Source organism: Cololabis saira, chromosome 16 (assembly GCF_033807715.1).
Source record: "Cololabis saira isolate AMF1-May2022 chromosome 16, fColSai1.1, whole genome shotgun sequence".
Taxonomy (NCBI): Eukaryota; Metazoa; Chordata; class Actinopteri; order Beloniformes; family Belonidae; genus Cololabis; species Cololabis saira.
The window spans coordinates 18,350,518-18,473,659 of record NC_084602.1 but is presented as its reverse complement, the minus strand read 5'-3'; the positions used below and the strand labels follow the sequence as shown (position 1 = coordinate 18,473,659).

Here is a 123,142-nt window from a genome sequence, read left to right as displayed (position 1 = left end):
AACATGCAACTCATGGGCTGGGTGGATTCGAAACATTCCTCAGTTAGTCGATGAGATTTTTTTTTGGTTGTGAAATGGAGGGCAGATGTGATGTTTTTGATTATGCTGTATGTATCAGCCTGTGTGGGCCTTGCTGTGTGGACTTTGCTGTTGCCCCAACTGCCTGCATGGGTTTCCTCTCGGGGCTCTGGTTTCCTCCAACAGCTATGATGCGTACGTTAAGTGGCAACTGGAATTGGCCATTATTGTGAATATCAGCGTGAGCAGTTATCTGTAGCCACAGTTTGTACCATGCCTGCCACACACTGTCAGTAAGACTGAGTTCTCGTGCATCTGAGACCTTCCTATAGGCTAATAAAACAGTAGATGGAAATATTGTAAAACATCATACAGCACATATTTATTATTACTGGGATTTTGCAGTCATGTGAAAAAGTCTAAGGTCTAAGGTTTTAAAAATCGGTGTTTCATCTTTTTTGTATGGGCTCATCTCTGCAAACAACATCGTTTTGTGTTTTTGGGTTTGCGCAGGTGGCATGTTGCCATCTTCTTTCCAGTCAAGCTGTACTTTGCCAGTCTTAGTCAAATTGTGCCGTTTTGAGCTTAACATTCAACGTGTCCACTGACGCCTGAAGAGACTGCTCTTTACTTATTTTTTTTTCAATCTTTGTAGTCTATGATCTGAAAATTGGGGATAACTTATTGGCATGTCCATTTGCCAACTGTCTTGAATCCACATTCAGACCAGACTCTCCTTCTGAACAATAATGGACCTCAAATTTCTTGGAAATAGCCTTTTAACCTTTCACAGATTGATGGGCAGCAACAACTGTTTCTCTAAGATCATTGGTGTTGTCCTTCCTCTTTTGCCTGTGTGAACACACCCGAATATTCCAGACTAGCGTAACTGCTTGTCTTTCTACTTTTATTGAGGTGGTCAACAGTTCTTTTATTATCAGTTGATCAGCTGTTTTTCGTAAATGCTCCCAACTGCTACTTATAGCCTCTTGAATCATTCAGAAGTGGTAGAGGAAGTTTTTTACAAACAGAGTTTGTAGTTTGGCTCTGTATGTGTTAAATAAATAATCATACTAGGGCTTGGTAATTAGGACATCATGTTAACATAACGATTAAGTGAACATTATACCTTGGTTACGAGTAATCAACAATTATTATGCATGCACTTCCCCCCAAACAAAAAAATTAATAAGCGATCCAAAAGGGACACATGAAATGGAGGTCAGGTTGGTCAGTGAGTGAGTGAGTGAGATGAGTGAGGAAAAGAAGCCAAGATGAAGCTGTAGGCAACTGGGAAAAGCCCATAGCGGAAATCCGAGTCAAGGAACTCCGAGTCGAGGAACTCCAAACTCAGTGTTGAGGAAGGCTGAGTTATTGACTATGGAGTTCACAGAAGCGCTGGCTTCTAGACAGCGTTGATCAGTACTTCCCAGCATTTCTGTCTGCAGGACACAAAACAAATAATCATTATTATGTCCAGTCATAACATGAAACACAGACACTTATATTTCAATCAAGTGCAACACAAGAAGTCATCAGACCAATGTAGGAAATGTTTACTTATTTTTGTAACTCATGCATGGAGTTGTGCTTTCAACTTCGCAATGATCTTGAATTGGTGTCCACTTTAAAATTGTAGTTTGTGCATAAAACATCTCTGACACCACTAAAGGTGATCCTACAAGTTACTGAATCAAAGCACATGCTTTGTTTTTCACACACTGCTTTTGCAATTTGACTGAGCATTTGTTGTTGCAATTATATTGTGTAATATTTTGAGTTTTATCACTAACCTATCGTTTTTTTAAAACATGCCTGTACTTATGCAAAGGATAAATAGTTCTAAGAATCATATCAATGAACATCTGACGCAAATAACTCCTCCAGGCGGAAAGCAAACTGAGCAAGTCTGAGAATCTGATCAGAGAAAGATACGACAACAACCGGTCTTACTTAAAGTTAATGCTGCACCTACAAAAGGTGAAAAGGTTCTATCATTAAAAGAAATAATAAGGATGATAATGAACAACCGTTTAAAACTGCTATTAACGTATTATAAATTAATTCTCATACAGAAATTACAAAAGACAAAAAGGAACAATGAAAAGAGAAATTACAATGTTTTTGTCTTCCTGTACCTTTTTAAAACGATTTTGTGTTTTAACAGTTGCTTTTAATAAAAATAACAATCGCCTTTCAAGGAACCCAAGGTCACTTTACAATGGTTGTATATTATTCATTCCCTCCTAATTCATACTTGGTGATGCTAAACTACATGTGTAGCCACAGCTGCCCTGGGTCAGGCTGACGGAAAAGGGGCTGCCAATCGTGCAACGGCCTCTCCGACCACCAGAACATTCATACACTCATACACTATATATATATATATATATATATATATATATATATATATATATATATATATATATACTGTATATATATATCAAGGGGGTGTTAAATCTTTGTTTTAATTTTTCTTCTTTCCAGGGATAAAAACTCCATGAAAAACTCCACCTTTGAATTTTACAATTAAATCTTATTTTCCTGATCATCGAGTTACGGATTTATCAAGAAATGGTGACAAACATCCAAAATAGGGGTAATCTGACCATATAACTAATTATAACTCCTCAAAATATCAGTGGACCAATATACCTGGCTGACTTTTATAACCTTTTTTGAATAGTGTGTTATACATTAATGGAAACTGAGCCTGGCATTCAAATCATGATACAGGGCATATGAAAAGTTTGTGTTATTTAGGTTTCAGCTTATAGAAAGAAAATCTTCAAAGACCTTAAAAATGTAAAGATCTTTTACAAGTGATCCAATTAAACTAAGAAACGTGATATCAGTAATCTGATCTTAACTGTGACTGTTAGTGTTCTTGTTAACACCAGTTGTGTAGTGTTTGGAGAAAAACAGAAAAGATGGAGTGACCATATTCATAAAACATGAACATATTTGGGTTACAACAGGAAATGAATAAGAACAAATTATACTATTTTGAAAACAGACGTTACGACAATGAACAACAAGAAGGGTTTCTTGTTTGATTTCCTGGTGACATCTCCGCATCTGTTGACTCTGTTGAGACACAAAGTGTAGAGACGAGGTATAAAGAGATAATATACAGTAGCAAGGATAGAGCTCCTCTATAGATAATGAGTGATGTTGTGTAAGGTAGACAGTGAAGTGTGAGCTGGAACAATGTGTGAAAATGCATAAAGACATTAGTGAGAGACATTCCTGTACACTCCTGCAGTCTCTGCAGGAAATGCACAAGCGATTGACTACTCTTTCTGTCTCCACAGAGACGGCTGACACATACGATTTCTTAAGTTCATCAACAATCATAGCTTCACGGGTCGAGGGTGTGGAGGAACCTGAGTCCTTTGAGATTCGGTTCGGCAAGTCTCCTGCGATAAATGGATCCACCTGAAGCCAATAAACGACTCCTCCTCATTGGACCACACTAGACACTGACACCCCTTCACACATCTGAGGTTTAGCTTAAGGGAGACTGTTTGTGGGTTAAGTACCATGAAGATCTCAAAGCTGTCAACCAGGTACTTTCTCACGCTTTCACGCATTGCTGATATTTCTCACGCTGCCAGACGTAATATTGAAGTGTTGATGGGCATTTTGCCCTTCCTTAGGGCATTCCTTGTGTGGGAATAATATATTTTATTGTCATTCCATTCGTCTTATTTAACCCTTTAGGCTCCAGCCTATTTTTCTGGAATGGAACGGGTTTACAGTACTTTTACTTTATTATTCTTCTTACTTTTAATATACTTATTGCATTGTGCTGCAAAGAGAGTAGTGATGGCCTGATGGAGGATGAGAAGGGTGTGGTGGCCTTGGCTTCTTTGTTTCTGGTGCAGAGACGGGTCAGGATATCTGTTGATTTTTGCCACATAGCACATGTTTTGTTGTGATAAGAGCTTTGTACAACCTTTAGTTTAATATCCTCTTTTGTAAGACACACACACACACCCTGCACATCTAAGACTTGCAAAAGTTGTGATTAGTGCACAGCTGCCTCATGCTCAAGGTCAAACGTTTAAAAATGGCGATGAAAGGAGTCAGAAGACGAATAAAGAGAGGAGGAATAGTTGAGTTTGCTTTCAGGTCTTGTCCCCAGATTGGATGAATGAGCAAAGATGAAGAGAGTCAAGAGCCTGGAACCAGCCTGGGAGGGAGAGAGAGCCAAGTCTAAACCATGGCCACTACCCATCTTTTTAAAGCATTTATTGCTTGTGTATCATGCTGTAAAACATTTTTCGTCCACTTCTGGGAGGCTCACTCAATCAAAAATGGTCCCTGCAGGCCTACAAGTTTGGTTTAAAACTCCAAATAAATCTCCTTAAATGAGAGAAGTTGTTTGTCCTCTTTAAAGCTTTATATAGACACTTTTTTCTCCTAAATGGAGAGTGTAATGGTCATGAAACTCCGCCCTCTAATCACTGAGCATTATCCTGATTAAGTTACCACTTAGCACATAAGCCAGTGCTGCATCATGACACACACACATAAGGCAATAAATGTTCCTCATGATTTTCTGTTCTGAATAATCAAAACAATATTTTCATCCATTAATACAATGGAACTCTGTTGTGGTACTTTTCATGCTGTGGAATATCAGATACTAGGAACTCTATCTACCTTTGTACAGAAGAGGATAAGGGCCACTGAAGAAAAAAAAAATAGAATTCTGAGAAAAAAATCAGACTGTCTTTTTTCACAGACCTAAAACCACAAAAACATTTAAGGAGGATTTACTTTTAATTTCTAAAAAAAAAAGTCAGAATTCTGACTTTAATCTTCAGAATTCTGAGACGTTAATCACTTACAGTAAGTATAAAAAAATAACGGTCACTTATGTAACGCTGTTGAAAAGAAGTGCTAAATCTAGTAACGTCAGATCTATATTGATTTTCTTTGCGTCTTTGGGCGAGTTTAACTTTCCCACTTTGAAATGGAGAAGCAGAGATTTCTATGAGCAGGCTGACCTGACGATCAAGTCAGCTTCTGATTCAGACTGAAAGACCATTCCTCTGCAGTTTAGCTCAACAAGGCCTTAGACCAGGTCCAGGTCAAAAACCGCACAGACTGCTCGGTTCAGAGTTTAGATTATTAGATTAGATAGTAAATAAAATCTTTATTCTATTCATGAAAAAGCAAAATAAGGCAATTTCGAGAAGGTTTTCATTGGTCCCAAAATTAAAAATATTTTGTAAGACCAACATTTTCATTTGAAATAAGCAACTTTTCAAATTTGTATATCCATTGTTTTGTCATCAATTTCATTTTTAACGTGTATGCCGCATATTGAGGTGATAGGCCTGTTGGTTAATGTTGTTGAAGTGGTCTAATGTTGTTAAACTATATCACATACAAAAGAAGAAAAAGGTGTTATAAGGGTGTCCATGAAATCTAAGAAATCCTGGTTCTTATTAAACTTCATACTAGGAATTAAGAGCATTTATGATATTATCCATCCCCCCACTTTCTATGCCGGTTTGATGGAGGGTTACAGGGGTCTGCTGGAGCCGATCCCAGCTGATTACAGGAGAAAGGGGTCCACCCTGGACAGGTCGCCAGTCCATCTCAGGGCCACACATATAGACAAACAGCCATACACGCTCACGCTCACACACCTACATGCAATTTATGTCAGTCAGCTTAATATACACGCTTTTGGACTGCTGGAGGAAGCCGGAGCATCTGGTGAAATTGAGGCTTTAACTCTTCAAAATCTCTTGTTTGTGTTTCTGTGGTTTTTTGATCCCCCTGCTATTGATTCACAAGGCAATGCTAATGCTACAGCTCTCATCATTTTGCCCTGACTTTTGGATTTTCTGTTCAGTGACAGATGTATGGTGAATAGACTCATTCACATAGGTCTCCAGAGCAACAACTGGGACCAGGCGATGTTGACCTCGGTTCATGGCCCTGGTATTCTGCGTTACTGAAGGTGTGCACTCCACATTTTGTTCTGCTGTGTGATTCGCTTCATTCATGCACTCATAGCCTTTTTGCTGCCCCAGTGTCAACTTCTTTCCGGGATATTGACCTTCATACTGTGCCCTTATATTCCTCTGACTCCAGCTCTACAAGAGCACTGTGATGTGTTCCTTTTTATCCTTTGTTTTTGAGTATTCACGTGAATACACTACAAAAGACAAGATAACTAATGCTTGAAATTGATAAACTTCACATTTTTCTTGCAAATGTTCATTAATTTAAAAGATAAAAAACCAAAATGCAGGACAAAATTGATGGAACGTTGTGTTTCTGTGAAAGGAATCAATTTATAGAACAATCTGAATAAAGAAAAAGAATCCAAATCAAACATTATATTCAAAAGAACAATTAAAGCCTGTATGTTAAGGAAATATAATGAAAAATGTTAGTTGAGTTTGATTGATATACCCCTAGGCGGCGGTAATTTTATTTAAATTTTATTTTTATTTTATTTTATTTTATTTTAGTTTTTTTTTATATTCACTTAGTTGTTTTTTTATTATTATTTTTAATTTGTTATTTGTGAAAGGGGCAGATCAGATAAGATTATTCTTCTTTCTGCTCCCTTTTCATTCACAAGTTAGGAACATTTGTATTTGTATTGAATTTTTTTGTTTTTTGAATGAAATAAAGAATAAAATGAAATGAAATTTGATTTTGGTGCCTGCCGTTCAGTTTAAAAAAGCTGGGACATGGGCATGTTTGCCAGTGTTGCATCACCTTTCCTTTTAACAACACGGTCACGGTTGTATTTGAGGACCAGAGTGCAGTAGAGGAAGAGTTTAGAAGTGTTTGAATTAACAAGAAGATTCTCCAGCTGGAAACAGGTAACAGGCTTTGGAAGACTGGAGGAACCAACAGAAAACAGTGCATACTAGCAGGCTGGCGAATGCTCTGCTACAGACACACTATTCCTGTGAGTCTTTCGCTGATGAACACCATGGAGGGGCTAGCTGGAAACGTGATCGAGGCAGAAGCGGTATCAGAACTGGGCAGACCATTAGCAGGGCAAACAAAGTCCAGAAGGCGCAGACTTGTTGTGGACGGGCAGAAGGTCAGGGCAGAGGCAAGCCATGATCAGGGGAAATGAAATACAACACTGAGGGCTGGAAAGTAGTGCATGCTGCAAAGACAATCTGCTGGTGACGGAGGCCTCAGTGCTGCTTAAATGCTGGCTCGCTGATGAGCAGTGATGAGCTGCAGCTGGGACCAAAACGTGCTGCACATGAAGCTGATGAGGTGGTGAGGCAGGGAGGTGGGTGAACTCACTCACCACAGCAACAGGACTATTTACTATAAAGCAATGTTGTTGTGCAGAATGTGGCTTGGCATTGTCTCGATGAATAAAGCAGGGATTTCCCTGAAATTCCTGACATTCATAGTGCCTTCACAGGGTTAGGGCAAGTTACCCATGATGCCATGGGCACTAACACACACAATCTGGACTATACTTCTCCTCTTTAGCCCGAAGGACACGATGTCCAAAACCGCTATGAAATGTGAACTCGTCAGACCCCAGCAAACTTTTTTCTCTTTGGTCAGTGCACCTCAGATGAGCTCAGGTCCAGAGCAACCAGCAGCTTTCCTTAGTGTTGTTGATGTATGGCGAGTTGTAGATATAGCAACAAAACTGACAATGGATTGAGACATTCAGTGTTGGTTTTCAGCCTACATGCGGACATTTCTCCAGATTTTCTGAATGTTTGGATGATAGTATGGACTGTAAATGATGAAATCCCCAAATTCTTTGCAATTATATTGTTAAGATTTGATCACGTGGCTTAAATGTGGTTATTAAGATTTTACATTTCATACTGGTTACCTTTAACGCAGGGCCTCTTCCTGTTTTTTAAAGTCCGGGCTGTTTCAGACTTTTCTTGCTGAGTTTTTTTCATCAAGTAAGACAATGAACAGGAACAGATGACTCAAAACCTATACGTAGGGCCCCATCCTGTTTTTCTTACGTTTTTCAGTTGGTTTAGATTTTTTGCTGGGTTTTCATCTTCAGGTAAAAACAATCAGCAGAAACAGATGGCTCAAAACTGTGACATGTTTAGGTATCTTTCTTTACATCTCAAACAGATATGGCTACAGACCTAAAAAAAAAACAGAACTCCTCCTTTTTGGGTATAAGAAAACAGTAGGAACAGCTCTCAGTGTGCATTTCTCTGGTGTGTCTTTGTGATGTCTAGACAAGTTAACTGGTGGAGTATTTCCCCATGTAGTTGTTCACAAAGTGGTGAACCTTGACCCCTACTTGCTTCTGAACCAAGCCTTTCAGGGATGCACCTTTTATGCTCACGTATGACACTCGGCACTCTCCGGTTTACAGTTGTCCCGTTCTCCTGCTGAATGTTCCAGAAACGTGTTTTGTGACTATTCCTCATGTTTCCTAGTCTTTTCTTGCCACTGTTCCAGCTTTTTTTGGAAAATATTGCGAGCATCACATTCAAAATGAATGAAAATGTCCACTTAACAGTATTCTTTGCCATAATGTGCAAAAAATCTGATGGACTTAATTTTGTATACATATAGCTATTGCACACAAATGCATTACAAGTAGTTTTTACATAAATTGTGCAACAGGGGGAGGAAAAAGAAAACACATTTTTAAATGTATATGTCTTGTGTTTTGAGTACTTTAAATCTGTTGTGCTCACATTCTCTAGTTGTAATTTATTAATATTTTGTTCTGCCTCCTCAGTGCATGAAGCATGCAGTAACGGATTTTTGACCACATGAGGGAAGCAGACACTAATCTAAAGGAAATCTCATCTCTCAATCATCCATTGCTTTCCTTTTTTTAAGGGTGCATTTAACAAGGGTCTGATTCCATCCAGGTTTTTACAAAATCACTTAGTGTGAACTGCATGAACCGTCACTCTCACTCTCTACAGAAGCAACAGATCCCCCTCTGTGGCAAATGTTTAATTCCAGGTATATATACAAGCTCCACTACACAACACGTCCTCCTCTCTCTGGTGCCACAGTATAATTCCTGGATTAAGGTTAACGAGCCTCCCAAACCTTATTGCTGTTATTATGGCTTGGCAGGGGAATGAGACGGGAGAGCTTTCTGGTGGTTGTGTGCCCTGCGTGAGTGCCAGACGTGCTGCGCCACTGCTGGGTATACTGGCTTCACTGTAAAAATCTTTTCACATGAAACTCATGGTCTGGGTGTGGATTCAAAACATTCCTTAGTTAGTCGGTGAGATTTGTCTTGGTCGTGAAATGGAGGGCAGCTTATGTGAGATGTGGTCTGGTTCAAAGTAGAGTACTGGAGATGTGATGTTTTTGATTATGCTGTATGTATCCGCCTGTGTGGGCTTTGCACGTTTCCCCGAGTGCCTGCATGGGTTTCCTCTCGGGGCTCTGGTTTCCTCCAACAGTCCAACTGAAATTAGCCATCATTGTGATTATCAGCGTGAGTAATTGTCTGAACAGGGTGTACTCTGCCTGTCACCCACTGACAGCTGCATGTAGTAATTATTGTAAAAAGACACAAATTGTTTGATTTTTACTGTAATTTTGCAATCATGTGAAAAAATCCAAGTTCTATGGTTTTAAAATATCAGTAATTCACAATTTATGGTTTGTGCTCATCTCTGCAACAACATAGTTTCAGAAGTTTTGTTGAGTAGCTCAGATGCAGCTTAGCAAAACAAAACGATCTCTTTTCTGATCAAGCTGTTGTTGAGCAGTATTATTCCAATTGTACTTATGTAATGTCTTAATTTCTAATATTACACCTCCGCAGTGATGTGACATGAGATTAATTGCTGTGCATTAGATGTTAAAACTTACATCAAAACCAGTCTCAGTTTTTTGGCCTTACGCTAGCTGACCATTCTGATACCACTCTCAAATCCTAAAAGGACCCTGATGACAGGAACATTTAGTTATTTGAACTTATCCTAGCTTTTCTTAGCTTATTTTACTACAAAGATGGGTAACAGCCACTCTGGTGGATTTCTCAACTTGTGAACTTGGCCTGACTTTCGAATGATCACCAACATGCACCTATATGCAAACTGTTGTTTAACATGCAAACAAAAAAGCCACTCTTTCCTTACTTCAATTCATGGCATTGGTGCTAAAACACTAAAACACTTCCATATTAGGGATTTAAATTGCTCTGAGAAAGGTAAAACTGAAATATAATTGTGTCTCCAAAACTATGGTTCTGTGAGTCATTTTACCATCAACCCTACAACCTCCTCCTGAGCTGCTTTCCATTTTCTTTACACACCAGCTTTTGCTCCCAGTGTCAACTATAGCACCCATTAAAGCACACAAGAAATATTACTGGCCTTTGCCATAACAGCAGCCTGTGATATTCTGAAAATAAGAAGGAGTTGTACCCTTAGCTAGATACTGGCTATCCATTTAGCTCAGCTATCCCAAACTCTCCAGGTTAGATTAATTTTATTATCCCCCAGGGGGGCAATTTGTGTTACAGCCAGCAGTGCAAAGTAAAACACAGTATGATCATAACAACATACATCATACATACAGGACAGATTAGTACCAAAAAAAGATGTCTATCTAATAAAAGATATATCTTCACCTTATATCTGCGGCCAGAAAGAAGCTGCATAAACTCTTCAAAAAACAGATGACTCAGATCAGCCAAGAACGGCTTTCTTTAAGGTTCAGATGTTGTGCAGGTAAAAAGGTTTTTTCTAGTTAAACCAAACCAGCAGATAAATGCAACAGTGAGAACAGATTTGATAAAACAAGGGTAAACATGTTTATAGAAGTGTTGTCCACCATAAAATTGCAAAACTCACACTAAAAATATAGATGCTGGTGTACATTTTTCTGCAGTGTAAAGGTCAGCCTATTGTCAATTAAAATGTAATATTTATACTGACAACTTCATGTGGATGGTCATCCACAAGCAGGGGAGAGATGACTGCAGGATTCTTTCCAAAATCTACAGTCATCTCGTCAGTCTGATTGATTTTTTTTTTAAAGAGCACCAGTCTAACATTACTGTCTGTCAGCACAAGACCATGATCGGGACCGTCCTGGTTCACTTGTGACAGAATAACAGAGTCAACAACCAACTTGATAATGTGATGACCTGGATGATGACTCTGGCGAGTATTTGTATATAAAACAAATAAAAGTGGTGATAAAAAAAAAGTTGAAAACCACCATTAACCTTCATCAAAAGTCCCCACGACTTTTTAATTAAAAAACAATCCAACAGCCAACATAAAAGACCATGTTCAATCTCACAGTTAGTCTTCGATCTTTGTGCTCAGATATGAGGCTGAATGCCGAGTCAAACTAAAGCAACTGGACAGAGCAGAGCTGAATATGCATGAGAACCCCATTAGTTTTTACCAAAACAATCTTTACTCTCATAGCAATGAAACACATTCAACCATGATGAATTATCAATTGTTCATATGCAGCTGTAAATGGTAGATACATAACATCACAGATATATACCAAATCTGATATTATCCATGCTATAACTGCTTCAGCAATGTTTACAATGTATTTTATTTTTGTAGTTTGCTCAGTTTACTTAAAAATTCTGATCATTCTTGGCATAATTGGGTAACACAGTTCACAATTTTTATTTTATTTTTTTGTCTTTGCAGATTCATCTAGCTTCTTCCTGAAAATCTTAATGCGATTTTTCAGTTGGAATCATCTGCTGGGCATCTATAGACCAGGAAGAAGAAGGGGAAAAAGTATAATCAGATACAGGTCCATGCCGGGGATTTTTGATGTTCTGCATTGCTGCACAGGTCAGCTGTTGTACTTTGAGCCCAGGTGTGCAGAGATAGAAAGAGAAAATGCTGCCATGAGCTGCTACTTCTTTTTTTCTTCACAATGATTTGAATGACAGAAGAAAGTGAGGGAGCTGGCTGAGTGAAGGTCTCCTTGTCCCATTAACACCTTTTAACAGTTGCACTTTCCCCTCAGCTTGACCTCGTAACTCGTACTCTGTCCCAGGCAGACGTGTAACATTCAAACAGCATATTTCATGGAGGAGGTATCTACGCATGGGCCTCTTCAGGAAGGCAGAAAGAAAATAAGAGGTTGAGATTTAAGAAATGGGCTGCATGTCCTGCCTGGCAGAGGGTTCTTGGCAAACATCAGAGTGTAGGTTTCTCTCAGGCAGATTTACTGCATGCCAGAGGCTGAGGATTGAGGAATGTCCCCCTGCAGTGAGAACGAGAGGGCCATGGGAGGGTGAACCAGACAGGCCAAGCCATCTGTACTTCAAGATGATATAGGACCTGACAGTAAGTCAGGATGTTCAAAGGATTTTGAGCTCTCGCTCTCTGTCTCATGGGACATTCTGTGTATTTCCAAATTAAGACCCAACATCCTCGAATATCAGAACTTCATAAGCTGCTAAAAGTCAGCTATTGTTGATCATCTCAAAAAGACTCAACTGACATTCACATGGCGATACTACATAATGAAGCCCGCCCATGAAAATGGTTCCTACAAACATAGCGTGCGCATGATGGCATTGGCTGACCACATGTTTCCTGACATGACGAGCTGCCCTAGATTTTGATCCACCAGAGTTACATCTGTTTAGATACTGGCCATAACCCACTCTAAGAGGACAGTGAATTATACACATTAATCCTTAATCCACTGTGGAAAGGATGGAGGAAAGCTCCGGCCATGAGCCATATTGTGGCATAAAATCCCTCCACTTTAGTCTCATTTTATATTTAACATGTTCATTATGTAGTCAAAGGAAAATATCAGGTGACTGTTGACCTACGTCCTGCACTCTGTACTATTGGCAGCTTGCAATTTTGATGATGTATCTGCTGTTGCAGCTGCAGCAAGTCCCTTCACGATAAGATAAAATACCACAAAAAAAAAGTGATATGCAGATAGCTAAGCCATGGGATTCCACTTGAATGAAAATCTTTTAGTTCATTTAATCATGAGCTGTGCTTTTCATCCGCAGCCTCTTACTGGAACAAACAAGTCCCTGGTTGGTGAAGGATGTTTGTGATTAGGAAGGATGTTGGCCAGAAACCTGCGTTTCCTGAATCAGCAGCACTGTATGTGCTGCAGTTTGCAGAGTTGTATATTACGCTTCTTGAAACCCATAACCTTTCTGTAGTCCAGGTTAGTCTGTGTAACGCGTTTGCATTTGTACCGTTTGATGAATTAAGACAAATTCCCAAAATGACAGAAACTTGTCTGTGCACGAGCCAAACCTCTGGAGATGGATGAAGCATGACTTCTACCCATCATTATAGAACAGATCTCTTTCCGTGCTTCCCTTTACGTATATGTCATCTCCCTGTTTGTCATCTCCCTGTTTCGATTGCCTTGATGGATGATTTTTACTTTGCGTCTATTTAAATCACAGGTTGATTTAATGTGTAAAGCAGAACAGATGCTCTGGAAACTGAGGAGAGTCGTTTTTCTTACATTGTCTCCTCAATTTTGAAGAAGCATAGAATAAAGAAACACACACACACATACCCCATGCCTCATAGTTTATTCAAAAAAATATAACCTCTCATACAAATCCTTCACACCTGTGCTTGGCTCTGCTGCTGCTGCATTGAAAATGTCTGGGCATGCCTTGTTATGCCTTTGACTTGCAGCTGCCTTTGAGAGAATTTAATTTGTCCCACCCCTCTTGGTATCTTTAATATCTTTCCCCACCTGGAGAGGATGACAGCTTTTTTCTAACCTCCCCTTACGTCAAGGGATAAGAAGAGGGTGGTATGTTAAATGTGTGGGAAACAAAGATTCGACTAAAGAACTCCCAACGAGTGACTCATGACACTGTCAGGGTGACTGAGAAACAAAAAAAAAAAGATTATTAACCATTTTTTCACCCTTGAATCAACATATAAAAGGAGTCATCTGTTAACCCTCCCCACCCTCCATTTACAATGCATGCATGAACATAGATTATTTTGATAATACATTGGTCTTAAATTATGATGAAAAATGCCAAATTTAATTTCATCCTAGAACAATTAAAAAAACTGTCACTTTGGAGTGTGTAGGTGGAGTGTTTTCCTGTGTGGCCAGGATTTTCCCTGATTGGCCGGCTGCTTATCACGTTCACAGGAGTATTTTATTATCTAACTGAAATAATTACCACAATTACAAAACCAGAAGACAATAAAGACACTGTAAGCAAAGTTTACTGCCCTACCATAATCATATTGCAGTAATGTAGTTAACAATAAAGCTTTGTTTCAGTTCCTTGATAAGTTACGGATGTGTTCTTCAAGAGGGGCTAAGCTAAGGAGCTCGAGGTGTTAGGTATTCAAAAACTGTAGAACAACCAATGTACGTTGGTTGAATACCCAAAATCCTTCACTCTTCATGGGGTGAGACTGACACAGAAGGATACCTATGTGCTACCATAAATCAGCCCTAAAAGGTGTACACACCCACTTACAATATACAGAGATAGCGGAGAGGTTATATGAAATGAAAGCACAAATTTACAGATGCTTCTATCTGGAGGGCGAGGCTGCCGAGCGGCTCGGAGTTTGGATCCAGGAAAAGGAGATGATGGCTCATAAATGTGGTTGACGCTGCTGAGCGAGCCACTCCAGCGTCAACCAACATCACAGAGCAGTAATCTTGGTGTCACTGCAGCAGGATAAAATAGTTTCTTTGGTAGCAGTGCACAAGTGGCTCTCAAGCTGATAGTTTCAAACATGCTATATTTTAACCCCTTATAGCTCAAATATATTTGCAATTATACATAAAAATGTTTTATTTGTGTTTTTGCTGTCAGGCAGATGCAACCTCGGAAATCTGTATTCAGACTGGAAGCAGTTTGAAGTGAATTTGTGGATATTGTCAACATGGGGTTGTTAACAAAACATAACACACAGGAAAAAAAGAGGGGAAAGTGCAACAAACAAGAAAATACAATAATATAATCATCCTTTATGTTTATTAGAACTGTAAAAAAGTGATGTTTCACAATAAAGAATAATTGGATTGTAAATGTTTCAAGAATCCAAAGAAAGGTTTTAATGGTGATTAATTATTCTCATCTATTGTGTGTTAAAACATTTCCAACATTTAACTGCTGGAGGTTTTTAGCCCTGTTAATTAGGTTTTTACTTTTAACTGCTACCTCAACCTTGTTCAAAGTGTGGGATGTCACTAAAGTAAAGATTTGATGCACTTTGTTGTTAAGTTTGTTTGTTTGTTTTTTTAAATAAAGAGGAATGTATACATTTTGAATCTTGATACTATTCAAGTGAATCTGTTTAACTTGAACTTTGATTATTAAATGCAAAGTGAAACTGAAACATTATTGGGGACTGTATTGGGCTCTCGGGATGCTTTTTTAGAAAAGTGCCTTTAGTTGACTTTTGTTGTGATTTGGCGCTTTACAAATACAGTAATCTAAATTGAAAGTCATTTTTTTATTGTTTCTGAAGAGAGTGGGGGAGGAGGTAAGGAAGAAAAGCTGATCGGGACACCGGAGACCCCTAAAACCGGCCTCAAGTGAACTCATCCTTGTTTCACAAGTGAGATCACTTTGCACCAGCAGGGGTTTCAGTTTGAACTACAAACAGTAAGTCCAAATCATTTCACCAAATATGGAAATATTTCCATCATTCTGTTGTGTGTGTTGCAGACATGTGGATGTTTCTCTTCCAGACAAACTTTTAAGACACTTAATGTTGCATAACTAATTACTGCATCAGTATGTTTTAAGAAAACTGGTGGTCAGAAGATTTTGGCAGTGATTAGAGAAGTATGCCGTTTTTAAATTCTCATGTCTGTGAAATGTGAACTGGAGACTATATACCCATGATTATATGATTAACATGAATCTAGAGTACCATTACAGCTTCAATGGATAACTTATTTTAAACAACCATGTTTTGTTTCAGAGAGCAAGAGTTAAAAAAAGGGGGGGGCGGGGGTGTAGTGTGTCTGGCCTGTTTTTGGCTCCAGTCCTGCTCCCTGGGAGCGGGGTGGGCGGGCCCGGGTAGCCGGGGAAGGGCGTTCCCTCCGCGGTCAGAAGCGGGCAGTCATCCCGGTGGGCGGCTCCTCCGCCGGCAGAAAAAGGAAAGCCCACCTTTTTTCATTGTTAAGGACGCGGTGGAATGTGATGGTTTGATCTAAAGCGGACCAGGGAGGGGGGAAATATCCGAGAGGAAAAAAAGGACCAACGAAAAGGGATTCAAGAAAAGAGGGAAACAAAAAAATAATAATAATTAAACCAGCCAAGTCCCAGTCAAACTCTCTGGTCTCGTCCTGCTCGCACCGCATGAGCGCGACCCCGGGCAAAGTTTGTGGATTAACGGCGGCTGCGGACCCGCCGGTGGAGCCGCTCAGGTAACTTTAATGCCCTCTCTTAACTCGTTTTAGGGGTCGACGGGCGGAAAAACGTGTTTGGGTGGGAGTCAGACAGCGGCTTCCTGAGTCGGACCCAGCCAGCTGGGGCTGCAGGAGACTAATGCCGCGTTCCATTTGTCCTCGGAAGTGGGGATTTCCCAGTTCCCAGTCGGATTTTTCAACTGGAACGCCCCTCGAAGTGGGATTTCCCACCGGGAAAGTGGGAGAGTCTTCACCACCCCCGAGTTCACATTCCGAGATGGCTGCCCCGGTTGTAAACAGTAGAAGAGAGCTTCGTAGCACTTCATTCTAGTTTTGGTCACACTAAATCCGTCGTATACAAGTATTGTTCGGCATATATATGCTGCTATAGTGTAATTTACATTTTTCATGTGGTATATGCGAACTACAAACTTGTTTACCTATTTTGTAACTGGAACGCTGATAACTCGGCTGTGACGTCATTCCCAGCTCCCAGTTCCGATTTCCGAGGTAAATGGAACGCAGCAAACTGCGGCAAGTTTTTCCAACCCTCCTCCTCCTCTCTCTTCTTCCTTCGCCCTCCTCCTCCTTCCTCAGCTCGGCAGAAAGGAAGCATCCAGGTCTGCGGCGACAACCTCAGGTGGTTAAAATGTAGCGTTTATATCCTATATGTGTGTTCAGACGTGGCAGTTTTAGTCGGATTCCGTGCATGTGACGGTGTAGTCGCAGTCTGCTGCTGCGTTCAGGTTCATTATAACGTTGTACTGTTGCAACCCTACGCCGTAGGCTTACGGCGTAGCCTACGATGTAGCTACGCGGCACGGTGCGAGTCACTGCGTACCCTACGCCGTAGGCTCTGCGTTGGTGTAACGCGGAACCATAAATCAGCCTTTAAGCCGCTGTGATTGAAGCGCAGGCTGCCTACGTTTTATTGACATCCATGTAGCTTCTGGGTTGTTATGGTTTGGGTCAGAAAATACCTCTCCCTTGCCAGTTTTCCTCCCATGCTATAAAAAGAAACTGAAACATTTTGATTAACTTATTAAAAAGAAAAAAATAATATCCAGACGTAGATCTAGTTACTACAGAGGCACAATTTCTGCTCAAATCTCCCTCCTAACTATGGAAAGACAGGACGTTTGGTCTTAACCTTCCTCAATAACACAGCCCATGTACCGTAAGTTTAGAGAGACATTACAAAACATGACATATGTTTGTTTTTTCTGCTAGTGTGGTATGTAAACACCATATGCTTATATTTTATCTCTAAGTTGAAGGGCCACAAACTTAAAAAAGTCACAACTGAGCATTATAGTTAGTCCTCTGGATTGATATTAAACACATGTGGGAAATCAAAATCTGGTTTTTATTTAATATTTTAACCTGTTAGTTTACAATTAGTAAAGTTAATTGTCAGCTGGCAGAGGAGACTGATTTGTGCGCATGCTCATTGAGAATGATGGTGCTCCTTCATATGTCTAAAACATCTTAACCTTGAATTTAAGTGCTAAAAAAGATTTTTCTCGGGTAAATGTATTCAAGAAAACAACCCACATATTCATTAGCTTCAGATGTGTCAACTGTCTAATATTTGACTGTTTAATTGACTGGAAAACAACAGCAAAAACAGCTTTCTTGCTTATTTTTTTTATTTATTTATTTATCTCAAATTCTCTCTTTAACCATGTTCTGAAAATGACTAAAAGTTGTAGTATCTATTTGAGTTGTTTTGGTACCAGTGCTGCAAGACATCCTCGTCCTGTTTGAGTATCTGTGTTTGTTTTCCCTCTGCTGTGGTGGAATGTGTCATGCTGCATGGCCCACATATGCACATAAGACAACGGGGCGGCAGAGACTGAGCAGTGCATGCGCCGTCCTCCACAACAGCCATGCAAGAGTGTGCATGTGTGAGCAGCAGGAAAAAGGTAGATTGTAGTGGTGGAGCACTAATCTGCCAGGTGGGGCTCATAAAGAGAAGCACAGGGAGGGAAGGAGATGGAGGGGGACCTGTCATGACCTGTTTCAGACATGAAGGAGACAAAAAAGAAAAATCCCTTATGACTTTCCAGTAAGGCTTGCCCTCCCAGCCTGCTTTAGGTTATGCCAGCCTGTGCTGCTGCGAACCCACTTTCCTCCTGGAACGGGCACAAGCACTTGTGTGGACGCTTGTTGGTTGACATGTGAAAAGGCTTTGCTTTGGTATTTTTGGAGGGATTATTACACCACATGCGGAGGGAATGTCTGCACTTTGGGCTGTCAATTTGGAAATTTGGGAGAAATTCAAAAAAAAAAAGGGAGGGGGGGTCAAATGGGAGCATCAGGAGTGTCAAGAGTGAGATGTCTAAATTTTCCCCAGTTACAGCTTGATCCATGCATTTCCGTTCCAGGGAAATGGTATTCCCAGTTAAGCTTGTTCAGCTCTGTTCCCGGCAGATGCCCTCTTGATGCCTGAACTGCCAATGTTGACAAAGCAGGAGTGCTAGCACCAATAACTCCACCTGTCCTGCAATCCCTAAAGTGACTTTATTGTCATGGAGGGAAAGTTGGCTTACATCATCTTCTGTCATGGAGTTGTCAGCTGCCATGCAAAGTAATAATCAAACCTTTCTCCCGTCTCTTTTACGACCTGGACTATTCTGCGCTTGATTGGTTTTCCACTCCGCAGAACGCCGCGACCGCCCTATGAAACTGCCTGCACTGCTTTGGGTGAAACCAAAAACTAATCATTATGGGTGTCCAATAAGGGTAATTATCAGACTAAGCACTGGACCTGGGAATTACGGAGTGGCTAAATGACTGCTCTGGGGATTAAATTAAAATATTGAGGTTTTCTGCCTGGGAGAATCAAGCTGCTGGGAATGTCAAACCCGGCCTGTCAGTGGTAATATATTACTGCCACTCTGCACGTTGGGGTGTGTGCACAGACTCTCATGTTAGTGTGGGATGGTCACACATGCGTGTGGAATTACAGGACACGGACACTGACGTCATGTGTTGCAAGTGCATGGAAACATGAATGGATACTGTTGTTGCTGAAGTGGATGGAAAGACAACTCCAATATTTAAGTCTTGCATTGATATAAAAAGTGGTTGTGTTTTTTGTGCATATAACGTGTTAAAAAATTTTAGGTCCAAGTTCATAAATACACTATGACACCACAAGGGCAGCCATCACATCTTCATATTTAGTGATTCTGCTTTCTAATGTCTGAAATCTTTAAAAAATGATGCAGGAAGTTGATCTCAGAAAATAAATGGAACCATCCACACTAGGATAAAAATGTATCTGTGTGTATATATTAGTCACATACAGCGTAACCCACACATCTTAATAAGATGTAATAGATAGCTTGGATAGATTTAGGGACCGGATGGCGTTGGGTATTATTAGTTATATCCATCTGCTTTTAGCCCCTGTTGCCCATTGACCTTGGACTAGAGCGCCGGAGGATGCAGAGTGATGTTGCAGGCGTTACAAACCCAGGCTTTCTCGAAATAGCAAGAATGAATCATGATTCTCCCGAAGCCTTTGTATAACAGCCCACACACAGCATATGAGTTTATTTCCTTCATGAGTGTTTGTGTGTGTGTTTCGTGATAATGCAATAAACTGCTCAGTATCCTGGACACAGGCTGCTGTTGATGATACACAGGCCAGCTGAAGCTGCAGCCTGTGTGGCAGCTAGCCTGCAGGAACAGGGTTTAATTATATAAAGACGCCACACCGGGGCCTTCCGTGTACAGTTCTGTGTTTCTGGACTGTTGGTGAGAAAGTTAGGTCGCAAATATTGTAGCTTGATAGTTGATTAATCTTTTTGAAGGATAAATGCTAAAACATTCCTCTGTTTGCAGTGTTTCCTTTCTGGGAAAGTGGGAGGTAAATTAAATGTGTTGTTATGCGGATCAAATGCAGTGAAGTAGAATACACATTCACAGGTGGTAGTGCATACCAGCTGCTCATTTGCACATGAATACCAGTTTGCTCGACAAAAATACATTAGTTATTTCAGAATCAGCTTATTGGTCAGGTTTGCGTTCACAAATGAGGAATTGAGAGATGCTTTCCTCCCTCTCTGTGTGCAGAGGACAACTTTAACTTTGATTTAATTAAAACAATATGTACACAAATATTACTATAACAGAACTAAAAATCTTAAACACTATAATACACATGTTTAATATCCATATGGATTTTCAGAAGCGATCTTATTAAACATTTACACATTAACAGAAACAAGTAGGAATCATATTCATAATGTGTTAATTGTTTTAAGTCAAAAGCTATTACAGGAGAGTGAAAGGCGGGGTGCTCTGATTAAGCATTGCAACAGCTGCTCCAATAGGGTTACACCCGAGAATTTTAATCATTCTTGTCCGGCATCCACAAATTTAATATGATGCCTGCCTTAAAAGAGAATGCAGCTGATTGCATTTTGCGGACAAAGATGAAATGGTTAACAGCATGCGCAAAGTATATCACTGTATGTCAGCGAGTAATGGTGGGAGACCTGAAGACAGTAAAGGATTATGGGAAAACAGGAGGAGGGTGGGTGGAATAAATCCATTTCCTGAGTTTGGTGCCGTAGCGCAGCCTTCCATCTGTTTTATTCCAGACTGGTTAACATCCAATCAGTTACTCTGATACTTCAGTGTGTGTGTGTGTGTGTGTGTGTGTGTGTGTGTGTGTGTGTGTGTGTGTGTGTGTGTGTGTGTGTGTGTGTGTGTGTGTGTGTGTGTGTGTGTGTGTGTGTGTGTGTGTGTGTGTGTGTGTGTGTGTGTGTGTGTGTGTGTGTGTGTGTGTGTGTGTGTGTGTGTGTGTGTGTGTGTGTGTGTGTGTGTGTGTGTGTGTGGTGTCGTGCCTATCCACATAGATCTTTCATCACATACTAGAAGTGTGTCATTCACTCAGCAAGTACATTTCAGCTGGAAGCTTTCACACGACTCGGCCACGCTTTCTTCAACACATGCACTGACTCACACACACACTAATGATTGCTCTTAGTGTTTTTGCCAAATGAAAGTAAGAATAGTTTTTTTTTCTCTCTCTCTCTTAGACCTTCTGCAGGTGTGTATTATTTTCTATCACTGGTCCCCAAAACACTCAAAACTGCCATGTCTTTACCGTTTGCTTCAGTCGACTCTATTGTGGCATCACTTCAGACTCAGTGACATCCTGTAACGATACAAAACATTTGTTGAGGTTCTTTGGCTGAAGTTGCAGGGGTACATGGAGGCACATGTTCAAGACAACACAACTGTAGATTATGTCCTGGCCCATTTCTCCCATCAAAACAGCATGAAAAATATGAGGTGGATTGTCATATCCTTGAATTCTGCAGAGATGTATGTGGACCAAGTTAATATTTTCTGTTTGAAGATGGCATCTTGTATCTTGTGATTTGTGTTCTGAGCCACAGTCGTGCAATGTCTAACTTGCTTCCATTAAAACCAGTTTCTGCGCTGACATTTCTGGTATTTACTGGGCTGTAAACGATTTTATTGAGTTACTGGCTGGTTATCAAACATGTTACATGAGCAGGTGGCTATGAATTGGCAATTGTCTTGCTAAAATAGACCACTGAAAGATGCTCAATTGTGCACACTTGAGGGGTTCTGAAGGTAATATAGCATAATTATTGGTGAACCTCGCTGCTAAGAGCTTGGAAAATAAATTTCACCGTTTCCTGAAACTGCTCTGACATATTTATGTTCCTGTGTGTGAAAGAATCCCCACTTCTCGGTGCAGAGCTGTGCAGTGATGCTTGTAAATCACATCGCTGTACTTTCTGAGTTTACCTTGGGTAACTGTTTAATGCTAAGTGAGCTGTTCAAAACTAAAATAATATGCTGTAAAGGTAGGAATTTAATCAGAATACTTTTGATAACAAATGCAGCGTTGGCCATTTTTTACGATGAGTCACAAGACTGCTGTTGGCACAAAGTAAAGTGGAATTTAATACATGAATACTGTCCACCGCTGCTCTGCTGGAGTTATCTTAAGATTATTAACTTTTAACAGTCTGATAAGCAGATGTCTTGCTTTTGCTTTTATTTTTCAAGAATAGGAACTTCTGAGCATCCGTCCCTTAAACGGGTGACCTGGTGATGACCATGTGATGAACTTGCAGCTGTAGGACGTAAAGAACGAGGTCAAAAAACAGAGGGAGAGAATATCGCTCTCTGAGCTTGGCTTTGTCAAAGATGCTTTATAAAAATGTTACTTAACAGGTGATTTCAACTGAATTGTTTGGCATCTGTTTGACGTTACCTTTCCATTTGTGTAGTTTTTGTTTAATTTATGTCAAAAGTAACTGTAAATCAATATTCACCTTCAGAATTTACAGAAAAGACATTTTAAAGTCTTTTTTTCCATTCTTTTCTAAGCAGTAACATTATTCCTTATAGTTACCTCATGCCAAAGGCGTTGATGCCCTGGAGACTCTGTATAATGACAGTTTGATGCATTTTAGTTAATACAATTGAGACGTAGCTTCTTCCTTCTGTCACGCAGCCTGTTTCTTTGACAGTTTACAAATCTCTCCTGCCAAGAATGTGTTTGTGACTCCGAGATGTATCTTGATAGCTGGAGGTGATAAGTCCTCTAATGTTTAATCGGAGGCCCGGCCAGGCAGCTGTCTCACATGTCTGGAGTTTGGACCACATTGACTAATGGTGTGGGCCACTTCGCGACCGCGCTTGTGCTGTGCACGCTTTCATTCAGGTTGACCTGAACTGGAAGGCTTCCATCTTGTTTTGGGAATTCTTACTTTTACAGCTGGTTCCCCTGTGAGATTTGGGTTTCTTATTTGGACATTTGGGCCCTCTGACAAGTCTTTGTACAGACGGTCCCCTGTGCATCTGTTTTGTTCCTAAGGGTTTGTCAAAAAGTGCTACCATGCCGACCCTGGAGGAAAAAAAAGGGGAGGGAGAAGTGCAAAAAAAAAAAAAGACTTCAAAAGCATGTAGAAGGCAAAGCAAAGCAGTGGAAAGAAGAAAAAGAGGATGGAGGCTTTAAAATCAGGGCAGAAGTAATGTGAAGACAACACTTTATTTTTTTAGGTGTTCAATTCATTAACTGGCTGATATTTTCCCTTCTGTCCTTGTGATTGTTATCTTGTCCTATTCACTCTCTTCTTCCACTTTACCTCACTAAAGAGGCCCCCTCACCACCACCGTCCTGTCACCCCCAGTGCCCCCCTCGTCCCGCCTGGTCCCAGAGTATTTTTGGAAGTTAATGAAGAGAGAAATCTGAACTGCTTAGCCTTAAAAGGCATGTCTGGGTCAGCTGGGTGGAAACTTGTGTTATTAATGTCCTTTGCATTTTCTGTGTGAGTGGGTCATCTGTGATTGTAAGTATGTGTGTGTGTGTTTGGTGCTCTAAAGAGGAGCAGGAATTCTGTGGGTTGGGGGAGGAAGCGGGAAGGAGGGTGGGCAAGGAAACAGACCTACATCTCCAGGAAGGGAGGGGGTTCAGGGGCATATTTGGCATATTTCAGGAGCCATTCCCGTCTGCTTCAAGACATGTTCTTCCTCGAAGTCTGAGCAGCCAGAGAGGGATCCAGGGAAGGGGATGAAAGGTGAACATCACGCTCTACTTCCTATCAGTCTCGTGATGCAGGTGGTGGAAGATCGTGCAGACCACACACACCTCAGGTTAATCAAATCAGAACCAAAAAGCAGCCACCCTTTGAGATAGAAATTTATAAAAACACCACCTAATGTCACCAACAGTGATGGATAGATGTGTAACCCTGTCCCCCCCTCCCCGAAGAAAGTCTATAACCTCAATAACAGCCATAAAAGGCTATACTTTGAGCCAAAGTCCTTTCCCCAACTGCAGGGTTTGTATGGCTTGGGTACAATCACTACAATTAAGTAAGTGTTTATGTGCTTGGAACTGTAATATGTGTCTTTTCAACCTCTCTTCAGTGGCTTTACACGCACTGCTTCTCTCCCCAAAGGATTCTTGATATTTTAGTCTGTTATTTGCAGTCAGATGCCGGCTGCTGACTGACGGGACACTGGTTGGCAGGAGTTTGCTGTGGTGTGACCAGAACAGCGCTCAGCGTAGGTCCGTTCATCACAAGGTCACAGATGAATATGTACAGAAGTATTAACTGGCAAAACATTAATTTATTGTACTTTTTATACTTTTTTTTTTTTTGGGGGGGGGGGTCTCAATGGCTCTTATATACTCATACTAAGAAATCTGGACTTATTCCACATCTGAGCGAAGGGATAACTCATTCGTCCTCACAGTCGTGGTGCTGTTTATGGGTGAAGCCTAGACGGATGACATCGATTGCATGTGCTGTCTTGTCTGGTGCTTTGATGTCTCAAATGTCTTTTGTGGTTTGATGTCAGCAGGGGAAATGTGAAATAGAGAACTCAAGAATGTTTTTCAATCCCCAACTCTTTAGAGGATAGGTGTAGTTTGCTCTTTTAAATCACATGTGAACTAGGTGCTGTTGTTTCCTCAGATTTGGAAGGAAGTCTGCCCTCCATAACGGATAAAGCTGCTCTGGTCTGCTGGGACTAGCCGCTAAGTTGAGACATTATGTAAAGAATACCTATGATAAACCCGTTGAGTGTTGTTAGGGGAAGGTTTCTGGTAATTCAACATTTTTGACTGACTGTGAAGCCCTAAAGAGGTGTGAACCTAACATCTCTTTTACCTGATTTGCATGTCCTCACACTCCAGCGTCAAAGGTGGACTCCTCTCAGTTTAACAATAATACTTTTTTGCTGAGGTGCAGTGAAGGTGTGGATGTTTGTCCATTTAATTACGTGTGACTTGAGCCGTAGGGCATCGGATCCTCGCAAGCTTTTCATTTCCACACCTTGTGTCTGGTGATACATGAGGTGTTTTTAACTCTTCAACTGTACGAGGGATTTCCATGCTTGCCCTCGCTCTCTCCTGTCTGACCTGCTCCAAACCTCCGGTCTACAGGGCGGCTCTCAAAATAAAATTCCTCCCGCAGATTATTATTCTTGTGATCAAAAAATATACATGTTCTCAGAGAGAGGAATGTACAGACGTAATGGAAACCTAGATTACCCCCCCATCCCTACTTTTGTTCACGTTCTTAGCTATTTTGCATTCTGTCTTCTTCATTTATATTTAAAAATACATGTTGTGCTTTTTATTAAGAGATTTAGAATTTCTTACAAGTTTCATATGTTGTTGATATGATCCTTACTTCCTCATGTCACCACCCACTGTTCTTTGTTGAAAGCTTATTTAAAACACAAACTGGTAAGATTGTTTTCTTTCCTCCAGGAGCAGTGTTCCCTCTGCCCATTCAGCCATATGTATATTAGCATGTCTGTTTTTAGTTTAGTTTTTTGCAGCAGCATCATCCTTGTGCTGCCCTAACGGCAGCGTTATTTTCAGACCGTTTCCCCTCTTTCGTCCGGTTGTTTTTAAATCTTGCAGCCGCTCTGCACCGCTGCCTTTCGTTTAAGGCTATCTCGAGGCTGGTTTTCCTGGTTTTGCCCTCCACGCCAGCGTTGCGTTTGGCGCTCCGTCTCATGCTGACTGCTTTGACCAGGGGAAGTGAAGCAGCAAAATACTGCTATGTTGAGGGCCTTAAAATAGACGGAGTAAAGTGCAGCTTTTACTTAGAGAGTCATGAAACCCTTTCATGGCAAGGTTTTTATGTAGTGAGTGGGAGTAGAAAAATAATTTTGGCTGAGTGGAGCTTCAACTTAAAAATATGCCTGGGCATTTTTGCCATCACTTCGCAGTTCATAATGCATGGGATGAAAACAAAAACAAAAGAAATTGACATCTAGCAAAAATCCCTAAATAGATTCAAACTAAAGTCCCGACTTCTCAAATATTTTGTTGTTTGAGCACGTAGTTATGATTATTTTCAAGATTAGTGCCTAAGATGGTGCCATAATACAAGTTAATGATGTTTATTATGATTGACAATACTGAGGAGGTAAATATCACCAAGTTCTCAGGTTTGAGGTTGATTCATTAATTGGGGGATCCTTTTGATGGCTGTGGGATTGAAACAGTTCAAACTTCAACATCGTACATGTAATTCCATCCGGACTAAAGTGGACAAGGCCTTTTCACGACTCGGCAGCGTTGCAACTTTCCTTTTCTACTTTAAACTTCTTTTCTCACATTTTTTTTCATGTAAAGTGTGATTATTTTTTTATTTATTTTTTATTTTTACATGGTTCTATGGAGCCTACGCACAGGACGGGACCTACGTCGTTGTTGGTATCTCTACCCGTTTGTTGTGCTTTGTGTCACCATCAAACACTAGGTGGAGGTGTGGGTCGATTGCATTGCTTCTTCTGTTTCTTTTTTGTTTTGGCTTCCTATATGTACCTCAGACATTTCAACAGAGCAAATGAGGCATATCTTTTGCGATGTGGAGGTAACAAACACGGCCTATGGCTAGATTTTGCTGACATTTCTTTTTTTTTTTTTTTTAAACCAAGTTTGAAAGCAACAATGGAGTATAAGTGCCGGGAAATCTATGGAAGGAAATGCAAAGCTACCAAGTAGACCAATCACATTTGTTGCAGTCCAATGTGTAGTTAAATTTCTGGGGGGAATCACGCCATTGCAATGTGTAGTTATAGGGTTCCCTGCTACGCTCAACAAAGGTTGTCAGTTCAATGTAGAAGCGTAAACCACAGATAAGATTAAATTGGGAAATCTTTTACAAATGACACAATGCAGAAGTAGCTGTTCACCTATTCATTTTTATACAATACATTTTTTACTGGTCATCAATGGGTACAACTGTTGGGATCCGTTCACAGCATGACACTACTCCAGCAAGTCTGGGTTTTTAAAACAGAACATTTTGCAAACACTGGGGTCTTGGGTGGATGAACAAAACCAGTACCTGTCCTCTTCCTGGTTCTTCTGGTGGACTGAGTCCTTCCCTGATTTGCTGAGCCCAGGGGAACAAAAGCGAGTCGAAACAACAACCTTATGGCGGTGTAGCGTGGACGGACATCTTTTCTAACACAGAGTTGAAACACTAGTGTGGACATGCATCCGTTTTAAAACGGTAAACACTACACCGGTGTGGACATAGCCTTAATCTGGTAAACTGTGGATTTTAGGTCTCACCCTTGGGGTTTGCGTGCACTCGTAGACACATTCAGACACGGGAGCATCACAGGAATCCCGTAACACTCTTAAGTCACTGAGTCGCTCATTTGTGCTCTCAGGATCACTTTGGAATACCAGGCATAGTTCGTGATCCAGCCTTCAGCCGGCTCCCTCTCTTTCTCCGAGTCTGGGTTTATTTGGGAAGCTTTAGCCACTGACTGTTCCCCCACCCCCTTCCCCTCCCATCTCCAACGTCCTCAGGTATATATACTTTTAGTAAGTTGTGGGAGCAGTTTATTCCTTCGAGAGAAGCATGTGAAATTGAGGACGTGAAATTCTGCACACAGGATGTTTACATCTCTTTGTGGGGAGGCATGAATGCATGTATATGTGTATGTCTGTTTTTGTGGCCTAGACAAACACGTTTGCCACATGTGGTGATGTGTTTTGACTGCCTGCTTAAGTTTAAGGAAAAGCTTGATGCCCGTGGCAAAGAGTGAGTCTTGCCCACCCACTTGGACAAACTTGTACTCCGTCTCCACGTTTCTCTCCCTCTAGTCATACATATAATTTCTTCCTTCTTTTTCTAAACCACTTTAAACTTTCCCAACCCTACGTATGTTGAACGCTCTCACACTCTTTGCCTCCTTCCCCTTTTCTAGGTGTGGACTACACAGAAGAATGTGGTTGAATTAGTGTTTTATCTCTCCTGCCAGCCATCTGGATCTGCACTCTCAGCTGTGCCAAGCATTTGAGACACAATTGCCCTTAAAAGGAAACAATAGCAGCCTATCAATTCTGCTCTGCCAGTCAAGGAACGACCCACTCCTGCATGGGCAGGGTTCAGTTCACACACACAAAACAAGGAAGGGTTTGGTAACTGAACTGAGTTGCCATGAAACCCAGTAAGGTTTAAAATATATACATTTTGTGGAATTTAGTATATATATATATATATATATATATATAGGAATATAGTATACATCAGGAATCACCAAAGCTTAGGTAGCAGTGGGCGAGGGAGTTTCATGTGGGACAGCAGCCGTCGGCAAGTCCTGCAGCTGCTACAGAGTTGCTGAGCTCCAGGAGTGGGTCAGTCAGTCAGCACTGCTGACTCTTACAAAGTTTATCTGGTTTTAAATGGAGGAAATCACTGGGTGGATTCTGTCTTGGCCTCTCTTTACTCAGAGGCAAGAGAGCTGGACATACTTTCGATATCTTCAGTACCATAAGGTCATAAGAGTCCTGCAGGATTTGTGAACAGTGTGGATGTAGAAGCAGAAGTGAAGACAGTTGACTGGAGGCTCCAAAGTTTTAATAAGTGTTTAAATGTCTGCCTGAGTGACACGCATAGTGAATGATATAGATGATCGATTGTTGTGATGAGGAGTACCTTGAGACCTCAGCTGCTCTTTGCAGAACAGGGAGGACCGCAGGGCTGCAAGTCATTAGATGTTAGGACTGGTTCTACAGGTTCACTGTGAAGTTTAAGAGGTAAATGGTTTTCACTTTGACAGCTCATCAGCTTGTAGACAAAATTCTTACCCCACCTTGCCTTGCTGTTGGAATGCAAATAGGAGCAGGAGGAATGCTGTTAGCAGTCTTCAGTGGCAGCAAATGAAAAATCCACCACTTGTTCTGTTCTTCACGGGTCCTCCCTCCTCCTTTCTTTTATTAGCTCCGTCTGTCCACTGCTTTCTTGATCTCCATTTCCTGTCTCTACCCATTTTTCTCTTCACAGTTTATCTATGTGCTCTCCGAGCCTCTGTCTCTTTCCCCTATCCTTCTCTCTTGCTAGGCGTCCTGTTCACTGTGTTTGATTTGGGCATTCCTTTCCCGCTTAGCAGACAAAACAACCCCAGACCTCTCTGAACTGCATCCCCCAGTGCACACCAATGTATACACACACACGCACACACTTTCTCTTCAGCTAATCACACACAGGAAATGGGCTCCCATGCAAACGAGGCCCGCCTGGCCACTGGAACCCAGGATAGGGTTTCAGGCCTTGAAACCCACTGCAAGAAGTTTAACATGATTTTTTTTTTTCTCTCTCTCTCCCCTCACCTTTCTATCATCGTATCTTGTTTCCTTTCTTTTACTTAACATACTTCATCTGTCTACCAATTAGTTTTCTTTCTGTGTGCCTCCTAAATATTTTCATTTTGTTGTCTAACACTTCCATCCAACTTGTCTTCTCTACCTCGTACATTTGAGCGAAACAATGTGTTGCAACTTTGGGAGATAAAAAGTGATAAAAAAGACAGATTTTTAAAAGTGGATGTCTTATCAACAGCTTTCTACAAGATGAGGTACGTAAACCTCACGGGAGTCCTGCTCTGAGTGACGCATCATTGCTTGTAGTTTCAGGAGAGGAATATTGTGCTGCTTAGCTGCGTATAAATGACAGGATAGATGGAGAAAACCTATCTTAGTGATGTTGTGGCAGTTGTTTTTAAAAATGATATCACATGCTTGACACATATTGTACAGGAACAGCAGGCTTCCTTATTTAGTGAGATACAGACGAGACCAATCTGTTTCTAAGACACGACACACAAGTGACACTTCAGTTTAAATTAGACGTCAGTGTCGGAAGTCCATTTATAACTCTTTAATCTAATCGAATGAAAGTCCCAGCACAGAGACACAAGTATGTCGCAATGTCACTTACAGTTACGATGGTTCGTTGTCACGTTTCAAGAAATGTTGATTTGTTGCTGTGAGCAGTTTCTCTGGTGTTGCACAATTCAACTCGTCTGACTCGTCATCTTTAATTTCTTTCCTTGTCCATATAAAGAACGAGTCTGGTTCCTCTGGATTCAATTATGATTTCTACTAGTGGGAAGGACCGGCGGACACAAAAGAAACTGCCTCTGCCACTGGACATAGAACCAATCAGAGAAACAAGGCAAAAGGGAGCCAGAGTAGTATCAACAACAAACATCTCAGATGGTGTGGAGATGAGAGTGCTGGTGAATAACTGTTGTTGGTTTTGCAGTCAAAACTGGTAGATGTAGGCATTTGTTTTCGGGATATCTGGAGCCATCTGAACTGGCTCTTGGATACCCCTGTAGGAGCCATTGCATAAATAATCTGCGTGCGTGCGTGCGTGCGTGCGTGCGTGCGTGCGTGCGTGCGTGCGTGCGTGCGTGCGTGCGTGCGTGCGTGCGTGCGTGCGCGCGTGGGCGTGGGCGCGTGGGCGTGTTGGCTGTTCGATTTTGCCCAAAAATAAAATCTCGATTTTTTTTTTTTTTCTCTCAAAATCCGATTTTCGATTACGATTATTTTGTGAATTGACAAAAGGCAAAGAAATGATTTCAAATATGTTGTTTTTTTATTGAACATTTGCCCCATTGGGCTTTAAGTGCAAACTTTGCTCTTATTAAACCAAAAATGAATGAATAAAGTGCAAAACTCTGTAAAATAAGTTGAAAAAAAGTTTTAAAAAATATAATAAAATATAAAGTTTTATCTCTGAAAAAAAAAATCAGCAAATCAGCACTTGCAAACATACAGTAAGTTATATTTCCAATTAAATAAAACAAGACATTTTCTAATTAAACTAAACTGGGTCTTTGCATGCTAAATAATAATGCAACCCATGAAGGAGGTAGAGGTGTGTAATGTCAGTCATTACAGTTGCTGTTCACATTTGCAAGTTTTTTGCAAGGAACACGAGCCGGTCTACCGCGTCTGGCTTGAGGGATGCCCGGTGGCATGTTACAACGCCCCCTCCTACACTAAAGAGCCTCTCCGATGGGGCACTTGTCGCAGGTATTGAGAGGTATTTCCATCAATCATTAATATGGTATCAATCATTAATATGTGTGCAGACAAGTTTAAAAAAAAAAAAAAAAAAGTGAAAAATCGATTTTACGATTTTCACGTTTTAACATCGTTCTAATTACATAATCGCGATTACGATTTAAAATCGATTAATGGAACTGTGTGTGTGTGTGTGTGTGTGTGTGTGTGTGTGTGTGTGTGTGTGTGTGTGTGTGTGTGTGTGTGTGTGTGTGTGTGTGTGTGTGTGTGTGTGTGTGTGTGTGTGTGTGTGTGTGTGTGTGTGTGTGTGTGTGTGTGTGTGTGTGTGTGTGTGCGCGCGCGCGCCCGTGTGCCCGTCCATGTAAGTTGTCCTGATGGAGTGGTGACCTGTCCAAGGTGTACTGTATATCTGCCTTTTTCCTGTAATGAGCTGGGATAAGCTCCATCAGACCCCCGTAGGATTAAGCTGGTATAGATAATGGATTGATGGACATTGGACTGGGAGCTCTTCCAGTTTTTTTCCAAACCCTAGCCAAATCAAATGTATATTACCTTAATTGAATGTCGCTTCCAAATACCTGTTCATAATTCCCCTTGATTACTGAGCAAAACATCAGTTGACCCCAATCCAGTTCTATTGGCACTCACATTTCTGCCATTTCTTGTTGTATTATAAAGTATATTTTTGTTGCATTGAGATTTACATTTGAAAATCAACAGCACAGAAGTCGGTTCATTTTTCTGATGCATACGAATAGATTAAATGTGTCCTCAAAATAATGTTTCATGTGGGAAAATAAAGGTTACCTGAGCTTATGAGAGGTATCGGGATTCAGCTTCATCTGCTGACTAAAATAGTGAACTGTTATTGTGTGCGTGCGTGCTGTTTGTGAGCGTTGAGAAGGACACAGCTGTTTTCAGTTTTGTTTGGTTATGGGTCGGCTTACTGTCTGAATGAAATGCACAGACCCCTCCCACCCCATACTGACACAAACCATAGACAAACATGATTTTTTTTCTTTTTCTGGTTGCTCTGGTGTTTTGGAATTTGAAAATTGTGTCAAATCTGATTGGTAAGATTGCATTTATTCACTGTTTTCATTGACCCCAACTATTTTCTCTTTGTTCTCAGCAGAAGTGCAACATGTGTTTCAGTTTCGCGCAGAATCGAGGGTTTTTTTTCGTGTTGCGTGACAGTCTCAGATGATTCAGCAAAAACCTGTGTGTTGGTGTTACGAATTTACCATGACGGAGCCGAGAGCCAGGCAGCAGAGCTGGGTCCTTAAAGAGAGGACACAGAGGAAGTGAGATGGCAGGGAGAACAAAGAGAGTGATGGTCTGCCCAACAGTAGTTACATGACCAGAGTGTCTTTGAGTACATCACTCACTGCTGCCTTGTTGCTGCGTGTGTCCTGTGTAAAGAGTCTCTACCAGGACCAGGAAGATATTGCCATCTGCTTTGTTTTCAGTTTCTTTAATCATTTATAAAAATTGTTTTTGATTTAGAACCACTTTTTCCCATGTCCTCATCATTGTTGATGTGGAACTTTCAAGAATAACTCATCATGAGAAAATCAAACTTTACAGATTTTCACAGGGCGCCACGTCCATGCTGATTTTAAGAGGTCGACTTGTTGGTTAATGTTTTCTTCTCATGTACAGTCGTGTCCCTGGGTGGATTGTTGTCAATTAGTCTATCCTCTGTCTTTTGCAATGTCACTCTCCTCTTATTCTCTCTCACTTAAAAAAAAAGAATCTGGTCCAGACCCTCGTGTTATATCCGGATTCTGTGTGCTTAAGAAAACATATGGATTGCTACTGTAGTGGAATGCTTTATGTCTGTTTTGTGTGTGTGTGTGTGTGTGTGTGTGTGTGTGTGTGCGCACATGTTCTGCCGCAGATGGGAGTTTCTTGGATGATGATGATGATTACGATAATGCTGCGTGTGTGTATCCCAGCGCCTCCCCAGAGAACTGAATAGGGCCTTCTGTTGTCGTGGCCAAACATTGCTTGTCTGGTCATGCATGAGTCTATTGCAGAGCCTCTGAATGTGCCCCATATCTGAGCAGTTAGCTCATTCTTAGCCTGTTAGCTTGACTGTGAACAATCTCCCCTACAGTGACTGCATTGTCAGCCCGGCCGCAGGCTCTGAGCTTTGCCAGCTGCCCGACACAACAATGCTGAAAGATGGCATGAGAGTGTGTCTTGATATTATGATGAGCACTGCTCCCCCTTTTTTTTTTTTAAACTAACCTCATATCCTCTTTGTGTGTTTTTTAACTACAGGATGGCGAGTTTGTGGAGAACAAATTAACCAGCTTTGGACAAAAAGATAATCTATAATAAAGTAAGTTGCACCTTTCTGAGCTTTTAGTGATGTATCTCTTCTCTTTTCTGTCTTTACACATACTTAATGTGTCTGTGGTTAAGTGAAACAGTTCACTTGAACTAAAACTTCAAAGGTCAGGAAAGAAATGTTCAGTTTGTTGCTGTTTGCAACTTAGCTTGAAGATCTCAGCAAATGCTGCACATAATAGACAAGTGTAAGTAGGGCTGTTCGATTAATCGATTTTAAATCGTAATCGCGATTATGTAATTAGAACAATGTTAAAACGTGAAAATCGTAAAATCGATTTTTCACTTTTTTATTTATTCTTTTTATTTATTTTTTTTATTTATTTTTTTACCTTGTCTGCACACATATTAATGATTGACACCATATTAATGATTGATACCATATTAATGATTGATGGAAATACCTCTCAGTACCTGCGACAAGTGCCCCATCGGAGAGGCTCTTTAGTGTAGGAGGGGGCGTTGTAACATGCCACCGGGCATCCCTCAAGCCAGATGCGGTAGACCGGCTCGTGTTCCTTGCAAAAAACTTGCAAATGTGAACAGCAAATGTAATGACTGACATTACACACCTCTACCTCCTTCATGGGTTGCATTATTATTTAGTATGCAAAGACCCAGTTTAGTTTAATTAGAAAATGTCTTGTTTTATTTAATTGGAAATATAACTTACTGTATGTTTGCAAGTGCTGATTTGCTGATTTTTTTTTTTTTTTTTCCAGAGATAAAACTTTATATTTTATTATATTTTTTAAAACTTTTTTTCAACTTATTTTACAGAGTTTTGCACTTTATTCTTTCATTTTTGGTTTAATAAGAGCAAAGTTTGCACTTAAAGCCCAATGGGGCAAATGTTCAATAAAAAAACAGCCTATTTGAAATCATTTCTTTGCCTTTTGTCAATTCACAAAATAATCGTAATCGGATTTTGAGAGAAAAAAATCGAGATTTTATTTTTGGGCAAAATCGAACAGCCCTAAGTGTAAGTATCAAGTGCTGTTTTTTGAGGTAGTTCCACTTCCATTAGCAAGGGATAGTCCCGGGGTAGTTCAGTGGGGATACATAATTGGCATGTGTCACTATGATCCGGATATGGCCCTGGCCTGCATCTAGGATTATTGGAACGTCTAAGGGCCGAAACATGTCATTGACGTGGGTTAGGTCATGGGTGACCAGCCCGGGAGATGAGAGGGCCATTTTTTGTTATTGTTGAAGCAACACTTCACTAGTTTCTGTCTGTCCTTTTCCCTGAAGTGACGCATATAATTGGCACTTTCAAGAGAATCACCAATTGAAAGAAATAAGATAAGAGTCATGCATTTCTAATGCGTACCATGGTGTATATATATTTGTTCATAAACGCCTCATATCATCTGGCCATACATATTGAGTCCCAGCATTAATACTACTCAGAATTTCAGTCTTGTCACCTCTTCCCTTTTGTCATTTTTCTCATCCTCTACCATTTCTCGCTGTTTCCTCTTCTTCCCACCACCGCCCCCTCTTCCTCCTCCTTGCTTCTTCCGCCCCTCCTCTCCTCTTTGTGCGTCCATTTCCTTTCGGGCACAAACGCCGGCGCCGCATTTCCTTCCCTCGAGCCTGAAGTCACACACAAGTGATACACCTACGGACACTGTGAATATTTTCTGCGGCACACGGCCCAGTCCACTCGTATCTACGAGTGTGCTCGCCCCCCTCAGACAGCTGTGTGAGTCAGTGAAATCCAGACAGATTACATACAGAAAGTGTATGTATCACTGTTTCATTTGCTCATTCCATGCTTATGCACTTTCACAACTGTTAAAGGTCAATATGTGGCCAAGGTGTGTACCGTCTGTCTTCAATGATCCGACATGATAGGATTTTATTATTCCGGGTGCCAGTTCACATCCTGATTGTACTGAATTCATCCTAAATTGCCCAGGACTTGCGAGGTCAATGAAAACCAGCAGTGAAATAGGAAATGACAGAACTTAAATTGAATATGCTACTGCTAAAGGCATGCACTACTTGTAGTAGCCTTTTCATAATCAGCAGTGTCACATTAGTTGACATATTTGCATAGTTAAGAAGATGTAGGAACCAGAGTTATTATCGTTCACGAAAACTAACGAAATAACGAAAACTAAAATTGAAAAAACAATTTCGTTAACTGAAATGAATAAAAACGAAAATTAAAAGACAAAAACGATAACTAACTGAAACTATATTACGTGTTTAGAAAACTAACTAAAACGAACGGAAATTATAGATATAATTTCCTCTGTTTTTGTCCCTGTCAATATAAGACTCGCACCTGAACGCCTCACGGTCCGTGACGTCAAAACTAAAACTAAAACTAAAACTAATCAAAACTAAACTAAAACTAAGCATTTTTGAAAATATAAAAACTAATAAAAACTAGCAAACCCACACTAAAAACGAATTAAAACTAACTGAATTGAAGGAGAAAAAGTCAAAACGAAATAAAACTAAACTAAAATGAAAAATTCGAAACTATTATAACCCTGGTAGGAACTGCATCATCCCTTATAGCCCTGTGTCGTCTCTGATACACAATCCTGACTTGACCTCCTGCTACCTTTCTTGCTCCCCCCATCTCTTACTTCCTCTGGCCTAGCAGCCACTGCTGCAGTAATACGCTGCGACAGCCACCTGCCCTCCGTTCCCTGGACACCCTCCTCCTTGTATCTTTGTTTTTTTCTATGCCAGTCGTGCCGTGCTCTGCGCTTTTGCTCCAGCGGAGCTTTTCTGCTGCTGCTGTTCTCCTTCTCGCTCATTTTCTTGTTCGCCAGAGAGCCACTGAGCTCCCCATTCAGCTGCAGCAGCCTGCCGATGCCAAGACTCAGGCTGACGAAGCAACACCGAGTTCTGCCAAGTTAGATCAGTGTATGTGTGTGCCCTGTGTCAGGATGGCAATGCAGCGCATGAGCAGGATGTCTAAGCTGCCAGGCAGAAGGTGGAAGGGGCTCTATGTTGAGAGCCATTGATGGGTTTGACTGAACTCCGTGTCTGTGGGTTTGCCATCAGGTGGATTTGTCCTTGTGGATTTTTCCATCAATGATTGAGAATGTGATGATCAGTCATTATCTCCTGTCCTCTTTTGTACGAAGCAGAGGATGCATAAATGCAGCAGGAAGGAGGGGGGAATATGATGTGAGTCAGGGGGAAGGAAACTGAAGAAATCCCGCAGTGTTGGTGGGGGATGGCAGGTATTTTAAGGTCGCATGAAAAGTGGATAGACTGGTAGTAAAGCAGAGGAATGAAGAAGGTGATGAAAGAAAGGGATGAACAATAATAGGATGCTGCTGTCCCTGACCTTTTCTTGAGTGGAAATGACAAAACAGTACAGTGCTGTCATTCAGTTTTATATTTCTTTCTTCAGTTATAAGAAGCAAAATAGTATTTTACTATCAAGTGTGATAAGTGACTTCTGTGTGGTGCAGTGGACCCAGTGGTGGATTTGCAGGGTGGCACCCAGAGCGCGTGTCTGGCCACCCTGGATGTAGGGCTGTTCGATTTTGCCCAAAAATAAAATCTCGATTTTTTTTTTTTTTCTCTCAAAATCCGATTTTTCGATTACGATTACGATTATTTTGTGAATTGACAAAAGGCAAAGAAATGATTTCAAATATGCTGTTTTTTTATTGAACATTTGCCCCATTGGGCTTTAAGTGCAAACTTTGCTCTTATTAAACCAAAAATGAATGAATAAAGTGAAAAACTAAGTTGAAAAAAAGTTTAAAAAATATAATAAAATATAAAGTTTTATCTCTGAAAAAAAAAATCAGCAAATCAGCACTTGCAAACATACAGTAAGTTATATTTCCAATTAAATAAAACAAGACATTTTCTAGTTGAACTAAACTGGGTCTTTGCATGCTAAATAATAATGCAACCCATGAAGGAGGTAGAGGTGTGTAATGTCAGTCATTACATTTGCTATTCACAATTGCAAGTTTTTTGCAAGGAACACGAGCCGGTCTACCGCATCTGGCTTGAGGGATGCCCGGTGGCATGTTACAACGCCCCCTCCTACACTAAAGAGCCTCTCCGATGGGGCACTTGTCGCAGGTATTGAGAGGTATTTCCATCAATCATTAATATGGTATCAATCATTAATATGTGCAGACAAGGTAAAAAAAAAAAAAAGGTAAAAAATCGATTTTACGATTTTCACGTTTTAACATCGTTCTAATTACATAATCACGATTACGATTTAAAATCGATTAATCGAACAGCCCTACCTGGATGCAATGACTTTTTTTTTTTTTTAAATCCTGGAGGCCGAATCCTTTTGTTTTCAGCAGCAGGGTGCAAGCAGGACGTATTTAAGGATGCACGCACTTATGACCTGTCCTGTATCCCATTAGGGGTCTGTGGAGACGTTTTTCACGTGGTTGCGTTATGGTAACACACATCTTCACTCCCATATGATTGTGTTTCTTTGCCACCCTAAAATTTCCACTGGCCCCACCTTCGCCACCACATTGAAAACTGCTTTTTTTTTTCTTCTTTCAGTCTGGAGGTCAAGTTACTTTTACACTGAGAAGTTAAACTGGTCCATCCTAGTTCTCTTTCATCCATGAAATGTTTGACTAGAATGAGATGCTGGCACCATAGCATGTGCATTGTTAGCGGGACCGGATACAAATTTTTTCAGTGATCGTATATCTGCATTTAATAAAAAAAAAAAAAAAAAACATGTTAATCACACTTTAGTTTACCTTGCCACCTAGGAAATATAGCTTTCTAAAAGGCATTTAGTATAGATCTAGCAAACATTTGAACTTTGTTCACGAAGCCAGCCCATAATCTGTCATTGCAGGCGCACCTCTCACTGCTTCTGGTCTGTTCAGTCTGTGATTGAAGGGTTTGAGCAGCATTACCTGAGAATGAGCTGCTGGCACATGTTGTTCTCATGGAGAGACTCTCTGTCTGGCCCAACTTTCTCTCTGAGCATTCACTTTACACGTAGATATTGACAATAACACAGCACAGTTGTTTCAACGCATGTCCATAGTATCCGGAAATGTTGACTGTCAACACATAGATAAGCAACAGTATGGATAAACGGTTGAAGTACGCGGTGTCCAGCTCATTCGTCGGCTGTGTTCTGGTACTCAAATCTTGGCACATTGTGAGGATATTGCACACTAAAGACTGTAACCGTGTGCTTTCTTTTTTTTTTTTTAAATAAACCTTTTGAACCTGCGCAACGTATCTCTGTTCCAGTGTCAGTGGTCCATTGGTTGAAGATATAACATAATAAGATTAAGTCTCTTACAATGTCCAATGTTCTGAATTGAATTGATCATTCTGGTTTCACATTTAATCTCTTTTCTTTTCAATTTTTTTTGGGAGGGGCAGGGGGTTAGGCCTATCGGCCTCGCCTCACCTTTCTCAGCCTGGCTTACACGCATTCACAGGCCGGTGTTGACTGTAACAAGTGTCATCATGTTGTGATGTTTTCATGTTCTCTTATCAGTGCTAAACGGTGACACACGCATTCCTTCTCGGACAGCTCATCGTCAGACAGCTTTTCACGTATCTGCAAGGATTCATTGGGTCATGTAAGGATTTCAGCTGACATCTGCTTCAGAGTGTTTGAACAGCTGTTAAGCAGAGTTTTAAATAGGTAAAGTGGACAGTGTTGGTCCCGACAGCCGACACTCTATTTAATGTGAGGTCAGAGAGTTTTTCTTTAGATAGCTTCAGTCAGATTGACCCTAAAGTTTTGGTGTTGTGTGGCATTTTGATGTGTCTTTAATGGTTTTCTCATCAGTAAGCATGTACTCTTCTTAGGAGTCTCACTTGGTATATTTCTTATTTTATAACTTATATGTGTTGCAAGGCAATATAAGCCTGCAGTCATAACAAACTCACTACCATTCATGAACACATTAGTTACACATTGTTACTGCTGGTTAAGTCAAACAGTGATTGAGTCACATAGAAAGGAACATAAAAAAGAGACTGAGATTATATATGTAAAAAAAGTTATGTATGTATGTGTGTGTGTTTGTGTGTGTGTATATAGATATTTATAGATATTTATTTAAAGGCACTCTATGTATGAGTGTCACATCTGACCACATGGGATAAATAGATCTTCTGTTTTGACTAAAGAATCACTAACAATACTGTCCTGAAGACGGTTCGTCACATCCTGCAATACCACTTAGTGAGGTACTCTTTGTTGTGTCTTCAACCAGAACCTGACACATTACCTTTCTGGTGATATACCATCCCATGTTGTCAGAAGTGGTTTTGCTACATGAGGTGGCTTTAAAGTAACTTGAGGATTATTTTATCAAAGACGGAGTGGGGCAGAGCTATGTTTGTGCTACTGTGAAATGGTGTTTTACATCCGTGTTTATAGAGACTTGACCTTTGGCTTTTTAGATAAGCATGTCATCACTTCCTTGTTTGATCTCATAAAGCATATTTGTTCAGCGTTATCATATATTATTATAGCCAAATACCTTTTGGACACCTTTTACTTCCTTGTGTCCAAGGTAGAGAAACAGTTCTTCAGGAAAGGACCATGAACAACCCTCCTCTGGTTAATGATTGACTGGAGAAATGTTTGTTATATTTTGGGGTGAAGGCCATTCCCACTTTTTTTTCCAGTTTACAAACCCAGGGATGTGTATGAAGCTATGCAAACCTCCTTTTTTTTTTTCTGTGTTTACTCACAAAATGGGCACCTAACGGATCATGAGGAGTTATTCCCAGAATGTCATAAGTGTTCGGACGCTCCTTCCCATTAATTTTGAATCAATTGTTTTCTCAAAGGTTCCACTCATTCTTAACATTGCTGAGCAGTACGTTCACTTCACTCATGTTCCTGTCTTATCATAAGCTGTATGTCATATTGCTATGTTAGCACTTTGCCATATTTGGAGTACTCATGACGTTTAGTCATTGTACAGATAACAACAATCTGTTTAGCCACAAAAAGTGATTTTTTGTAAAATGCCAAAATATTTTTTATCTTTTGGTATTTTAGCGAGTTCAGCGCTGCTCGTTTTGGCTTCACTGCAGCAGGAAGCCACGTTTTCGTCTGGTGTGTTTTATATGCTTACAATGTCATTGACCTCTGACCTCAAACACAGAGGGCATGTTGGGATAGAGGCTTTTAAGAAAGTTAAGGCATTCAATCAACAGTGAATTAGTGGAGTCCAGCCATGGTGTCAGTTTGGATCAGTAAGTCTTTTATGAAGCGTTTCAGCTGTTTGTGTGACAGATATCTAAAACTGAACATTTACAGATGCTTCCCCAAATTCAGCACCGATCGACTGATGCAGAAAGTGTGCTGACCCATGTGGTTTCATGACAGAATTCCTGAAATTGAATTTTATGAAGTAACAACTTTCACTCATCTCAAGAAGAAGTCTTTTTGGGTCAAAAATATGGACTGTGACCAGTTTTAGGAGGACTGTTTTCTTCTTAGAAGATTAAAAAGGCACCAAGAGCTGATAGGGAGTCGATCAGGATCCACTTGCGTCTTAGACGTATTGACAAGCAGCCCAGAGACATTCAGCGAAGCAACAGGACTCCTCTGGAGCGCAACAGACTTTTCATTTTTGAAGCAGATAATCCAGTAAGTTTCATTTTGTTAATATCACGAGGCAAAGTCCACTTAAAACACCGCCCTTTAACTGATCTGAAGCCAATAAATGCCTGATTAGGTTTCCCGATGCAGATCCGTTTATCAATTTTCAAAAATGTTATGAAATCAATCCGTTTTTTTCTTTTGGATGTATTAAATTTGACTTTGTTTCCAGATTTAGACACTAAATTACACAAAGGCAGCCACTGAGCATGCAGTGAAGAAACATCTAAGCGAGCGCTGTGATGTTTACTGTTGTTTCCATGAGAGCCACACTGGCGAGACAAAAACATCACAAGAACCACTTTTTATCACAAAAACACTGCCCAAACCATTAAACATATCTTCTTTCTGAGCTTTCTTTAGGCCCATACATCATGTAAGATTAGAATAAGATGCACTAAATGGGAAACAGATTGTAAAAGCACTTTGTAGACCGTAAACAAGATTAAAAAGAGCTACAGTAAAAGTGCCAACCGTTTACCACAACATACAGTATGTGCTACAGAAGTCCTAATTTAAAATAAAAGCTTTTACCGTTACACTGGAACGACTGAGCAGGTGTGCATTTCCTTCACTTTCAGAATGTCAAACGTCTAACCCGTTGTCTAAATCCAATTTGTTCCTTTCCATCTGGTTTTCTCATTTCTCTGATTTATTGTTTGTCAGCAAACTCATGACCCTGAAAATGTCAAACACCTTGCGAACAAGTGTGCAGTGTTGCCAGGTTATACATTTACATTTACAGTGTACATTTATTTTACTGTCTAACTATTATGTAAAATGGCTTCAGCTGTATTACACGGTGCAGCATGCAGGCCTTTGTCTTTTTCCAATCGCCTCAAATTGTCCCACACTTGTCCAATGTTTACTCACTTCTCCAAAGGCTCCATTGTCACTGTGGTGCTGCAAAAGTTGAAGAATCTAGCATATTTAAAGGTTGTTAGGTCTGGATCTGGGCTGTTTCCAGCTTTTTTTTTTATGAAGACTGATCTAGAAAACTTAGATGGAAAGATTTAATATAATTCAACTAGGGCTGGGCGATTTTGGACAAAAATAAAATCCCGATTTTTTTTTTTTTTTTTTTTTTTTTTTTCTCTGAAAACCCGATTTTCGATTTCGATTTTTTTTGGTAAAGCTACAAAAGACAATGGAATAAATTGTTTCAAATATTTTATCTTTATTTTTAAAGAAAAATAGCAAGCAAATTTCCCTATTCGGAATGAAGTGCAATTGAAAGATACTGTAAATCCTCGAGTTTAGTAAAGTGACAACATTTACAATTTTCTTGACCAAACAAAGATGACTAGACGAGCTCTGTCTGTAATGCAGCCAGCTGCAAAAAAGGAAAATCGATTTTCCGATTTTCCTTTTTTTAACATCATCTTGATTAATAAATCCGATTTAGATTTAAAATCGATTAATCGCACAGCCCTAAATTCAACCAAACATCCAGAAAGGAGACCACTGGTGATTTTACAGACAACCATTATGAGGACTCCCAGTCGGTTGGCTCAGCCTGTATAAAACTTGATCACAACACATTTTTGTGTCTGTCTTCTGCATGGGGGCGTAAAATGTATTTTATTCAACTGTGTAAAATAGTTGGACAGCAACAGTTGGGTGAGTTGGTGCAAAATCTATTTGAGTGCATTTGTCAAAATTAAATCAGCCTAATTGCAGTTTGGAAGTGTTATTTATGTAGAGTTCACAGATCTTTCTGTGTTTTGGTTCTCATTGATTTAGTTACAAGCCTGAATCCTCCCTTGCCTTGCACTTGCATGATCTGCTTCTGTATGTTTCTCCTGAATTGACTGGACTTAATTTGTTTAAGATCTCCTTGGCTGCAGATCTGTTTGTGGACAAGCTAGATACTGACTGGACAGTATTTTGGGGGGCTGCTGTTTTAAGCAGAGCATCTAATATCCTCGGTTTATAGCAGCAACAGGGACTTGTAGATGTAATCCTGCATGAGGCGCAGATCTCTGCTGAAGAACATGTTTTAATTTACTGTTCAGCCTTTTAAGATTAGACGCAAAGCCAAAAAGCTCTTGGGGTTTTTGAGTTTGATTGAACCTCTTCAAAGTCACATCTTCAATCAGGTCATAAACATAGGAGCCAGACATTTTTCTGCATGTGTATAACCATCATGCTCTTTTGTGGAAGCTGACAGGTCACACGCCGTAACTTCTCCGGCTTTGTTTCTCCCACCCTACCACATCTGTTTTACCCTTTCATCAAACTTTCTCTGGCATTTCTCAGCCCCCACCCCTGCTTTTTCTTCCTCTCATCTTCTTATCAAACCCATCCACATGATTAGGCCCTAGCAACAAGACTCTGAATGTAGACGGTCAGCGACTGCAGGGCAGGGGAGGAGAGACCTAGAAAAGCCTGTGAGTTACTGGGCTGAGACTGGAAAGAGGCTGGTTTATTTCCAGGCTGGGTGTCAGAATAAATCTGTCTATGATATTCATGTGAATGTGTGTCACTTCTTGAAGCATAACCTTTGACCACCTCCGGGCTAAATGTGTTTCTGGGTTTGCTTTTGCAAAGCGGTGTAAGTTGAGCATGCTGTGCACCCTCTGTGCATCGCGTAATATGTAAAAGTGTGTGTGTGTTCACTTTTGCTTTGCACTCATTTTCCTTTTTTTTTCCTCAATATCCCTTTCCTTCCTATCTTTTGTCTTGTATGTGAGTGAGAGAGAAACGGCACGCTCACAATAGAAGTTTGTCATTTTACATTGTAGTAGTTGACTTCCCAATTCTTCTCCAATAAGCAAATGCTTTTTTGGAAGATTTGACATTTTGTTTATTCTTTATTTCACCATATGTCAGTGCTTCTACTAACTGACCATTTCATGCAGAATTCAAGGACAAATATCAAGCAAAGACGTTTTCCCACCCAGTTCAATGAGCTACATGAACTTGGTATACTTTTTTATTTTTTATTTAATTGTAATGAAATGCAACACAGCTTTTCATTTGACCATTTTTCCAGAAGCAGGGAAAACTGAAAGAGTGAAAGAAGCCGAGTTAAAAAGCAACATGACAGCACAGGAAACGGCAAACCAACCATTATGGGATGCCAGTTTTCTCTTTCTTGGAAAAATGGAAAAATGCAGGCCAAGCATCAGGTCTCCACTTTCTTGTGGCTTCCATGACTGTGCCAGCATCCATCCACTGCAGTTGTCCTTACACACACACACACACACACACACACACACACACACACACACACACACACACACACACACACACACACACACAAATATGCAGTTGTTGTCACACTTATTCAAACTGGCAATAACCTCCTATATGAAGATGTGGTTGAGGCATTTTGATTGGACACAGGCCCTTTTATTAACTACCGTTTATGAGACAGAAGAGCTTCAAACCCAAGTTCCAACTTAATGTCAAGTGCAACAGAGAGGAGAACTTGTTTTTTCTTTTTCCTTTTTTTCTCTTTTTCATGGAGAGAACAGAATGTCCTGAAGGCAACTGGTAGGCAGGAAGAAAGTGGCTAAAGCCTTAATGATATGGTGTTCAGTTGTAACGTCGGTGCGTGTGTGTATGTGTGTTTTAAAAAGAGTCCAGTATGAGTAAATGGTCCTCAACTTTTTTTTTTTCTCCCCCCAGATTTTTTTTTCATTGCTTGGTCCGAGAATCAAAATGTTTGAAATGTTTTAACAGCTTTAAGTTATTTCAGTTCTTCTTCAACTTCAAACTTCTGGGCAGTTTTCGACTTCTTTTCTTGGAATCTGTGATCTTTTTCATCCCTGACACATACATACATCCTGCACATCCTATTGTTCTGTTGGAGCTCCACAGCTTTTTCCTGTAAATATCCTTGCTCTCTCTTAGCTTGACTTTCAGTTTCAATCTTAGTTTGACCTGGAGGTGGTAATTTATTTGCATTGTATTGACTGAATAGGGGAACCAAACAAAAACTAATGCAGGATTCAACATAACCCATGTTCTCCTTCTGTGTAGTTTAAAAGCTGCTCTATTACTTACCTGTGTGCATCGTTTGGGATTGAAAAGTATGAATAGGCTTCAAAACTATTGTACCAGAGGAGGGGTGCAATGATTAATCTTTGTCGAAAAAAAATCCATAATTAATAAACGTTAGTGGGAAACAAAGTTTATTGCGGCTTTTGTGCGCAAAAACAAATCAAATCAAAAAATTCAACAAAGTGAGGCATCTTTTTCCTTCCCATCTCTGCTAAGAATTGCATATGCACAACAGCATTCAGCTGCTCTTGTCACCACGTGTTTTTCAACAGAGTGAGACGTCTTTCTCCCTTCCCATTCCTGCTAAGAGTTGCACATGTGCAATAGAATAGAATACAGCGCCAGTAAACAATATAATGGCAGCATCACGGAAACTGCTTTAAAAGATGTATATTTGAAGGAAGTGTCCATCTTTCTTGTGTTTTTATGTTTACACATATCATATAAAAAAAACCTCATTCTAAATTTAAAAGCTGAAATCTAAATAAGAGCCACTTAATAATTCTGAGATTCATAATCCGGTTTGTCAACTAATGGTTTCAATAGTCGATGACTAATCGACCATCAGAATAGTCGTTAGTTGCAGCCCTAGACCAGAGGAACTGCCAGAGTTGGACATCAAAGGAAGAGAGGCTAGACTGTGATGGTTTGAGCACATAAAGATGAGGGGAATTCATTGATGGGAAGATGCCGGAAGATGCAACTGCCAGACAGATGAAAAATGGGAAGACCACAGAGGAGATTTCTGGATGTGGTGAATGAAGATTATGCAGTTGGTCGGTGTGGCGAAGATGCAGAAGACACAGTAACATGGAAACAAATCATCCATATTGGGGATTCCTAAAGAAAAAAGGCAGAAGAAGAATAATAGGTAAAAAATAAATCAGCTATTTGCTGTACAGCAAATAGAGCAGCATTTACTAAATCTGTACAGCCGTTTTCAAACACGAGCTGTTCAGGGAACTGTTCACACTTTTTCCGTGGTTGTTCAGAAAAGGGTGAAGAAAAAGCTTTTAGCAGCACCCACACGTCCTCCCTCACTCAGCCCTGGAAGATTAGCTGCTATGTTCACACATTGTTTTACCCATTGATCTTTCGGAAGTTATACCGAGGGGGGGCTGGTTAGAAAATCTCTTCAAGATGTCCCGAGCACAGGCTGCTGACATTTGTGTTGTCACACGCCACCCTTTTGGAACATCTCTAGAACATTTGAGGACTGCGGTGCGTGTGTGAAAACGGTTTGTGTTTGCAAATCAGGCTTATGAGATCTGCAGCCGCTCGGGCCACATCTGCATGTTGGAGCATGCCGTCCCTTCTTTGCAGTCTGGGGTGGGTGAACCTCTCCTAAACTACATTCTTTGGTTAAAACCTCCCAATCAACCAAAGAGCCCTGCTTCTCATAACAAAGTTGGTGCTGCTACAGAAGGGGCTCACAGAGTCAAGAAGGGAATATTCCATCCAGATTTCAGGAAAGTGGAAAAGGCTTGAGTCATGAAGTGCTGTACTGAGCCACCAAACAAGTTTTTGGTGTTAGCTGTATCAAATGTCTTGCTGTTTGTGTGGTTACGGCCATGGCGCATGTTTGTAACAGTTATGATGGCGTAGCAACTGCAAAAAAAAAACAATTGGAGGAATGTGGTCAGAAATCAATGACAATACGATATCACTTTTCAAACTGTCCTGATTCACGTGGTGCCCAGAGCATGCTGATTTTGAGGGTATAACCCAAAAAGCAGGCCTGCCCTGTGAAAGTGACCAGAAGGGCCTGGTCAAGAGCAAACAAGAGCAGAGTTAGTGGACTGCCAGTACCCTGGATAGTCCATCGTTAGGAATGTGTCTGCATAAAAGGGGTCAGTTTCTCTGCCTCCGAGCTCCAGCCCCCCCTCCAGGATTTCCATAATGGTCAAACAAAGCATGAAGCAGGAGAATGAAACTCAGTTTGAAACAAGTTCAGAATATCTCAGCAGCCAGGTTTCTGCCCTACTTCTTTTACTGTTTAACCACTCTTAATTTTTTTTTAAAACAACTTATTCTTGGCTAAACACTCCTCTTTACTGTTTTAGACAAAAGCACGTAGTAATGTGCTCCCGCTATGAGTATACAGGCATGGCACATTAATAACATCTACCAATATTAAGATGTACGTGTAGGTCTTATGAAGTACTCAATGATCTTGAACAAAAAATTCATGACCTTCACTTCCTCTGTTGAAATAACTTTCCTTCATTTGTTTCTTTTCCCCTCTGTCCATCTTCCCCTCCGTCCATTTAAACCCGCCCCCCCCCCCCCCCGTATCTTGTCCTGATTGTTGCTAATGAGACCTTGGGCCTGCTATAAGCGAGACGGTTACGTTGATTGCTTTGGCGGTGGTAGGCCATTGCCAGAGCTACTTTGCACGCACTGCCACCCCTTAAAAGCGCATACTTGGCTGCAACGGTGTGCGTGTCAGAAAGAGATGGAGGGGAGAGATGAGGGCGGGAGGAAGAGAACTGGCAAAGAAATAAAGAGAGAATGAGAGGAGGGGTAGGCATCCAGCCAAGACGGGAGTAGCTGGACCTGGCAAGACGCCATGATTAACAAGGACAGGACTCTGCTCAGATGCCTCGTAGCGACCAAAATCAAACCCAAGATAATTGGTGATCCATTAAAGCCAAACTAAAACAGATGAAACCTTACGTTTCCTTCAATAGTTTGTCAGGACAGTTGGTTCACCAAAATCACTGCCTAATTTTTTCTCTCCAGACACTGATTTCTAAAGGATTTCTCCTTTCTTCTGGGTTAACATTATCCTGAAGAGTTTGTGTCAGTAGACCACCTGTTTTTGGTGCATTTATGAGATTGTCTCATTGCAGTGATGCCTCAACAGGACAGGGAATTATTGGCTTGTAACCTGCTTAACAAGCCACAGATGAATTTTAGCAATGAATCACAAAAAGACCTATTGACAAAGGTGTATTTGTCTTCCAAATGGGCCACAAAGCAGCTTTCTCTTAAACATTTCCCTCCATTTGTCTTCCCTCTTTTTTTCCCGCTTCATGTATTTCATGTCCTTTAATGTCTACGTACTCACTGAGATTACCAAACCGCTACACCCCATAAAGGAGGGGGAAAAAAATGATGAAAACACTGTAACTGAGCCCGTACACTCTGAGTTTTCATTTTGTTTCGTCATAAAGTAATCTTTGATGTACTGCCTGTCGGAGCCTATTGCAAGAAAAGCACATTTGGTGTTTTTACACCAAGTAAAGCGATAAAATATATTATTCAATCTTGTGATTTTTCACTTTTTATTTTCAAATACCATTTACATGCAGGATTCATGAACTGCAGATTGGAAAGATGTAGTAGATTGACTCTACTGGTTTATGTTTAAGAAAAAAATGAATGTTTTTATGCAGTGATTTGTTGCGTTACAGGAGAAATCTCTGAACACAGTCCCTGTGAACCAGGAGAAAGCAGAAACGAGGGGAGCAGCATGGAGCTTGTTGCCAGAGGGTCGATAAGTGATGATGTCTGCAGATGTTATGTCCTACCCTTAGCTCCTTTCCTTTTTTTTTCCCCCCCTTTGTGGTTCGGGGGATAATGGGATATAGAAACGGGGATAGGAAAGCCCGCTACCTGAATCATGCATGAGGAATAAGTGGTGGCCGTTAGATTTATGGTGGTCCCACTGACGGACAGAGGTGTGCTAATGATGCTGGTGCTGGTTTTACAGATGTGGGCCCCGTTCTAATGAGGTTAAAAATGTCCAGACAAAGCACAAACTGGCTTCAACACTGTAATTGTAAGCGTTTGTGTGCTTTTTATTTTATCAATATTTAATAGTCTAATCTTCCCTTTTGATGGGGTCTCTGTCGGGGTTTCTGTTCATCGTCTCTGCTGCCTCAAGGCGCTTTGAATGCCGTGGTGTTGTGACGCGCCGGTAATGTGGTGGAGGAGGGCAGTGGGATTGAGATATGCTGCTGTCAGCAGAAGCAGGCAGGCGAGGCAAGGATCGATGCGGGATACGAGAGCCGCACGGGGCAACAAAGCATGTGGCTCTGTGTGTACAAGCCTGTGCACATGCGTTAAAACCCCACACACATGTATACACTGGAAAGAGATTTACCACCCCCGTCTCCTTTTTTAAAGGGCAGTCAAGGTGAATTGCATGGTGGTCGAATGACAGAACCGTAGAGAGGTGCCGCTCGTCTGTTGTGTCGAGTTCAAGCTTGATTATTATGAAGACGAGTCAAATTTTTGCCGTGGATGATGTTTATTTTATGAATGAAAAGACCAGGGGGCTGAATGAGGGTTGATTCCTCATAGTTGCAATTGTTGAACAAAGCTAATAAATAATACATTTGTTTATGCATATTTTATTTATTTATTTATTTATTTATTTATTTAAAGGACAATGTGCAGGTACATTGAAAAACATGGCTGCACCAGAGTTAGCCACAAGCTAATTTCCATCTGTAGTCCTTGACAAACATAAATACTACACATCAGGGTTTACAATGACAGTGTTCAAATACAAATACAAGAAACAGACTACTGTACAATGTCCTGAAACCACAATAAAAGGTTAACATTTAAAGCACTTAGTCTGTATTTTGTACTTGCACTGATTAAAATAACATAGATTAGAATAATTGAACCTAAAATAAGGTTGGGTCAAGATAAATAAATAAGAAAATCCAAATGCCATCAGATGGTACCCACAAGGGAACTATCTGATGGCCAAATACCCGTACGGTATTGTCAATGAGAACAGGACTGACTATCCAAAAGCCACTTTTTGACGGCCCTAGAAAAACTATGGAAGTCAGCCATGTTCATTAGATTGTCCGGGAGCCCATTCCATTCCTTAATAGCTTTTTATGAAAAAGCTGATTTGAGAAAAGGTGGACTTCCTTTTTGGAACATTGCACTGTCATCTGTCATATGACCAATCAGGAGGTGGCATATCTATAGGTCACTCATTCTTGTTTGGCCTTGTTGAGTCGTGCTCAGTGGTTTGTGTTAGCACTTAGACGTAGCTGTGAAAGTATATCTTAACCACGCTCCTGTGGGACAGTGCAGTCGGCTAATTTCTATGCTCTTCCACTCATTTGCTTCACTTGCAGAGCTGCTTTTCAGAATTTCAATTATTGTCATTAAGAAGTCAGAGGTGACTAACAGCTGTTTTCTCTCTCCCTCCTACAGATGACAGATTTGTCTGCTAAACACCACTCAGAGGAATCTTTGAAGTCTTAAGAAAGACAGTTGAAGAGGCACAACAAGAGAGGCTGCCAGTGTTTCCTCAGAGGACTTTAAGATTTGCTGTCACTGCCACACAGATGTGGAATCCCCGACACTCTGTCATCAAATAATCCGGACGACTAAACAAACCCAACCACCGCATTACGAAAAAAAACTTTGCAGCCATGTCTGATCACAAAGACATGACTCATCGCCACTTAAAGCATAAGCTTCAGAGTCTCGGCCGAAGACTGGATGAGCTGGAAGAAGCGACCAACAAGCTGCAGAAGTCAGAGGATGAGCTGCTTGATCTCCAGGTCAGTACTTACATTGTTTTGGGGTTTTGTGCATTTAAGAGGCAAAAAAATGGAGACAGGTGGAACAGAAATGCAGAATGTGAAAAAATGAATGAACTCTGTTTTCTGCAGGATAAGATCATCCAGGTGGAGGGCAGCAACTCATCACTCCTCGGCGATGTAGAGGCCCTGAGGAAGCGTCTCCTGAAAATCCAGGGTAAAGATGAGGAGGTACGCAAAGCTGAGGACCTGTGCCGCACAGTTAGAGAAAAACTGGAAGAGGAGGAAAGCCTGACAAAGGAACTGAAGGGGGAGATCGAGCGTCTTCAGCGGAGGATGGCTGAACTGGAAAAACTGGAGGAAGCCTTCGCTAAAAGCAAGTCTGACTGCAGCCAACTCTGCCTTAGCCTCAATGAGGAGAAGAACTTGACTATGAAGCTCTCAACTGAGTTGGAAACCCTCAAAGCGCGTTTGAAGGAGATAGAGGGGTCTGAGACGAAGCTGGACAAGGCAGAGCAGGCTCTGGCTATGGAGCTCGAGAAACTCAAAGGATTCACTCAGGCCTTTGTGAGTGAGCGCAAGAGGTTGTTGGAGAAGCAGAGGGAGGACGAGATAATCATTCTGAAGCTGAAAGAGAAATTGGACCACCAGAAAGATCGCCTTGGCATGTCGACGGACCCTGGCCGCGCAGATTTAATTCGGTCAAGAATTGAAGATGAGCTGTCGTCCACGGGACTCTACACAAGCAAGCTAACGGGGCGCAAGAAGAGCCTCGAATACTTAAAGTTGAGTGAAGATGACATTGGTATCGTCAACAAATCTGAAAATGAGAAGAACAGTGGTCTTGAAGGCTTGCAAGAGGACAACAAAGTAAAGGAGCTGACGCAGGAAGTAGAGAGGCTGAAGAACCGCCTGAAACAACTGGAGATAGTGGAGGACGACCTGAAGAACTCCGAGTCCAAAAACGGTGAACTTCACGAGAAGTTTCAGAAAGAACGAACCCGAGCTCGCTACCTGAGCGAGCAAGTGGAACAGCTAAGGATGCAGCTGTGTGGAAAAGGGGCACCTGGAGGAAATGGAGTAAGCAAGATGGATAAACACGGTAACGGAAGCGCTAACATTTGTCCCAACAGCCCCGCCAAGGTCCTGGAGAACGGCAAAGCTGAGAGCGAGGAGATCTCTGGGAAGGGAGGTTTCAGACAAGAGAAACCGAAATATAGAAGTTCTGCAGCCGTTTCCGAACCGAGCTCCCCAAAACACAAGAACAGGGAGCACTCCCCTCAGCATAGGAGAGAAACCAAACTGCGGAGCAAGGAGCTCAGCCACTCCGAGGAGAGTTCTCCAAAGTCTTCGAGGAGAGCCCTCAGTCCCGCTCAAAGGAACAGAAGGACGCCCAAATCCCAAACTCCGTTGAATTCATCCGATAACGGGATACGAGAAACGACACGAGTTGCTGAGGAAAAGACGAGAGGAACCACTTACAACTCTATAAATCCAAGTTCCAGCGAGGTTAAAAAAGTGTCTGTTCTTAGTCGCTACCCTCCAGCAGCTAATGACCAGAAGCCACTGAGGACAGCACTTAAGCAGAATGATGGGGAGATTAAAAAGAGCAGAGAGAAGTTTTCAAAGCTCTATGTAGGTAGTGACAGCGAATCAAACAGCTCCGATGTCGTCATTGACGCGTCCAGTAACATGAACAGTATCTCTGAACTTGAGAAGGAAACGGCTTCTGCCTCCGATCAGGAATTGGTTGAACAAGTTCAGGAATCTGTTTCGGTCTCTCTGGCATCCAGCCTTTCCAAAGCCAACGGATCGTACACGGCCTACAGATCTCACATCACTCCACCGCTGCCCAATGACCAGGGGTCAGAGGGTCATTCCTCCGCCTCTGAAACAGAATCCACTAACTCAAGGCCCTCTGAACCAGAAGCTGTAACTGAGACCAGTACGACTGCGAGCAGTAAGAATGCAGCCCCCAAGAACCCCAGATATCCTCATGTCCGTGACTCTCATTCAGAGGGTTCTTCGTCCAGGAGCTCGTTTGACGAGGAGCTGCACCCCAGGGCTCAGTTATCTGAGGGGGCACACCACGGGCCCTTGGATACTCCGTCAGCTATAGAGATCAAGCGAATGTGCAGTCCACGTGAAGCACTGAGGTCTAAAGCTGTCATCAAGCCCGCCATTGTTGAATTTGACAGGAAGGAAGTGATGAGTTCTGAACCTTTGTCTTCAAATGGCAAACCCAAGATCTCCAGCAAACCCGTAGTGACGACCGCTAATATAATGACCAGTAGTATAACCATCTACCCCAATGACCCGAGCTCCTCCAGGACCAGCAGCCGCAGCAGCAGCGTGTCCTCTGAGCCCATTAAGGAGCGCCACACATCCACCAGTAACATCCTCATAGGTAGGTCCAAACTTTTTACAAGTTTAAAAATACTTTCTTTTTTTTTTTTTTTAAGTCTGTGACAAAATCGGAGTAGGACATTTACAGTAAATGAAATGTATTCACTTATTCTCAGGCAGAAGTTGCATACACTGTTTTACTGCAATGTAAATCAATAAATCACACGCAGATCACACAAAGATACATTTTTCAGTGGGCAATAGGGCTGTTCGATTTTGCCCAAAAATAAAATCTCGATTTTTTTCTCTCAAAATCCGATTTTCGATTACGATTATTTTGTGAATTGACAAAAGGCAAAGAAATTATTTCAAATATGCTGTTTTTTTTATTGAACATTTGCCCCATTGGGCTTTAAGTGCAAACTTTGCTCTTATTAAACCAAAAATGAATGAATAAAGTGCAAAACTCTGTAAAATAAGTTGAAAAAAAGTTTTAAAAAATATAATAAAATATAAAGTTTTATCTCTGAAAAAGAAAATCAGCAAATCAGCACTTGCAAACATACAGTAAGTTATATTTCCAATTAAATAAAACAAGACATTTTCTAATTAAACTAAACTGGGTCTTTGCATGCTAAATAATAATGCAACCCATGAAGGAGGTAGAGGTGTGTAATGTCAGTCATTACATTTGCTATTCACATTTGCAAGTTTTGTGCAAGGAACACGAGCCGGTGGCATGTTACAACGCCCCCTCCTACACTAAAGAGCCTCTCCGATGGGGCACTTGTCGCAGGTATTGAGAGGTATTTCCATCAATCATTAATATGGTGTCAATCATTAATATGTGTGCAGACAAGGTTAAAAAAAAAAAAAAAAAAAAAGTGAAAAATCGATTTTACGATTTTCACGTTTTAACATCGTTCTAATTACATAATCGCGATTACGATTTAAAATCGATTAATCGAACAGCCCTAGTAGACAATATTAACTCATTATTAGTCTGTTATTTATTTATTTTTTCAAAGTGAAACTTGGGTACATCATGATTGATGTGAATAATAGCAATACATATATTAACAGTGCTGCTGAAAAAATAATAATTTTAACTTTTTTTTTTTTTTTAAGAAAAGTGAAGTAGAGTGTGTCACCCTGTATGTGTAGTGTGTTGCACATTAATAGGCATCTGTTTAACACATTAATACCCAAGAAGTACAAATATTGATAAAGATGCAGCAATCGCAGTTTTCTGAAAGTCAGATATTGATTTCGGTTAATTCCGGATTAAATGTTTAAAACTATAATGAACTGTGTGCATTTATTTGATGAATATTGAAAGAGACTGAGGGCTGTTCTCTAGTGGCTTTATGGTCACTCCGCAGCGCTGCAGCAACACTTTAGGGTGGTTGTTTCCTTCCTGGCCGCTACAGAAGTACACTGCGTGGGTTGGAGCGGTCCCTCCCCCGTGGGGGGGTTTTCATCGACTAACTCCAGCTGTGTAGCTGCTATTTGATTTGACTCTGGCATGGAGCATGAAAAGTTTTGCTAGAACACTTTTGTGATAAACTGGACTATTGACACGCCTGAAAAACCACCTCATGAAGGTGTAGAAAGGTTTTTGCTATATTTGACAGGTTTTTTTATATTCTAGGTGTTTCCATTAAAGGTATTTCTGTGTGATTAATTAGGGTTTTTAGTCGTAATGGGAACTCGATTGTTATGTTGTGCATACTGACCAAAAACAAACAAAGGAGGGAAAAAAATGCTTTTCCTGTGGTGTAACAATGTCTTTTTCTCAATATTGACACCTGCTGTTTGGGATGAATACTGCAGTGAGTGGTATGTGTCGAGCACTGGTTTAATGGTTATTTTGTTGAGCTGACATTGCAGATTGCTGATACAGTGGCCAGCGTTTCTATCATAAGTAGCCCATTCACTACATTTTCTTTCTCTTCTGTTGCTGAAAGTATTTAGCAAAATTCAAAATGACTCGTGATGTATTTCTGTTCTGTCATACTCAAATTTGCTAGAGACTATCTCGCCGTTACTTCGTTTTTTTTCCCGTTCAGTTCAACCAAAGCAATCACAGCAGATTCAGGTAAAATGCATCAGTCATGTGTTAGACCTGAAGATGCAAGACCTGCATCCCTAGCTAGCTATAAACTCCCTTTGTGAACTTTGACTCAACATTATGTTGACATTTGGATTATTCTTAATGAAAAATAGTCTCATGGTACGTCTGTCTACCTTGTTTGCCACAAACACTTTTCGGCTTAAATGGTCTAGCAATCAGCTTATAGTGTGTTTTATTTTTAAGATTTAGTGTAGAAACGGTTGACGGAATTGATGAAATAAAAAAAAGCAGGCAAGTTTGCAACTAATCACTCAACAATCAGCTAGTCATTTTTATTTTTTTTTTTTGTCCCTGCAGGCCCCAGCAGTGACCACCATGGCAGTATTTCCGTCCCATACGAAATCTCCATACCCAAGAGTGAGATCACGTTGCGGCCGTGCCAGGACCAGGACTGTGGAGCACAGAACCACAGTGATGCCTCATCCAGGTCCAAACTCCACAACACCTCCAGGATGGAGACCACCACCAGCCACCTGTCCTGCCAGCGTAGCAACTTCACCCTCCAGTCCACAGACGGCACCTCCTCGGACTTCAATGATACAGAATCCGGATTCGAGAGCAGCAGCAGCAGCAGCACGACTACGGTCACCAGCTGGAGAAGCCAAAGACAAGGCCAGCACTCCCAAGAAGACAGTTTACCAGACGTTAAGAATGTGACTGTCCGAAGCACTTGGAGGAATAAAGGTGCCGTGTCGGTGGACGAGACGGTTCAAGGACAAGGCTGCACAAGGCCGGTGACGGACGCTGGGTCCGAAGATGAGCTGGAGGCCCGGACAACATGGAGGGCATATCGTGCAACCACCTTTGACATGGACGAAACCACAAACAGCGGAGCAGCAGCTGCTGGGAGCGTAGCAGCACAAAAGGGAACCAAACCGTCCCCTGCAGAGGTGAGGAAATAAATGAGTGCATGTCGAGAATGATGACATTTCTATGAAATAAATGAAAGCACACTAGGAGTTAATAACTCCATGTTGTAATTTGTGTTGTTCGCCGCCCCAGGTGTACATGCGTAGAATCAACAGTGCTGTTATGAGCACTAAAGAAGCCGAGGAACCGGTGCTCCGCCGAGGGAGGCGCTCTCAGTCCCCCAGTGTGGAAACTGGAGAGTTTGGAAGGACCGTTCCCCACGCACCCGTCACCTCTCAGTCCTGGAACCGGTCGTACCCGCACCAACCAACGGTAGGACAGCTCGCTTGAGCTCTTTTTACTGTGACTCAATTGAAAGGAGTGTTTCTCTTTTTTGTGTGTTTTTGATTTTTTTTATTTTTTTTTTATTACCTTGAATGAAAAATCCTTAGTACAACTTTAAACAACTTTTGTGGACAGTTTTGTTCCATATTTCACTAAAAAGTAAGTTGCTTGTTGTGTGTAATTTTCGAGCATAAATCAACTGTGATCCAGAAGTTCTGCTCCGTACATGACTTTTAACATCACTCTTCAACTAATTTTGCCTTCAAGAAATCCGGATCTCAAACCCGCCACACAGCTGCTGATTTCAGCTCCTGCTGTGTCCACTTTGCACTGCAACTCGGTTTGTACTTTTCCCTGACATCGGTTTTTGTGACTTCAAGCTTAGCGCAGCAGTTCTGCAGACTCCGCTCCTGCTGGCCCATTAAGCACAAAGAAAAGAAAAGGGTGGGACCAGAAGAAAAGGGAAATAAAAAAAGTTTATGTGCAGCTGCTCCACGTAATATATGTAAAGGTATGCGTATGTACCTACTTAAAGGGTTTTATTTTGCACATGCTGTATTCACATCTTGGCTTTTAATTTGTGGCTGTAACTTGGAAGCCCCCCCCCATCCCCCCCTCCCCGTGATCATTGTGCTACCGCTGCAGGAACTTTGCTCTGTACCTATAGTTCTCCATGTCACAAAATCATCATCAATCGTAAATTCATAAACACATCTACACTTACTGATCCAATGGTCACCAAAAGCCCCGCAAGAGAGCCTATAAAAACTAAAGGAAGCTTAAAAGCTGCCACGTTGACATTTAAAAACCGCAACTTGAGTAAAATGCAAGAAAATATTCCACCTAAAAGTGTTCAGAAGCTGTAAGAAGATGCTGTTTGTTAGTGTTTTTGTGGTTGAATGAATGAGTCCTCAGTTCCCATCGCGCCTTTGCTCTGCTCGTAAGCCACTACTAGATGTCAAAAAAGAAGAAAAATCCAAGGCACTCTTCTGCAAATATAAAAAGCCTTTATTTAAATTGGCTATTTCATGTAGAAAAGATTTAAAAAATGGGTTACAGCCCACGCGTTTCGGCCACAGCCTTCCTCAGGGTTCTCAGGGTGTGAGGACAAATACAAAACAAGAGAAACAACAGATAATGTCCAATAGATGGCTTCACCAATTTTCAAACAACCAAACACTGGAGATTAGGAGAAGAAAAGTTACAAAAAAGTACTGAAATCAATATCCTCATTTAAACCTGGATGGATAGTGGCTTTCATTTGATAAATATAAAAGGTCTCTCTCTGCAGAAGTAATTTGAGTCTGTCACCACCTCTAATGTTTTTTTTTGAATACTTTCTAGGCCTTCAACCATAAGTGAACCACTACTAGATGTTTTGCATTTGAAAATTTGGGTCAAATCTGAACATTTTAAGCATTTCTTCAGTTTGGATACATTTTAGTTTAGATAAATAATCAGCTTATTTGATCTCCAAGGCATTGAAGAGTAACGTTAAAACTCACATGGCCTTTGGTATCTCATAAGACTGTGTCTGAGAACAATAAGTGCAGAATAATAGATGAGAATGTCCCATGTCCACACGCAGTACACATACAGTAACCTTAGAAAAGCTGCTGATTGGTGTCTGCATATCCGTGAGTATGTGTGCCTATTGCTTAGCTGTATTCCAGCAGTTTAACAAATAGTACTACACCCCAGTCCGTGGCTGCTATTTTTCACCTCCAGTATGACGAGAGAATAGATGTGTACAAAGAGCAGGATTTAACCCTGTTATATTATTCATGTGTGCTCATGCATCCATGTGTGGGCATATCCGGGATAGAGCACGGAGAGGGGTGTCAGCAGAGAAATACAGCACTAACTATATCATCACATGAATGTATTAAATCTGTTTTTAACATCTGCTCTATATATGTAGGTTACCATAGCAACCATACAGATTGATGAATATCAGCAAGGTTACACAGATCAGATTTGACAGCTTGCAAATATGTGATTTAAACTATCAGTCAGGTAGATCAGGTTTAGATCCGATTTGTGATCCGATAAGAATCAGATCTGGGCCGGGAGTGGGAATATAGCCCAAGACTTGTTTATTTGACATCACACATTACAATAGATGTATGCACATCCTGTGATTAGCCCAGACAATTATTCATTCATGAATAATGATTTTAGAATATATATTGGATAATTTTCTTGTTTGCATTTTTCCCCTTCCAGACCAAATATGGTGATTCACTCTCTAAACTGACTTTACATAAACAAACTTTTTTTAAGTATCAAAACTATATCTGCGTTCCTATTGTTAGCTACTAGAAATGTACATTAAACAGAGGAATTAATGAAACCCATGTGTTAGGGCTGGGCGATATATCGAGATTTTAATATATATCGATATATTTTCAAACGCGATATGGTACGAGACAATATCGTTTATATCGATTTAAATTTTTTTTTTTTTTTTTTTTTTTTGATATAGCTTATTTTGTGACAAATTGACTTGAATGTTTTATTTGAGATTTGCACAAATGTTTTGTTATTTGCACAACTGTCAACCTCAGTGGAAAAGTCTGCCTGTTACTGTCTACATTGTATTAATTGCACAGTGTATTTTAATTTAATTGTTATGCAGGAAAGGGATATTTGTTTTATTTTATTCAAGAAGCATTTTTATTCTATATATGCAGGCAGTTTATTTTTATTTTATTTGTTTCATACATTTTGATATTGTGCAGATCTCTGTTAATAAAGGAACCTGTGTGACATTTGGCACGAGGCTTTGTATTAAAACTGATTGTTTTTTTAAGGGTTTGCCTCAGAAAAAAATTAAACCCCAATTATGGCACAGAAAAAATATCGAGATATATATCGAGTATCGCTATTCAGCTAGAAAATATCGAGATATGACTTTTGGTCCATATCGCCCAGCCCTACTATGTGTAATATAAAAATCACGATGTGGTTTTGAACGGCTAACAAGCTGTTGGGTTGCTTGGGTGTTCCTGTTTACTGTGCAGTGTTTCACCAGCGTGGGTCGGCCACCTGTGCTCCCTGTAGATGTAAGGAAGTGGAAATGAGAATCACTTTGGTGCGGGTTGATGTGATATCTGAGACTTGGTGCCGTTTTATTTATCATGTTGATAATTTCCCTCAGACTATGTTGAACATAATTTGTGTTCAAAGTTACGTTTTGTGCATTGAACTGCAAAGCTGTAGGACAAAATCTGGAAAAAGGGAACTCTGAAACGTCTCTCACTGGAGAGAGTCTGATTCATATGTGTTTTTAATATAAAATAATGATTCTATGCCAGTACAATGGCATACTGGACTCAGGGACGCACTCACACTAGAAGTACATCTGCAGCCTGCAATGGGACAAATAAACAGTTATCAAACTCCATGTTTCACATAAAAACTCTTAAATGTGGCACACACCATCATAGCGGGTTTTATAGCTGTACTTTATGTGCAGCAACGATGGCAGGTAGATATATACGGCATTCAGCTGCAGCCTTTCATCCTCAGCGACAATTGTCCAAAAACATCGCCGCAAATGTGGCCTTAGAAGTGTAATTGCCTGCATGCCTCTCAATAATCTCAGCGTAAATCTGTCAAACACTCAGCTGCGGCCGTCTGATGCCTCCATCAATGATGAAGGCTGGTACAGAGAGTGTCTGGGCCTTTTTTTGGGAATAGGTATCTCCTCCCACCATTTAGTTTGTCATCAGGGCCTGACATGAATAACATAATGTATGCAAGGGTGAGTACAGACCGTTTCCCCGCCTGACGTCGACTCCCTGGCTCTCTTTTTTTCAGCTGAAGATGGATCTTCTGTTCTCGTCTGATCATGTCCAACATAACTGAGATAGCTCTGGTTGTCTTCTGAGCTCAGGCGGTCCCACGAAACCCCCACCCCCTTTTTGTCCTCCTTTTTATTGTGGTTTGTTGTGCACATCATAATTTTATTTTCGTGGGAATTTACTAAAGCCATGCAGTTGACCCTGCGGTACAGTAAACCTTTGGTTATCCCGATGTTTGATGTATGAGCCGGACTCTTAATTCGGGTTACAATTATGAGCAAAAATTGCTGCAATGCAAAACAAATCATTCAAAACATAGATGGGCTTTGAAGCATGTCTTGGAGCGCAGCTGGCCGTCTTTGGTTTGCATTTTTAGAACATTTCAGTGGTCTGAACAGTGTCCATTCCCGGGAAGACTGAATAAATACAGCTGCAGTTGGGGACAGTGGAAGTCGGGGTTAGGCTCCGATCGCAATGTTGAATGTTGATACGAGACCCTTGCATTTGTACAAATAGTGAGGCTGGTCAAACATCCTGCTGATTGTTGTTTAAACGTCCATCTGTAATTCTGTTTTAATCGTCTTTAAGTTTAATTTCATGTGTCTTCTTTGTATTTCTTGAATGTTCCCTTCGAGCATGAAACGTCTGGTTGAAAAAGCTCAAGCAGTCTCAGTGTCTGACCATTATTTATGTTGAACTAGCGACAGCAGAGTGGACGTAAATTCAGCTTTCCGTCAATCGCTAAGGTGCTGTCAGTAGATCAATAGCCATTAAGGTGGACACAGTACTCCTAATATCTACTTGGACCCTGGTCTGACCTCTGCAGGACAACAGTGCATTGATTGGGCTTTTCTTCTTTTTTACCTTGTTCATGAATAAGTCTGGTTTCCACAGTGGTTCAAAGAAATGCCCTGAAAACAGTCATCACTTGAAAGATGTTCATACCAAATACACAACCTTTTGATTGTGTTGTCGTCTATATCCAGATCAGTTCGCTGTTGGATCCTCCTTTTGGTTGGAATTCTGTGAAACACTAGATTTGAGCAGGATTTCCTAATTGTCAGAGAAAGAAGATGAGATGGGCCAAGAAAAATCACTATGTAATAACACAAAACGGTTATAGAGTCATGCTTAGACAAATCTACGTTTTGGTGGAGCACCACTACCTGGACAAAGTGAACCTTAAGCAGCATTGTTGCTTGTTTTTAGGTGTTTTCCAGCTTCAACACTGGATGTTTAATGAATGTGGCATTAATAAACCAATGCAGACCTTGATGTGAAGCTGATGGCGACCCATTCATTACAATCTAGTGCGTTGATGCAGGGAAACATCTAAAACCTCCAGGGCAGCGGATCCTGAGGACCAGAATCGGGTAACCCCGGATTAGACTCCGGACGTCCGGATCCAGTCCCAGTTTGTCCAAGTATCGGTGCTTTGCCAAAATATAGATTCTTAGATCTCTATAATTGTTGTGCCACGTTAAATAGGTATTTTGACACTCATCTATCCTTTCTTTCCCCATCACATCCTTTTCAAATCACGTTTGGCCACTCAGTCAGCTTACTGTTGCAGCTCTATCCGATGTTGACAAGCTGTCTTTTATTTGGTTACAGCATCGTGCCATATTGCAGATCCAGAAATGGGATTTAAAACACTTAAACATCAGTTTGAACAGAAGCAAAGTTTTGATGCCAGAAGGGGGATTGTTTGCTTTTGTAGCCGTCACTCTACACCTCGGACTGCTGAACAGTACGGCATTGTCGGACTTCCTCCCCAGCTAGCAGACGGAAACCTCAGTCTGTACGTGAATGAGCCATGAACTTATGTTTGGCGGAGTCCAGCGGGGCCGATACGGTCGGTGATCCAGATACCAAAACATCCTCCACAGAATCAAAACCCAGCGACATGCAGCAAGACGAAGTGTGGAACTGGTGCTGGTCCAGCTCGCGCTGTTCTCCTAATTTGACCTGCACAGAAAAATCTCCCTGAAATAACACGCAGGTTTAAATTTGTCGGTTAGAATAGACTCTGGTGCATGAAAAGCAATAAATGAATGGTTTTTATGCTGTAAATTATCCCCAGCAAGTCGGAACAAAAATCACCACCATCTGTAATATTTCTCCCGGACTGTTAAGAACATCATCCTTCCAGAGAGCTGATTTAAGAGTTTAAGTTGGGAATGAAACGCTAGTCCTTAAAATCGGTAGAAAAATATTTTTAAAAAATAGAACGGGGATGTAATTTATTTTGGAGGAGCTCCAATACACTTCTTTTTCTTCTTATACCTGCTGGAGGACAGTGTGAATGACTAGAATGGACATATTCATGTGCTAAGAGGTCTTTCATCTGAAGCTGCTGGCTCACGGGTCGGGTGGGGAGTCTGTAGAGGCCGTCAAACACTTTTTAAAGGCAGATTGAAGGATTGTGGAAAATAACTTCCTTTTTTTTTGTGACTCCTTTCTGTGCCGCTTCATTTGGTATAAAAAGTGAACATTTTTGAAAATGCGAAAGGAACAGAACACCACATTTTATGAATTCATTTTTGGAGGATAGAAAAAGAAGTGGTACATTCATAGCTTTTCCTTTTTTAGATGCTACTCAAGCACGACTTTTTAATTTAATCATTTGTATCATTCTCATGACAGTGATTTCAAACTTTCTCGTTTTATATGAGCTGCTTGTTGGATGTACTTTTTATATCCAGAAAGTCTATTTTCGATGTGGCAGAATCCGTTGTAGAGGCCTCCCACTGAGTGTAGGAGGAACATTTCTCAGGGAAACGATGAAAAAGTTCCCATTCTCGCAGCAGCGCCTTACCATAGAAGGAGAACGTGCCCCTCCACCATTTCCTCCCCCAGCGCCGGGAGGAGGAAGTGACAAAACTGGGGCACACCCACTTGGCAGCACTTGATGGCGACTCTTTTTTTTTTTTTTTTTTTTCTCTTCTTTTTCTTTTCTCGTCTGTCACCCCTAGAGACGGAGAAAGCCGGTCCAGGACGGCTCCATTAGAGCCAATTAGTGAGGATGCATTCTAAAACTGCACCAGAAGCCAACTCCAACCCACCAAATGTCACTAATTATGGTGCTTTTTTTAAAGCTGAAATTACAGGAGCGGGGTGCCGTTTCTGTGTGCTTTAGGAACTGCACCGTCATCTAACTCTCGCTCTCTTGGAGCGGGGCTGCTGAGGTTATGAGAGAGAGGACGTGCCGATGCATCCACCACAGACTAGTAACTTTGGGTTTATTTTCTAGTCAGCCAACCAAATTATAAATCTCTCTGCTTGGGGTTTGTTTGGGGTTTTTGGTTGGGAATTTTTCCTCTGGCAGACGTCCACATGGCAGACTTTCCCCGGCTCACGCTAGTTAACATAAACGACGTGTATTTAGTGCCCACATAAGACAAAGCACCTAACAAAATGTTCTGAGCTTATTCAGAACTCCAAAACAGGAATCGCTGCAAGTGGGGATTCAGTTTATAGTAGTTTTGATTTAATCTTTGTCCCATTTCCTTCACTCCAGGCCACAGAGAACCTAGAACCTGGTCCAAATCCTAGCCGCAGCCCGGCCTCCTGGAGGCGGCAGCTGCCTGCCGGCGACCCGCAGCCCCTGGGGAGCTCTTACGACCGGCCGTCCAAGACGGCGGGAGCCTCCTCCAGAGGAGGAGACCAGTGGTCCAGTAGATGGCAGGGGTCGGGGCCCCGAGCCGAGGGCAGGAGCGGGGCAGGAAGCAGGCCGTGGAACCAACGTCAGCAAGAACATCATTAGGCCGGCCCAGTCTGACCAGGACTTCTGTAACAGGAGATCAGGTAAGAGGAGACTCCAAACGCGGAGATCGTTAATGTCGGGCTGATGCAACACAGTTCACGGCACGAGCATGGCGCTGCGTCATGGTGGCCGAGGTTAAATAAGTAAACGTTTAGCGGAGGCCGACAGTATCCACCCTGCTGAAGCATCTGTGCTCAAGGCACTTCCAGGACTGTGATTTAACTAGTCAAACAAAAAGAAAAAACCCCCTCTAAAGGTCTCATTTATAAGACATTGACCTAAAACTGTTATTCTAATAATTTTCTCTAAAGTGTCCTGGAAAGAAAATCAGCATTAGTTATGCATTATGGAAATTTTGTTTAAAGTACAAGCTAAATTTAAAAGTAATTCAACATGGATCAGGTACTTATTATAACTATTCAAAACTTGATTGCTTTCTCATGCCATTGAAGTTTTCGGCATATTTGCTCAACAGTTTTCTGGAAATTATTTACAGCAATTTTAACTTTTTTTTACCCCCTGAAAAAAAAAAACTGGCTTGGCCTTTTTGGGAATTACGATGTAATTACAGACCAGTTATGTTTGTAATGAGGATGAACCGTAATTTTCTGTTTGAGACATGAATGATTAAATGTGATCTTTTTTTTTTTTTTTCTTTACCAGTACTCTAAAAAGCTCTCAGTGGCACAAGAAGGAGCAAACACCAGTCCTCCATCAACTAATGGCCACATGTAAAAACCACCATCTGCAACATCTGCTGCTTTCTGCAACAAGAGAAAGAAAAGAAACGGCACTGGGAGCCTTTTTGAGAAATAAAACAAACCACCGACCTGATCCCGAGCGTCCACTGAGATGTTGGAGAGCCACAGTTTCTGCAGCGTTTCAGAAGTCACCCGGCCCATGCTTCCTCTTCTGCTTCTCGTGCTGGATGTATCATAGCGTAACCCCGAAACTTGACAAGGGAGAGGCTGGCATGCTGGGGAGTGCTGGAGAGTTTCCTGGGTGCCAGAGGTTTTTACAGAGGGTTGTAGGATAAGAGACTCGCGACATGCGAGGACACCTTTCTCAGAGGATCCTCACAGTAACCTCAGTGGGGACGGATTTGTTGCTTTTGCTTCACAATTTCAACCATTCTCATGTTTCAGTTATTAGCCGTACTGTGTTAACGATGCATCTGTATCTCACATTGCTGGATCTTCACCACCGAACCAAAAGATCTCTCTAGATGTGACCAAAAACAGGAAGCGAATTACTCTCTCGTCACTTTTATCATCCTGAACTTGTATTAGTCTGAAAGGCCGTACACTCGTTTTGTTTTTCTCACGCATATTTACAGCAACCACACAAAAATATGTACAAGCAGGAGGCAGACACGTGCAGGATTTAACCCAGGGGTTATTTTTAACCCCGGTCGCCAATTTTCGGGCATATGATAACCTCTAAATGAATTTAATTAGGGATCTTGAATGTTGAGCGACCATTTGCATGTTTCTGAGTAATAAATGAAAAGCACTTGAAAGGTTGTGTCTCTGCATGCACACACGCAGGATGGAAAAAAAGCTGGTTTTCCACACTTTTAAGAGTACACGCAGCGTTTCTGATCAAACCGGGACCTTGTTCATGTTTTTTATTTTGATTCTCTGTAATTCGCTTCCTGTTCTGCATCATTCTTTCCCTGTTTTTCTTCCTCAACTGTGTCAAGTAAAAAGAATGCAGACTGCACGCGATGAAATGCAATGCACATGTAGAAAAATATAGGGGGGTGGGAGGGGAGGGGGGGTGTTTATAACCTCAAACCGTGATACAGTTTCTGTGGTGCTTTATTTTGCAGCTGTTGCGATTGTCCTCATTCGTGTTTTCTGGAAGAGCCATAGTGAATCAGAGTTTGTGTCCAAACTGAACAATGGACTTTGGATTACCAGCAAACCCGGCGTGACGGGGTGGACTTTTTTTTTTTTTTTTTGTCTGTTTTCCAGCGCTCCCGTAAATGCTGTGTATTCGCAGGAAAGACCCCCCCACCCCCTGACTAGGGTTGGACCTCTACCAAGGAAGTGACAGTCCAGCTTGTATGTGACTGGATTCGCCGTGCGAATCGTCCCAGGTTCTCTCTCTCTCTTTTTTTTTTTTTTTTCCTTCTAAACTTTGTTACGTCATAAAACATCAACTTGTGGTTGACCACAAGGTGGAAGGGGAGGGGGGGGCTGCAGCATTTAGAGTGTCCTAAAACAGATTTAGCCGCCAGCCAGTAACAGGAGGAGGTCTCTTCATCGAGGGAAATGGCACGAGTCTCGCCAATATTTTCAAACTTTACTGTAACATCTGTCTAAAGGCTCCTGCTGGATTCTCAAACTGTCACACATGAGTCTGATAACCAAGCGGCAGGTGGCGTAAACCGTGGCCCCAGGACGAAAGGTCCGTTGGGAAAGAACCCATACAAGATTGACTGTTAACGGGTGCATTTTCATATATATATATAACATGTTTGGGATCTGCTGAAGAACACGAGGACTTCTGAAAACCAGCTCTCCGTCTGCTTCTTGGGTGTGCTGAGGTTGATCTGGTTCATCTCTCTCCACCTGCGTTCTGCCCGCTGCTATTTCTCTGTAACCTTGTAGTCTCCATGTCTGCAGCAGAGGTCTGCCTGGTGGTCCGAGCTCCGCCTGCTGCCAGTTTGGCACTTTAATGTTTATGCAAACAGGAGATTATATGCAATCAAGCTGCATCCCCAATGCAATGTCTGTAAGCGTGCCAGTCGCCGTGCTGTAGATGCGGGTAAGAAGAGATGACCGTGTGACTGTGTGAAGTTTGTCAGACCCAAAATCAAAAGTCATATCAGATCGGAACCCACACTCCTGCTGTTTATTTTAACGATATATATACCCTTTTTTAGAAATATCTACGCTATCTTCATCTGTGCCTTGATTATGATAAGAAGTGGATTGTTGGACAAAAAAAATGTTTAAAAAAACAAAAGAAAAAAGTTCAGACATACGTCAGCCGTTTATAAAATGACATGCAATACTGATTGTAAGGTTTTGTTTCTGCTTTTAGTTTGGAGCATTGCTGTGAGCAACGTTGTAAACGGATCTTTGGGATGTCTAAACAGGCTTCCCTGAGTTTTTTCTTTCCTTACTTATCCACTAAAGTATGTTTTCAAGAATATACACCACACCACCCCTTCAAAAAAGCCGCCCTCTCGATTGAATTGTAGGACTCAGACTTGCAGCGTGGTGCTGCTGACTATTGCTTCTGCTACCACTCCTCGCGTATATACCAACGGAAATACAGACTCTTTCCCCGTTTTAACGTCCTTTTTTTTTTTTTTTCTAACCAGTTCCAACTGTGCTTTCACTGGTTTGCAGAAGCCAAGCGTCTCTTTCTCCGCGCTTTCCTTGAATTCTCATCTCCCGGAAAAAAACAAATCCGACGTCTCGGCCTCGCGCGGCGGTGATATGTGTTGTTGTTTTATTGAAGGCCAGAGGCCTGTCACCAGATCTTGATGGACAGCTCCCTGGGTAGCTGAAAGGTCAGAGATCAGGACTGCATCTAATCTCGTCTCTACGTCTTGACTCAGGGCTTCTAAATACAGGAGAGAGGAAGACAGACAGCTTGGCAGAGATGCCCTACTTTGTGCTTAATTAAAACACACAAGGGGATTGAATGTCCACTTCTGCTGGTGATCATATTGCCAGAGATGCCTGTGTGTGTGCGTGTGCGTGGTGTCAGTGAGTTCTCATTAAAGGCTCAACACGGCGTGTTGGAAGCTTCTGCAGAGCTCTGCATAGGAAAGTGGTAAAAACAAATGTGTACGTGGGTCAGGGCATCGTTAATGACTGTATTTGTAGCAAACCCATTTCCCTCCATGCAGTGCCACCCATCCTTACGACAACAGCTACACCCTGAAGCCTCTTTACTTTCAGAACAACCTCCCCTTGAACCTTCTTCTCCGCCCTTTCCCTGAAAAGAGCAGTCAAGTTGGAGGTCACAGGAAGAGTCCACCTGTCGGAAACTGGAGGTTTTATGACTCTTCGGAGGGTTTCCCCCCCCCTCCTCCTGGATGCAGGGGTTCAAAGCAGGCAGGGCTTTTTAAAGGGCAAAGTTGAAACTCCATCCTCTGCTATGCTCGGCGCCTTTCTTCCTTACAAGGCCCTCATGTACACTAACGCTTCCGCTAACCCGGCTGTACATCCACACCGTCCGCTGAGACCCGGCTGGACTCCGTGTGACAGGATGAAGACCTGCTGCAACTTCAGGCTGCTTGTTTTCTGCAAAATGCCTCCACTCACGTGTGTTAAGTCTTTCTCTTTTTAATGCCTTCAGTGGTTGTAGCCTATCTATCCATTCTCGTTCTTTTCCTCTTTTTATCCGAGGAACTGGCCTGGTAGCTTGGATTCGACTTTCATTTCCAGGGAGGAAGAAGCTGATTCTACGTGTCGCTGGGTAGGCGATCAACCATTCAGAGGAATGAAGCATGTGACGTGGGCATCAACCAGGCTCGCATCAACGAAAGCCGCCCACAATGGCGTGCTGTGGAGAAGGAACACCCGTGAACAAATCTTGTCAGTTTGATCTTTTTTTTTTCCACCATCTTGGTTGTTTTGAATAGTAGATTCTCCTAAGTCGTTGCGTCAAAAGCCCGTCCTGTCAGTTCGGTACGTTCTGTACCGGTGGAAACAGCTGCGGTGGTGAAGAGGCACTGGCCCCGTGTCACAGAGGGAATATAGCCGGTCTGGCTAGCATCATATTGACATGTGATCGGTAATCTTGTGGCTTTGTGTCGGTCGTGGAGGTTTTGTGGCAGCTCTGCAGAACGTGCTGAGTCAGGGCGCTGTGGCAGCTGAGCAAGGCTGGCGAGGATTTGAAGAGACGACGTCGAGGAAAGTGGCTGCTTATGGTTTCCTACGCAAATACCAGCAAGAGACTTCATATAAATACTCTTAATTCACGGTGGTGTTTGTTTTTCCTCATTTTATAAAGTAGACTAGAATGTACTTGGTGCAGATTGGAGCGGTGAAGGAACAACCTAATCAGCAAAGGGCTCCGGTGTAAAGATTGGGGTCATGGTGTCATCGGGTGACGTAGGCTGCGATCTGCACTCAACCAGCACTTAACTTTTAAGACCTTAAACGACTAATTTCCCTTTTGTCCCTCGTTTCCAAATAGGTTTTACCTTCTTTTTTTTTTCTCTCTCTCTCTTTCCCCAAATTGTACTTAAAAATTGAATGTATCACGGTGCATGTTTTATTGCACCTGCCAAGTCTGAGTATTTAAGAATCATTTCAGGAGGAAGATTTGAAGCCGAGGAACAAATACGTTCAGGTCTGGCACCGTGTTTATGTCTGTGTCTCAGCCTTCGAACAGAGTGCCAAAATCATTCCACAGTATTTACCGTTTACCGTCAAGAGACCGTTTCCACGCCCCCCCACCCCCCACCTCTCCCCCCACATCCCACCCATGGATACCCTGTCCTTTATAAAGGGGAGATATCATTTTGAGGTTTTCTGTTTTTTCTTTTCTTCTGGTCTTGTATGTTTGTTTTTTTTTTTTATTTCTTTGTTAAACAAAAGATGTCTTATTTTGGAATCTATATTGGATAGATTTTATTTAAGGAAAAATCTTGTAATTTTGTAAAGTGGGCCTTATTATTGAAATATATTAAATATTTGTCCATCTTGATTTTAAGATTGATTTGTGCGAGGTTATGCATCTTCATCGTTGCTGTTATGCTCCTGGAGAGTTCTTCTTCGTTTTCCCTGTGTTTTTGTGTTTTTAGAAACTCAACATGAGACATTTGTCACATCCTGTACGTGATGACGCACCATCAAGGGTCAGAGAGGGAGAGAGAGTTCAGCCCGGTCAGTCATTGGGGGAGGAGACGCGAGTGCAGGTTTGTCAGAGCTGAGCGGGTCAGCAGAGCGCTGAGTGGTCGGCCACGTGTTGTCATATTTTTAAAAAGGGACCATTCAGTGCTCCGGCCTCGTCGCTGCTCTGATCTCCCCTCACTCATAAATCCAGGGCTTTTAGATCTAAAAGTGCTGCCAAAGAGAGAATCATGCAGCCTTCCCCTCGCCCTCTTCATACATGTATATATGTAAAATGCACACAGATGATCTAACAGGAGTAAAAACTAAAAGATTTTTAAGTGGGCATCATCTCTCTTCCTCTCATCCAACCTCTGATCCAAGACTTTCTGGCTGATACAATCAAGTGTGTGTAAATTTGTGAGCGGAATAAGAGGTGTCAAACACATATATGTATTGTATTATCGATTATTGCATCCGAGTGTGTCAGCAAAGCCGGATGGAGACTTCTTTTTCTTTTTCTCAATTTTAGACTTGATACATTGTGCATGTTTTAACCTTACTGTGGCTGGCGCACTCTGCATGTAGGTCTCTTAAAGCTGCCAACTGTACAGCAGACCATGTGTATTCCAATAAAAATAAAAACCGACCCGTTTCTAACACGTCTCCACGTTGGAACACGTACCTCTGTAAAACACCGCCGTGTGTGTGTGTGTGTGTGTGTGTGTGTGTGTGTGTGTGTGTGTGTGTGTGTGTGTGTGTACGCTCGTTTGTTTTCAGCCTTTTATCATCTTTTTTTTTTTTTTCTTAAATCTTTTTGCTGAACAAGCTCATCAACTTCTGATTTCATAGTGGTACACCCTCCCGGGTGTTGAGTGCGAGACTCGGGATGGAGGGGGACAACAGCTGACGGCATGCAAACCAAGCAGGCAGACAAATGAGGCAAATTGGTTCGGCACAAAGAGGAAAACCACAAGCTGCTGTGGAATGCAAAGTCAGCACACAAATCTCCCTCTCGAACGGCTACGCCTTGTTTCCTGATGGCCACTGCTGCTTTTTCTTGAAGCATTTAAACAAGATGAATCAGAAATCTAACCCTGCTCGATCAACTCCTGGTGGATCACACTTCAGTTCATCACACCTCAGCTGAAATCGGCCTGGTATTCTCCTGCTTAAAGCAAATGGTCGTGCAAGACTCAGCATGTTGGATTCAACTGCCGAGACTTCATGTGAACCACTGAACTGGAGATAGCGTTATTTATATACTATAGGGAGACCCATTTAACAAAGTTAAACGTGTCTTTTAGCTTGAATTGGTGAAGTGCACAATTGTCTATTTGCAGTCAGAAGTATTTTATTCAAAGTAACACCGCTTAATTCAAAATTTTACTCGCACAGTATAAGAATACTTAACTAAGTAAAAGTAAAATGTGCTGTAAAAGTAGCTCTGAATAATATATATATTATATTCTCACTAAAAGTAATGTGTTAGCATGGTATTCTGCTGTTGTATTTGCCTAAAATCGGACTTTTCCTTACAAATATGGTGTTTTATGTTACATTTAAACTAGTCGTTTTAACATTAGAATAACATTGTGTACAGTACTGATCATGAAGGCATTTGTTGATGTTAATTATGGAAAAGATTTCAATTTAGGTTGAAATGCAAAGTTACTAAATAATGATCATTTACAGTTATTCTGTGTCAGGTGTCACAGGCCAACACAGGTTTAGTCTTTTTGTTAAATCTACTTTCGGTCCTGGTGGCCTGAATTCAGGTGCAGTGAGGTGCGGCAACGCCACTATGCTCGTTTGGACCCTGGACCCCCTGAACCACAGCCAGCACTGACGCCTGACCTGAATTAGTGCTGAGAAGTCAACGGCTGAAATGACTCAATCCTTCAGGTGAGAGGAGGAAGAAGACAGAACCTCTAAGAGTCTATGTGGCTTCAAACGGGCTTCATAGTTAAGATTGTATTGTGCGATACATCCAAAAGATTATAAAAGGTTTAGTTGCACAAAACTATCTTCCTATAAATGCCTCTCCAAGTAATGAGTTCATGTGAGCTCCAAATTATTTAGCAAAATACCCCGACATGGAAACGGTACCACATGGTTTACCAGGGAGGTGAAACTATGGAGTGCCGGAGTCCAAAACCCCTGCTCAAATTACTGCCGTTACATCAAACATCTCCTTTGGTCATGATGATAATAACCGCAGCACTGAGGGAAAACAAGGCCTCTGATGCTCAAGAGTGCATGCAAACAGAGGGTCAGAGAGCCCTGCAGCACAGAATTACACCCTCCACCCCAACAGACACTGCCAGGGACTCACACACACACGGAAGAGGCCAGACCTGCCGTAAAGGGTCAGAAAAGGAGCTTCCATGTCATTTCTGTACACACACGTGACTGTTTCAGCATCCCATCTTCATGTTTGAGATAAGCAGTCCGATGTGTATTTAAGTTGGACAAAGTAGAATATAAAAGCTCATTCTCAAGAAACACAAAGATGCAGTTTTGGTCATTTAATATCAAAATGATATAACAAAAAAGAAATTACAAAAAAGAAGTGTTGACAACCAATAAAATACTTTAACCTTAGCGATAGCAACTAAACATTCACAATTCTTTAAACATAACCATCTGCTTTAAAATTCATCACAACTCTGCTGCCTAAATAATACTAATTAAATTTCAAAGAGCTAAAGTACAGAGCAACGCTTTTAGAGAAAGAAAGTCCTCTAGTGTAACAGAAGGAAAGGTCTTCCTTCAAAATGCAAAGGTTTGAGTAGAGAAGGCATGCTACCGAGTTTGTCATCTGTGTATAAGATGCAGCTTTATGTTCTGTGTTCATTTAGTGACAACTTTTAACTTTATACCAGAGCTCATGAACATGTTTGGCTCCTACAGCAAGTTCCACACAAGGCCAATGACTGAATCACTGACTACCATAAGTATTCTTGTGATCTTTCTTTTTAAAAGTTGACAAATCACACATTTATAGCATTCACATTAGTATTCGATGAGAATTAGTCCTTCTTTGTAGTAGAGTGCGTCCTTTAATACAGGTATACCATGTGGGTACTTGCTGATTACACCAACTGAACTGTTCCAGTGAAGAAAATGATCTATCGATTTGTCCTTTATCAGCGTGAAGGCAACAATACAAAGCTGTTGCATGTTCACATACAGATATGTCACCAGTTCATGGTTGTTTTTTTCATGAACTGCCATAGTTGTCAGAAAGTCCTGAGCCGACGCGACTGGAGAGAGAGTGTTTCAGACGCTGGCGGTGGGCTGAGCCTGCTGGGGGTTGCTGGTGGCTGTGGGAGTGGCTTGTCTGGGGAGGGTGTACATGGCACCCAGGAACTGATCCGCGATGCGTCCGGCCTCCCTGAGGCCGCTTAGCAGGGCGCCGTGAACCGTAGCGGGATAATTTCTGATGGTGTGCTCACCGGCGAAGAAGAGACGAGGGACCGGCTGAGGAGAAAAACAGATACAATTGAAGTTATTTGTCATTATTTCCAATATATTGAAGAATGAAAGGAAAATGGGAATATGAATTATAGTTTTGGTTGGGAAGAGGGTGGTAGCTGCATGTCAGTCAACATATAAAGATGACATGTTCACATCAATCTGCACACAAACATCAAAACAGCCAAAAACATCTGTGTGGGCAATAAACTGCTCCGCTTTGGTTTGGTTGAAAATTGTGGGCAGACTGGGATGACTCCTCTCCTACTGACTGACTCACTGGAGCACAGAACCGCACGATAAGGATTCTGTTCTCCTGCGCTCACCTGCGAGGCTCCAGGTATGGCTGGTCCAGGTGTGATGGGCTGGGCCATGAGGTCGTAGTCGTTACCAGAAGAACCTGCTGCGACGTACGAGTAGGAGCCCCTCGCCCACGGATCTGCACGCCAGCGTGTGACCACAGTCTCCTTGGGCTGCCATGACAACAGACAACACCACATACATTACAGGAGTCTCCATGACGCTATTAGAAGGACCTGTAAACAGCTGGATGGTGGACAGTTCCCAAGCTGGCCGGTATGCATGTGATTTTATTTCCAACAGAAACCAGAAGCAAATGACTTATAATGATGGGTGGTTTGGATGAGACTGCTTGCGAGTGCTTTCACATATGCTCGCTGCGAGCTGGTTACGATGAGGGTCAAAAAAGGAATGAATTCCACATGAAGTACTGGGAAAAATAACAGGGAAAGCTACGGCACATTTAAGCATTGTTTTTGAAGGCAATTTGATATGTGCAATGAACTCGAAATAGATTTCTTTCTTAATTAAAGCCAAAGTCAAGAAAGACGGGGAAACCAACATCACGAAACACACAAGCAACTGAATAACTGAATGCTTGAGTCTTTGCTTTTTATAGCTTATGTTCAAACATGTACCTGAGGTACAGCGCTGCTTCCAAATATCCCCTTGAGAATTGCAAGGCACCGTCCGACGATTACGTCATCACTGATGTTCTCCATAATGCCAGCGGCCTCACCAGCCATGAGAGCGAGAAGGATCGGGGCTGAGAAAACAAGATCAAAACATTAGCACACCATTGCAAAGGGCTTCAAAAAAAATCAGTGGCATTCATAACTAATGTGTAATCTCATCACCTTTATAGAGATTCCAGAAAAGGAAGAGTTCGCCCCGGCTTGCAGTCGTGGAGCCGACGTGACCAAACAGGTTAACACTTGGATCCCAAAACACGCGGTCAAAACACAGTACCACCTTCAAAACACAGACGAGAACAAAATAAGTCGCATAGCAATCAAAGTGCTCATTTCAACAATGTCTAAAGCTCAACTAACTGTGATAATCTCATGTTCATCTAAACTGCAGCCAGCTGAAGTTATGTGAATGGCGGCGCTCCCCCTGCTGGAGATGCAGTGATACAAGCTGCCCAGGTTGCATAATAATGCAGCATTCTCCTCTGTGCTGCAGCAGCGTACGAAGATAAACTGTCCTGCTGCAGATGATGCTGAGCAACAGAGAGAGAGCTAGAGCTGCAGGAGTGACGCAGAATGATCACAGGAGGACTATTCTTATGCTAACAGGCTCTCGCTCCACCTCCCCAAGCAAGGCCCAACACTCCATCAGCAAAACAACAACAAAAAGGCAAGAACAAGACCCCGTCTGTTTTGAATATACTACCAAATCCTTTATAATAAATCAAATCAAACTTTATTTATACAGCACTTTCAATACTCAGTAGTGCAAAGTGATTTATATAATTTTTTTTTTTTGTTAATTTTTTTATTCTTTATTTTCATTCAAAAAACAAAACAATTTAATACAAACACAAATACAAATGTTCCTAACTTATGAATGAAAAGGGAGCAGAAAGAAGAAGAATCTTATCTGATCTGCCCCTTTCACAAATAACATAAATTAATAATAATTAAAAAAACAAAAAACTAAGTGAATAAAAACTAAAATAAAATTAAAATAACATTAAATAAAATTACCACCGCCTACGGGTATGTCAATCAAACTCAACATTTTTCGTTATATTTCCTTAACATACAGGTTTTAAATTGTTCTTTTGAATGTAATGTTTGATTTGGATTCTTTGTTTTCTCTGTTCAGATTGTTCCATAAATTGATTCCTTTCACAGAAACACAACGTTCCATCAATTTTGTCCTGCATCTTGGTTTTATAAAAATCTCTGTTCCTTTTAAGGAACTTTTTCCTTTCCTCATTTATATAATATAATCAACAACTTATAAAAACTGACACTCATTTTTACACACATCCTTACATTGATGCTCACAGCACCCCCACCCCCCATATCTGATAAATGATAACACCTAAGATGATTCATATGAAGAAATGAAAGAGAAAAAAGGAAGGAAGTGGGTTGAACACAGCAGTTGTACAACTCAGCTATTTGTAAAAAAGATCAGGAAATTCTGATTATGTTTCACAATTCTCACCGGGTTTTTGCTGTTCAAGGTCAAGCTTGCTGTGTGAAAACACTGCAGCAGAAACCGAAGGACTAAGAAGCACAACTTGAGCTCAGATTGAGCTCAGACTTGACACAGTGCCAGTGCAGCTGGCATACATGATCCAGACACTGATGGATGTTTAACACGGCAATCCCTCACTTCCTGCTTCATTATCAGACTGTTTAGTGCTATTTTGGCAATTTCAAACATATTCAGGTTTAATGTTTAGGAAACTCAAAGTATGTTGTGGTCATTTGTGTATGTTAAGGCTTTAAGGAAAGGACCTCAGTTAAATAAAAGTTAATGAGACATGTGGGTGTGTGTCTGTTAAATCCCGACCTTGTTGAGGTTGCCAAAGCCCATCCTCTGAATGGCTGACGTCTTCCACTCCGGCAGCGGGGGAACAAACTGCACTGCGGGAGGCTGCTGCTTCAACACACCGAGGGGCAGCGTGCACAGCACAGCATCACACTTGTATATAAATGTCTGGGTCGTGGAGCGAGTGTTGACGGCTATCACCTCGCAGCCTAAAGTAGGAATGCATAAGAAGTTCTTCAGCTGCTTGTTTTATTCTTTTTTTTCCCACTTTAAAAAAAAGTCACACAAACTGGGCACGTACCAGACGCAGTATATCGGACCTGTCGCACGGCTGTGTTTAGTTTGATGTCCAGACCTTCAGCAAGGGCCACAGGAACACAAGAGTAACCATTTCTTACTGTCAGGTGGCTGCCAGTGAACTCAAAGTCATCGTCCTTCGAAGAAAACAACAAATTAAACCAGTAGCACAACAAAACTCCAGATACAATCAAACTGAATGACAACTCACATTTGCACTAACTTTCTATGCATAAGAGATTTCATAAACCCTTAAGTGATTCTGCCGTCTTGATGGTTGTCTTGTATCTCTCAGTCATGACATTTCAAAGTGGGTACGTGTACAAACCTGATCCCAGTGCTTGAGCGACAGGGTGGAGAGGGGTGTAGCGTTGGCAAACTCCAAGTTGGCAAAATGCCAGTCTAGGATCTGCCGATCCCTGGATGAAAGGTAAACATCGCTGTGGGGGGAAAAAAGGGAAGCAAAGAGACGTGAGCTACACTGACAGCCATAAGGACGCAACAGGCAGATTCACATTTGCACTTAAACGTCTGTTAATTTCATAACCTTAAAACGAAAAGTGCATCGCCACAGGGCAAAACATGGAAAACACTTGTTGCTAAGCAAGTATATTTATTATTATAAAGCAAACATTTTTCATTCTGGTCACAAAGTGCTTCAAAATAGAAGTTTATGTAATAAAGTTCTGAACGATAAATGTTTGTGTTAAAAAAAGATGAGTTAACAAATGCAGTTTTCCAAGTGCAGTTCCTTGAAAGATCACTGAGGTCTAACTACAAATCTGACCCTTGTGTTAAAGGGTTCAACTTCACAGTAGGAACACACACACACGCACACACACACACAGTATTAACTATTAATATATATGCAGATAAAGGGAAAAAATAAATACTCTGTTGAAAGTGAAAAGAAAAAAACTCTAAAAAAGACGGAGAAAACTTTAAATAAGCTCTATTTTTATGCCATTATAAACTACTTTTATTTTAATTACTTGTGCTTGTTGATTTGAAATACATTCTGGGATACTGACACACACAGACACACAGACACACACACTAGAGTAAAATTATAGAAAGCTACAAATGCCCATTTAGGGATGTGTTTTTTACATTACAGATTATGTTTTAGCTGTACCTTTGGCAAACTTGACTTCTGAGCTATGAATAAGAACCTAACAGTGCTTAATCTTAAAAATAGTATGGCGAGTTGTACTGTCAACGCTACTAAAACCACTAAAAGGCTGCTGGCCAGGACTAACCAGAGGACGGTGAGCCAAACTGCCTCTAGTTCAGCAGCTTCTACCTCTTGGAGCAGCATGGCTGGGCAACACTTCATCCAAGACCATTTCAGGACCTTTCCAGGTTGATTTACTGACCATCATTGCTTTGTGCTTAAGTTGGAACTCATGTCTGGGTCGCCTAGGCCATTGTCTCCCAACCTGGGGTCCGGGCCCCCCCTGGGCGGGCGCCAGAGATCTCTGAGGGGGCGCGAAACTTTGTCTGCTTTCAAATTATGCAGTTGTAAAAATTATATTTGCGAATGAGTCATTCATAAGACATTGTTAGGAATAATTTATGAATGTCTTGAATATTTTTTGTGTTTTTTATACACTAACACAGGAAATGATTTAATTCCTTATTATTATATCATTACTCAACATTTAATCTACTCCGACAGGTTGTTAAAGGAAAAATGTTAAAAAATGTTGGTCTCATATTAAAAGAGACATTTTTCAGAATTATTTTTATGTCCTTTTATGTCTTTTTGTGCCTAGTATTTTATACATTGGTGACATTGGAGAAAAACAAAGTCATATGTATACAGAGTAAACCAAAGAGAAATGTATCAAAAAAACATAATTAATGTTAATTTTTTCAATTAAAGACTATTTTGGTGCTGGTACGTACGGGTCGGGGGGCCTGGCTGGTCTTAGACACAAGTAGGGGGGGCTGCAAGGAAAAAGGTTGGGAACCACTGGCCTAGGCCAATGGACAAGCTTTTGGTTTGCATGGGTCTGGCAGAGCCCTGCTAGTCCACATTTTAGTTCTGGCAGTACTCGCTTCAGTTGTTGTTTCATTAGCGATAACTGAAATGAGGATGGATGGTAACTGAGCTAATGTGCAGTATTCCAGCCAGCTTCCAGATCTGCTCATAACAGCCATTTATCAATCAACTAGAGATAAATGGAGTCTGTTCCCGCCAATATGAGGGCAGTTAGAGCGACAACAAAAGAAGCATCAAAAGCACTCTATATAATAATAGGAAACTTATGGCTGTTGTCACACTCGGTTTGTCCAGTTATTTCTATACAGTCTATGACTTTGTCAAAATAGCAACATCTGTATAGCACATAAGTAAAAGAAAAAGCAGCTATCCACATCAAAACGGAATAGTCATGGTTACCTGGGTGGATTGGCCTCCAACTCCTGGAGCTTTTCTTCAAGTTTCACCTGCAGCTCGGCCAACTCGTCATACTCCTACACAGAGATGCAGACATGAGGATGAGTATAACTAGGTTGAATCTGAATTCAGTTTGCAATTCAGAGTCAATTTAAGGGGACGAAGCAGCACCAGACAGACCGTCGAACATATTTAATAGAGACTTTGACCAGAAGTATCAGTAGTAATTCTTTAAGGGTCCTTATGTTAACGATGTGCCAATTCATCTCACCAATTATCTTTGAACGATATTTCACATCAAACTGAACATAGTCAGTAGTGATGCACCGAAATGAAAATTTGTGGCCGAAACCGAAACCAAAAATAATAATAAACACTTGGCCGAATACCGAACAATACTGAACATGGTTCTTCAGCAGTTTTTCATTTATTTTGCCAATTTTTTCACCATTGCATAAATCAAATACATTTGATTTAGGCATGCTTTTAAAAGAAAAAAATCTTTTACAAAATTACAAGGTAGAAAATATTTATTGAACATAAAAAAATGAAATTTTTTAAATTTCCCAGCATTATGTTGTTTTGGTTCCACCTCCTGGTGAATGTTAGGTAAAATTCTTATGGGGTTAGTTTTTGGTTGGCCAACGATTTATGTAGTGGGCAACGTTACGGGACGGAGCGGCCAGTCTATTTCCTTATATTACAACGCCGTTATTAATTGTTCGTTTTTTCCCCCACTTATTCCACCGAACACCGAAAGTGTTTTTTTGCCATTTTCGGCCGAACAATTTCGGTTACCGAACAATCGGTGCATCACTAATAGTCAGACTTCAGGAGGTCCTGTCTTAAACTAAGTGAACGTGTGAGGTGTGTGTACACAAGAAGTACGGTACACACCCAAAATGTTCAGTTTATGTTGAAAAGACAGGCAGCTTTGACAGAGAGCTGACTCAACCTGTTCATCATTTCATCACAACAAAATGAACTACAACAACAGTGCCAGTAATAGTCTGGTATTACCACCTACCAAGCCCTGATCCAGACTATTACTGGCACAGTCTTCCCGAGGAAACACAAAGAGCGGCAAAAATACCATGAAAATATCTCGATAAAAATACTGAGACAGTAATCCCCTCAGTAGATTTTAAATCTTGTCATACGCGGTAGTTGTAAAGGTATGTCAATGTGCACACAAACACATTCTTAAAAGATCTGTCGGTCTTGCTCAAAGTGTGTGTATACATCTGCCGACATAAAGACCATCAGAGCGTGACTCAAAGCCTTGAAGTGGTTTCTCAGACAGTGCATGGATCGCAGACAAATCAAGTTTAGAAACCAGCTGTTTAAACCTACTAAAACGTCCCTCTAGAACACACACACACGGCGGTAGTAGAGGTGATTTATCTGAACCAAAAATAAAACACCAGCACTCGCTAATAATACATCTTAGTAGGACATTAAACCACTTAAACACAGCCTGTCTGGTTTATTTAGACAGCACAGCATTAAAATTCTGTGAAGCATCTACCCCGATCTAGTAGTTCATACTTGTTCATAAAATAGCCCATTTAACATCCAAGTGCTTCTCTACAATTGTAATTCTGTTGTAAATGACCTGTTTTACAAATGCTGGCCCCTCAGATCAAAAGTTCTGTCATACAGACTGTGGTGGGTCAACCACCTGGTCTATGGATACATCTACTAATCAGCGATAGGCAAAGTTAGTTTAAACTACTGCAAATGAAAACACAGACACTATAAACACTGTTCCGCATTGGCAGCATTTCAAATCCACTACTGTGATTGAGAGCTGTGCTGTAAAAGATTTGATAAAGTCATCAATATATCTCAAAAGAGACGGTCTGGACAAACAGCTTGGAGCTTCAAGGTAGGCCGTGTAAAAAAATGTAAGACGTTTTTCAAACTAGACCATTTAAAGCTGAATTTGCCGGTCGTAGAGCTCTCTGAGGAAGTCAGCGGTAAAAACTGGTAGACAGCTGGGATGGGCAATAGATCCTGATGGGTGAAAAACTCAAAGATTCATCAAAGACACTCGCCAATGTGTCACAGAGCCGTTGCCAATGGTTTACTGATATTAAACAAGCCAAATATCTGGATATGTTGGAGGTATCAGACACAATCAATCATATAATGTGATTAGAGAAACTTCCAATGATAAAACAGAGTCATGTAGTCTGAACAGACCAACAATCAGCAGACTGAAACTAACTTTAACAGACGCATGGTTTTCAGTTTAATGTTTTCATTAGGGCTGTTCGATTTTGCCCAAAAATAAAATCTCGATTTTTTTTCTCTCAAAATCTGATTTTCGATTACGATTACGATTATTTTGTGAATTGACAAAAGGCAAAGAAATGATTTCAAATATGCTGTTTTTTTATTGAACATTTGCCCCATTGTGCTTTAAGTGCAAACTTTGCTCTTATTAAACCAAAAATGAATGAATAAAGTGCAAAACTCTGTAAAATAAGTTGAAAAAAAGTTTTAAAAAATATAATAAAATATAAAGTTTTATTTCTGAAAAAAAAAAAAAAAAAAATCAGCAAATCAGCACTTGCAAACATACAGTAAGTTATATTTCCAATTAAATAAAACAAGACATTTTCTAATTAAACTAAACTGGGTCTTTGCATGCTAAATAATAATGCAACCCATGAAGGAGGTAGAGGTGTGTAATGTCAGTCATTACATTTGCTATTCACATTTGCAAGTTTTTTGCAAGGAACACGAGCCGGTCTACCACATCTGGCTTGAGGGATGCCCGGTGGCATGTTACAACGCCCCCTCCTACACTAAAGAGCCTCTCCCATGGGGCACTTGTCGCAGGTATTGAGAGGTATTTCCATCAATCATTAATATTGTATCAATCATTAATATGTGTTCAGACAAGGTAAAAAAAAAAAAAAAAAAAAAAAAAAAAAAAGGGAAAAATCGATTTTATGATTTTCACGTTTTAACATCGTTCTAATTACATAATCGCGATTTCGATTTAAAATCGATTAATCGAACAGCCCTAGTTTTCATATGACACTTTTTAGTTTTTGATTTAATTTTTAGGAGTTTTCAAAAAGGTGGAACTCTTACTTTGCAGAGTGAAGTAAGGTCTCGGTGTTTGCTCTTCACCAGGAACTCGGCTGTGATATCTCTTGGTGGCTTGACTTCACTTGCTTCTTTATACTGCTGATGAAGCTCCTTAACACGTTCCTTAGTAGACACCATCTGAATAATTGGGGGAATAGAAAGGAAGAGGGGGGATTAGTGACGACACATGAAAGTCAAGTTGGCAGCAGAAACCATCATTTCTGCTCACCTTGTTGAGAAGATCCCTGAGTTCCTCCTGAGTCTTGACAATCTTCTTCCAGTGTTCTATCTGCTCATCTTTTACGTGTTTCTCCTGTAGCCTGCACACAAAGATAAAAGATTTATGATGTATCAAATTTGTTTGTATCTTGACGGACTCTTTCTTTTTTTTAAGTTCCCTAGGTGCAGAATACACACAGTATGTGTTCATTGTGAGCTCATTTAGCAGTCAGTGTACTTACTGTATAACCACCTCCAGGGCTTGTCCCAGAGAAACTGGTTTGTTGTTGAGGAAGTTGAAGTCCAGCTGGTGGCTGAGGTACGAGGTGGCTTCCAGCAGCCGGTTGAACTCTTGCTCCACCATCTCATCTTTTTCTTTTGGCACCTGGACCGAGACAGGATGGCAGTGTGGCACCAGTCATAATAAATACACTGATTAAAGAATCTGTGATATCAAGTCATTATTAAACCATTAATCTAATAACATCAGCAAAAGATGATGAAGCAGAGAGTTTGATAAATGTTTTCAGAAATTGTTAACAAGGAGCCAATATTAGGTGAGAACTTAACTTACAGATAAAATGCTACAGGAATCAATTAATATGACCAGCAAGGATTGATAGTGTTAGATTTTATTAGAATCTATATCTGCAGTACTCAGCTGGTTTGAATAAATGTAGTCTTGCCTCTAATTATACCGGAAATCTTATTAAATATGTTAATTCTATTAAACGTGAGTAGTGTAAAGAAATAAACAAGATATGATGAGATTATTCATGCAGCTGTTCTTCAGATAAGCTATTCACTGCCATAGTCAGGGGGAAACCTGTTGGATCTTAAAATAAGACTATAGTTAATAATTTAAGTAATTTTTTTTAAAGAAGCAAAATAAAGTGTTAATTTTGTATTCCTAAAAGATGAGGGTTAAATTCCAGTTTTGTTTCTTTAACTCGTACATGGATGAGAAATGGTAAAGAGAAATTCAAACAGAGCTGAAATGCTTTTGTTAAAATTCAACATGGAAATAAGGAATAGATAATGAATGTAAACATATACATACACTTGTGCACCGTTCACCCTTTTGCAGTTCACCAAAACATGAACATGGATAGGATTGAAAAGAGAAAAAGGGGAGAGGGGGGAAGAAAAAGAACGTATTGAGTAAATACAACTTTAACCTCAAAACAGGTTTGCACTAAAGTAAATCATGTACATTAAATCAGTCTTCTCCTCCAGTTTTTTTTTTCTTTTTAAAAAAACATTTGAATAAAGAAAAAACATATGATGATGTCCCAAAGTCCTCTCATCTCAACCTCAAAGTAAGTCCCCTAATGTTCCAGCCACTTAATTAGCACAACAAAAACAAAAAGGCACAAACAGCGTTTATTCTTAATTTTAAAACATTAAAATACTGTGCTTATGAGTGGAAAGCTCAGGTACATATTGTAATACCACTTTGTCCCACTACAGATGCACTTCATTACGTACAACACATGTGGCTGGCACAGCAGCGTTCCTGTAATATGCTGCCATCATGCGTTCAGAAGTGGTACAACAACATATCGTTGCTTTGAAAAGTGTCTTTTTTCAGCTCTGTCCTGAGGGGAAGTAAAGCTGTATCTGATGACATGCAAGGAAGAGAAGTCATATAATTTCCTGTGTTTTATGGCTCATGGAAAAAGCCAGATTCTGGCAGGAAAACAACAACTACAGGCTCAGAGAACAGATTTGAACAAAAATAAAGAACTCTGGATAACACATGTAAAACAATCCTTTGTTAATAAAACAGAAAATATTGTATTGATAGTTTTTTTTTAATCCATAATGAACTGATCCATCAAGTATTCACAGTAATCACACAAACTTAACTACAATCAACTGGTGGTGTGGGCAACTTAAGCAGCTGCTGATTCCAAGCATGACACACTAAGTAAAATATCAAGAGTAGAGTACCAAGTTTTCTTTAGATCAGTGACCTGATCTTAATTAATGGTCATCATCAGCTTGTCATCAAGGTGTGCACAAGTCTGTTAATGACACAGTTACTTGTATCACAGCATGCTGAAGCAGAGAAACATCTTAAACATGCAGGAGAGCAGCCCTTGAGGACCAGTGTTCCCCACCCCTGCTTTAGATATTAAAGATTCATTTTAAGTACATGAGTGTACTACTCTGAAAGTCAAACTGAACTCAAAATTAGACCAATTGAAGATTGAACACGCCCTTCTTTCAGAAATGGTTGGAAACCCCAGTGTTATTTAAGTGTAAGGAAACACGAGAGCTGATCAAACTGTTTATGAGCACATGCACTTTTTGGACAGGCCCATTCTTATATTATAACCATACAAGGTATCCAAGCGGGTTATGTTGAACCTTATTTTTCCGTTTCACAAAGCGAGGTCACTTAACCTGAGCAAGAGCAGTCAGATGAGCCATTTTGAGAAAGCAAGGTAACTCAAATGTACTTGGAGTCTGTTACCACCAAAGTTACTTTCTGTCTCCTCTGGATAACGCTGAAACAAGTTCAATTTAATTAGACAATCGAGCTTTTAACAGACATCTTAGAAACGTCTGAATGATGACGCATTTTTACCAGGATAGTACATTGATGCTCCGAATAGATTTTTTTTTTTTTTATATCCCAATTTTTTTCCCATCTTTTTCCCCCAGTGTTCCTACCTAAGTCAGTCCTGGGCATTGCTCCCTCTACCAACCCCGGGAGGCCCCGCACTGAGCTCAAGTCTCCTCCGTAGTTTCCTGATTTTTCCATTCCTCCAAAGTATTTTTTTTTTAAGTGAATTCAACCAAGACTGTTATGTTTTTGCTTCCAATATTGCGCCTACATGACAGTGAACACTGAAAACACACATCTACATTCATTTGTATTCATGCGAAACACTCATAATATTTTAATTTGTCTTTGCATTCATTCGCTCTGCAATTTTCTCAGATGTCAACAGTAGGGCTGTTCGATTAATCGATTTTAAATCGTAATCGCGATTATGTAATTAGAACGATGTTAAAACGTGAAACTCGTAAAATCGATTTTTCACTTCTTTTTTTTTAACCTTGTCTGCACACATATTAATGATTGATACCATATTAATGATTGATGGAAATACCTCTCAATACCTGCGACAAGTGCCCCATCGGAGAGGCTCTTTAGTGTAGGAGGGGGCGTTGTAACATGCCACCGGGCATCCCTCAAGCCAGATGCGGTAGACCGGCTCGTGTTCCTTGCAAAAAACTTGCAAATGTAATGACTGACATTACTGACACCTCTACCTCCTTCATGGGTTGCATTATTATTTAGCATGCAAAGACCCAGTTTAGTTTAATTAGAAAATGTCTTGTTTTATTTAATTGGAAATATAAATTACTGTATGTTTGCAAGTGCTGATTTGCTGATTTTTTTTTTCCAGAGATAAAACTTTATATTTTATTATATAAAACTTTTTTTCAACTTATTTTACAGAGTTTTGCACTTTATTCATTCATTTTTGGTTTAGTAAGAGCAAAGTTTGCACTTAAAGCCCAATGGGGCAAATGTTCAATAAAAAAACAGCATATTTGAAATCATTTCTTTGCCTTTTGTCAATTCACAAAATAATCGTAATCGAAAATCGGATTTTGAGAGAAAAAAATTGAGATTTTATTTTTGGGCAAAATCGAACAGCCCTAGTCAACAGCCATGTTGCACCTCTCTGAACAGATGCTTATATTTATTATATAATTCCACTTATTTATTCCATTCTAGAAAATGAAAATACAGAGTTCACTTAAGCTTACAAGGGGATCACAGTATCTGAGCTCCATTGACGATTGCTTTTTATAGTCACAGTAACTCAGAGTCAACATACTCAAAAGTTGTCTGAACCAGCTCTGAACACCTTTCCTGGAACCAAACACTCTGAGTTTGTTGACTCCAAGTTACCGGTAGTTTTTTTTTTTACTTTTTTTGACCTTTGTGAAACAGGTCCCAACTAAACCATCCACCAAAACTTTTATAGAATTTATTACTCATGGAAAATAAATATATATTTTGAGGGATCAAATTTTCCACTTTGACTGTACATTTCTGACTTGGTATTGATGTTCATTTTTTCTATAAAAACAATAATTGCATGCGAGTCACACCAGAGCTGAAAGGTAAAATCCTGTAAATGTTACATAACGACTGAATGGGTTAACCCAACAAAGATGTAGGGTGTGCTAAGAAAGCAGGAGCCAAAAGTGCAGCAGTCAACATTCCTGCTGAGCATTGTGCTGATCTGGTCTGCTGTTAGCAGAAACCGTTGCCAAGAGGTTTGACAAGATATAAAATAAAGTGGTTCATATAAATTTGCTGCCAACACTGGGAATGCTAAGAATGAGCGTCAGCATTACCAAACCAGGAAATAATGTGTTTATTTTTATTTGTTGCACTCATTAGCCGGATAGACTAAATCATGCATGCCGCTAATGCTATTAACCTCTTTTCATCTATAAAGTATTAAGTAATATATTACTTTAGAAAAACGGGACTTCTGACAATCACAAGTAAAAATTAAGTGTACATCCAATGACTGTAAATAGGGACTTGGTTGTGACATAATGGGGAGAAGGCAACTACATTTACTCATAGTAGATCTTATACTCACAGCCTGACCATTGGCTTCATACAGTGGACACTTCTGTTTGATCTTAGCCAGCTCCATATTAACCTGCTTACTGACCACGGCCATTGGATTCCCTCCTGAACAAGCACACACCGACAAACGAAAACAAATGACAAGCATACACATGAGCAGTGTCACCCTCTGCAGGATGATCAAAAAAAGGTGCAGAGCATCGATATATTTGACTGAAAAACAGAAATGTACAAATATCTGCCACTGGGAATAAATGCTATTTATGATTCAACAAATTATCTAAATCTCAAATTTATGTTGTTCTTTAAGATCACTTGTTAAGTATGCATGTGGAATAAAAAACAAAAAAGATATATTCAAACATTTGCACCTGTGAAACATATAAATAAGATCTATATAGGCAAGTTTCCAGTAGCAGTAGGGCCCAACCCTAAGGCTGGAATTGTAACAAGAAGGATGAACATCGTCACCTCTTACCTACAGACTACAGTTTTTGGGAGAAATCCTGAACTACCTAACCCAAAGCAGGGGCTTGTTTTGACCCCATGCAAGTTCCAAAAATGTAGCACTGCATAGGTATTGGTGACAACAGAAACATGCATCAAAAGCTGACTGAAACCCCACACTCTGTTGTAACTTGTGTGACTACAGTATATACAATAAACAAAGAAGGGGGAGAAACAGATTCTTACCCAGCCCTGTCACCACCATGGCTCCTAGATCGGCCACATAGTTGCCCTTCCTAAACGTGGCCACTCTGCCACCAACCCGGTCCTGCATGGTGACAGCATGTTTATTAAAGCGTAAAGAAAAAGAAGCAATTATTCCATTTAGGATGACTGTACGTTTTTAAATGAAAGGAGACTTCATTGGCTACGAGCAGGTGGAGGCAAACAGGCGATTCTATTAATGATAAAACGATACCATATGTTTTACATCCACAAAGTAAGCTATATCTAGGGTTGCTCTCTACAAGGAAAAAAAAAAAGTAATCATGATTATTGCAGCCATCATCAAAATCATGATGATTTAAACCCTTTACCCACTGGTTTTCGAACCATGTTGCTTATAATTAAAATAAAAATGTTGATATTCCCACTGTAAACTTACATTACGGACTAAATCAAATTTCTGCATAGCTACAAAATAATCAATGTGAACAGTAAATGGTAATAGATCAGTGGTTCTCAATCCTGGTCCTCGAGTACGACTGCTCTGCATGTTTTAGATGCTACCCTGCTTCAGCACACCATGATACAAGTACTGATACAGTGTTGTGCAGACCTTGATGACAAGCTAATGAGGACAGTTAATTAGAATCAGGTGTGTTGGTGCAGGGAAACGTCTAAAATATGCAGGGCACTGGTTCTCTGCCTTAGATGTTTTTGGACATAATATTAATGTGACCTCAACTGGGAGTCTATGCCCGAAGTGTATGTTATTAAGACCATAAGAGATCATATGTGGAAAATTAATTTATATTAATTTTTGTATTTATTTTTTTTACTTTTTTTGTGAAAATGGAAATCAAAGCCCTAGTTATAAGTTATACAGGTTATAAGTTATATAATAACATAATATAGTAAAAAATAAAAGTGACAAGAAAGAATTAAGAAGAAAAGGAGATAAGTCCTACCCTGGCTTCCAGCACTGTAACGTCCATTCCAAAGCTCTGAAGTTGCCTGGCAGCAGCAAGTCCAGACACACCTCCTCCAATGACTATAACCTTCCCAGTCTTCTTAGCTGCAACAACAAATAGAAAGTTAATTCAACTGGGTGTTACCTTTGACCAGGCCATGACCAATGCCTCTAAGTTCTGTTTACAGGCTATTGTTTTTAAGTTTAATTTGTTATTTTATCGGAAGAATTATTGATTAAGACCTGTATAAAGTTGGTTGCTCATAATCAATAAACAGTAATGTGAATGAACTCACTGGGTAATGGCTTGACTCTCTTGTAAATCCCAAAATTAATAAGGCCGTGTCTTTCTAAGTAGCTGTGTATCCTGTGGACCAGAACGGCATCACCTATGAAAAAAAGATGGAAAATAAAGGCTTAATGTATGCGTCTGCTTAGGAAAAAAAGGAAAACAACCACAAATTACAACAACAGATGATTAAAGTTTAGGTCCGTGTCTCACTGTTGTATGGAGCTTCAAGCTGCTGCGCTGTAGCCTCAAAAGTCAGTTGAATTTTAGGGTTGTCCAGCCACAGTTGGAGCTAAATGAGATTAACATGAATATCAGCTCTACATATGATTGAAAACACCAATCCTACAATTCTCTATCTGTAAACATAGAGTGATGTATTAAAAGAGACACATACTGTACGGTTGCGGATGTAAAGGAAGACCTTCTGAGTCTGCTGGGGACCACTGATGATGTCTGGGAAGCAGGCTGCCTCCTGGGATGTCATTCTGTCATTCGGAAGACGACTCTGGAAAGCAGCTCCTTCCAGACCTATTGATATTTCTCTCATTGTCATCTTAGATCAATTTAACATCAAAAGCATTTATGTTCTACTTCCCCTGAAGTCAGAAGGTGAATGAACAGACATAGAGGTCACTTGGGAAAGAGCAGTTAATTTTTTTTTTGTACCAAAGCAAAAAAAAGCTTGTACATGAACAGTTTTCGAATGCACAAGTTTCTTCTCTCAGTATAATTTCAGACTCACCAGATGGTTCCTCAGGTTCACTATCATTCTCCTCCTCTACTGGTGGAGCTGGAGGAGGGATGACCTGCTTCCTTTCTTTCTCTGCTTTGGCGTTCCTTTCCTCCTCAGAGTAGTACTCATCCTCAGACAGGTTTGCGAGACTTTCGTCCATCTCGCGGTACTCCACCTGCAGCGGTGGGCACAATAAAAGCATCATTAAAACCGGGATTCGTGACCTCATTTTTTTAGTCTCTCCTGTGAAAAGTCCTGATACCTTTTGGAGGAGTAACCAAAAAATACTATGAGCATTAAACAAAAAAAAAAATGCTCTAGTTTCCACTGAAGTACACTTAAAATGTATACATAATATATGTGACTTAATCTCCAGAGCAACATTGCATCTGAAGATCAAGTTCTAGGAAATGTATTGATCCTTCATCAATACAAGGAAGAGCTGTAGAAAAGAAAAGAATCAATTCAAACCTGCCAAAATATGTTTTTGGGTTGTTGTTGGGTTTTTTTTTAAATTCCCTCGAAAGGGTGCAGAAACCTAAAATGTTTACTTTCGCTCGCTTGCGTCGACTTGTCCGACGGACTTCAGCTGAGTCCTGATCTGCCCCTCCAGGCCCTGACTGGTGGGGAAAAGAGGCTCCGACAGGTTCCCCACTAGGAGAAGACCTCTCCTTCTTCTTTGAGTCCATAGCTCCTGCAGCCGAAGCTGAAGGACCAGTTTGAGCATCAGCAACCAAGGCCCTTTCCCCTCCTGCTGCTCCGCTAGAAGACGAGGAGGAGGAGGAAGAGGAGCCAGCATCTGATTTCTTGCTAGAGAGCATTATCGAGGAAGTTGGAGGCCTCTCCTGAATAGAATTGAACAGAAAATAAATTATGTCCGTAATGGCTGTACAAACAACAACAATATAATAACAGCTGCATTAAAAACACACTTATTGAATGAAATGGTTTAAAATAAAATGTTGAAAAAAACTTACTAGATGAAAATGAATTGCTTTCATTTGTGAGTGCAACAAAAACAAATACAAAAAATATCTTTTACAGCATTTTGTGGCCTTTCCAAATGAAATGTACAAAAAGGCCAGCTAACAATGAATAAAAGAAAATCTAAGCCAAATGCCTTTCTTACTTCAAGCTATTTATCTGTAAGATTAAATAAATAAATACAAGTTTGATTTTATTTGTTTGCACTTGACTACAATTATTTTTCTAGATCACCAGAATAATCTTTACATCAATCAAAAAATCTGGACAAAATTAAAGCAATACATGAATTAACCTTATTTCAATAACGTTTCCCTGCTGCTGGCACTTGTTTTTCCATATTGTTTAATCATTAATGGCAAGCTCAATGGTTGGTCTAATAAAAGTTTAATCGGGTTAATGCTTTTCTAGCTGATGCATTCTAGTTTATTTATTTATTCATTTAGCTAATACCTCTATGTATAATCTAGTTTGGACCAATTGCATTTTCAATAGCATCAGTTGAATAATAGACAAACACAGCTATGGGTACGCTTTGGTGAAAGTAAAATAATAAATTAAGATCTTGAATTAAAAAAAAGCTGACTTTTTCCCAAATTTTAAGCATAAAGTCAGCAGTGAACAGCATCACCAAGCATGCTCAATGTTATGAACCTAACAAAGGTTTAAAAATACAGCTGCTTCTGCCATCTTTCAGTGTTGATTTATATAATCGAGGCAGATTACTGGACAAGCTATTTAAAAACATATACATCTATATTTATATCACATCTGATCACTAGATGACTAAAATAATGCCAACTAAGCATGGATGTCGTGATTTTATGAAATGAGGACTGATATGTACAATAACCTTTTCTTGTTTTACCCATTTCTCCGAACACCTGGTAATATCCATTCAAACACTAAGAGACGAAGACAGAACCAGAAACAGGGTTACAAACGGAACCGGCTGAACACACATGCTGGCCTCATATATGTCACTGGATTGTAGTTTATAGACGAACCAAGGAAACCAACACCAAGCGTGTTTACCGGCTAACTGCTAGCGACAGTGTGATGCTCTTAGCTTGTCTTCACATGTATTTTGACCCCGATAGCAATTTTGTGAGTCAAATGATATGCTCCCTTCATTACAATTCCACATAAATTGAATCACACACATTTTCATTCATTTGCGTTCTCCAAACTGCCCCTTAAACGCCATGCTACGTTAGCTGACGCTAACAATGAGACGCTGCTAGCGCCAGTCGAGCAGGTGTCTGCTTTATAAACAAGGGCTTTCTATCGACACACTGGCAGCTGGACACAATGCACGTTTTTTTCACATTACAGAATATTGTTTGATAGGAAAGGAAAACAGAGTCAATATTAAAAAAAAAAAGAAAAAGAAAATACCTCTCAAACCTCCGAAAATGTCAACACAAAGAGGCACAGTTACAGGTCTCCTTTCACAGAGCTCAACGCTGATTGGTCAAAGGAAGACGTTACACAACTGTACTCAGCGATGTGATTGGCTACAAAAACCATCAATCTAATGGGAAGCGAGGTTAATGACGCATATCAATTACAATCAATCCGCTTTTAAAACATTATATAGAGTTATGGACATTTGATTTCAAAATTAATATTTCCAAAGTTTTCAGGGCCTACACATTTCAATTGCTTTGTTAAATTTTAACCATTAGTTCATGCGTTTTCGGCGTTTCTGTTCAATTTCCCTGTAAAAAAAAAACTGGCGCATGCCCTGCAGAAACTGACATCAAATTGGAAGAAGGAAATGAGGTAGATCGTGCAGGTAAAGGTGTGCAACTGCATCTCATCTGACGCTAAATGAAACATGTAAGTGTTTTAATGACTGAACAAGATTAGACTTTTAAACCAATATTTATTTTGTCAAACAAGATTTAAAAAACACACAACATCCGGACAGCTTTCACTCATCAGAAACTTCCAGCATCGGGCCCTAATAAAAACGAGAACGAGAATTAACGAGAACATCAAATTATATATTTGAAATTTTCTAAATAAAGCAAACTTTATCTGTAGCCATTTTTACTCAGGCCATTCATGTTAGAACTGATCTGTTTTGTTGTGTGATTGTGTCCTGTGTGTGAGTACTGTGGACTGGAGTCTAATTGTGGTATATGTAAAGTATGAGCTGGTGTGACAGAAGAGGGCTCTTTGATGCTGGCTTGCTGCTTTAAAATGCTTTGCTGAGATGCCCCCTTCTGGTTTGTGTGAATTACCAACAGTAGAACTACAACAAGTTAGAGAGAACACCTAAAATGGTTTCACTTTCTACCTGCATATGGTAAAGGGTCAAATAATGGATTTACTGATATAAGTGTTGTTGCATTTTTGAAAACCATTTAAATATTTATTGAAGTGTGATTTCTGGTATTTAAATCCACCCACCCTGGACTATAGTCCTGATGATTACTACATCTTTTGTCTCCAATCTGCAGCGTTGAGAGAGTTTGTGCATCCATGTGAAGATGACATCGTCTGTAAGTGTACAACAGAGGAAAACAAAGTTCCCTACTTCAACGCCCCGGTGTACTTGGAAAACAAGGAGCAGATTGGGAAAGTGGATGAAATATTCGGCCAACTACGCGACTTCGTATCCTTGTTCTTCTCATTGGAGTCTTAGCCATTTAAGACTCAGAATCAGAATCAGAAAGATGTTTATTGCCAAGTAGTTTAACACACGCAAAGAATTTGTTGTGGTGATTGGTGCAATACAAAAGAACAAATAATATTAAAAGAAAAAATTTACAACATGTTGGTTTTAAAGTGCCGGAGTAATGAGTCTGTACAAAGGTGACCTGGGATGTGCGTTAATGTGACGCACAAGGTCAGAAGTGGGTCTTTGCATTAATGTAACATAGAGTGGGGTGGGGGGGGCAGTCTGTGGTAGACGGGGGAGAACTGTGAGACTCTGTGTTGCCACCTAATACTTGTGTGTTCCTTAACTCATTCTTGCATTATTTTTCAGTGAAGCTCTCTGATAATATGAAGGCGTCTTCCTTTAAGAAACTACAGAAGGTAAAAAAATTAGTAAATTAAATCAATAAACATTTTTATTTTTGATCCATTCAACTACTTCTGCATGCTAACCAGGATGTAATATCCTGCTGCTCTTTCAGTTTTATATCGATCCAATGAAGCTCCTCCCACTGCAAAGGATCCTTCCTCGGCCGCCGGGGGAGAAAGGACCACCGAGAGGAGGCAGAGGAGGAAGAGGAGGTGGCCGTGGAGGTGAGGAAAAATCTTTGACTTTATAAGTGTTGGAACTTGACAATTAAGGGAAGCCTTTTTTTCCCCTTGTTGGCTTTAGTTGTGTTTTTAAAATGTAAATGACTTTCATTCAGACTGCAGTTTGGTCAAGTTTTATTGATTGATTTATTTTTTCTTCCTTTATTTATAACAGGCGGTTTTCGGGGCGGCAGAGGAGGACGGTGGAGGATTTGGAGGTTTTTCTTGCAGGTGGGAGATGATCATCTCTGCTGGCCTGGCATGAGCTTCTCTTCTCTGTCTCCCCCTAAACTAAAAGGGCTGGACCCAGGCAGGTTCAGGCCCGAGGGACTCATGCAGACATTGACTGTACTTAAGGAGTATTAAGTACATTTTTCTTCCTACCAGCTTTGGATGAAAGATGGATCTTATTGGATCCTATTAGATCCTAATGAATTTGAATTCAAAGTTTCATAAGTAGGCTTTTATATGCTGTAGTGGGGACCTTTTCCTGCCTGTTTTTTGGATTCATTTTAAGACGGGTACATCATAACCTTTTACTCATCATTTTGAATATCCAACAGATGTTGAAGATTTTAGTAAAGACATTTGCAGACATTTGCTCCCCTCCTCAGAGCTGGAGGAAGTGTCTGAGGTGAAGGAAGTCTGGGCATCCCTGTTGAGACTGCTGCCCCCGCGACCCGGTTCCAGGTAAGTGGCGGAAAATGGATGGATGGATGGCATTTGCAGAACTTCCAGTGACTTCCTCGCTTGTTGGAAGTCAGATTTTTTTCAGTTTTAACTGAAGACATTGTAATCCTCAATTTGTAGTTTATCTAGTAAAGCATTGAATAGTGCTTTGTAAATGCGTGTTGTTTTTTCTATGTTTCATACTTTAAAGAATACATCCTTTACCAATGTCATGTGCATTCTTTTACTTTTGGTGAAAGAGTGTGTATCGCTGCCCTGCATGTTTTAGAAGTTTCTCTGCTCTGTCACATCCAGTACTCGAGTTGAGGGGGGATGGCATCCCCCCTGAAATAAAAACGCTCAAAATCATCCCCCCTGTAAAATTGCCATCCCCCCTTTCCATCCCTTATGTCATTTCATCAATGAATGTGGTTTTACTATTTCAACATTTAGTCATCACCAGAAAAATAACACCAGAAAAATAACTTATTGACAATTTTCACCTGTTTCAACTAAATTCTCACTTGAAATAAGTAGGAAAATCTGCCAGTGGGACAAGATTTATCTTGTCCCACGAGAAGAAGAAAATCTTGTTCCACTGGCAGATTTTTCTACTTATTTCAAGTGAAAATTGTTGTTTTTTCCAGTGATGAGTCTTGTTTTAAGTGTCATGAGAGTTTTTTACTAAAATGAGACATTTAAACTAGAAAAAGGACAAATATTCTTGTTAAGATTTTGAGGTTTAGGCGAGTAGGCTCGGCCGGATGGACCCCGGCACGAGTTTGGCGTTGGGGGTGTGTGGCAGGGTGGAGGAGGTGCAGCCACTCAGGCTGACGGGACACAGGTGTGGCCCGTCAGCCTCTCCACCCTGCCAGCCTCATAAGAGGAGAAGCTGCTGCTGTGGAAGAAGGTGCTTGGGCACGTGTGGCGGTGTCGTGTTTGACAAATAAAAGGGTTCTGCACAAAACTCCGTGTCCTCTCTGTCCTGTCGGTCGGGCCCCCGTAGCACTCGCCCTGCTACACCGTAAAGCAGTAGAAATGTGTAGTTTTTTTAGTGTGGCAGGGTTCCTACCATGCTCCTCAAAGTTACATAGTGCCAGTGAAGGCGATACTGACCCCCTCAGACCATGACAGAGGTGTCATTAAACCTGTTGGAAGTTGATGTACCATCACAATGACTCTGGAAATATGATATTAAGGTGGAAAAGTTACATAGTCTACTAAATGAATGATTCAGTACGCTGCTCCAGCAGACCGTTCACACAGCAGTATGCAGCCAAGTATCCCAGAATGCATTTCGCACCAAAACGACAGCGGAAGCCGAGAGCTAAAAGCAAGCTAAAAGCTGTTTTAATTTCCACTGTAGCGCTGTTAATATGCCACTTTATTAAGTTTTATATTTTTTCAGGCGTAAAAGTAACCGTTAAGATCCCCAACCTGGGCTCAGTTTATCCAAATAACACCTGTTAAGAAATTTGCTCCGATGTTTTCAGGGATGAGAAGAGCCGCCCGGTCGGCAGCAGCAGAAGCTCACAGCCGCAGTAGACATGATCGCCGGGTCAACCCACGCCGTCGTCCCGGGGAGAAAGTGATCCAATGAACTGACCTGCAGCTCTGTGGAGAATTACCGCTGGCGCTGGCTGTAATAAATCATTTAGGAAGATAAATGTTGGTTTAATAGATGAAAACAGTTGTAGCTGCCACATTAGTTTGTCTGAATATAAAGTGAAGCTTCATGTTTTTACTGGAGCCCCAGAAGCAGTGCTGCTGCTCTGTCTGTACATCAGAGCCGTAACAATTTTAATAAATGTATTAAAATGAACATATCAGTCTATTGCATTTTATTTTATTTTATTAAGCTACATATCTTTGGGTTTTTATTTAGTGCACCTCTACATAACTTGGTATAAAACATAATAAAAATAAAAAGAATATCACGCGCAAAGTACAGTACTGATGACGCATAATATAGTATAAATTTCAATTATTATACAGCTTCTAGTGTGATAAAATTACGATTTTATGACATCCTAATCTTTTTTCTAAATCTTTGTGGATGTGGTTGTATTTATTAGCTGGCTAATATCAAGAAGCTGTGATTGAGACCTAGTACTACAGTTTACCCAGCAACTGTACATCAGTGGAAGATGCACTGTCCTTTATTTTAAACATAACCTAAGGAGCAGATGATTTCCAATCGGTTTGATTTGTTAAAAACATTTTCCATTATGATATAGGACTGTGGCAGGGTGGAGTAGCTGCAGCCATTCAGGCTGACGGGACACAGGTGTGTCCCATCAGCCTCTCCACCCTGCCAGCCTTGATAAGGAGGACTGGGAGACTGCAGCAGGGGTTTTAGGACTGGGAAGCTGCTGGTGATCTGTGGTCTGCTGTGAAGGAGCTGGAAGCACGTGTCTTGGGTGATTGCATCTGGTAAATAAAGGGTTCTGCACTAAACTCCGTGTCCTCTCTATCCTGTCGGTCGGGCCCCGTAGCACTCGGCGTGCTACAAGGACATTTCTTGCTTTGTGTTTACAGAAGTAGGCCTACTCCTATTTTTGCCTGAATATGCCTGACTTTTGTGTAGCCTATGGATGCTCCAATCAGCGCAGTACCCAAACGAAAGCCCATGGGATCACCTTTCACTTGTAAGATAACGATATTATGACTATAATTAGGATAATCGTTAGTTACTTAGTGGATGTATGTAACGTTACAGTACAGATCCTGCTATACAAGAACAGCAGGGGTAGAAGAGATAATAGTTTTGCAAGATTGTTGTTGACCCAAGGATTTTTAGAATATGTTGCTACCACCTGTCTATAGAATCATGAAATGTTTATATCGGACAGCTTTTTATAACCATTTTAGTGTTGTCTTGATTTTAAAGTATGTATATACATACATACATACATACATACATACATACATACATACATAGGCACTTACATACAATTACCCCAAAAATATGATTAATTATTTTGGTTCTTACCTTTAATGTTAAAGGAAGAAGGGTGGAAAATATTGACAATACTTTATATATCTGGCACGTCTCATGTTTTTAAGGTTTCCCAAAGCCAGAGAAAGGAGGAGGCAGGGGGAAGTTGCCCTTGGAAGGGATAGTTTTGTGGCCAATGACAGGACGATGATCTGCAGCGAGCACTTTAAGAGTGCAGATTTTGACTGTCCGTCTGAAAGATGGCGTTGTGCCATCAACCTTCAGCTTGCAAGCTAATCTTCAAAAGGTACTGTATGTGTATCATTGTCCAACAACAATCCAAGGTGTATAAGATTGATGTATCAGTAGTATATAATATGTGATTAAATTTCACACTTTAGTTTTTCTTTCTGCAAGTTTAGGAATAAATAACGTGTTGTTTATTACAGCACATTTTAGACACTCAAACGTTCTTTACTTGTGTTTATTTTAGCCGGAAGCAGAAAGAAGGACCACCACCTCCAGAGGAGTGGAAGACCTCAGAACCTCAGCCTGATGTTGTGAGTATTTGCATGTGATATGTCACTTGGAATAAACATTGTGCAAACATTAAAACTACACCCAGGGATAGGTAACCTTTGCAATCAACACACTAATCTTTTATCAGAGAATTGGATAATGTATAAATATTTTTAGGCTCACAGCATTTAGCCGTGAACATTGAGCTGTTAAAAAATGTTTTCCATATTACTATTGTTTTATATATTTTTATATTTTGCCAAAGCAACAGGGAGCCATTGGACAGAGGCGAAAGAGCCGCAAGCAACAGGCTCCTGACCACCTGTACGTATTGCCTGCTTGCCCCAAGGCTGTAAAGGCCAAGATCAGGGGTCCTCAACCCTGGTCCTCGAGGGCCGGTGTCCTGCATGTTTTAGATGTTTCCCTGCTTTAACACACCTGATTCTAATTAATCATCATCATCAGCGTTTCATCCAGGGCTGCACAATTCTGTTGATGACCCAGTCACTTGTATCATGGTGCAATGAAGCAGGGAAACATCTAAAACCTGCAGGGACACCGGCCCTCGAGGACCAGGGTTGAGGACCCCTGGCCAAGATCAATGAAGCCTTGGTAAGGGTGAGGAAACTCCAGCAGGAAAAGTCCAATGCCTTGGCGAGGGAAAGGAGGGCAAAAAAAATATGCAGGCTCTTCTGGAGGAGCTGAATAACAAAAATCTAATCAATGAAGAGCTGAAAGACAAGCTTCAGTGCTACTCGGGTAAAATAAAAATATTATTTACATTGAATATTTTGTTTATTTTATGTCCTTTATTGACTTCCTAGTTATTATTAAAAGGTGGTATACTAAATTTTAACATGTTTATATATTATAACATGTTTCTATATTATTACATTTGGATGTATTCATATTATTACATTATAACATGTGTGTGTGTATATATATATATATATATATGTATATATGTATATGACAATGAACGGCAGCCTACGACGTGTGTATCCATGGTTACAGCCTAAACAGGGAGGTGATTCGTGACGCCACCAAATAGCGTTTAAAGAGTCGGTTGGTTGTTAGGCGCGGGTTAGTTCAAATGTACTTGTCATCCAGATACCAGCCTGAATCCGTCTGCAGCATAATGAATCCCGCCAGTAAGTTCACTGAAGGTGGGAAGTTTACTATTATTTCTAAACACATTTAAAGTCAACCAGCAGGTGAGAAAGTAAAAGGTGCTGTCTGGGGTCGGGGTCTCACCTGTTAGCATACCTGCCAAGTTGCATTTCAAGACAGGTTTACAAGAAACGTATTTGTTCTGTTAAATGTCCAGTTTGTTTGGCTCCCGTGAAGCACAGCATTGTCCCTTTACGTTGTTTTCATTGATTACCTGCAACCAACGGTCACCAGTAGGTGGCAGCATTAGACCGTGGGTATTCATCACATGACATACTTGGATACGGTGTTCTGCCAATTTCTGCTGCTTTGCCTAAAAATGGTCCTAATGGTTTTTTACCTTTTGTAGAGCTACAATTTTACTGTGTTTTACTCCCTAGCCTACTTCCTTTACCCCCAAGTGGTCCTTGTCTCTTGCCAGGCCGTCATTGTAAATAAGAATGTTCTTAATGACCTGCCTGGTTAAATAAAGGCGAATGAGTGAATGAATATCAAATAAAGCGATAGAATAGTTTTTTTTCTCTCTTTATCGTATAATGTTCACAAAGTGTAATGCAATTCATGTCATGGATGGTGTATTTTGAAGGATCAAATACTCAACATCCCATACTATCAATTTTACATCGTGCAAGAAATGATTGGCGTGGCAATCAAACTTTGAAAATCGACTGTGCGCATGCGCAGAACCACAAAGTAGCATTTCTCGGCAGGGAGCATGGATTTGCAGAACACCGGTTCTGATCCTAAACGCGATCAAGGGAGAGAGCGTTTGACACCTCCCAGACCCTTAAGATTGCCTTTGAAAGCTATGGAGGTAGATTTGTGTCTTAATTATTCAATAAAAAAAAAAGATTGCTTCAATCAAAAAATATATTTTCAATAAAAAAAAAATCACTTCAATCAAAAAAAAAATTTTCAATCAAAGAAAAAAGTGTGTTTGAATGCAAAAAAATATTTGAGACTCAAAAAAATGCATTTGAACACTGTTTTTCTTTGATTGGAAAATGTTTTCTTTGATAGAAGTGGTAGAAGTTTTTTCTTTGAAGAAACTTTTTTGATTGAAGTAGTGTTTTTTGTGTTTGGGCCACATTATGGGTAGGACATTTGTGTCTTTATCATTTAATCAAAAAAGAAGTTGCTTCAAAAAGAAAAAAATATGCAGTGTGGAAACAGTTCTGATGTGGATCTGAGTGTGGGTTGATCATGACCCCCCCTGGCCTATACTGCTCTCACTTAATATTCCCCTTTTCCACCAAACCGGTTCCAGCTGGTTCTGGGTGCTGCAAGGTGCACGTAGAGGAGGTGTACAGCAGGGAGAAGAGTTTTAGTGGGACAACTCTGTCTCTCTGTAACTTTATTTGTTTAGGAAAGGCCAACGCCCGCAGCCGTCAGGCTGATGCATCCTCCATCCTACGACGATGCTGGAATACTTTGAAATTGTATTTAGTTACTGAATACTTGCCTTAAAATATAATATATATAATAATAATATAAAATATATTAAAATAAACTTATATTTTGTAACGTATACTTTGTCTAAGTATTCTGAATACTCTTTGTATTGAAGCCCAGCCAGAGTCAGCCCCTGTAAAATCTTATTTTTATATTATTAGTTTATTTGTTATATTTGGTTCATGTCTAGTGCATGGAAAAGTTATATTAATGCACTACATACGTTTTTATGTTGCATTTTATGTTATGCTGCGGTACTGTGTTATGTTATTGTAGAGAACGTGACAGCATGTACTTTATTATTGTGTGTGTGTGCGTGCACGCGGGAAGAGCGTTAACGGTCCGTTTGGTTCCAACGGGAGCCCGCATCGGCGGTTGAGAGTGAAGAACAGCTGAGATTGAGAACAGCTGAGAGGAGTCGACATCGTGTCGAGCAGATAACTGTTGGTCATTAAGTTGTGACTTTCTATTGAGATAAGTAACGTTGCTTATCTCTAAAGAGGAGGATACCTCCTGAAGATTGTACTGTCTCATGTACAGTAGTTTGGTCGGAGTTTGCTGGCTAGTTAAGTTGGACTAGTCAGCCAGTTAGCTGCGTTAGCTCATGCTAACGCATCCTTCCTGCTCACGGCTGAAACTCCGACGTCGGACAATCTGTGAAAGTTCCCCTGTCCTGAGGACCGGACCACCTGCCTGCCGACTGCCTTCACCAGCCCGACACGCCCCCCTTCTCATCCCGCAGGACCGCGGACATCTCCACCCTCCCCTTCGACTGAACAGCAGCGGGGCTCGGACGCCCCTCCCCCTGCTCACCCCTCCCGTCTGTGTTCAGGACTCTGCATCCCTGTCACCTCCATCTCACAGAGCTCCACCCCCGGGCAACATGTCGACATTAGAATAGGATTAAATAGGGTTAATTCGACATTGTATATTTACATAAGGTTTAGATTAGATAAATCAATTTGTGTGTTGTTTATGTTGCACTAATAATAAGAAATTATCTATTTGGAATTTGTATATATTTTGTGTGAGATTAAATTAGTGATTATTGTTTAACCCTTGCCCTCCCCATTCACTTTAGTCCCTTTAACTGGGTATCCACTAATATTTCTTAAGTCCATAGAGGACGCCAGGCAGCAGCAGCTATTTAGTTTAAGGTTTAAGTCCTTGTTTAAGTTTAAGTTTAAGAGCAAGTAACTGAGTTATTGTTGATTTGTGGCCTCGTCGCTACAATTTGGTCCTTCGAGCCGGATGAATAGCGCTGCTACTACTGCCATGGCTAGCGGTGGATACCCTTCAGCAGATAGCTCCCCTCCCCCAGTTGTACGTTCAAAGAGAAATGTAGCCCCCCCTGGTTACTTAGCTGACTATGTAACTGACTGGCCCCCTAAGGGTGACATAGCGCCCCCAACTGACTGTAGTTCAGGCGGTCCAGCACCTACCGAGCCTAGCCATAATATAGATCAGGCTATGACTACCAACCTGACGCAGCTAACCAACCCAGCTGAAGCCGACCTCCCTGAGACTGGACAGCCTGACAGACAGGGCAGGAAACACAGGCCGCTGTCTCCAGCTACCAGCTGCACCTCCATGTGCTCCAACGCATCAGAGAAAAGTGAGGTGATGGACCTGCTCAAGAGGCAAGTTGAGCAACAATCAAGGCTCATGGAGCAACAGGCCCAGACTATGGCGGTGTTAGCCAACGTAATTCAGAACCAAACCCCTAGATCTTCCGCCAGATCCTCCCGGAGATCGTCATGTCGCAGTTCAAGACAGCACTCTCCAGATCGCCAGAGCATAATACGTTCGGACGGCAGAGATCGACGGTCCGCCATCGAGGAGGAGCCAAGAGAAATGGCCGTCCTCCTGCATGATAGACTGGCCGAGTTAGCTGATAAAGAGGAGGCTCCGAAAATGGTCTCTCTCCCTGATGTTCCCAGTCATCCAGTGGTGGATCATCTGAACTATCAGGCCCCCTCCCCCTCCTACTCATATCAGCTCCCCCCACCACCCAGCCAGAGAGCAAGGGAGCCCCTACCAGCTTCTCTACTGCAGCCCAAGATCCAGCGAGCCTCTCCAGCTCCCACTCAACAAGAGAACCGGGCTCCACCGATTCACCCACCCTCAGAAACACAGCCGACCATCCTCCACCGACGAACCAACCTCTACGTGGAGGAGGTCACATTTCCTGATTTCACAAGGGAGGACCGAGCCCAGTATCTGGAGCTAAGGATGTGCCTGGAAATCCTCCTAACCGAGGGACATGACGAGAAGTTCAAGTACGCTCTGCTGCTCAAACACGTTAAGGCCCCCTGTGCTCACAGCATGGTGCTGGCATACGCCCACTCCACTCTACCTTACACCGCAGCACTGGCCGCCCTGGACGATCGTTACGGGCGGCCGTGGGACTTCATATTGCATGAGCTGGGAGAAATAGAGAAGCTCCCCCCGGTTAAGGACGACCGGGCCCTGGACAGTCTGTCGGTCAGGGTGCAGTCCCTGGTGGGGATGTTGCAGGCCCAGCACGAGAGAGGGCTCCATGAACTCCACGCTGGTTCCAATGTGGAGCGCATCCTGACAAAGCTCCCTAAGTTCCGCCAGGAGCGCTTCCGACACCTCCGGAGCTCCCTTCACCAACCAGACCTCTCCCTCATCGACCTATCGAACTTCCTCAGGCAGGAGGTCCGGTGCCTGGGGCTAGACCCCACCTTCAAGGGCGAGCACAACCTGAAAGATGGAGGCAAGAGGGGTTGGGGCGAAGCACGAGCCACTACAGTAATGCTCCAGACGGACGACTCCAGGAGCGAGTCCAAGTCCAGTAAGCAGAAAGGCACCGCCCCTGTCAACGGCAAAGGGAAGCCCGGGTGCCCCTACTGTAAAGAGGAGCACTGGCTCCACAGCTGTGAGAGCTTTAAAAGGATGAACCTTCAGGAGAAGAAGGATTGGATACAGACTAACCGCAGGTGTTGGAGGTGTGCACGCGACACACACAGAGCTGCAGATTGCACTCTCAAGAAGAGGTGTGACGAGTGTGGGTCCATTCACCTGCGAGTCCTACACGAGGTCAACCTCAGAGACAATGGCGGGACGGCTGCATTTAAAGCGCAGACCGCATCCGAACCAGCAGCTAACTCTGCCGAATCATCAACGACCGGCAACTACTACATAGACCCGGCGAATAGTGGAAGCGCCAAAGTGATGTTGAAAATAGTCAGGGTCCACCTTCGCTGCGGTAACAAGATGCTGGACACATACGCTGTACTGGACGATGGTTCGGAGAGAACTTTGCTCCTTGCCTCTGCCGCAAACCAGCTTGGCCTTCAGGGTGAAGAGGAGACGCTCATGCTCCGCACCATCAGGAGAGACTTGAAAACCATCGATGGCCAGCGTGTCACATTCCAGATGACGCCCGCGCACCAGCCCGACAAGCGCTACTCCGTCAAGAGCGTCTTCACCAGCAAGCACATCGGGCTCGGCCAGTACGACTACCCTGTTCAGCAGCTACAGGAGAGGTTCGCTCACCTTAAGAACCTACCCCTGCCACCAGTCAGCGGAGTGACCCCGACCCTCCTGATCGGCTCAGATAACGCTGACCTCATCACCCCGATCGGTGCAGTCTACCGGGGTCCCAGAGGCTGCCCAGTAGCGGTCGAGACAAGACTTGGCTGGACGCTTCAAGGGCCCATCCCTTCCCAGGTCAATGGACTAACTCAGAGCAGCTGCTTCTATAGCAAAATGACCACCAGCAACGACGCCCTCCTAAGCCATGTGGAGCGGCCCTGGCAACTCGACGTGATGCCTTTCAAAAATGAGAGACAGGTGGTCAAATCAAAGGAAGACAAGTACGCCATTTCCCTCCTTGAACAGACGAGGAGAAGCAACATGGCCGAAGTAGCTCCAGCCCCGGCTCCGGCCAAAGCCGCCAAGAAGAAGGTGTCCAAGCCGAAAAAGGCCGGCCTCAGCGTGACGGACCTCATCGTGAAGGCCGTGGCCGCGTCCAAGGAGCGCAGTGGCGAGTCCGCCGCCGCCGTCAAGAAAGCTCTGGCCGGCGGAGGATACGACGTGGACAAGGACAAAGCATGCGTCAACACCGCCATCAAGAGCCTGGTGACCAATGGGACCCTGGTCCAGACCAAGGGGACCGGGGCCTCCGGCTCCTTCAAGATGAGCAAGAAGACTGAGACTGAGCGGAAGAAGTCACTCTTCTGCGGATTGTGTGAGGATAAACCCACCGAGGGTCCCATGATGGATGACTGTAAGACAATTGAGGAACTGCAGAAAGGGACGTTCCTTTGGCACCACCCTGAGCACCCCGACTCGTTGGGCCTCAGCGCCAAGAACTTCACTGAAGCCGAGCTTCTGGTCTTGAAGGCCGACGTTACCGACCAGGGCCGAACCTACACCCGACCTGTAGCCAAGCTTATTGAGCTCCCTGCCTTCCCTGACTCTAGTGCTGACCTTGACCCCCCTCCCTGACTTATGGGGCGGCCAGAGACCTTGACTGTTTCTCACCCTGACTTGACTCTAACTGGATTCTAGTTTAAGTTATTATAATTACGCAAGCGAATTATGGGGCGGCTGTATTGAAGCCCAGCCAGAGTCAGCCCCTGTAAAATCTTATTTTTATATTATTAGTTTATTTGTTATATTTGGTTCATGTCTAGTGCATGGAAAAGTTATATTAATGCACTACATACGTTTTTATGTTGCATTTTATGTTATGCTGCGGTACTGTGTTATGTTATTGTAGAGAACGTGACAGCATGTACTTTATTATTGTGTGTGTGTGCGTGCACGCGGGAAGAGCGTTAACGGTCCGTTTGGTTCCAACGGGAGCCCGCGGGAGCGCGCATCGGCGGTTGAGAGTGAAGAACAGCTGAGATTGAGAACAGCTGAGAGGAGTCGACATCGTGTCGAGCAGATAACTGTTGGTCATTAAGTTGTGACTTTCTATTGAGATAAGTAACGTTGCTTATCTCTAAAGAGGAGGATACCTCCTGAAGATTGTACTGTCTCATGTACAGTAGTTTGGTCGGAGTTTGCTGGCTAGTTAAGTTGGACTAGTCAGCCAGTTAGCTGCGTTAGCTCATGCTAACGCATCCTTCCTGCTCACGGCTGAAACTCCGACGTCGGACAATCTGTGAAAGTTCCCCTGTCCTGAGGACCGGACCACCTGCCTGCCGACTGCCTTCACCAGCCCGACACGCCCCCCTTCTCATCCCGCAGGACCGCGGACATCTCCACCCTCCCCTTCGACTGAACAGCAGCGGGGCTCGGACGCCCCTCCCCCTGCTCACCCCTCCCGTCTGTGTTCAGGACTCTGCATCCCTGTCACCTCCATCTCACAGAGCTCCACCCCCGGGCAACATGTCGACATTAGAATAGGATTAAATAGGGTTAATTCGACATTGTATATTTACATAAGGTTTAGATTAGATAAATCAATTTGTGTGTTGTTTATGTTGCACTAATAATAAGAAATTATCTATTTGGAATTTGTATATATTTTGTGTGAGATTAAATTAGTGATTATTGTTTAACCCTTGCCCTCCCCATTCACTTTAGTCCCTTTAACTGGGTATCCACTAATATTTCTTAAGTCCATAGAGGACGCCAGGCAGCAGCAGCTATTTAGTTTAAGGTTTAAGTCCTTGTTTAAGTTTAAGTTTAAGAGCAAGTAACTGAGTTATTGTTGATTTGTGGCCTCGTCGCTACACTCTTAGAATACTTCACAATGATTGTTGTCTGTTTCATGTATAAATATGGCGTATAATTACAAAAAAGAAGACTGCAGTTGTTGGAGCTCCTGTTAAAAACTCAGCACAGGGCACATTGATGCCAACCTTCATTTATTTACTGGATAGAAATAAAAGCAATAACCAATATATTCAAAATAATTTTTGTTTCTTTATTTAAGCATTTTTCTGCTTCTGTAATAAAGTGACAAAGTGTTTGAACCTAGCACCGATTTTGACCCGCCACCAATAGCTCGCCTCTACTTAGCGGCGAATCAGGTCCAAACAGATCCCAGAACCAGGGGCACCGCTACCGGCCCCATGAAAAGAATCTTTACAGTGGCCCCAACACAGCGGCGACATTTATTTACATGCAACTATGTATTGTAGGCGCCCCAGTCCCCAACCACAAAGCATGATGGTCCATTATTTGAACAACTGGACACAAAAAATGACAAACCGGGTCTTTGCAAGAACCGGAACCAGGCCAAGGAACACTGATCCTGATGTTCATCCATCCTGGTTCTGAAAACTACACCTGACGGAGTATGAATCCTGCTGATGTGGAGACATACGTCGTTCGACCAGCAACTGATCGATGACTGATCGATGAGTGATCAGTCATTGATGAACAGATCAGATTAAGTCATCAAGTCTTGTTCTAATTTACCGGTAAATGTCTGGAGCGGCTCAGACACACAATTCTTCCCCCGCGGTGTTGTGTGAGGACCACCAACTGTTGAAATGCTTCTATTGTTTTATTTGTGTGGTATTTTAGGACTCCTAATGTTTGAGATACTTTGACACGTCGCTCGTGGGCCGATCAGCTGTTCAACATCGCTGCTGGACTCTGCTCATCTGAACCCGTGTCCTCTAGTTTCAGTGGTGCTGCTCCTGATGTGGTGGAGCGCTTCAGCTGCCCTGCAGGTTCGAGCCATCACCTGTCACGTGACCCGCCTTCAAAACGGAACCATCCGGTACCAGCTGGATGGGCCCGTCTCCCCCGGCTGCATCACCTACTGGGAGGACGCCAACGTAAGTCAGCATGTGGATATTTGATGGCATCTGTTGGCTCCAGACTGCTTCTGAAAGGCATCATATGAATGCGCTTTGAGAGAACTGGGCTGTTTAATTGTTTTTTTGGGGGGGGGGGGGTTGCAATGCCACACCTGGCCACACGGAGGCTGCTCAAGAAGAACTGGACAAACCCTCACTTAGGCCCAGTCCCAATACTCCCCCTACCCCTACTTTTCAGCCCTACCCCTACATTTTGCGCGTTCTTGTGAGGGTAGTGGTGTCCCAATTCCTCTTTGCATCTAGGGAGAGTGCACATATCGAGGGCTAGGGGGCATCAATCTAGCCCTACAGAGCGAGGGTTTTCAGATGCACACTAGCTGACCGAGGGCTAGAAACATTTCCCAGAATGCTTTTCGTCGTTATTTGCGGACTGAATAAAAAAAAAAACATGGCGGACATCTCTTATTTTTTTTATTTATTTCAGCCAGCGGTAATTCTCCACAGAGCTGCAGGTTTCTCCCGTCTGTACTCCGGCCGTGAGCTGCTGCTCTGCCCCGGGCCGGCGGCTCTTCTCCGAAAACATGGGATCAAATTTCTTAACAGGCGTTATTTGGATAAACTGAGCCCAGGTTGGGGATCTTAACGGTTACTTTTACGCCTGAAAAAATATTAAAACTTAATAAAGTGGCATATTAACAGCGCTACAGCTGAAATTAAAACAGATTTTGGCTCTCGGCTTCCTGATATGGTGTGACGTATGTGCAAACGTAACTACGCAGTCGCTTACGTACCCGAACGTAAACCACGCAGTGACGTAGCAAGCAAAATTTAGGGGTAGTGCTGAAAAGTAGGGGTAGTGGGTGTATTGGGACAGGGCCCTGGGAAGATTACAAATGCCCTAACATTTGTGGCTTGATTTGTAGGGGTAGTGGTAGTGAGGGAAGGCTAGTGTTAGTGAGTAGGGCTAGTGGTAGAAAGTAGGGGGTGTATTGGGATTGGCCCTTACCCCCTTTTCCACCAAACTGATTCCAGCCTGGTTCTGGGGCGGAACCCTAGTGGAAAAGCGCCAAACCGAGGGTTGAGTTGGGCTGAGTAGGTACTAGTGGAAAAGCGCCAAACCGAGGGTTGAGTTGGGCTGAGTAGGTACTAGTGGAAAAGCTCCAAAAGAGTCATAACAAGTTTCATTTAGTTCCTTGAAGAACAGTTTACGCTTTTTATTTTATTTCTAACACCGTGTCCAAACTGCATGCGACGCGAGCGAGCGTCAGCATCAAAAACAGTTCCATTGCTTTATTTTTCATTGCACTGTCTATACTGGTTGCGAGTGATGCGCCGCGTCGCGCCGTTTTGAGCTGGACTTTTGTCGCACGCCCTGCTTCTATTTTCTTCCTGTCGCTCGCGTTGAAAGCCAGTTGAAAGTTGAAAAAAAAGTTGAAAGCGCTGTAGGGAACAGTCATTTCAATACAAGAACCTCAATAAAGTGGCAGCTGGCTGGAGGGAGATCGCCAGGGAGCTGGAAGGTTCTGATAAGATAATAAGATATGATAAGAATCTTATCTTAATCTTATTAGGGCTTAATTTGTGCCGGATCCTGCCGGATTTCTCGTGTCCTCTGCTTTTTCCCCACATCCCAGTAATGATCTGACATGCTGACATGTTTGCTGCATTTAACACCACACGCCGGTCACTCCGCGCTGTTCGCTGTTTGATTGCGTCACCGTTCGGTTTTTTCCCCACTTATTCCACCGAATAAAAAGCTTGTTTTCTGTTTAGAAAGTACAAATGTAGGAAGATTACAAGTAATCACCCATCTTTTACTTGTCCCTTTACTCTTTTAGGAGTAATTTTAGGAGTTTCTTTCAGGAGCGCAACGGCGGGTGAATAAAGGCTGATTTATGGTTCCGCGTAAAATCGACGGCGTAGCCTACGGCGTAGCCTACGGCGTAGGGTACGCGGCGACGCGCACCGTTCGGTGATTGCGCCGCGTACCCTACGCCGTAAGGTCTGCGTTGGTGTAACGCGGAACCATAAATCAGCCTTTTAAAAGGCGAGTCTCAGCTGTCAATCAAAAGAACGTGGTAGAACGTGGGGGCCGATAACGCGTTCAGTGTGGACAGAGCGCGTCCGATGCCACGCAGTGCGACGCGACAGTCGGACGCTCGCATGCAGTTAGGACAGGCTGTAAGAACTGACATCGTTGTGAATGTTTTAACTTCAGTTTTATTTGATAAGCCACTTGATCTGTTTTCAGAGAACCATCATCGCCCGGGGCAACCAGTCGCTCAGGACTTTGGTGGACGACTGGCAGAGTGACTACATCGACCTGAAGGTCTGCCGGGACTCCCTGCTCTTTTGGAGGGACTGTTTGGGGGTGAGTCTGGACACGTCTGGCTGGCAGCTCCAACCTGCAGCAGAGCGTCACCCTTCATCTCTGCAAATGAGAACATGATTAGAACATTACACTGTCAGACAGTTTAAGAGTTGTTGAGATATTTTAAATGTTTTTCTGCCACTAACTTTGTCATTCTTTGCCCCCTTTTCAGAGAAAACGTAAAGTGGACTGCAAAGGTGAGAGCTGCACCAGAGTTTGGTTTTGTCATGAACCGCCATCATGAGAAAGAACCTCGTTCCCTGCTCTCCCTCTCCCTGACGTGGGAGAGGGAGTCTCTCGGCAACTTCCTGTCCAGCTGAGTTTGCTACAACGAACCAAACTAGTTTTTAACTTTTGTGTCGGTTTGTTTTAAGTTAAAGTAAATTTAGTCATCCAGCCGGTATGGATGAATGGATGGATGGATGGAGGGGTGGATGGATGGATGGAGGAATGGAGGGATGGATGGAGGGATGGATGGATTGATGGATGGAGAGATGGTTGATGGATGGAGGGATGGTTGATGGATGGATGGATGGATGGATGGATGGATGGATGGATGGATGGATGGATGGAGGGATGGTTGATGGATGGATGGATGGACGAGTTGCCATGAACAAATTTGCTCGTTTGTTCAACACTCATCAGATATTCAGTCAAACCGACTTTTGTGACACCTTATCAACAGACTAATGGCCAGACTAATGGCGCTTTGCCACTAGTACCTACTCGGCCCGGCTCGCCTCGACCGGGTTTGGAGCTTTTCCACTAGGGGTCTAACGTGCCGAGTAGATACTTTTCTGTAACTACTGTGCCGAGGTTCTAAGCGGCTGAGTCAGGCTGTGATGTCATCACACTACAGGCCACCGATTGGTCGGGGGTTGGAGTCAGCCGTCTGAGTCAGGATGTGACATCAGAAAAAGAGCGACTCTGACGGCGGCTTCGTCTTCTTTTACTTGACCAGCAACGGCGGCACAGAAGTCTGCTCCTTGGTCCAACTCTGAGGTTCCTAAACCTGGTGCTGAGGAGAGAGTTCAGAGGAATCTAGACGGGCGATAAGGAACGACGAGATCCACCAGGAGGTTTCTCAGTCCACAGCTGCTCGCCGCTGCCAATGGACTTCTCAGCAGCGCCGAGACAAACTAAAGAAATGAAAAAGCGTCGCCACTTGAAGCTTCTCTCTCTCTCATTTTTAATTTGATATCGAACACGAGCTCAGCAGCACACGTACCAGCTCCTTCCTTCTTCGTTTGTGTCACACTCAAGTAGTAACAACAGCTTCGCTTCAACCCGCTTACTTCTGCTCTGGGTGCTGGATTGCTATGGAAAAGAAACCAGGTCAAGATGAGTCAAGTCAAGTCGAACCGAGTTGAGATGGGTTGAGTTGAGTAGGTACGAGTGGAAAAGCTCCTCAAGTGTTCTTGCAGACTGGACTCGGGCGCTCTGATACACGTTTCTTCACAACTCATCTGCAAGTCTCCTGACTTCCTGACATCTTTGTGTTTCCTCAGTGAACTGCAGCCATCTGGAACCCGACCTGGAACTTCGTCCGGCAGCCTGTAAGTCCACGTTTCCACTTCCAGCTTCTCCAGGTTCTTCCCTTACTTATTGATTTATTACAGACCCAGAGCTGACTGGAAGTCCTGTCGAAGATTTCGTCGACTCCATCTTCCGCTTCATCCTCGTTGGCAGCATCCCCGCTGTCCTAATGATTGTGATGGCAATTATATATCCTGAAGAGTGCCAGTGACATCATGTGACACATGGACGTGATCCAGATCCCAGTGACGTGGGCGTGGCTGACGGAGAACCCTTTAGCATAAGGGAACACAGCCTAAATTTAGCATACCTAATTTACCTGGTTAGCTAGCTATAGTTTAAATATAAAATCAAAAGAGTGTTTTCTTCTTTTTTTAACCACATTTAAGTTCTCTGTAACAGACTAACCAGGTTTATTCCTTCTGATTTGAATATCTTCCTGTTAATTTCCTTCCGAAGTTTACATCCTTTTTTGGGTCATGTTTCAACTTCACATGCATCCAGAATTTACTTTTTCAATAAAAATGGAAAACTCCAAACCAACTTGACGCTTTGTTTTTGAGTACTCTATAATTAATCTATGATTTGTAGGAAGCAGCAGCCCCCTTTCAGGTGTCCAGCGATTGACATCTTTTTCTGATATGCAATAACTACATCTGGATTCAGGCTCTCTTTTAAGGTCATAGCAAAACATTCAACAGTGGAATAAAAGCATAACATCAATGTCCTGGAAGTTAATTCAGCACCGATAAGTAGCCACCAACAATCCAGAGGTTATATTGCAGCGTTAAAATGCAGCTCTGTCAAGAGCAACTGACAAAATAATGGAAGTTGTGGTTTGCCAATACAGATGTCGGTGAAACGTTAGGTTACTTACGTAACCCCGGTTCTCTGATAACGTAGTGAGGTATCTCAGCCTATAGGAGAGCGCCTCTCATGATGTCGAACTATGGAAGCTCCAATGACACTCCGTCTGTCGGAGACAGACCAATGACAGCAGTGACAGGGGAGCCCGCCCCTTTCCCTTATACTCTCACTGTGTCAGTGCACGGGCATTCTTAAGCATGCGTCTTCCTCGCGTACTGCAAGGAGGGGAGTGTACTGAGATACCTCACTACGTTATCAGAGAACCGGGGTTACGCAAGTAACCTAACGTTTTCTTTCTAACTTCGTTCGGTATCTCAGCCTATAGGAGATATAGACAACTCCCGGATTGCGCCATGCTCTCCGAAGCCGGCACTCTGGCCCCAACAGACAAAGAAGAGACAAGGTGTAGATCAGACAGCGCCCACCTGGAAGAGGGAATGAACCAGAGAGGGCACTGCAACATCCAATCCATAAAACCTGACAAATGTAGGAGGCGAAGCCCAGCTTGCAGCCTCACAAATGTCCCTGACGGAAACCCCTTCAAACAGGGCCCATGAAGTGGCCATGCCCCGGGTGGAGTGGGCTCTCACGCCCATCGGGGCCTGTAAGCCCCTGCACTCACGCCAATCTGATAGCATCCAACGTCCAGTGAGACGACCGTAGCCGCGAAATGGGTTTCCCTTTATGGGATAAAGCCCAGGACCCAAACGGCCGGCCAGCCGTCCTGAAACCCATCATCCTCTTCACATACGTGCGTAAAGCGTGCACCGGGCACAGGGAGTCCAGCCTCCTTTCCTCGGCAGAGGAGAAAAGTGGAGGATGAAAAGCTATCAGTCCGACAGGCAGGAATGAAGGGTCAGGAATAAGGGATTGTTATGTCTGGTAGTTCACAGACATACACTGTCACTTTAAGAACTATTGCCGTTTACGACACTCCCCGTTCCGGTTTACGGCAGTCAGTGTTTTTTCAGGCGTTCATTTTTCTGGTCTGGAATAAATGGAGTCACGTCAGCTCCGACTTGAGTTACGTGTAACGTTATCTTTATTCAACACATAACATTGGCGACGAGAGATGGCTGAAGCTTGTTCCCTACCACCACCACCTCCTTTCCTGGCCCTCCCGGGGGAACCACCGGTCCCGTGGCATCGCTGGATCTCCGCGTTCGAGACGTACATCCTAGCTGCCGGCTTGACGGACGTGTCCGGCGGGAGGAAACGTGCATTGCTGCTGCACTGTTTGGGAACGGAGGGACAGCGGGTGTTCGGAACACTCGGCGACGCACCGTCATACTCCCTGGCTGTGGAGTTATTGAAAGGACATTTTGCTGCTCCACAAAGTGCTCTGCTCCGCCAGGTCCTGTTCCGGCGGCGACATCAAAGGCCAGGAGAATCAGCGGCTCAGTATGTGGCTGACCTGCGGGGTTTGGCTAATTCTTGTAAGTTTGGAGGACTGCGGGACGAAATGGTCAGAGACCAACTGCTATTGCACACGAGCTGCAACAAAATAAGAGAAAGACTGTTACTGGAAAATGATGACCTGACATTAGTAGCAGCAATAAACCTTGCGGTTCAGGTGGAATCTGCGTTGGAGTGCGCGGCTAGTTTTTCAACTCCCCCGCCCTCACAGACACAGGCAGCGGGCGCGCTCACCTCACAGACGCCCTTTCTTCATGTGAGTGCAGACAGCGGGGAGGAGAACATCCTACTAGCCGCTCCGCCACACGATCGCCACCAACAGCAGTGTGGGAACTGTGGCTCTTCTGCACACAACTCCAGAGCCCAGAACTGCCCTGCCCGTGGTAAAACCTGCTCCAACTGCGGAAAATTAAACCACATCCACAAAGTCTGCAGGTCTGCCCCAGCTCGAGCCTCTCAGCCACCCACTACCACCACAGTCATCCACAACGTTAGATCAGCACGGGGACCGTTCAAAACATGCTCGGTAATGGTTGGAGATGTCACTCTGCCCCTCCTCCTGGACACAGGGGCCACAGTGTCTCTCCTGAATCTGGCGACTGTTACACAGTTTTTCCCCTGCGAGCCACTTGGACCGGCCACCACCACCCTGCGTGGTTACGCCAACTCCAAAATTGACATTGTGGGCTCCCTTCAGCTGCCCGTAAAATACGGAGATAAGAAACTTCCAGTTTTTGGATTCAATGTCGCACGCCACGGGGCCAACCTCCTGGGCCTCGACCTCTTCACCAGCCTCGGTTTCGCCCTGCTGGACACCACCGGCTCAGAGATCAACGCCGTTGCCATCCCCTGGCAGCAACAGTGGCCTGCGCTGTTCAGCGGGGTGGGCTGCCTCATGGGTTTCGCCCACCAGCCCCTGTTGGACCCGACTATGACGCCTGTCATACAGCCCCTCCGTCATTCTCCCCCGGCCCTCCGTGATGACATCTCTGCCCAGCTGCAAGGTATGCTGGATGACAACATCATCGAGCAGGTGAACGCGTCACCCTGGATCTCCAACTTGGTGGTGGCCAGGAAGAAGTGTGGGGGCCTGCGACTCTGCGTGGACCTGCGAGCGGTGAACAAGGCCATCATCCCCGACAAATACCCCCTGCCAACCACAGAGGAGCTCACCGCCCAGTTCCACGGGTCCACCATTTTTTCTAAACTGGACCTCCGCCAGGGTAACCTCCAGGTGCCATTACACCCCGAGAGCCGCAACCTCACCGCTTTCATCACCCACAGAGGGGTGTTCCGCTACAAGCGCATGGCGTTTGGGCTAAGCTCCGCCCCCAGCTGCTACCAGAAAATGATGGCCTCCGTCTTCGCAGGAATACCGGGTGTGGCCATCTACCTGGATGACATTGTGGTTCACGGGGCCACGGTCGAGGAACACGATGAGCGCCTGCACAGTGTGTTCAGTGCAATGGCCAAGCATCACCTCACACTCAATGGCGAGAAGTGTGTCTTCACCGCCCCAGCCATTGACTTTGGCACGTTCCCGCTCCACTCCAACACAGAGGCCATCCACCGTGTCCTAGAGCCAACCTAAGCCGCTCAGGTGGCCTCTTTGCTGGGCATGACGGCGTATTACCTCCATTTCTTCCCACAGTACTCTGCCAAGACTGCGCCACTGCGTAAGCTGCTGAAGCAGGACGAGCCCTGGGTCTGGAAACCGGCATGTTCCGACACCGTACGCCTATTAAAGTCTCAGCTCACCTCTGCACCGGTCCTGGCGCACTTCGACCTGGTCAGCCCCACCTTCATCACGTGCGACGCCTCTGCCCTCGCCATCGGCGCTGTGATGTCCCAGCTGCAGGGGGGCGTCGAGAGACCAATCACCTTCGCCTCGCGGGCTCTCAGTCCCACGGAACAGAGGTGCTCGGTGGGGGAGCGTGCCTTTGGGCTTGTGAGCGCTGGCATATGTACCTTTACGGGCTTACGTTCACACTGAGGACCGACCACCAGGCCCTCACTACCCTCCTGGCCACGTCAGGCACCGGCCACAAAATGCTCCGCCTCCATCGTTGGGCTGACCGACTGCAGCAGTACAACTTCCGCCTGCAGTTCACGCCAGCCCGCGACAACGTGGTGGCTGACCTGCTGTCACGTGCGATCCCCGGGCGCGTGTCCTTGCTATGGCTTACGAGGGTCACCTGGGCATAGTCAGGCTCAAACAGAGGTGCCGTGATGTCGTTTGGTGGCCAGGCATCGACAGGGAAATAGAGGCCCTGGTCAGGGACTGCACTGCTTGCCTTCTTAGCGGCAAGACCAGGGCCCTGGCCCCACCCCCACCCATGCAGCCGTTAGACTGGCCTTCACAGCCCTGGGAGCACCTGCAGCTTGACATCTGTGGTGAGCTGCATGGGGTGCCGCATCACCAGAGGTTCCTCGTCGTAGTCTACGATCTCCACTCCAAGTGGCCGTAGGTGGCACCCGTAGGCTCCGTCACGGCCAAGGTGCTCATTGACGTTCTTGATTCTCTGTTCGCATGTTGGGGTTTGCCAAGGAGGATCACGACTGACAACGGACCCCAAATGATCTCCCATGAACTGGCCTCATACCTGGCGGGGAAAGGGATTCGCCACATCCGCACGGCGTTCTACAATCCAGCGGCGAACGGTGGGGTGGAACGTTTAAATCAAACGCTGAAAAACGGGATCAGGGCTCACTTGGCACAAGCGTGCACACTCACCACTAGTCTCCTACAGACACTGCTGCACTATCGGGCCACCCGACACGCCACCGCAGGAGTCTCCCCAGCCTCCTGCCTCTGGATAGGCTGCGCCCCACACTGGCTCAGGTCCCAGTCCACCCGGTTCAAGCCGCAGTCACTACCCGTCAACGCCAGATGAAGGACCACTTCGACAGGACACGACGGGTTAGACCACCTGCCATCGCTGTCTCGGATTGGGTCAGGATCCGACGACCTCATCGTGGCGACAAGCTCCAGTCGTTCTGGTCAGACCCCGTCCAGGTTACCAGACAGCTTGGCCCAGCTTCGTTCCGGTTAGCCGACGGCACTCGCTGGCATGCTAGCCGGCTGTGTAAGGTGCAGGCCCCACCGGGGCCCGGACCGGGTGTGCCGGCCGTTACAGCCCTGCCGGCTGCACAGTTCGATGTCCCAGCTGTCCAAGCACAGGCTGCAGTCGAAGAGCGGCCACCGGACATTGCTACTGCACCCGAGGGTCGCCCAGCTCGGGCTCGCACCAGGCCTAAACACCTGGGGGACTTTGAGACTGAGTATCACACCTAGGTTGTGTGAAGGGGGGGGAAATGTTATGTCTGGTAGTTCACAGACATACACTGTCACCTTAAGAACTGTTGCCGTTTACGACACTCCCCGTTCCGGTTTACGGCAGTCAGTGTTTTTTCATGCATTCATGTTTCTGGTCTGGAATAAATGGAGTCACGTCAGCTCCGACTTGAGTTACGTGTAACGTTATCTTTATTCAACACATAACAGGGATACCTCATTAAACCCGGTGCAACTGCAGGCAGGAAGAGCGAACAGAGCGCGTCTCACCCAACCGTTTGGCTGAAGACAAAGTCAAGAGCAAAGCAGTCTTAAGTGACAATAAGTTCGTCGATTAACCCCAGAGACTCGAACGGGCGCTGGCACAGGGCATCGAGCACCAGGGAGAGACCCAGGATCGGGCAAGGGTCCTGGAGACCAGGAGCCCTTGGCTGGCGCCCTTCAAAAAGCGGCACACCAGCAGGTGCTGACCGACAGTATGTCTCCCAAAGCCGAGGTGGCAGGCAGAAATGGCGGCCAGATACACCTTAATGGTGGAGAAAACCCTCCCCTCATCCATCGGCTTCCGCGGGAAGCACAAAACCTCCACCACGGGGCGCTGATAAGGGACAACATGAACGTAGCGAGGCCACCCATTGCTGGAAATCTCTTATTTATAGCAGGCCTAACGGGATCACCGCCAACAGCGGGGCCATCGAGCCCAGAAGGCTGACGAGAAATTTCCTGTGCGCCGGGGGCATACGGGCGCGGAAGTACGCGTCCCTCAGGTCGGCTGAAATAAACCAACCGCCTGAGCGTATGGCTCTAGACAGCACTGTGAGAGTGAGTATTCTGAACGCGTATTCTCTCAAATAAAAGATCAGAACCCGCAGATCCAGAGTGGGTGCTCCCCCCCCCCCCCCCCCCCCCCTCTCTTCGGGACCGTGAAACGCCCGGAGTAGAAACCCGGTTGAGTTTCTCCCTCCGGAGCTACTCTGATCATCACTTTGTCCAGGAGGAATATTCTCCTCCAACACTCGAGCAGCATCCCTGTGTCGCCACAGGAGTCATCACGCCTCTGAATTTCAGTGGTCAGGAGGCGAACTGCATTTTTTTTTTTTTTCTCTCCAGCCGTGCCCTCGGCGAGAAGCCTGGTTGCAACAGCTGATTTATATGAACATGTTGGGAACAGTAAGCACTGAGGTGAACAGGTGCTTGGTGGCCACATTGAAACAGTGAGGAGCCCCCTCCTTCCAGGCCAGAACAGGGCTGGAGGGGGGGAAACCGTGAGCACTGGGGAACATGTGCTCGGACTGATAAGCGGCTGCGGGTCGGGGGAACAGAAAAGGCCGCCACGCAGTACTTTTGGGGACAGATTAAGCAGCTGGCGCTCTCCTCCGTTTTGCAGGTGGAGGGAGGGTCAGTGCATCTTCCTCTAGGGGGAAAAAAGGACAGGAACCTCCAGGTGCTGGTACCAAGTCCCCAAGAATGGCGAAGTGAATCAGGTGGCACGCCTCTTTTTCCCGTACGAAGGGTCGTGAGGGCGATTTTTAGCCGCGGCCGCGGCAAAGGACTGCCTGCCCGACGATTTGTGGCGGGGGTTTCTCACCTAGGGGTTCGCGGCCCGTTCCTCAGGCGGGACCAAAGTCTGCCGTGATTGGGACCGCTGGCGACCACTGGCTGCAAAGCTCTGGCGAGGAGGCTGGGGCGGGCGGGGAGCAGGTCTGCGAGGGATGCAGAGGTTGAAAGCCTCTCCCTCCTTCTTCCTGAGGTCGCACGCCTGTTTCATGGTGTCGATGGCGGGACCGAACAGGCCCTTAGACGGGTCGTATTCAGCGTCCACGATGTCCAGCCTCTCTCTATCAGCCAGGCTGGACAGATTCAGCCATAACGACCGCTCGCCACAATGAGGCCCATGGTGCGGCCTCACCCCTGCACAGCACCCCGGGAGCTGCGGAGGATACGATCGGTGGTGATGCAGATCTCCTCCCACACAGCCGGGTTGGGGGAGCCCGAGTCAAGCTGTTGTCCCATGTCCACCAGCAGCTCTGCATGGTAAGCAGAGAGAACCGTGACAACGTTCAGAGCTCTCACAGCCTGGGCTGACGATTTGTAGACCTTCTGATAAATGGAGGCCGTGAACCGATCCATTTTACCAGGGAGGGAGGGGCCGGATGCCGACAAGGCGGCATGGCGGTCAGGGTGGAGATGGGAGGCGACAGGCGGTTCCACAGGCGGCGGCCCGGAGAGACCCATCTCCTCCATGTCCTGGACATCTAACCCTGAAAAGCCCCTCGAGGCCCAGTCTAGCCGCAGCCCGCTTGCAGACGTCATACAAACTGACATCGGATGAGAGGGTCAGAGCCGACCCGCTCTGAGCGCTGGTAGGCCTGGACTGCCGAGGGAGGATGGAGTCATCATCATCCTTGTCCTGATCGTCGGCAAGGAGGTCGGATGCAGCGTCGTCGTCCACGTCGGCTGCGCCGCCCATAGGCACGTCCTGCTCGAGCTGGGTGAGCAGCTGGAGGTCGGACGAGTCCATAATGTCACCCCATCTCGGCGCCGGAGGCTTGTCATCTGGCCCCGCGCCACTCGGTGGGAGGGGGGGTGTCGGAGTTAGGAGCTTTTCAATATTTTTGTTTTATATAATCTTGAAAATCTCATTGTAATTTTTCTACATGTGACATCCATTTTTGATTCTCAATAAACATTAGAAAAGTATATAAAACTATAATGTTGCTTAAGTTCATTATGCAGATTGCCTTTTTAATAGCTCATAATGGTTTTCCTATGATATATGTAGACAGTTGAAGTGTTATTAAATAAAAACTAAGAGTCCAGTTGTCAAAGGTGGAAATTACAAGGTCAGCACCATTTGCTGCATGCATGTTGTTTACAGCATTATTATGGGTTACAGTGTGTCAATGTAGTTGTGTCCAAAAACACCCACTTATTAACTACCCCCTGCTCATTAAAGATGGAAGCACATCAGCAAAAGGTATTTTCAGATACTTTCTTTATACTTTTATAGCCTTTATTAAATGTTATATTAAATACATATCAAGATAATAGCAGGTCATAGTCATGGCAGAACATGTTGGTGTATTTGCTGATGTAAGAACATTCTTAGAAAAGGACAAAGAAACCTTTTTCTTTCTATGAAATACACCTCATGCAAACACAGGAGTCAACTTTATAGAGCAACAAGTCAAAGTGGTCTCTGATCCCATCTTTGGAAACGTTGGAAGTTCAGCCTCACAACTGCCACAAAAACAAAATACAAAACAGCTTGTATGCTATAAATTGAATTACTAAATTTTAGCTAAATGAGTACGTGTTGATACGATAGTGGCTGGCCCTCGAGGTGTCGGCTGTATCTCCCCTTGTGCCATCGCTGTCAGGTTGCATGCAGGGGGTGGGCTGGGGGTGGTGGATGTCCCGGCCCACCACCTATGTAGTTAACATGTATCAATGCCTCCTCTCCCCCACACTTCAATATTCTCAAGTCCTACATGCATTAAAGACACATTCCACACACACAGCACACACACAGGTCACATACTAGAATGAAACAACTGTAAAGAGAATGCTCCTCCCCTTCTCTCTGTCCTCTTCTGTTTGTAAATACAGTGTCAGGTTGTCCTTTAAATGTATTTAAATGTCTCTTAAATGTCTTTTCTTTCCAGGTCTTTCACGTCACACTTTTTCCAGTTCTCTCATGTCCTGCCATCATTGATCTTAGTCCTCTTTGGCAAAGTATTTTTCTTTTTTTTTTTCGGTAGGAATCAGCAACATGTGGTAGACAGTCTCAAGGGGCTTGTGACACACACACACACACACACACACACACACACACACACACACACACACACACACACACACACACACACACACACACACACACACACACACACACACACACACACACACACACACACACACACACCTGTTGCAAGATTACAAAACTTTTATATGGGGGTTTAAGGTTTTGCCAAACTTGGTATTAACCAGGTCCGGATCTGAACCTGGTTGAGATGCCGTGGGACCTTCATGAACGTCCAAAAACCTCAATGAGCTGAAACAATGTTCGAAAGAAGAACGGAGTAGTTTGCTTCATTTTGATTAAATGAATGGTTCAGTGAAACGTTTTTTATGTTGATATTTGCCTAAGGTTGTATTTGTCTAATAACAAGACCACTAACAATCAGATGAATTTTATTACATTTTTCCATGAAAAAACTGAATTTAAAGAGAACATACTAACTTTTGCACATGTGGTCCAATCAGTATCTTTACTGTCAAATCCAATTGTTTCCAAGGATGACAGAACGGATTGTCAAGGAGTGCAAACACAACATCCTCTGACCAACACAATATGGTGATCAGGAGCAGGGATGTGGCTTGATACTGAAAACGGGTCCAGTCTGAGAGTCAAACTGGAACCAGATAGAAGGCCGTGACCAGTGAGCTGCCACCAACAGTGACTTAAATCACAAATAAATAACTTTTCAGATCAGACCAGGACCAAGGCTTTCAGAGCTTGTTAGGTCCCTGCAACTAGTATTGATTTAATATTTAAATGTATATAGTTTTATAAAACTTTATCATATTCAAAAATACTGATGAGCTATCACGATGCCCAAACTGGTATTTTTATGTTGTCATTTCCACATTATCCACCAGATAGCAGCAAATTCAAACTCAAACAGACACGTGGTTGAATGTTGCTTCCATGTAAATCAGATTAAATGAGTCCAGTTTTCCTTCCTGGATGTTGCACCATACTTGTTTCATACTTGTGTTAGTTACACCAAAAACGTGGCTTATTCGTGATTTACTTAGTCATGAATAAATAGATTAGTTAATTCATTTTTTGTTTTCATTAAAAAAAAATTCATTAGTCATATTTTTGGCTCCAGTGATACAACCACAAATGAAGGGAGTAGCATAGTTTTCTTGTACAACGGCATGTGTTCAGAAGCAAAACTGGACAGTTTGAGAATCTGAGGAAGTTTGATGAAAAATGTGATGTGATGTCAGCATCTCCAGAAGTAGAAGTTTAAAAGCTGTTCCTGAACTCTTTTGTTTTTGGCTGTTTTGTCAAGAGAGGGGGGGCTGCACTTATTTAGTAATAATTAGGGTTTTATAGGAAATGCTATGGTGTCAAACCTCTCATCAGTTTATCTACATAGCATCTCTGATGAATTGATCTCTGATCATAAAGGCTGCACAGAACATCATCCTTTTTTCAAGATAATATGTCTTAACTGTACTAAGAGACCACTGAGATTGGTTCTGGATTTATCTGGGAGGTTGTGGGTTGGAAGGGTTTGGGTGTCTGAAGCAGTTATCTTCACCGCTGGTTGAAGGCTACTAACCAGGACTGACCAGAAGACACTGGACTGTCTCTAGATCATCAGCTTCCACCTCTGGCAGCAGCTGGATCCTCTGGTCCAGAGACTCGGATCATTTCAGATCATTTCATTTCTCTACAACATTTTGGCTTTAGACTGTCTTTTCAGAAAATCTAAAATAGCCCCCCTTGTGGTACCTGAGCTAAAGTGGTTGTGTTCCAACCAGCCAGCAGCTTGTTTGCCCCAATCACAAGACAGTTATTACCGGTAGATTAACTTAAAGGGGACCTATTATGGCATCTAATACCTATTTTAAACAGGCCTTGAATGTCTTAAAAATAAGCTTTTGATTGTTTTTGCTAAATAAATTAGAAATACAGCCTCTGAGTCATGTCTTTATCTTCCCATTCTCTAACCTCATTATCTATGCAGGATTCTGAGTGGGTGGGGAGGCTATGATAATGAGGCACTGTGCTGATTGGCTGCCTCAATGATGCAATACACCGCTACGAAAAAATGGCGGAAGCTCCGGCCGATGGAGTTAGTTGTGGGCGTGGTTTCACGCATCGGAGGCCAACCGATGTAAATCGCACCCGTTGTTACGTAACGACGGGAGCAAAATCTGAACGGCTCGTAGAACCCACATCACACTGGATGGCTCATCCGGGGGGCTGTACAGACACTGCAGAATTTGGTTGCTTTTAGGGCTGTTCGATTAATCGATTTTAAATCGTAATCGCGATTATGTAATTAGAACAATGTTAAAACGTGAAACTCGTAAAATCGATTTTTCACTTTTTATTTTTTATTTATTTATTTTTTTTAACCTTGTCTGCACACATATTAATGATTGATCTCAATACCTGCGACAAGTGCCCCATCGGAGAGGCTCTTTAGTGTAGGAGGGGGCATTGTAACATGCCACCGGGCATCCCTCAAGCCAGATGCGGTAGACCGGCTTGTGTTCCTTGCAAAAAACTTGCAAATGTGAATAGCAAATGTAAAGACTGACATTCCACACCTCTACCTCCTTCATGGGTTGCATTATTATTTAGCATGCAAAGACCCAGTTTAGTTTAATTAGAAAATGTCTTGTTTTATTTAATTGGAAATATAACTTACTGTATGTTTGCAAGTGCTGATTTTTTTTTTCCAGAGATAAAACTTTATATTTTATTATATTTTTTAAAACTTTTTTTCAACTTATTTTACAGAGTTTTGCAC

At 42.4% G+C, this 123,142-nt stretch overlaps 2 protein-coding genes and 1 pseudogene across 5 annotated transcripts; 2 read left to right on the top strand and 1 right to left on the bottom strand.

Annotated features, from left to right (window-relative positions):
• The first annotated feature begins 16,075 nt into the window (after window positions 1-16,075).
• Window positions 16,076-67,194, top strand: luzp1 (leucine zipper protein 1). Its single transcript, XM_061743933.1, has 8 exons — window positions 16,076-16,377; window positions 33,500-33,560; window positions 50,382-50,734; window positions 50,846-53,120; window positions 55,491-56,083; window positions 56,196-56,375; window positions 63,714-64,000; window positions 64,623-67,194. The coding sequence occupies exons 3-7, from the start codon at window positions 50,603-50,605 to the stop codon at window positions 63,957-63,959; spliced, it is 3,426 nt and encodes a 1,141-aa protein (XP_061599917.1). The 5' UTR covers window positions 16,076-16,377; window positions 33,500-33,560; window positions 50,382-50,602; the 3' UTR covers window positions 63,960-64,000; window positions 64,623-67,194.
• A 5,081-nt stretch (window positions 67,195-72,275) lies between these two features.
• kdm1a (lysine (K)-specific demethylase 1a) lies at window positions 72,276-91,808 on the bottom strand. 4 transcript variants are annotated; one of them, XM_061743493.1, is made up of 22 exons: window positions 91,741-91,808; window positions 91,196-91,247; window positions 89,910-90,203; window positions 89,368-89,536; window positions 89,020-89,153; window positions 88,836-88,914; window positions 88,630-88,722; window positions 88,332-88,438; window positions 87,388-87,469; window positions 86,705-86,799; window positions 83,125-83,142; window positions 82,307-82,449; window positions 82,075-82,165; window positions 81,849-81,983; window positions 78,747-78,820; window positions 76,671-76,782; window positions 76,347-76,479; window positions 76,067-76,254; window positions 74,395-74,509; window positions 74,176-74,303; window positions 73,564-73,710; window positions 72,276-73,243 (listed from the first exon to the last, which is right to left on the bottom strand). In XM_061743493.1, exons 2-22 carry the CDS (start codon window positions 91,238-91,240, stop codon window positions 73,043-73,045), a joined length of 2,583 nt encoding a protein of 860 aa, XP_061599477.1. In that variant the 5' UTR covers window positions 91,241-91,247; window positions 91,741-91,808; the 3' UTR covers window positions 72,276-73,042. The 4 variants fall into 4 exon arrangements, with proteins under 4 accessions (XP_061599477.1, XP_061599480.1, XP_061599481.1 ...); XM_061743496.1 differs by having other exon boundaries at window positions 91,211-91,247; window positions 91,741-91,801; XM_061743497.1 differs by lacking the exon at window positions 91,196-91,247 and having other exon boundaries at window positions 91,741-91,802.
• Window positions 91,809-92,563: 755 nt separating this feature from the next.
• LOC133462137 (H/ACA ribonucleoprotein complex subunit 1-like) lies at window positions 92,564-93,865 on the top strand (annotated as a pseudogene).
• The last annotated feature ends 29,277 nt before the right edge of the window (window positions 93,866-123,142 follow it).

Excerpts from the sequence above, each read along its gene's own strand:
- kdm1a (XM_061743493.1), bottom strand. The coding sequence starts at position 91,240 with ATGGATATTACCAGGTGTTCGGAGAAATGGGTAAAACAAGAAAAG. Across the intron at positions 89,537-89,909 it reads GTCGACGCAAGCGAGCGAAA|CAGGTGGAGTACCGCGAGAT; the intron begins GTAAACATTTTA and ends TGCCCACCGCTG. Across the intron at positions 73,244-73,563 it reads CCATACCTGGAGCCTCGCAG|CCGGTCCCTCGTCTCTTCTT; the intron begins GTGAGCGCAGGA and ends TTTTCTCCTCAG.
- luzp1 (XM_061743933.1), top strand. The coding sequence starts at position 50,603 with ATGTCTGATCACAAAGACATGACTCATCGCCACTTAAAGCATAAGCTT. Across the intron at positions 53,121-55,490 it reads CACCAGTAACATCCTCATAG|GCCCCAGCAGTGACCACCAT; the intron begins GTAGGTCCAAAC and ends TTGTCCCTGCAG. Across the intron at positions 56,376-63,713 it reads CGTACCCGCACCAACCAACG|GCCACAGAGAACCTAGAACC; the intron begins GTAGGACAGCTC and ends CCTTCACTCCAG.